This window comes from Hypanus sabinus, chromosome 20, assembly GCF_030144855.1.
Source record: "Hypanus sabinus isolate sHypSab1 chromosome 20, sHypSab1.hap1, whole genome shotgun sequence".
Classification (NCBI taxonomy): Eukaryota; Metazoa; Chordata; class Chondrichthyes; order Myliobatiformes; family Dasyatidae; genus Hypanus; species Hypanus sabinus.
Genome location: NC_082725.1, coordinates 8,496,417 through 8,610,279, shown reverse-complemented (window position 1 = coordinate 8,610,279; position 113,863 = coordinate 8,496,417). Strand labels below are relative to the sequence as shown.

The 113,863-nt window shown below is 41.2% G+C and overlaps 2 protein-coding genes across 2 annotated transcripts; one reads left to right on the top strand and one right to left on the bottom strand.

Annotated features, from left to right (window-relative positions):
* Positions 1 to 4,761: 4,761 nt before the first annotated feature.
* On the bottom strand, positions 4,762 to 20,813 carry fkbp14 (FKBP prolyl isomerase 14). The gene is made up of 4 exons (XM_059945034.1): positions 20,500 to 20,813; positions 16,671 to 16,822; positions 11,851 to 11,978; positions 4,762 to 7,773 (listed from the first exon to the last, which is right to left on the bottom strand). The coding sequence occupies exons 1-4, from the start codon at positions 20,712 to 20,714 to the stop codon at positions 7,615 to 7,617; spliced, it is 654 nt and encodes a 217-aa protein (XP_059801017.1). The 5' UTR covers positions 20,715 to 20,813; the 3' UTR covers positions 4,762 to 7,614.
* Positions 20,814 to 21,471: 658 nt separating this feature from the next.
* Positions 21,472 to 93,974, top strand: plekha8 (pleckstrin homology domain containing, family A (phosphoinositide binding specific) member 8). Its single transcript, XM_059945033.1, has 14 exons — positions 21,472 to 21,605; positions 30,685 to 30,801; positions 34,760 to 34,915; positions 46,269 to 46,402; positions 49,467 to 49,619; positions 57,079 to 57,116; positions 58,369 to 58,499; positions 60,584 to 60,767; positions 66,799 to 66,884; positions 78,784 to 78,842; positions 79,326 to 79,456; positions 91,173 to 91,243; positions 92,364 to 92,425; positions 92,527 to 93,974. Exons 1-14 carry the CDS (start codon positions 21,566 to 21,568, stop codon positions 92,722 to 92,724), a joined length of 1,560 nt encoding a protein of 519 aa, XP_059801016.1. The 5' UTR covers positions 21,472 to 21,565; the 3' UTR covers positions 92,725 to 93,974.
* Positions 93,975 to 113,863: the final 19,889 nt, after the last annotated feature.

Below are 113,863 nucleotides of genomic sequence, written 5' to 3'. Positions count from 1 at the left end.
TGATGGCAGCAGCAAAAAAAAGATCATGGCCTGGGTGGTGGAGATCTCTGATGATGGATGCTGCTTTCCTGCAACAGCATGTCATATAGATGTGCTGAATGGTTGAGAGGGTTTTACTCATGATGTACTGGACTAAGTCCATTACTTTTTAGAGGATTTTCTGTTCAAAGGCATTGGTGTTTCCATACTAGAGTGTGAAATAGGCAGTCAGTACACTCTCCACTATACATCTATAGAAGTTCATCCAAGTTTTAGATATCATGCCAAATCTCCACAGACTCTTAAGGAAATAAGGCACTGCTGTGCTTTCTTTGTAATTGCACTTACGTGCTGGGTCCAGGCCAGGTCCTCTGAAATAGTAACACCTAGGAATTTAAAGTTGCTGACCCTCTCCACCTCTGAACCTCCAATGAGGACTGGCTCATGGACCTCTGGTTTTCTTCTCCTGAAGTCTACAATCAGTTCCTTGGTCCTTCTGACATTGAGTGAGAGTTCATTGTTATGATACCACTCAGACAAATGTTCAATCTACCTCCTACATGCTGATTCATCACCACCTTTGATTCGGTCATTGACAATGGTGACATAAGCAAACTTCAATGTGGTATTAGAGCTGTACTTAGCCACACGGTCATGGATGTACTCATGCACCCTCTCTCTATGTGAAGAATTTACCTCTCTCATTCCTCCCTCCAATCACCTTAAAATTGTGCCCTCTTGTATTAATCATTTCCACCCTGGGGAAAAATAGCAGGCTGTCCACTCTATTAATGCCTCTTATGATCTAATACACCTCTATCAAGTCACCTTTCATCCTTCTAACAATATCGATATAAAAGAAGTAATTGCTCCTTACAATGCCACACATATTAAAACCTTGATTAAAATGGATGTATTTATACACCTTACTAAGAATCTCTAAGGTTAGAATCGATTCTACATTTAAATAACTTAGTTTTCTCATTCTATCATCTATACTGTCAGCCTGTTTAATCACACTTTGCAGTCCAAATAGTATTTTTAGCATGGGATGTTTGTATTGTGGACATGTCCTGTGAAATTTCCAGAATGCAGTCACTATAACATTATTATTATTACATTTCCAAAGGAAGTAATAATATCCATTGTATCACATTCAATGGCCACTTTATTAGGTACACCCGTACACCTACATGTTAATGCAAATACCTAATTAGACAATCTTGTGGTAGCAACTCATGCATAAAAGCATGCAGACATGGTCAAGAGGTTCAGCCGTTCCCTGCCACCCATCCCACAATCTCTTTGACTCACTACTGTCAGGAAGGAGGCACAGGAGGAACAGGACCAGGACTTCCAGGCCCCGACTTCCAGACCCCAGGGTGTGAGACTAATGAAGACCCTGCCACCACCAAGGTTTTGTCACTGGGATACGAGGTATTTACTGTTTACCTGAGTTTCACGTGCATTTTGAATTAGATTTTATTAATTTATTTGTGGTAATATTTTGTTTTATGTGCATTGTATGATATATGTATTGTGGGTGCACCATAGTCTGGAGGGATGTTGTTTCATTTGGTACATTCAGATGACAACAAGCTTGAACTTGAATGAGTTGTTTCACCAAATATCAGAATAAGGAAGAAATGTGATCTAAGTGACTTTGGCCACGGAAAAATTGTTGGTGTCAGACAGGGTGGTTTGAAGATCTTAGAAACTGCTGATCTTCTGTCATTTTCACACACAATAGTCTCTAGGGTTTATAGAGAATGATGCAAACCACCCCCCCCCCAAAAAAAATAACGTTCGATGAGCAGCAATTCTATGGTCAACAATGCCTTGTTAATGAGAGATATCAGAAGAGAATGGCCAGACTGGTTCAAGTCGACAGGAAAGTGGAAGTAACTCAGATAGCTACACTGGTGTGCAGAAGAGCATTTCTGAAAGCACAAACTGTTGAAGTGAATGGGCTGCTGCAGAAGACTACACCAGGTTCACTAGGCGTACCTAATAAAGTGGCTACTGAGTGTATAATGTATGTTTAATTTGATGGTCATTTTAGGAGATTGAACAATGGAAATTAACAGCAGCTCCAGCAGGATTGTGGAGAGAAAAAAAAACATAGTTAAAAGCTTTAGGTTGACAATTGTATTCAAATAAATAGGATTTAAAAATATTAACTATTTCCATCTCTACCCTAATCTGCCTGCAACCAAGTCTCAAAAGGTGGTTTAGCAGTGCCACTTCTTACAGCTCCTACGATCAATGGGAGTAAAAATCAAGGAACAAGATCTAGACAATAATGGCTAACATATTTCATGTAAGTACTAGTTTTAGTTCTGGAAATTGGCATAAAATGAAATATACAGCACTGCCCCACTAATCATTCAAATAATGCAAAAATATAATTCCAGAAATGGCACGTATTCCATCAGCATTTCTGGAGGTCAGCTTTGTAGACATTTGTATTCACCACAGTGACTTTACTCTGATCCAGCTGTTAGTGATGAAAATCACCTCAGAGCTGGGAAGCTACATTGCAGCTTAAAAAAAAACTCTAGTTAGGCAGCATCTGGAGCAGTGCATGCAGTTATAGTCGCCCCATTACAGGAAGAGTGTCAAGGCTTCGGAGAAGGTGTGGAAGAGGTTTGCTAGGATGATTCCCTGGATTCAATGGCACATGATATAAGGAGAGATTGGATGCACATTCGTTGTTTTCTCTGGAGTGGTGGTGGTAGAGAAGATTGAGAGGCATGGAGTAGACTGTCGGTAGCTCTTGCTCCAGGGTTGAAATGTGTAATAGCAGAGGGTATGCATTTAAGGCGAGAAGGGTTAATTCAAATGAGATGGAAAGGGAAATTATTTTTGAGGCACAGTGCTTGAGGTCATGATGGCAAAGTATGAAAGAGGTGCTGAGGCACATGTATGTGTGGGAAATGGAAGGTTATGGACATTGTGTAGAAGGGATTAGTTTAGTTGGGAATTTAATTACTAATGCAATTAATTTGCCTTACATTGTGGACTGAAGGGCCTGTTCCTGTGCTGTACTGTTCTGTTTTATGGTTTGTGCTACTTGCATTTAAAATACCAGGGAAACCCTTAAGCATGAAAACAACTTTCTTTTAAACTACAAATTGCTCATAGAATATATGGCTATTATAGTTAACAGAAATTCCAGTCAGTTTACTTGTTTAAGATTGTAACACCATTAGATGTGCGTAGGAGCAGAATTAGACTATTTGGCTTATCAAGTCTTTTCCACCACTCTAGCACGGCTGATTTATCTTCCCTCCCATTCTCCTGCCTTCTCCTCATAAGGTTTGACACCTTTACTAATTATCAAAATTGTTAACCTCCACTTTAAATATAACTCAATGACTTGAGATATGTGTGTGTATATATATATATATATATATATATATATATACATATATATCAATCTATCTCAATGGCATTGAATTCCACAGAGTCACTACCCTCTGGCTAAAAAAACAAAATTCTCATCTCTGTTCTAAAGTGTCATCTGAGTGTGTGCCCTCTGGTCCTAAACTCTTCCACTACTGGAAACATCTTCACCACATCTGCTCTAGATAGACACTTCAATATTCAGTTTGTTTCAGTGCAATTTCCCCCCCCCAACCATTTTTCTAAATTACAGCAAATACAGACCCAGAGTCATCATATTAACCCTTTTATTCCGAGGAGCAGTTCGTAAGCTTCCTCTGAACCCTCTCTACTGCCAGCACATCGTTTTTTAGATACGGGGTCCAAAACTGCTCATTACACTAGATATGACGCATTCTACAGCTCATGTTCTCAGTATCTATTTATTTGTTTATTTATTTATTTGTTCATCCATTTTATTTATTTATTTATTTGTTCATCCATTTTATTTATTTATTTATTTATTCATCCATTTTATTTATTTATTTATTTATTCAGACATTTTATTTATTTATTTATCTATTTATTTATTTATTTATTTATTTATTTTTAGTCTTTCCACATTTTGTCACCTTTTGCACATTGGTTGTTTGTTAGTCTTTGTTTATATATAGTTTTATATAATTCTATAGTGTGTCTTTATTTTCCTGTAAATACCTCCAAGAACATGAATCTCATGGTAGTATGTGGTAACATTTACGCACTTTGATAATACATTGACTTTGAAATTCAAATATGGCTTGAAATACGTTGTGTAATTTTTCTGGAAGAGAGAAATTCTAAATTTTTTTGAACTACTGACCAATAGAAGTTTTGACTGTGTACCAGACAGAAACCAATGACCAGGAATCCCTTAGAAGTCACAGGCAGGACAGAGCAACTAACCGTAGATTGAGGGTCTCAGCCCGAAACTCTCTCTACTGCCCATGATGCCACTGGTGTTTAGGGCAGCAATGAAGGTCCTCCATCTCTGGCAGTGTTCAGGGCTTCCTTCATTGTGCCAGTAGTTTGGTTTTCACGATTGTCAGTCATGGCTGGAGGCTCAGGAATACCGTCGCACTCAGAGGTAGAAGGATTCTTCATTGCTGTTTCCATAACAGTTTTGTTTGACCAGTCAGGGTTGTTGGCCTTGAGCTGAACCTGGAGGACCAGAGGACCACTCTTAGTTTGTCCTCTACCCTTTGACCTGTTTGACATGGGTAAACCTAGCAAGAGCCAAAGCATAAAGCTAACATAGCTCTCCGGGTTACTGAGGCAAACAAGCCTCCTAATCCTACAAGTTTGTGGTCCTCCTAGAGGTCAGCCCAAAACATTGAATGTTTATTCCTCTCCATAGATGCTACCTCACCTGCAGTGTTCCTCCAGCATTTTGTATGTATTACTGCAGATCATGTGATTAAGGTGGCTCTGTACTCTCATTCAGACAATTAATTGACCAAGCAAGTACTGCTTTCAAATTCCCATCTCAGTGATGACATTTAATAAATTAAAGCAGATTTCAGTGAAGTATGCCATAGCAGGAAGTTTTACTATAATACGATAGTTACTTCTGAAGAAACTACACATTATAGAATAGTTTAGTAGAAGAGGCTGTAGTTGCCTTCAATGTAAACAAGTTTACCCAATTATGGTATAACCCAATGTAGCCTGCAGAATGCAGATAGTGTTCCTTAATCCATGAGTTTATTGCAGAACTGTACACTATAGAGCTTGAATTTACAAATACAATTAAAAATATTGCTGGCTAACAAATACTATTAAAAGCTATTAGGAAGTAAACAATAATTTTCTTTTTTTAAAAAAAGCAAACATGAGATTGACACTTCTACTGAGCAGAATTCTGCACACAATGCTCACCTAACTCATCCTCAGAATTAAAGCAAATATAGAAATCTGTAAAAGAGAAATTTTTCACTTTTTAACAGAATTACCAAACCTTGTTCCCACTGGAAACTCAAAGGCAGGGTAGCATAGCGGTTAGTGCAATCGCCTTGCAGCACCAGCGATCACTGATTGGGAGTTCGATTCCCGCTGCTGTCCCGTAAGGAGTTTGTACTTTCTCCCTGAGAACACGAGGGTGCTCCAGTTCCCTCACACCCTCCATAGATGTATGGGTTAGGTTTAGTGAGTTGTGGGTATGCTATGTTGGCACTTTTGGGCTGTACCCAGCACACCTTCAGACTGACACAAAATGGCACATTTCAACGCGTGGTTTGATGTACATGTAGCAAATAAAGCTAATCCGTTTATGTCTTTACATTTAAAGTAAATAAGCATGAAGCTTATAAGATTGACGTGTAACATATCTAATCTATGTAATGTTAAATCTAAGAATTAACAAAGAAAAATGTACAGAGATATGACAATAAAATTCATCACATCTCAATCAGTGTGCAAAATCTGATTGCTGAGAGACTGACGTTTAAGTACATAGAATGGTCACAAAACAGTTGTCAGAGGTTTCAGTTGTTATTAAAAGTGAGAGATTTGCTGGGCAGGAAAGTAGGGAATCAGAAACAAATTGAAAAAACTGACTTTAAATTGGAAGTATGGGACAAAGTATGGGAAGTTGACTTGACTTGACAAGGGATTTGGATCTGGATTATAATTAATATGAAGATCAGTTTACAACTTGGGAACTGTTTTAAATTGATCAATGCACATGTAACGATTTTTGGTGAAGAGAACAACATATGGAATAGACTTTGAGGACAGCAGAGGCAAAGACTATAGTACTTGAATAAAAATTGGATGCAATAATTCACAAACTGCAGGAGTACTCTGAGTAGAATTGAGGTGGAATAAATTATCAAAGAATTCTGCCATGGACACAAGAGATTCTACAGATGCTGGAAATCCAGAGCAACACATACAAAATACTGGAGGAACTCAGCAGATCAGGCAACATAAATGGAAAGGAATAAGCAGTCGATGTTTTGGGCAAAGACATTTCATCAGGACTGGAAAGGAAGGGGGAAGAAGCCAGAATAAGGTGGGGGAAGGGAAGGAGAACAAGCTAGAAGGTGATAAGGGTGGGGGAGGGGGTGAAGTAAGAAACTGGGAGGTGACAGGTGGAAAAATTAAAGAGCAGAAGAAAGAATCTGATAGGGGGTGACCATTGGAGAAAGGGAAAGAGGAGGAGCACTGGGGGAGATGATAGGCAGGTGAGGAAAATAGAAGAGGTAAGATGTTTACTTATTTCCATGGATACTGCCTGACCCACTGAGTGCTTCCAGCATTTTATGTGTGTTCTTCTGCTATCTTAAAAAGTCACATTCTTAGCTGAAGTGTACAAAGTTGAACCAAATGTGATGGACAGCGAGGTTGGAAGGATTAATAAACAGGTAAAAGCAGATAGTGGAAAAAATTACAAAGGTTATGTACTCTTGTCATATAGCTCTCTTTGCTGATAAATATACACTGAGTATTTTTAGATGTGTCAAAATGTTCATTGGTAAAATGCAGACAGGATTAATTTATTTCATGTCAACACCACAAGGTGAAACATTTCCTTAATGAACAGAAATTTCATCTAATAATTCAGCACAATATTTTAATTGTAAACATTTAAAACCATCTTTATGCACTTAGTGGCCACTTTATTAGGTACAGTAATGAATGCCATTGCGGTCTTCTGCTACTGTAGACAATTCACTTCAAGGACCAATGTGCTGGGCAATCAGAGATGCTCTTCTGCACACCATTGTTGTAACGCATGGTTATTTAAGTTACTGTTGCCTTCCTGTCAGCCTGAACCCATCTGGCCATTCTCTTTCATTAACAAGGCGATTTTGCCCACAGAAGTGCTGCTCACTGGATTTTTTTTTGTTTTCACTCCATTCTCTGTAAACTCTGGAGACTGGTATGTGTGAAAATCCCAACAATCAGCACTTCCTAAGATAGTTAAACCACCGTGTCTGGCACCAGCAATCAATCCATGGTCAAAGTCACTTACAACACATTTCTTCCCCACTCTGATGTTTGGTCTGAACAACAAATAAACCTCTTGACCATGTCTGCATGCTTTTAGGCATTAAGTTGCTGCCACATGATTGGCTGATTAGATATTTACATTAAGGAGCAGGTGTACCTAATAAAGTGGCCACCGAGTGTACTCTTGGTTACTTTGTCATGGAGTGATTATATTCTTTTTAGCATCGTCAAAGTACATTACAAAAATGCTGATCATGTTTACAGCTCATCATGTTTATACGTGAATTCTCTGGCAGAGATGTATCCATCTTGGTCTTCATCTTCATGTTTAAAGATGTTTTCCACCATTATATCCGGCTCTGTGTCATTTTGCTCAGTTCCGTGTTTTATAAATTCACGGCGCAGATACTCTTTTACCTAATTATGAAATGTAGCACTACATTAATTTAGCTGAAACTTTCAAAGGCATGCAATCTCAGTTAGAGAAATGTCAAATACATTTTTTAAAAAGTCCCAGAAGCATCTAAGCAGGGGAATAATCGGACAATGCTCGAGTTCCACCAGCATTTTGTGTGTGCTGCTCGAGATTACCAGCACCTGCAGAGTCTCTTCTGTTGATGTGGACGCCTCAGAGTGCAGGCGAGTTTGACCAGAATGCTGCCTCAACTTAAGGACTTGTGTTATGAAGATAGATTGAGAGAGCGAAACCTTTTCTCTTTGGATTGCAGGAGGATGAGAGGGAACTTGTTAGGTAGAGGTGTACAAGATGATAAGAGGCATAGACAGTGGATAGCCAGTGATTTATTCCCAGGGTGGAAATGGCTAATACAAGGGGCATGATTTTAAAGACATTGGAGGAAAATACAGGGAGAATATCAGAGGTGAATTCTTCACACAGAGTGGTGGGTGCATGAAATGCGCTGTCAGGGCTGGTGGTAGAGTCGTAGGGGCACTTAAGAAACTCTTAGATAAGCCCATCAATGACAGGAAAATGAAGGGTTAGATCAGGGGTTCTCAATCCTTTATATGCCACAAAACATTACCTTTAAGCAAGGGGACCATGACCCAAGGTTGGGAACCCGCTGGGTTGGTTTGATCTTAGAGAAGGTTGAAAGTCAGCACAACATCTTGGGCTGAGGGCCTGTAATGTGTCGTCATTTTCTAAGTTCTACGTTCAATAGCAGAAATCTGACTTTCAAAGCTTTGGGAAAACTTAGAGAAAACAAAGAATTTTAAGAGTGTTAAGTTGATAAATCTGTGTGCAAACATACTCTTTTATATACTTCCCTCGTACCAGTTGAAAACTGAAATGAAATTAAGATGTCTGCGGCATATCAAAGGAATGCAATGTGGGGGGGGGGGGGACCCTGTTCAAACAAAGGGACTAATAATGACCAGTCGGCCAGAGAAAGATGCATCAAAGACTGAGCTAGACAGAGCAGTGTGGGTGATGTCATTGCATCAGATATCTATGCTTGGATCCTTCCTCCTACTTGGTTTTGAAAGAAATCCTCTTCCTTGTACATGGAATTAAATCTGCATCTGACTTTGCTTCCCTTGTTAGACCATAAGGCGTAGAGTAGAATTAGGCTATTCAGCCTATCGAGTTTGATCTGCCATTCAATCATATCTGACTTATTTTCCCTCAGCCCCACTCTCCTGCCTTCTGTGACCTTTGATGCCCTTACTAATTAAAAACCTATCAACCTCTACCCAGTGGCTTGGTCTCCACATCTGTCGGTGGCAATGGATTCCACAGATTCACTGCCCTCTGGTTAAAGTAATTCCTCCTCAACTCTCTTCCAAAGGGACTTCTTCTATTCTGAGGCTACACGCTCTGGTCCTAGACTCCTCCACTATTGGAAACATCCTCTCCACATCTACTCTATCTAGGCCTTTCAATATTCAATAAGTTTCAATAAAATCCCCTTCCCATTCTTCTAAACTCCAGTGAGTACAGGCCCAGAGCCATCAAACGCTCCTCGTAGGATAACCTTTCCATTCCCGAGATCTTCCTCATGAACCTCCACGGGACCTTCTCTAATGCCAGCCCATCATTTCTAAAACTCCTCACACTACTCCAAGTGTAGTCTGATCAATGGCTTATAAAGCCTCAGCATTACATCCTTGCCTTTCTATTCTAGTCTTCTCAAAGTGAATGCTAACATTGCATTTGCCTTCCTTACTATGATAGCCAGTTACCACCAGGATATCCTGGTCAATTATGTTTCTTGAAACTCCTGAGGTAGGTAACCTTTCTGACATTGAGAGACCCTGCTGCTGCCAATCTATATTTCCTTAATCACCACTTCCAACAGAGCCAAAAAAGTGGTGTATCTGTGTTTGGGTTTGACTAAGGTTAAGGAAGCAATATTCTGAAAAGAAGGTTGATATTGTGAGAGGCTTCTTCTTGGATCTCAAGGTTGTCTTGCCCTTGGGCCTGGCCTAATTGGCCATTCACTGGTCTAGACGGCAATAGTCTGCCCAAGCTGATAGACTCACTTTCAGGGACTCTAGTGAATGTTCTCAGGATTATTTATTTTCTATTTATTAATTATTCTTATTTATTTTTATTTGTATTTGCACAGTTGCTTTTCTTTTACACATTGGTTGTTTGTCATCTTTGTGTTTAGTTTTCATTAATTCTATTGTGTTTCTTTGTGTTACTATGAATGCCTGCAAGAAAATATTCAGGATAGAATATACTGACATATATGTACTTTGACAATAAATTTACTTTGAACTTTCATTGCCTTCCCCTCTTCTGGGGTTATGTCTGTCCCCAGATTGGAGAATGCACTAAGGGCACAATGTAGGACTTCCAAAAAGAGTAGGTCTCGAATTTGTTGTGGATAGTAATAATCATATTTCAATTTGAAACTGAAAATAGTTTATTAAGCCCTCATTTATTGTATAGTTTTTTGCCGGTGAACGAACTTTTTTTTGCAAAAATAAATAAGGAGGTTGATGTTCAGAGACTAAGTATTTTTGTAATTCTTTCTGTCTGGTGGAGGTTAATCTATGAATTAACAGTTACTAATCTAAATTGGCTGTTCCCTTTGTTCTAATCGTGAAACCTGGAGGACTGTCATCTGATTTTAATGAAAATTGTTAAATTTAATGGTTCACCAATCGTGGAATGAAGAAAATAGGGAGGCCAACAATTCCTACAACATAAAGGTACATTTATTTCTTTTGAAGTCACTGGAGGTTTCCTCTCAGCACCTATGGAAGTGCTCGCTATGGAATCTCAGACACAAGAAATTCTGCAGAAGCTGGAGATCTTGAGCAACACACATAAGAAGCTGGAGGAAGTCTAGCTGGAAATCTTGTGCAGGAGTGCTAATGAAGGGTTTCAGTCCAAAGCATCAACTGTTCATTCCCCTCCATAGATACTGACTGACCTGAGTTCCTTGAGCATTTTATTTGTGTTGATTTATGGAATCTATCAGGTTTATGAAAAGGTAAAATATCAAGGAGTCTCTTCAGGCAGTCAAGTTTAAGAATCTTCATTCATGCATGCAGACCCAGTAATTTGAAAAGTAGAAGAGAACATTTAAAACTTTTGATAGGAAGCACACTAGAAGTTGGGATTTGAATAAGGTAAATGCATAAGAAACAACAAAAAAATCTGCAGATGTTGGAAAACAAAGTAAAAAGAGAAAATATTGCAACTACCCACTTCAGTCTTAAATTTTATGGTTTCAGATAGTACGGCCTCCACAGAGCCCTGATCTCAATGTCATTGAAGCTGGCTGGGATTACCTAGAGAGATAGAAGCAAGCAAGACAGCCAAGGTCTGCAGAAGAACTATGGGAAGTTCTCCAAGATGCTTGGAACAACCTACCAGCTGATTTTCTTATAAAACTGCACAGCAATTTTAATTGAGATTAAATTTTAATTAAATGCCACAGAATTGAGGCATTTTTAAGGGAAAGGGTTCTCACACCAAATATTGATTTGATTTCAAAAGCAAACACGAGGAAATCTGCAGATGCTGGAAATTCGGGCAACACACACAAAATGCTGGTGGAACACAGCAGGCCAGGTAGCATCTATTAGGAGAAGCACTGTCGACGTTTTGGGCCGAGGCCCTTCGTCAGGACTAACTGAAAGGAAAGATAGTAAGAGATTTGAAAGTAGGAGGGGGAGGGGAAAATGCGAAATGACCGGAAGACTCCGGTCTTCTCCTATCGTTTCGCATTTTCCCCTCTCCCTCCTACTTTCAAATTTCTTACTATCTTTCCTTTCAGTTAGTCCTGACGAAGGGTCTCGCCCCCCTTCTCCTTATAGATGCTGCCTGGCCTGCTGTGTTCCACCAGCATTTTGTGTGTGTTGATTGATTTTATTTAGCTTTTTTTAAATGTATACTGCACCATTTAGTAAATATTTTGATATTTAGTAACTTTTCAGTAGTTTTGAAAGCATCTTTGCTGTACAGAATTTTTTTCATATATGCCTAAGATTTTTGTGTGTGCGCGTGTGAAAACTTACCTCATGCTTAGATAATTTCCAATCATCATCAAGGTCCATCTCCTGGAATGCATCATGGGACCGCAGGCCATTTCTGATTTCAATAAGTTCAATTTCAAATACCAATGTCGTTTCAGGTGGAATTTTCCCTGTAAAATATAGCTTATTTATTAAATTCACTTGTTTACAAAATTGAACCATGTAATGAATTGACAAAATTATTAAGAAATGATTACTGTTGTTCGTCATTTCAGCCAAATAGTGGCCTGCATTAATTTATTAAACATCTTAGTGATTCAATACAGGATGAACTATTGAAACTACTCTACCTTATTTTTTTGCATTATTTATTTATAGATTTTGTCTTTGGACTTTGCTGCTGCAAAACAAATTTCATGCACAATCAGAATTGGGTTTATTATGATAATAAATCTGATTCTGATTTCCATTTGAAATTAAAAATACAAGTTGAGAACCCCTTATCCGAAATTCCAAAATCCTCCGAATCTGAAATTGTTTTGTGTGATGCCATGACAACACAAATGGACAATTCCAAAAGGCACTGGGAAGGTTCCCAGGTGATGCACAGGTCTCTGTGTGCCGTAGACAGTTTTGAGAAGTGACTTCACATACGTAATGAACATAAATTAATGAGAATTTTTTAAAAAAAATGCATAAAGTGAAAAATGAAGATTTTGATTGTGTATTGAAAGTGGACTCATCATTGTCAAAGTGAACATAATCCATGGTAATATGCTGATCATGAAACAAACAAAGGTCTACCACAAAGAACTGAGAATTGAAGGTAACTAAGTATTCATCAGGCTTTTTGCAGAATTTTAGAAAAGGCATAGCATTAAATTTTCAAAGATTTGTGTAGATAAATCATCTGATTATGAAGCAGCAGAGAAATTCAAGGATTTTGCCAAGATTGCTGCTGATGAAAATCTAACAAGGTGAACAGCTGTATCAGTACCGTTGTGATGAACCAGTGTAAGACAAAGACTGCTTACTGGTAGCACATCAATTCAAAGTCAGAATTTTTAAAACTAATTAATTGAGATACAGCATGGAATAGGCTTTTCCAGCCCTTTGAGCCATGCTGCCCAGCTATTCCCTGATTTAATCCTAGTCTAATCATGGGACAATTTAAAATGACCAAATAACCTACCAACTGGTATATCTTTGGACTGTGGGAGGAAACCAGAGCACCTGGAGGAAACCCACTCATTCATGGGGAAAATGTACAAACTCCTTACAGGCAGCAGCAGAAATTGAACCCTGGTTACTTTTACTGTAAAGTTTTGTGTTACACTACCGTGCTTGATAGCGATCCCAAGCTATCTCATATCATTCCAGAATCTGAAAAAATCCAAAACACTTATCCAAATCCAAGCATTTCGGATAAGGGGTACTCGTTCAGAAAGGTATAATTGTATGATGATGTGAACACCAAGATTGGACCATAAAACATAGGAGAAGAATTAGGCTATCTCTCCCATTGAGTCTGTTCTATCATTGCTGATGCTCCTTTATCTCCTCCTCGCCCCCAGTTCCCGGCTTTCTCCACATAACCTTTGAGCTGAATAATCTTCGAAAAGATTAATAAAAGGGGGTAAATTTTGATGACAATTATTTTATTACAAGCAGTAAATTTAATACCGTAAACATTGTTGGAAATTAAACATTATAGAATTTATGCAGCCCAAGTTTATTTCAGATACAACCAGCATGAATTGGCATTAAGTAAAGTTCCCTTTACAATAGCCAATAAATAGCTTTGTCCTAAACTCAAAGACGCATGCAATGGAACAACTATTTACAGTTCTTTTGCTAGGCACAAGTTGGTTAATTTTCTGGTGAATTTCTGGTAGTTTTTGTATTGTTAAGTTATGCCCTTTGGTGACTGAATCAAAGTTGGTCAGACTTCATTTACAAAAAATTCTAGCTCTAAACAGGTAGAGCAACAGTATTACAGCAGCCACAACCTTCCCTCCGCTAGCCTGCAGGTCACCCTTGGGCAAGATGAAGCACCTGCTTAGTGCCCGATCAGGGTAATGTGAAGCCATGGGAGCAGGTGGTGGAAGGTCATATGAACAGTAGGTGCATATCACAACTCGCCACATGATGATGATGTACAACACTAATATGTTAATATTGCTGCTTTCATTGAAATAGGAGACTGAATCAGACTAAGGGAATTTACAGCATCTATTCTGTATTTATTTATTTTTATTTTAGAGAGACAGCATGGTAACTGGCCATTCCAGCCCAATGAGCCCATGGCACCCATGTGACCAATTAACCTACTGTGGGGATGTGGGCAGAAAACCCGAGCATCCATGCCATTGGGCGAGAACATACGGACAGCGGTGTGAATTGAACCCGGGTTGTCGCTGCTGTAATACTGTTGCTCTACCTGTTTAGAGCTAGAATTTTTTTTGCCAGCTTAACCACCTGGTGGTTTTTAGTTATTATACATCACAGAGCAACATGGAATCTATTTATTTATACTGTACACTTGGAGGTCCAGCCCGCAACAGGCCCTTCTAGCCCAACGAGACGCTCCATGCAGCTACCCACCCATTGAACCCTAGCCTAGGTAGAGGGTTTGGGGTTGATGTTCTTGTTCCATTTTGTGCTGGGGAGATGAGTGTTTGGGGTCTGTGTTCTTGTTGCATTTGTGTGGGTGGAGGGGGGTTTGAGAGTTGATGATCATGATGCTGTGCTACTTTGGGCGTGGAGGGGGGTTTGAGAGTTGATGATCATGATGCTGTGCTACTTTGGGCGTGGAGGGGTGGAGGGGGGTTTGAGAGTTGATGATCATGATGCTGTGCTACTTTGGGCGTGGAGGGGTGGAGGGGGGTTTGAGAGTTGATGATCATGATGCTGTGCTACTTTGGGCGTGGAGGGGGGTTTGAGAGTTGATGATCATGATGCTGTGCTACTTTGGGCGTGGAGGGGTGGAGGGGGGTTTGAGAGTTGATGATCATGATGCTGTGCTACTTTGGGCGTGGAGGAGTGTTCTTTTGTTTCGTGGCTCGCTGGTGAAGATGCATTTCAGAGCTGTATATTGACACATACTTTGATAATAAATGAAGCTTTGAATCTTTGAACCTAATCACAGGACAATTTACAATGACCAATTGACCTGCTAACTGGTACATCTTTGGACTGTGGGAGGAAACCCACACCCTTCTGGGAAGGATGCAAAAACATCACACAAAGGACACCAGGATTGAATTCCGCATCTAGCACACCTGAGCTGTAATAACCAAATTTCTCTCTTACTGGTTCTATATTTTTATGGACATAAAGCCAACCTTACCAGAAGTAAACAAAAATACTCAATACAGCCAAAATCAGCGTGTAATGGTCACAGTGGAACGAAGGTTTCAATTCAAAGGCGTGCAATGAACATGCATGAGCATATTAGCTGTTCACCAAACAAAAAGAGTATGAAATTGTTAGTAATTTAGCACTAAACACAGCAACAACATTTTTTATGTTAACAACTGTTAAGTTGAAAAAGACATGCAGGATACTCTAGTTACACTATGAAATCTGTTCGGCTTTATATTTCCAGCACTAAGTTTTGTAACTTGAGTAGATACTGCATTCAGTGGCCACTTTATTAGATATACCGTTACACCTGCTCATTAATTAAATCTAATCAGCCCATCATGCGGCAGCAACTCAATGCATAAAAGCATGCAGAGATGGTCAAGACGTTCAGTTGTTGTTCAGGCCAAGCATCAGAATGGCTTTGACTGTGAAATAATTAGTGGTGCTAGATGAGGTGGTTTGAGCATCTTAGAAAATGCTGATCTCCTGGGATTTTTTAGCATTTCAGTTTCTAGAGTTTACAAAGAATGGTATGAAGAGCACAAAACATCTATTGAGCGGCAGTCCTGTGGGTGAAAATGCCTTGTTAATGAGAGAAATCAGAGGAGGTACCTAATAAAGCAGCCATTGAGTATATATGTTAAAAGAATGAGAACTTAGCAACTTCAGGGATGGTACTACCATTATATCAGAACAATTATTGTACATCTTCAAGTAGGGAAGTGTTAATGAACTTCCACATTCTCTGCACATTCCAAACTGCTGAACTTGCCTATCATGAGCTTTTATCAGGTTACCAATAGAAAACCACAATATATTGGATCCAACACAAGACTACTCAATAAGAACCTATTTTATAAACCTAACAGATTATGTAGATGCTGGAAATGAAGAGCAACAAACCCAAAATGCTGGATGAACTCAGCAGATCAGGCAGCATCTATGGAAGTGAATAAACAGTTGATGTTTTGGGCCAAGTTCTGCTGAAAGGTCTCAGCTTGCAGAGTCAACAGTTTATTCCTCTCTATAGATGCTGTCTGACCTGCTGAGTACTTCCAACATTTTCTGTGTATCAGTTACTATTTTATAAATGCAGCTTCATGTACAACAATGTTCAGATTTTGAAAGTTATTAAATACAATCAGAACATTTCATCAACATAACCATTTTGGTCATGTGACAGCATTTGTCTCGTGCAGTTGCACCACCTGCACACCCCCGTCCCTGGCACACCTTCTCTGCCCTCTGTCCCACACCCCCCATGGTGCTCCACCCTTGCGATTCTCAGCAAGTCTTGTTCCCGTCAGATTTACAAATCTCGCTGTCCTCTCCATGTTGACAAATACAGTACTGTACAAAAGTCTTAGGCACCCTAGTTATATATGTGCTTAAAACTTTTTCACAGTATTGTAATATTAGTTTAAATCACAGAAATAATGCAGAGTTTCCAGATTATTCATATTCCTGATCTGAATCCCCGTTTCTGGGTACAATACCTCTTCCTTCTTTTCCATAGGCCAGGGCTGGCGGGATGGTCAGCTTCCGCTTCTCTCCAGAACACATATCACGCAATCCTTTATCCCAACCTTTAAGCGATTCTTTAATCCCAAGTGTGAACCACACTGGCTGGCCATTGTTGTCACGGTGACTGGAATAAAATAAGTTTAGTGCCAAAGTTGAGAGAAGGGATACAGTCTTGCCTCAAAGATAGATAAAGATGGCACTGGAATTGCATAGTGACAGTCACTACAACGTAACCTCTAGATCAGGGGTTCCAATGACACCTTGGTTAATGATAAGGCTCCATGGCGTAAAAAAGGTTAAGATCCTCTGTTCTAGAAGAACATAACGCTGGAGGAACATGGCAGGTCAGGTAGTATCTACGGAGGGAAATGAATAGTTCACTTTTCAGGGTGAAAGTCTTTATCAAGACCAGCAAGAAAGGAGGAAGAAGACAGAATAAGAAGATGGGGGTGAGGGGAAGGAGTACAAGGTGAGTCCAGCTATGGGGGGGGGGGGAAGAGTGGGTGGGGGAGGTGGGGAAGCTAGCATTTGATAGGTGGAAGATGTAAAAGACTAAGGAAGGAGAAATGTGATAGGAGAGTGGATCCTGGGAGAAAGAGAATGATGAGGGCCACCAGAGGGAGATGATGGGGAGAACGGGTAAGAATGGAGGCAGTGTGGGGAATGCAAAAGGAGAGAAGGGGGAGTGGAAGAAATTTACAGAAGTCAAAGAAATCAATGTTCGTGCCGTCATGTTGGAGGCTACCCAGACAGAATATGAGGTGCTGATCTCCCAACCTGAGAGTGGTTTCAATGTGGCAGAAGAGGAGGCCATAGACCAACGTGTTGAATGGGAATGCGAATTGCAATTAGAATGGGTGGCCATTGGGAAGACTGCCTTTTGTGGCAGACAGAGTGAAGGTGCTTGACAAAATGGTCCCCTTTTATAATTATTTAGACTAGTTCCTTTTATGTTTTAAAAAATGATATGCCACAATGATATTTCAGAGAAGCATAGAACAACATAGGACATAGAAATCTACAGCACAATACAGGCCCTTCAGCCCACAATTTTGTGCTGACCATGTAACCTGCTCTAGAAACTGCCTAGAATTTCCCTAGCACATAGCCCTCTTATTTTTTTAAGCTCCATGTACCTATCTAAAAGGCTCTTAATAGATGCTTTTGAAAATGCTTCTACCACCACCACCGGCAGTGCATTCCATGCACCTACCACTCTCTGTGTGAAAAACTTACCCCTGACATCCCCTCGGCACCCATTTCCAAGCACCTTAAAACTGTGCCCCCTCGTGCTAGCCATTTCAGCCCTGGGCAATAGCTTCTGGCTATCCACATGATCAATGCCCCTCATCACCTTATACACCTCTATCAGGTCACCTCTCATCCGCCATCGCTCCAAGGAGGAAAGGCCAAATACACTAACCTATTCTCATAAGGCATGCACTCCAATCCAGGCAACATCCTCATAAATCTCCTCTGCATTCTCTCTATAGTACCCACATCCTTCCTGTAGTGAGGTGACCAGAAATGAACACCGTACTTCAAGTGGGGCCTGACCAGGGTCTTATACAGCTGTAACATTATCTCACAGCTTGTGAACTCAATCCCATGGTTGATGAAGGCCAACACACCATATGCCTTCTTAACAATACGGTCAACCTGTGCAGCAGCTTTGAGAGTCCGATTGACATGGACCCCAAGGTCTCTCAGATCCTCTAGATTCTGTCTTCAAATTGAACCTACCAAAATGAACTGCTTCACACTTATCTGGGTTGAAGTCCATCTACAACTTCTCAGCCCAGTTCTGCATCCTATCAATGTACCACTGCAACCTCTGACAACCCTCCAGACTATCCACAACACCCCCAACCTTTGTGTCATCAGCAAACTTACTAACCCACCCTTGTACTTCTTCATCCAGGTCATTTATAAAAACTATAAAGAGGAGGGGTCCCAGAACAGACCCCTGTGGAACACCACTAGTCACCAACCTCCATGCAGAATACGAACTATCTACAACCACCCTTTGCCTTCTGTGGGCAAGCTAATTCTAGATCCACAAAGCAATGTCTCCTTGGATTCCATTCCTCCTTACTTTCTGAAGGAGCCTTGCATGGGGAACCTTATCAAATGCCTTAACAAAATCCATATACACTACATCCACTGCTCTACCTTCATCAATGTGTTTTGTTACATCCTCAGGCTTGTAAGTCATGATCTGCCCTAAACAAATACATGCTGACTATCCCTAATCAGATTATGTCTCTACAAATGATCATAAATCCTGCCTCTCAGGATCTTCTCCAACAGCTTGCCCACCACTGAAGCCAGACTCACTGGGCTATAACTTCCTGGGTTATCTCTACCCCCGGCTCTTACACAGCAAGGAGCCAAAGTGCTATACTTGCCTATTCACTTCCATCCTCAGCTCCATTCAGAGCCCCATAGAGTCCTTCCAGATGAGGCATCATTTCACCTGCGAATCTGCTGGGTTGTATATTGAGACCGATGCTCCCGATGTAGCCTCCTCTACACTAGTGGGACTCGTCATAGATCTGGGAACCGCTTCATCAAGCACCTCCACTCCATCCGCCAAAAGACGAACTTCCCCATGGCCAAACATTTTAATGCTGATTTCCATTCCCATTCCAACATGGCTATCCATGGCTTCCTTAGGGTGAAGGAGAAACATCTAATATTCCATCTGGGTAGCCTCCAACCTGATCGCAAGAATATCAATTTTTTCCTTTTGATAAAAATATTCCCTCCCCTCCCCTCTTCTTCTATTCTCCACTCTGGCCTCTTACCTCTTCTCATCCACTTATCATCTCTCTCTGGTGCCCTCCTCCTTCCCTTTCTCCTATAGTCCTCTCTCCTATCCTATCAGATTCCTTCCTTTCCAGCCCTTAACCTTTCTACCATAGCCATCACCTTCTCGCTATCCTCCTTCCCCTCTCCACCGTTTTATTCTGGCATCTTCTCCATTCCTTTCCAGTATTGAAGAATGGTCTCAGCCCAATACACGACTCAGGTTTCCGGCACCGTACTCTGCGACTTTCGGTGGACAGACTTGTTTATATAATCACAGGTTAACTTTGGCTGAAAAAGTATTCTCAGCCACGGAGTTAATTAGTGGTCGCTCGTCGCCTGAATTGCGCTTTCGGAACAACTCAAGTTCTCTATTATTATTTATGATTTGTTTTGTATTTGTAGTTTGTCTGTTTTTAATCATTGTTAGTTTTTGATTCCTATTGATTCAATTATGTTTCTTTGTTCTACTGTGAATGCCCGCAAGAAAATAAATGTCAGGCGACATATACTTTGATAATAAATTTACTTTGATCGTTGATTTAGTGTGCGTCCTGCATTAGGTAAAAACGTATGCTCATCACTTACTGGGCACCACCGACTTTATTCTGTACTTTTCACCAGACTTAAAGCGGTTCAATTACGGATACTGGTTTATAACATTCATATCAAACTAAACTTATTATCAAAATAGATATATGTCACTCCTGGGATTCATTTTCTCGCGGGCATTCACAGTAAATACAAATAGAAACACCAAATACATGAAAACACAAGAGAATCAATGAAAAATCGCAAGCAGCAAGACGGACAAACAGCCAACAGTGCAAATACAAAAAAAAATGAACAACAAATATTACGAGAACACGAGATGAAGAGTCCTTGAGAGTGCGTCCCTAGTTTGTGGGAACAGTTTATTGTTGGGGTGGATGAACCTCATTCCTGACATACCAAATTACAAATTATCTAAGTTTTTGAACCTCAAGGACTCACCTGGAGTGAAACACTGTCCCATTTTCAAAATATCCGTCATAATGTAGCAGTAACAAGTCACCTAGCTTGGTCTTCCGGTGACAGAGGAAAGGCTTCTGCAGGACCTCGATTTTCACCTCAGCCTCTGGTATCAGAGCATTGCTGGCGTAATCCAGCAAAACCGAGAAAACCAGCGCTTGAAGAACACGTATACAATTAACCAGCACAACACACATCGCGCCCTTTTCAGATGTTTCTCCTTTTGTTGCCTGCCCCTTGCGTTTGGATCTGACGGCCCATACGCGCAGACGTGGCACTCAACTTTTTTTCCCCACTGCAACTTTTGAGTCAGAATGTGAAGCCGACGTCCCGTTCCGCCCCCACCCTCCCCTCCCATCCCATCCCCAACCTCTCCACCCTCTGAAACACCGAGAACACACGCGAGAATGCGAAATCCGTGAAAATACAACAACACGGCGGGAGCTCCGCGAGTGAGACAGCATCTCTGAAGAGAAGCGGACAGAGGACGTTCCGGGTCGAGACCCTTCAAAGTCAATTTATTATCAATTACATATAAGTCACCATACACTACCCTGAGAGCATTCACAGCGGAGACAAAGAAGCACAACATAATCAATGAAAAAACGCACAGCATAAAGACGGACAAACAACCAAAGTAGGTCCTTAAGAGTGAGCCCATAGACTGCGCCATTAGTTCAGTGTTAGGATGAAGGAAATTATCCCCTCTGGTTCAAAAGCCCTTGGAATGCACTTTTAAACGAATCCTTCCGTCACGCCGCTGTCCCAAAGTGCCAAACTTTCTCCTTAGGCCAGCGTAAGCGCCTATTGGTTCTCCCTTGCGGAGAGAGGGGGAGAGACCCACGCTGAGAGACTCAATCTGCCATTGGCTAATCCCAGTAACAGAACGCCTCCCGCTGCCGGCCAGGGACCTTTGCCGAGTGGCTCCGCGGCTCGTCAATCAAACGACGTCATCCTCCTCGTCCCCCTTTCTCGCTTCTGGTTCCACTCATCTGGTCGAGTTGGGGGGCTGCGAGCGAGTGGATGGTCGGAGGTCGCCGCGGTGATCATGGAAGGAATGCTTTATAAGTGGACCAATTATCTAAGTGGTAATTTTGGCCGTCTTGTCTCTGGCGTGTGACGTGAGGTCGCGGGGCATGGGTGGAGGGTTGGAGACCTGTGTCTCTGTCAGGGCATTCTTTTGCAATCTTGAAACAATCTGCAGTGCAAGGACCTTTCGAACAGTGTGGTTGGGTTTCTCCGGAGGCCCATCTATAACGTAATTACAGTTTAAACGTGGTATCAGTATACTGCGTTGGATAAACTACGTGCAGATTTACACCTCCACAGTCAGGTATCTGGGTCAGGAGAACAAAAGTAAAGCTACTATTTCTGGCATTTTTTCATTTGAAATTAAAAATTGCTGGACATAATTTTCATTTTCCTAAAGACATTTCTGAAAATAACTGTAAAATACAAAATGAATGGTGCAAGAATATGATATAGTTTTCATGGATCAGTTCAGAAATCTGACGGTGGAGGTGAGCAAGCTACGCGAGTCTTCAGTTTCCTTCCTCTCTGATGATAGTAACCAGATGCTGACATGTCCTGAATGGTGTATTCCTTTAAATTAGATTATGCTGATTAGTAAATTTAGATTGCTGTTGGTTTAAATAATAGATATTTGCATTTTTCACCTGCAACATTTTGAAAGTCATGAATGCCGTCTTTGGATAGAACCGTATTTTGTATTATAAATAGATTAATAAGGTAGATGTTATCAGACCATAAGCTATAAGAGCAGAATTAGGCCATTTGGCCCATCAAGCCTGCTCTGACGTTTCACCATGACTGATCCATTACCCTCTCAGCCCAACCTCCTGCCTTCGCCCTGTATCCCTTCATGCACTGACTAATAAGGAATCTATTAACCTCTGCCTTAAAACAATCCAATGAGTTGGCTTCTCCAGCTGCCTGTGTCAGTGAATTTCACAGATTCACCACTCTCTGGCTGAAGAAATTATTTCTCATCTCTGTTCTAAATGGATGTCCCTCTATTCTGAGGATGTGTCCTCCAGTTTCCTCCACCATAGGAAACATCCTTTGCACATCACTCTATTGAGGCCTTTCAACATTTGATTGGTTTCAATGAGATCCCCCTTGTTCTTCTGAATTCCGGTGAGTACAGGCCCAGAGCTATCAAACTCTCCTCATGTGATAAGCCTTTCAATCTGGAATAATTTTTGTGAACCTCCTTTGAACCCTCTCCAATGTCAGTATGGCTTTTCTTAGATAAGTGGCCCAAAACTGCCCACAATACTCCAAGTGAGGCCTCACCAGTTCCTTATAAGGCCTCAACATTACATCCTTGCTTTTATGTTCTAGTCCTCTTGAATGAATGCCAACATTACATTTGTCTTCCTCGTACTGACTCAACCTGCAAATTAAGGTTTAGGGAATCCCTATATATTGCAAGGGCCCATTTGAACGGTTAAAATTTTATTCTGATACTCTCCTGTAGTGCCAATCCATGCAAGACTCCTTGATAAGAGAACATCCTGTGCGTTTTTGTGCATATCTGCTTCCTTTCCAGGAACTTCATTCAAACATCGGTCAAATAGTATCCTTTGTCCAAACATAGCAGTTGTAGATAAGCATGAACATAGAACATTACAACATACTCCAGACCCTTCAGCCCATGATGTTGTGCTGACCTTTTAACCTACTCTAGCATCAATCTTTTTTTCTATCATATTCATGCATTTAAGAGTTTCTTAAATGCCGTGACTTCTGCCACCCCTGGCATTGACAACTCTATATATGTTCTTCCAATCCCCTTAAAATTATGTCACCTTGTATTAGCCATTTCCACCCTGGGGGGGAAAAAGTCTCTGGCTATCCACTCAATCTATGTCTCTTATCATCTTATACACCTCTATCAAGTCATCTCTCTCATTCTCCTTCATTCCAGAGAGAGAAGTCCTAGCCACTCAACCTATCATCATGATGCATGCTCTCTAATCCAGGTCGCGTCCTGGCAAATCTCCTCTGAACCCTCTCTGAAATCTCCACGTTCTTCCAATATTGAGAAGACCAGAACAGAACATGATACTCCAAGTATGGTCTAACCAGAGTTTTATAGATCTTCAACATTAATTTACGTCTTTTGATCTCAGTCCCCAGATAACTAATGAAGGCCGTCGCATCACCCGTGTTCTTAACTGCCCCATCGGTCTGAGTGGCAAATTTGTGGACCCCAAGATCCCTGTGTTCCTCCACACTGCTAAGAATCCTACCATTAACCCTTTACTCTGTCTTCAAACTGGACCTTCCAAAGTGAACCACTTCACACATCTCCAGATTGACCTCAATCTGGCGTTCCTCAGCTCAGCTCTCTTGCCCTGAGAAGTATCCTAATTCGGCCAAAAAGAACACGTTTTTATGTTATGATTTTGTATAATCAGATTTACAATGCATGTGATTTACTTACAAAGTAAAGAAAGATGTGCATGCATGCATGCATGCAACGTCCTTCATGTCCCAAAGTCTTAACAGCCCAACATGTTTCCACTTTCCTTCAAGGGATGTTTGTCCTGGCCTAATGCACTTGCAGACCTGAGTTTGCTGCATCTAAAAGGATGCACCTCAGACAGTATTTCCTAGATACTGTACTAAGATTGTTGGCATAGTTTTCTGGAACAGGACTGGATCACGATCAAGGATCAAACAGGAAAAAAAGGATTCTCTTTTTTCTTGTGCCACAATAGTGCAGTGGTTAGTGCGATGCTATTATCAGAGTTCAGCGTTCTCTGAAAAGCGTCTGTACGTCTTCCCTGTGGAATGCATGGGTTTTCTCCAGGTCCTCGAGTTTCCTCCTACAGTCCAAAGTCATACTGGATTAATCGGTCATTGGAAATTGTCTCGAGATTAGATTAAGGTTAAATCAGGGTTGCTGGGAGGGGGTGGGGGGTGATATATGCACATACACACACACTCAAAGACTAACAAAGTTGGAGGTTAAAGTATCGATATGGAATAAAATGTTAAATAAATAAATACCTTTTTTTACATTATAAACAACATTGCAAAAAGTGTTTACAGTGCAGTGATGAGATAACAGATGGGGAGGGGGCTGACTGGAATGGTTGATCAGATTAACTGCCTGGAGGGAGAAACATTTAAGATGATGGAAGTTTTTGTTTTAATAGCCCTATAGTGCTTTCCAGAAGGGAGCTTTTGGAAAAGGCAGTTTGCAGGGCGGGAATGATTTTTCCTGCGTCCTTCTTTGTCCTGGACACATACAAGTCCTGTGGAGAATGTAGACTGAAACTTCCCTGCTGACCTGGTTGTGCACTGTAGTGTTCATGTATTGGGAGAGGAGACTTCAGATTTGGACGAGAGTGCTACCAGCTGTCCACGGATGACACTTGAAGTGTGTTGTGAAGCTCCTTGGCCCCTGGTTATCCAAACGCATAGCTGGTGTGAAGCTGCTTCATATCAGAGCTGGGTTGTAGGATCATGGTATGCTTATTATGATCACAACAGCATCATCACTGTAAGGGGAGAAGGCTAGTGCACAAAGGTGACAGGGAGGAACGATGCAGGGAATGGCTGGTGATTCTCATTTCCTTGTGTCTCCATGAATGCTTGTTGTTTATATTTAGTTTAATTTTTGCATGCAACTAAAGATGGCTGAAAATGTTGCAGCATCTCTCCACTTAATACCGTTCTGGAAAGTTTGAAGGAACTTAACACCAAGTGGTTTCTCAAAGGGATACGGCAGGAAGAAGAATGGTTTGATACTGGTGAAAGCACATCATCTTGTTTATTAATTAGATCATCACACTAACAAGTAGTGAACAGACAACATCGACAATTATACCAAGGCACCTGATCTCTGTAAAGATCTCCCACAGTGCGTCACAGTTCACAAGTTAAATGTCAACAGAAACTTTAGACACCCCCCCGGGAAGTTATTTTATTTGATAATGTTCAGGAAAATCACAGTTAACAGAGACATCAACATGAAGCTGACAAGGCCACTATATGGATTTCACAAAAGCAGAGGCTCACTGTGTGAGCGTTCTGACAGAAAACTTTGGGTATTTAACATTTCAGTAGAATTTGAGTAATATTGTAAATGTGTTTGATGAAGCATTCTTGTTCATTTAAATAACTCATTATGGGTTATATGTAAAAATAAGTAAACCACATACATCATGACACTACCATGTCATATGTGCGCATGTCTTTCAAGAAAAAGACAAAGTTAGACTTGCATTTTGGGCTCTTTTATTTTCCTTTCAATTAGATTTTTGTTTTGGAGTTACAAAACATAACAGTGGTGATGAGGTACTTTAAAAATGAACCTGAGATGATCTACCTGTTGAACCAGTGAGACATTTGAATAAAAAAACAGGAGGCGTAAGCATGTTCTCTTCACAATAGGAAAGGTGATTGATTTAAAAATAGCCTGAAGCAAATGGAATAGCCAATGTGAAACTAGTACTGGTCTTGCTGAGTGCATTGGGTTGAAAAGCATGCACTTTGCTTAGATGTTTGACTGTTCCAACCAAATCAGTGGAGATAAGCTTTGCTGTTATTGTGAAAGTAATACAGGAACATTTGGAACTAAAACCATGGCTGATTGCAGATCACTTTAGGTTTTATAAGCGGAATCAATCATGAAAGTGATGAAAGCCCTGGTTTGACTGCAACAGTTTTCATAGGCACCATAACTGAGAAAGCTTCTGATTTGTTAATTAGGCAGTTACTTGCAAAATGTAGCTTGATTTTAAGCTAGAAGAGAGTTGAAAGATCTTCAGGAAAGTTGCAAGTATTCAACTTTTGTGAGCATAAAGAACCAGAATCTATGTTGGGTGCATTAAGGTTATTGCAGGAGCTTCAAGTGGGAGACAAAAAGCTGCGTGTAAAAGTAGATGCAAAGACCAGAGCCCAGTTGGATAAATGGAAGACCAAAAAGAAAGGGGTCAATGGAGATATGAAAACAGGATTTGTCAGATGATGTTGTGAATGAGGAAACCAAGAGGATTGATTAGATTGTCAAGGGAGCAATAGAAGGATTAATAAGAGAATACTCCAGGGAACTAAATGCACCTTCCCAAGATCAAGATGCGCATCCTAGAAAGAAGAAAAAGGAAAAGAAAGAGGAGAATGCCATAAACGCAATGAAATAGAAGATGTACGAGAACTAATTTCTCGAGAAATTAGCAAATGTGGAGATACAAGAAGCTGGAAGAGAAAGGAAGGCGAGAAAAAGAAAGATAGAAAGTTGAAAAGGGAGAAGAGGGAAACCCCAAGTAAAGGGTAAGAGGGGTGACCAGAGTTGTCAGAACCACTACGTGCCGATCCGGAGTCCACTCCTGTAACCACCACGGAAGAGGTCCCAGAATCTGAAATCGTTCCACAGCCTCAAGTCTTACCTGCCTCACCAGGAAAGACATTATCCCACAAGAGTAAGAAAGCTACAGCAGTGATGAAATCTTTATACCTGAATAGGACAATTTAAAAATTGACTGTGCTGTGGATGTCTGTATTGTAGTTGCATTATATAGTATATGGTGCACATAGTTGAGATGATGGAATTTAGAGCTAAGCTGGGAGGAGAGTTGTGCATTTAATATTTTAGTAATAATTAAGTAATATTATAAATGTTTTGTTTGACTAAGCATTCTTGTTCATTTAAATAATTCATTATGGCTTACGTTTGAAAATAGGTGAAATACATATGTCATAATACCACTACGTGATATGTGTGTGCCTTACTTAAATTGAACACCAAGTTAGACTCTCATCTCAAGCTCCCTTGTTTTCTTTTCAGTAAATTTTTGTTTTGGAGTTACAGAACATAACTCTAGTTGTCCTCTACAGTGTCCTTAGTTTGGCTGAAATAATCAGTTTGACAAGCCTATTAGTTTTCTGGGAGAATGTCGTGCTTAGAAAACATTGGTGTCTGGATTTTGTTTTCTAGACATGGTTCCACATCCCTGTGTTAACTTTTGTCTATGATCTTCTGTTTTATTGTAGGAAATCAAGGACACTTATGGTCTCTGTGCATGATTGATAATTGTTTAAATTCCAGACGATTATTCTAAGGCAATTGGATAAGTTTAATATCCCTCACAGTTTGATGATGACATTGTGTCAGTTTCTAAGTTCTTATTGTTTTCTTCAAATTTCTTGATGACTTTACCCTTCTGTGACCTCTGGTCTTAATATAGAAAGATCTTTGCATTCCTGACTCTTGAGAGTCTTGCTTTCCATCATTCTTTCTTTGACAGCCATATCTTTCGTCACTTAGACCTTGGAATCCCTTTTCTGAATTTCTCAGATCAATTTCTTCCGTTGGAGTTTTGTTTGATCACTGTTTGTAGAATGTGAGCAACGTAAGCTGGATAGCAGGCTGGTTTTACAGACAATAATTTCAGTGTTGTTCGTTGTGTCAGCCTGGAAGTGTCGTCATGCTTCCTGCCCACAGCCTACTATCCCTAACTCGTACATCTCTGGAATGTGGGAAGAAACTGGAACAGCCAGAGGAAATCCATGCAGTCACAGGGAGAAGGTACAAACCCCTCACTGACAAGGACAGGAACTAAACCCTGGTTGTTTGCACTGCAGAGTAGAATGCTAACCGCCACAAATTAGGATATTACTAAGAAATTATCTACTGAATCACAACTTCCTTCTGAGTTGAAAATGCTATTTCTGATTTTTGTAAACATTTTACATGATGGATAGAAATGCAGTGCATATCTTGAATTGAACAGATGGAATCTCCTTCATGATCATGAGGGTGATCTATGGCATTAAATATATATTAATGACATACAGTCAGTGGCTACTTTATTAGCAACCTCCTCTACCTAATAAAGTATGTTTGTGGTCTTCTGCTGCTGTAGCCCATACACACATCAAGGTTTGACATGTTGTGCATTCAGAGATGCTCTTCTGCACATCTCTGTTGTAACACATGGTTATTTGAGTTACTGTCATCTTGTTTGCTTGAAGTAGTCTGGCCATTCTCCCCTGATCTTATTCATTAACCAGGCATTTTCACCCACAGAACTGCTTTTCATTGGATGATTTTTTTTTGTTTCTTGCGCCTTTCTCTGTAAGCTCTAGAGCAGGGGTCGGCAACGTTTACCACTAAAAGAGCCAATATGGACCCATTTCCCACAGAAAAGAAAACACTGGGAGCCACAAAATGAAATAACACTGCATACAACGGGTTTTTTTTGCCTTTATGCTATGTATAAACAAACTATAATGTGTTGCATTTTTGAAATTGATGAACTCCTGCAGAGAAAACGAAATTACATTTCTGCATGCAACAAAAACATTTTGAACTCCGAAAAAAAGACGTTGGGTTGAAGGTTACTACATAGGTAGCCTACCTTGGATCGAAGAATTAAAAGAAAGCGCGCACTGGCGGGTGTCAGCCATTGGCAGTGGTGATGTATATTAATAGCGATAAAAAACACGTTGTAGCGGTGTAGCGCTACACGCAGCGCTAAAATAAAGACTGCAGTCAAAGGTAACTTTATTCGAACTAAACAGCCTTGCTTTAAAGCCTCCCTCAACCCGTCCCCATGGGCGCGGATGCTCCAAAAGACACGTACTCACAAACCCCCGTAGGCTATCTCCCTTAGTCGGAACGGTGGCTAATTGTGAGCCGGTTCGGATGTGCCAGGAAACGGTGTCTCCGCAAAGTTTTCATATTGTACAAGATCACCATAATCTTCAAATTTCGAATTACATTTCAAAAGCTAACAAACCACGGGGAGCCGCATCACAGAGATCAAAGAGCCGCATGTGGCTCTGGAGCCGCAGGTTGCCGACCTCTGCTCTAGAGAATATTGTGCGTGAAAGTCCTAGGAGATCAGTAGTTACTGAAGTACTCAAAACACTGTCTGACCACCCCGTCTAACACCAACCATCATTCCCAGGTGGAAGTCACTTAGATCCCATTTCTTCCCCATTCTTATGTTTGGTCTGAACAAGAAATGAACTTCTTGACTATGTCTACAGGCTTTTATGCATTGAGTTGCTGCCATATTAGATATTTGCATAAATGAGTAGGTATATATATGTACCTAATAAAGTGGCTACTGAGTGTATATATATTAATGATATATTGTTATAGAATAATACTAAATTCCGTTCCATCCATATATTCTGGGTAAACAATCTGAATTTACATTTGTAGTCACACGTTTATATACAGTTGGCCCCCCTTATCAGCTAGGGGTTGGTTCCGGGATCCCTCGCGGATCCCAAAAAACGTGGATGCTCAAGTCTCGTATTCAACCTGTCTCACTACGGTGGATCTTAGGACCCAGTGGAACCCCTGACCTTATCTAACCTGTCTCAGTGCAGTGGACATTAGGAACCAGTGGCAGAGCTCTGAATCCACAGTGTTTCTGTTCACGAAAATAATCACGATCATGATTGAAAATAAAGTGGAAATAATGAAGCGATCAGAAAGAGGTGAAACGCCGTCGGTCATTGGAAAAGCATTAAGCTACAGTCGGTCAACAATCGGAACAATTTTAAAGGATAAAGTGAGAAAGGCCCTGCCCTGATGAAAGCCACAATTATTACTAAGCAACGCAGTGATTTAATTATTGGGTTTTGGGTTTTGATCTTCCACATCAACCCAGCACGGATGGACAACATGCTCGGGAGCAATCTGTCACTGGATCGAACTCGGGAACTTCCCGAGCCCGGCACTGAAGCATACGTTTCTTAAGTGTTTTATATGCATAGAATGGTAAAATATATACTATATACTAAGACAAACGTTTGACTAACTGATGCTAAATAATACCGGATGTACCTGTTCCGACTTACTGAATAAGAGAACTTCTGGGTTTTTTTCGGTCCCGATCTATGATAACCTATGCACATCCACCCATATACTTTAAATCATCTCTAGATTACTTATGATACCTAATACAATGTAAATGCTATGTAAAATAGTTGTTATACTGCATTGTTTAGGGAATAATGACAAGAAAAAAGCCTATACATGCTTGAACAACAAGTGCTGGAAAAGCACTTCCGGGTTTTTTCGATTCGTGGTTTGTTGAATTCGTGCATGCGGAACTTGTGGATAAGGAGGGCCGACTGTAATCCACTTAAAACTTTGTTGTGAATGTTTACACACAGGATGGCAGCCACGCTGGTTTGTTCTTGCTGGTGGAGTTTTATCCTACTACGATTCACAAGAAGACACTTGGAAAGGTTGTAAAGGCAGCATTAAGATGGCAGTATGTGAAATACAAGGTGAGGTGTTAGATCAATTTTACCATCTCTTAAAAACTTAATTTACATTTCCTTAGTTGTCTGTTTGGAATATATTAAGTGTATATATAATGAATTTTGTTATTAAATATCTTAACTTTCAGTCTTCAAATGGGAATGATGCTTGTTTTTAGTATTGGTTTATTATTGTCACATGTCATGGAGTCATAGAACACTACAACACAGAAATAGGCCTTTTGGCCCAACTAGTACATGCTGAACTATTAATCTGCATAGTCCTACCAACATGCATCTCACCTATAGCCTCACTTCCATGTCATCATCATCATTATGTGCCATGTTGTATGACATGGGCGATCATGGTTTCTGACATTGATTGTTCTTGGCAAATTTTTCTGCAGAAGTGGTTTGTCATTGCCACCTTCTGGGCAGCGTCTTTACAAGATGGGTGACCCCAGCCATTGTCAATACTCTTCAGAAGTTGTCTACCAGTTGCACGTGGTTGCATAACCAGGACTTGTGATATGCACCTATGCTTCCATGCTTCACGTGTCCCTGATGGGGGGCTAAGTAGGTACTACACCTTGTCAAGTGTGATCTGCAGGCTAGCAGAGGGAAGGAGCACCTTCTAAAAGCGCCTTACTCTCCTTTCTCCACTCCACCACCCAACCCATCCATGAGCCTAACCAAATTTCTCTTAAATGTTCTAATCAAACCTACATCCACCATTTCCACTGGCAGCTTGTTCCAGTCTCACCAACCACTGTTTGAAGAAATTTCCCCTCATGTTCTCCTTAAACATTTCACCTTTCTCCCTTAACCCATGACCTCTTCTTCTAGTCTCACCCAACCTTAGTGGAAAAAGCCTGCTTGCATTTACCCCATCTATACCCCTCATGATTTAGTACACTTCTATCAAATCTCCTCTCATTCTTCTACACTCCAGGGAATAAAGTCCCAACCTATTCAACCTTTCCCTGATACAGTGAAAAGCTTGTCTTGTATACTGTTCATACAGATCAAATCGTGATACAGCGCATTGAGATAGAATGAGGTAAAAGAGTGCAGAATAAAGTGTAAAAGCTACTGAAGAATTGCAGTGCAGATGAATGATAAAATGCAAGATCACATGTGGGGCCAAGTGTCCATCTTATTTTACAAGGTGACTATTCAAGAATCTGATAACAGTGGATTAGTGGCTATCATTGATCAATAATCAACTTCCTACACATATATATATTACATGTGTTAGGAAGTTGCTGTGATGTGTTGGCATCGCATGCAACAATAAAAACAACTCTCAACTATTGTAACGAATTATGCATAATTATTAGAGGTTAAAGTACAGAGATGGAACGAAATGTGCATAAATGCATACATACCAGCATGTATTTATGAAAAGCAATTTAAAATGTTTACAGTGCAGTGACTGAGGTAATGGGTAGAGGTGAGTGGGGTGGCTAACTAGAATGGCCGATCGGATTAACTGCCTGGGGAAAGAAACTTTTAAAATGGTACAAAGTTTTTTTTTAATAGCCCTGTTGTGCTTTCCAGAGGGAGTTTTTGGAAAAGGCAGTTTGCAAGGGGTAATGTCTGCAATTATGTTTCCTGTTGCTTTTTTGTTCTGGACGTATAAAAGTCCTGCAGTGATGGTAAACTACAGCCAGTGGCTTTCTCTACTGATTTGACAGTTGGCTGTAGTTTTTGTATATTATGAGAGGATACTGCACCCAAACCATACAGCAACAGCTAATGTGAGGTTGCTCTCTATGATGCCAATGTGGAATTGACCAGTATGCTCCAGGGAAGATGGTATTTTACCAACTGCTGCAAGAAGGATATCCTCTGCTGAGCTTTTGTAAATGAAGGAGATGTGGTGCTTCGACAGGTCCGGTGAAATTCCCATGCCCAGGAACCTGAATGTTGAAATGGTGCTAACTGTAGAGTTGTTGATAATCAGTGGGTGGAGAGAAGACAAATTTCTTCTCAAGTCGATATGTATCCATGGTTTAGAGGGCATCCAGTTCCAAGTTGTTATGACTGCACAAGGACATTAGCTTGTTTACTTGGATTAGTCATCTCTGGTGATTAGTCCTATGACGGTGGCATTGTCCACAAACTGTATTGGTTTAACTGATGGATCACTGGAAACACAGTCAGTGGTGTAGAGGGAAAATAGGAGATGGGAGAGAACACATCCCTGTGGCACACCAGTGCTGAGTGAGTTTGCGTAGTCCCACGTACTGCTTGCTGTAAAATGAGTAACTGGCAGATGAGCCTGGTGGTATGTGCTTTCAGGTTTTTGTATCTTCTGCCCGATGGGAGAGGGAAGAAGAGAGGATATCTGTGGTAGGCAGGGTCTTTGATTGTGGCTGCTTTCTCTGAAACGGAGAAAAGTATAGAGAAAGCACATGTAGCTTGTTCCTGTGACGTACTGAGCAGTGTTCACAACTCCCTTTAGTTTCCAGTGGTGGTATTCAGCAAGGTTGCATACCAAGCTGTTATATATCCAGATAGAATTTACTTACTTATTTATTTGAAGATATAGTGCCGAACAGGGTCTTCTGGCCAAACGAGCCACACCACCCAGCAACCCACCTATTTAACCCTAGCCTAATCACAGGACGATTTATAATGACCACTTAACCTACTAATTGGTACGTCTCTGGACTGTGGGAGGAAATTGAAGCACCCGGAGGAAACCCACACGCTCACAAGAAGGACGTACAAACTTCTTAGAGAGGACCTGGAATTGAATGCTAACACCTTGAACTGCAACAGCATCGTGCTAATTGCTATGCTACTGTGGTGCCCAATCGCTTGCAAATAATTCAATTAGTTTCTCCTACTCCTGGTCATTAAGAGTAAAATGGCAATAAGCAAGAAGGAGGGCATGGATCTGAAACCACTCACTCGCCTTTCAATTACATTGGGGCTGACCTTCAGAGATGTGTTGAGTGAAGTTTAGGAGCCTGATGGTTGAAGGGTAATAACTGCTCCTGAACCTGGTGGGACTTAAGGCTCATATACCTCCTGCCCAATGGTAGTAGTGAGAAAAGGCTAGATGATGAAAGTCCTTGATGATGGATGCTGCTTTCTTGTGGCAGTGCCCCATGTAAATGTGCTCAATGGAGGAGAGGGCTTTGCGTGTGATGGACTAGGCTGTATCCACCACTTTCTGCAGACTTTTCTGTACCAGGCCATGATGCAATCAGTTAAGAGCCTCTCCATTGTTCATCTATAGAAGTTTGTCCAAGTTTTAGGTGTCCTTGCCAAATCTATGTAAACTTCCTAGAAAGTAATGGCACTGTGTTGTTCTTTGTCGTGGTACTTAGGTGCTGGTCCCAGGACAGATTCTCTGATATCATAACGCCAAGGAATTTCCAGTTACTGACCCTCTCCACCTCCAATCCCCTAATCACGATTATGGATTCCTGCTTATTCTGGCCTTTATTTTGAATAGGTGGATTCATTTACTTTGTAGAAGTACATGTAAAGGAGAACTGGAAGATGAGATTGTTGAAAGGCCAAGATGGAGTGGATTTGGAGCGGGTGTTTCCTCTAGTGGGGAGTCTAGGACCAAAGGGCACAGCCTCAAAATACAAGGATGTATTTTGAGAGGAAGAGGAATTTCTTCAGCTAGAAAATGGTGAACCTGTGGAATTCATTGCACAGGTGGCTGTGGAGGACAGGTCATCGAGTATATTTAAAGCAAACGTTGATTGGTTCTTGATTAGTAAGGGTGTCAAAGGTTATGGGGAGAATGCTGGGGAATGGGGTTGAGCGGGATAATAAATCAGCCATGGTGGAGGAGACTCAATGGTCTGAATGGCCTGATTCTGCTCCTATACCTTATGACTATGCTGTCAGTGGTTTCTTGTGCTTGTGAGTGTTATGACTGCACACTTATCCAAAAAAAGACAACTTCCCCCATTTGCTGGTGCAGTGGGAGTTAATCATCGTCTCCTCTCCTTTCCAGTGCATGCAGGTGACAGTACAAGAGTGGAGCTGATCATACCAGGGGAACAGCACTTTTACCTGAAGGCTGTGAGTGTTGCTGAGAGACAGAGATGGTTAGTTGCCTTGGGATCCTCGAAGGCTTGCCTGACAGATAGCAGGACCAGGAAAGAGAAAGGTATGTTTACTACTTTATTTTTAAGACAATGGTGTCATTTTGATGGGTCCCTGAACTCCAGGCTCAAACTACAAGTATGTTGACTGACCAGCCCTCGTGCTTCCTTGTCTCTGCTGGTTGCTGGACTTCGAGTGCAGAATGGAGGCCAGGATTTTAGATGTCCTTCATCAGCTGTCCACGTCGATGGACTTCAAATGCAGAGCAGACACAGGGTGCAAGCTGGCGAGAATTGAGTGTTAGTACACTCGTTTGCCTTTAAGGCCCTCTGTTGGTTGGGATGGACCACGGATGTGGCATTCTAGCTGTCATACGCAAACCAGGGCAGTAAGATACGGAGAGCCAGCTCTGCCCATGCAGCAGGCTGATGAATCCAAAAGAATGACAGAGACCGCTACAGTCTGGCACTGGTGGCATTGCAGGAGTTGCCGGTCAGTGTTGCACTCGAGGTAGTACTGCCTTAGTACCCGCTCTGGACTTTTCCTCAGGGTTCACTCCCAGAATCTTCCCTGTGAGTGGGTATAGCTTCAAGGCAGCGGAAGTTTGAGTTCAGAGTTTTCCTTCTAGATGAACTGCCAACCACAGTTGATGAGCCCCATCTGTCCGAAGCAACTGGTTTTAAGATGCCAGTAACCTGCCTTTACCCCTTTTTTTTGTCAGTCGATACAGTTCCGCCAGGCTTAGTAGCTGAGCCTCGCGTGAAGGCCAGGAGCTCACTTGGTTGTCAGAAGCCGTTTCTTTTTCAATCTTTTTATTGAATTTCATATATAAAAGAAACATAATATAATAATAAATAGGTTATAAATGCATAAGACTTGAAATTGAATTAATAGTAGGATAACAATATCCTATTAAAATATCAACATAGAAACATAGTACATTATCAATCAAGTCTATAATAATTATTTGAAAAAAATAAAAATAATCATCAAAAGAAAAAGAAAAAATTATAAAAATACAGGCAAAAAATATAAAAAAAATACTAAACTAAACTAACATGGGCAATAATAACAGTTTATTTGTATATGATAGTGCCAAAAACTCCAGAACTCCATACCTGAACAAGAATAAGTAAAGAGAAGGTCTGGAAGAGGCCAAATTAATTCATATGAAAATGTCGAATGAACGGTCCCCAAGTTTCTTCAAATTTAATTGATGAGTCAAAAATAGTGCTTCTAATTTTTTCCAAGCTCAGAAAAGAAATAGTTTGAGAGAACCACTGGAACGTGGTAGGAGGATTTACATCTTTCCAATTTTGTAATATAGACCTTCTGGCCATTAATGTTACAAAAGCAATCATTCGTCTGATTGAAGGGGAAAACTGATTATCATCCTCATTTGGTATACCAAAAATTGCAGTAATAAAATGAGGTTGTAAATTGATATTCCAAACTGAGGAAATGGTAGCAAATATGTTCTTCCAATAGTTATGTAAAGCGGGACATGACCAAAACATGTGGGTCAATGAAGCCACATCTGAATGACATCTGTCACATTGAGGGTTAATATGAGAATAGAATCGAGCAAACTTATCTTTAGACATATGAGCTCTATGTACAATTTTAAATTGTATTAAAGCATGTTTAGCACATATAGAAGAAGAATTAACCATTTGTAAATTTTTTTCCCATTTTTCTATTGATATATTATATTGAAGTTCTTTTTCCCATTCTTGTTTAATTCTACCTGATATTTCTGGTTGTATCTTCATAATCATATTATAAATAAAAGCCACTAATCCCTTCTGATAGGGATTTAAGGTAAAAATCATACCTAAAAAGTCCATTGAAGTTGAATTGGGGAAGGATGGTAGATTTTTATGTAAAAAATTTCTAATTTGTAAATATCTAAAAAAGTTAGATTTAGGTAACTCAAATTTGTTGGAAAGTTGGTCGAAAGACATCAAACTACCTTCAAAGAAAAGATCACAAAATCATTTTATACCTTTCCTTTTCCATATGCTAAAGGCTTGATCTGTCAAAGAAGGTTTGAAAAAAAAATTAAGTAAAATAGGACTATCAAGAACAAAGTTTTTCAGAGTAAAAAATTTACGAAATTGAAACCAAATTCGTAATGTATGTTTGACAACAGGGTTGGATATCTGTTTATTGAATTTAACTAAATCGGCAGAAAGAGAAGAACCCAGAACGGAGAATAGAGAATATCCCTGTGCCTCATTGCATTCTAAATTTACCCACTGTGGGCACAATGGTGAATCCAAATCTGATTTCCAATAAATTAAGTTACGAATATTATTCGCCCAATAGTAAAATCTAAAGTTAGGTAAAGCTAAACCACCATCTTTTTTAGATTTTTGTAACTGCCTTTTACTTAACCTAGGATTTTTATTTTGCCACACAAATGAAGAAATTTTTGAATCAATGTTATCAAAAAAAGATTTAGGAATAAAAATTGGTAAAGCTTGAAATAAATATAAAAATTTTGGTAGAATCATCATTTTAATAGCATTAATCCGACCAACTAATGATAAGGATAAGAGAGACCATCTTGTAGTAAGTTGTTGAATTTGATAAAGCATAGGTAGAAAATTCAATGTAAATAAATCTTTATATTTCTTAGTAATTTTTATACCTAAATAGATAAAGTTATCATCAACAACTTTAAATGGTGTCCTTTCATTCAATAAAGTTTGCGCGTTTAAAGGGAATAAATCACTTATCCAAGTTTAGTTTGTAACCAGAAAAACTACCAAATTGAGCCAACAAGGATAAAATAGCGGGAATAGACCTGTCAGGATCAGAAATATATAACAACATGTCATCAGCATAGAGTGATAACTTGTATAATTTCTCATTACGGGTAATACCAAAAATATTAGGAGATTCACGAATAGCAATGGCTAAAGGTTCTAATGCAATATTAAACAATAAAGGACTTAAGGGACAACCTTGTCTCGTACCACGAGATAATTGAAAAAAGGAAGATCTGTAATTATTTGTAAGAACAGAAGCAACAGGTTTATGATATATTAGTTTAATCCATGATATAAAATTAGGACTAAAATTAAAATATCTCAAAGTGTTAAATAAGTATACCCATTCAACTCTATCAAAGGCTTTTTCAGCATCTAGTGAAATAACACATTCTGGGATTGTGGGTGATGAAGTGTAAATTATATTAATCAATTTTCTAATATTAAAAAAGGAATACCGATTCCTAATAAAACCAGTTTGGTCTTCTGAAATAATCTGTGATAATACCTTTTCTAACCTAATAGCTAAAATTTTTGTAAGAATCTTAGAATCTACATTTAATAGTGATATAGGGCGATAAGATGCACATAAAGTGGGATCCTTATCTTTTTTAAGAATTAGAGAGATAGTAGCTTCATAAAAAGACTGAGGTAATCTCTTCTTAACAAATGTATCATTAAAAATTTCACATAGCCAAGGGGAAAGCAAAGAAGAAAAAGTTTTAAAAAATTCTATAATATAACCATCAGGACCAGGAGCTTTCCCTGAGTTCATTGATGAGATGGCCTCTCCTATTTCAGCCAGAGAGATAGGAGCATCAAACAAGCTACGATCTTCATCTGTCAGTTTGGGAATATTCAAATTGTTAAAAAAGTTATCCATCATGGACAGATCGCCGTCAAATTCTGATTGATATAAAGATTTATAAAAATCTTGAAAAGTGTTATTGATTTCTTTATGATCAGTAGTCAGATTTCTGTCTTGTTTACGAATTTTAATAATTTGTCGCTTAGTCGAAATAGCTTTTAATTGGTTAGCTAATAATTTACCAGTTCGATCACTATGGATATAAAATTGGGCCCTGGTCCTAATTAATTGATTCTCAATTGAAGAAGATAATAATAAGCTATGCTCCATTTGAAGCTCAACTCTTTTCTTATAAAGTTCTTTGGTAGGAGTCACGGAATAAATCTTATCAATTTCTTTAATTTTATCCACTAATAAAGCAATATCTAAATATCTTTGTTTTCTTTTACCGACAGAATATGAGATAATTTGTCCACGGATAAAAGCCTTAAAAGAATCCCAAAGTATTCCTCTGTCAATCTCTTCTGTATAGTTGAGAAAAACAAGTCAATTTGCTGTTTTATGTAGGTGATGAATTCCGGATCTTGAAGCAAAGTAGCGTTAAGTCTCCAAGATCTAGTATTATTCGAAAAGTCCGAAATCTTGATAGATAACTTCAAAGGTGCATGATCCAAAATAGCAATAGAATCATATTTACAATCAATAACATCTGTTAATAAACGATGATCAATAAGAAAATAATCAAATCTAGAATAACTGTGATATACATGTGAAAAAAATGAAAATTCTTTATCTTTAGGGTTCAAAAACTGACATATTTCAGTGATTCCCGAATCAACCATAAAAGAATTAATAAGTGAGGCTGATCTATTCGGAAGAATTTGAATAGGTTTAGATCTATCCATTGAAGGATTCAAACAACAATTGAAATCTCCACCCATTATCAAAATATATTCATTTAGATTAGGAAGGGAAGTAAATAAACGTTTAAAAAATTCAGGGCAGTCAAAGTTTGGAGCATAAATATTAACTAGAACCACTTTTCGATTAAAAAGTGAACCAGTTATCAACAAAAATCTGCCCTGTGGATCAGAAATAATTTCATGATGTGTAAACGAAATTGAAGGGTCTATAAAAATAGACACACCCCTAATTTTGGTGGTAGAATTCGAGTGGAATTGTTGACCTTTCCAGAACCTAAAAAAAGCGTTGATTATCCTCCCTCCTAATATGGGTCTCCTGTGCAAAAATAATATTAGCATTTAGTCTATGGAATACTAATGGTTTAAATCATCCGATTCAACATAAAAAAATATTTAACCATTAGTATTCCAAGAGATAAAGTTAACAGACTTATCCATAATGCCAATATTAATTGTGTATATCATAAAAGGTTAAAAAGACACATAACCCATAAATCAGGAAGAAGGAAAAATGATTCAGGAGCAACCGGAAAACATGACACCTCAACAATATTAATAATTTAAAGTCGGCCCATAAACTAAAAGCAAAAAAATAAAAAGCAAAAGCGTGAAAGAAGATCCCTACCCCCTCCCCCAACCCCACGGAAAAAAGCCAAGCGGCAGGCGCACAAACTAACACTAATATTAGCCCCATTTTCAAGATGGCGACTTCATGATAAGAAAGAAAAGAGAAACTATATAACACCCAGATATAAATACAGGGTTGTAAACAAAAAGAATATATATCAATCAAAATGAAAAAATAATATAAAAAAGCAAAAAATCATTAATAAAAAAAGGATAACCTTTGAAGTTTAAAATAGTGTAATATGCCTTTAAAAAAAAATTCCATATTCAAATATAAGGAAATGACGTTTCAAAAACAAAGATTTATGGGAAGAAGAAACGACATTTTGAAAGGACCATATTACAAAATATAGATGTAAATTCACCAATCTTATTTTTAAAAAAAAGGTTATCAAAATAGAATTAAAAAAGGGTTCAATAACCACTACAATATATATATAAAAAAAGTTCAAAAATTCAAAACATTCGTCCCATTCTCAAATACAGGCAAATAAACGCTTATGGAAAGCAAAGTCTTATGGGAAGAAGAAACGACATCTTAAAAAATAAATCATTATTACAAAGTCTTAACATGTATATCTAATCCAGAGGGAAAAAAAAATTAATTAAGAGAAAAGACATTATAGTAAAGTTAAAAAAGCATCTGTAAATCATGATAATAAAAAAAAAACCAGGTCTACAGACCAAAATAAAAAGCTATACCGCAGCTTCATAAGTTAAAGCCTAAAACGGAATGGCGTCTTCTCTCCAGAAGTTCTTCCACATAACACATAGTTCAAGTTGTACAAGAACAGCAATATTTTTCAACGAATTTCTTCGCTTCTTCCGGAGTATTAAAGAAACGCTGACTGTTGTTGTTCAACGTAATTCTGAGATTCGCTGGATATCTTAAAGCTTGTTTAAGTCCAATCGCCATCACTGGGTTAAAAGCAATTCGCGCCCTCATTACCTCGAATGAATAGTCCTCCACAATACGAAACTTGTTGTCTTTGTGAGAAATCATACCTTTCTGACGAGCTAATCGAATTAAAAGCTCTTTCTCCCGAGGATAATGGAGACGGACAATCACAGCTCGTGGCTTGTCTTTTGCAGCCGAAAATCTCGAAACTCTGTGGGCACGATCAATAGTAGGTTTAACCCGCAAAGCGTCCTCGCCAAAAATTTCCCGCAATAAATTAGAGAAATATTCAGTTAAGTCACCAGACTCGAGATTTTCGGGAAATCCAATAATACGCAAATTCTGTCTGCGAGACCGGTTTTCAAGTTCGGTGATTTTAAACTTATACTGCTCCACTATTTTAGCGGTCGATCGTACCTTCTCCTCCAAAGTTTCGATTGTACGTATTTTTTCACAAATTATCTTGTCAAGAGCCGCAAACTTTTCTTCATGGCGTTCAATAACTGCTGCCTGCGATTGAAGCTTGATATCAAATGATTTAACGACTTCTTCAAGCTCCAATATTTTCGCAGTAAGTTTGTTTTCCAAACTTGCAAGTTTAGTATCCAGTTTAGTATCCAGAAGATTGGAGATTGCATCAAGAGTTATAGGGTCTTTAGACGATTTCTTAGGTACAGACATTTTAAGTTTGAAAAAATTAAATCCAGTGTTATTTTTAAAAAGAAAAATAAATCATAAATATCAACCCATATGATTAAGTACGAAAAGATTTGATTAAAGGGTGATTATAGCTTAAAAAATGAAGAGCGCCTAAAAGGCAGATGTCTACGTCGCCATCTTGAAACTCCACCCCCTGTCAGAAGCTGTTTCAGATGCACACCATTGGGAACATTTAATAGGTAGTGGGAGCTTATCTCCACTACCTTCCCTGGCTATAACAATCTTAAGGAACCCTTCGGGTTTGCCTTTAAGTAGAAAGGATCCAATTAAGAGCTCTTGGATCATTGGCATAAAATGCCAGACTACCACCCGTTGTACTTCACTTTTTTTTAATCCAACAGAGCTTGAAGCACTTCACAAAAAAAATATAGTTCAGATTAAAATGTAAACAAAAGTACAAATTCATTTTGATGTTTCCACATGCAAGATTAATGGTGACATCTGTTTATTAGCACTCTGCAGCCATCTTTGTATTGATCAGCAAGAAATCTTTACAGTAGTACATATCAACTTTTCAATTGAAATTGTGCTCTGGGAGAAATTGCTACGGTTATGGCAATTGACTCAAAAGTAAGTTGCTACTTATAATCTTTTACTATCTTTCCTTTCAGTTAGTCCTGACAAAGGGTTTCGGCCCGAAACGTCGACAGTGCTTCTCCTTATAGATGCTGCCTGGCCTGCTGTGTTCCACCCACGTTTTGTGTGTGTGTGTTGTTTAAATTTCCAGCATCTGCAGATTTCCTCGTGTTTGCTTCTATATGTCTTCCATACCACCTTATAAACCTGTTGAGCCGCTTCCGGGGGCTATGGACTTGGAATACACGATCCTCCTATACATCAAAATGGGAGCAATTCTGTAATGGGAAGGGTGTGGTTTTATCTATTAGAACATCGAACAGAGTGGCACACTACAGGCCTTTGGTTCATGATGTCGTGCTGACCTTTTAACCTATTCCATGATTAATCTACTCCTTCCCTCCATTTTTCTCTCAGCCATATGCCACTTAAATCGTTAAATGAGTCTTCAGTACATCCCCTAAGACCATAAGACATAGGAGCAGAATTAGGTCATTTGGCATCGAGTCTGCTCCGTTATTCCATCATGGCTGATTTATAATCCCTCTCAACTCCATTCTCTTGCCTTCTCCCTGTAAACTTTAGTGAGGCCTCTGTCAGTCAAGTGTGGCGATGGATGTTGTGTCTAGATATGCAAGCTTGGGCAGTACGATATGGAGAGCAAGCTGTTGCTCACGCAATAAGCTCTTCCTCTCCATGCATCTGAACTCAAAAGAATAGCAGAAACTGATACAGTTTGGTACCAGCAGCATCACAGCAGTTGCCAGTCAGTGTTGTACTCAATGTAGGACTGCCTTAGGGGCTCCAGCTCCAGATGTTTCTCTCTGGGTTTACTCCTGAAGCCTTCCTCACGAGTGGATATCGGCACAAGGCAGTGGAGGTTTGAGATCAGAGTTTTCCTTCTAGCTGAGCCCCATCTGCCTAAAGCGACTAGTTTTAAGGCACCACCTTTGCCCCTTCTCCTGTCAGTGTAAACTTTGATGCCCTTACTAAACTACCAATCTCTGCTTTAAATATACCCAATGACCTGGTCTTCACTATGCCACAGATTCACCACCCTTTGGCTAAATAAATTCTTCATCTCTGTTCTAAGGAGACACCTTTGTCTTCTGAGGCTATGCCCTCTGGTCCAAGACACCCCCATTATAGGAAACATCCTCTACACATCCACTGTATGTATGCTTTTCAACATCCGATATGTTTCAGTGACATTCCCCCGCATTCTTTTAAACTCAGCGAGTGCAGCCCAGAGCCATCAGCCTCTCCTCATACTTTCCTCCTAAGTTCCATGCACTTACCACTTTCTTTGTGAAAATAAAATCTACCTCTGACATCTCCCTGTATACTTCCCTCCAATCCCCTTAAAATTATGCACTCTCCTGTTCAGCATAATGTCTTGGGCTCTACTATGGTGTAGTGGTTAGTGCCACACTATTTCAGCTCAGGGCATTGGAGTTTGAAATGAAATCTGATGCCATCTCTAAGGAGTTTGTATGTTCTCCCCATAAATGTGTGGGTTTCCTCCAGGTGCTCTGGTTTCCTCCCACAGTCTAAAGACGTATCAGCTAATAAGTTAATTGGTCATTGTAAGTTGTCCTGTGATTAGGCTAGGGTTAAAAGTGGGTTGTTGGGCAGCTTGGCTTATTGGGCCAGAAGGGCCTGTTCTGTACTATATATAACTAAATTTCAAAGTAAATTTATTATGTCACTATATATTAACTGTGAGATTCTTTTTCATGGGGCATACTCAGTGCATCTGTAGAATAATAACCATGATAGAATCAATGATAGTCCACCCAACTAGAGCATTCAACCAATGTGCAGAAGATACCAAACTGTTCAAATCCGAAAAGCAAAGGAATAATAATAATTAATAAATAAGTAATGGATATTAAGAGCATGGGATGGAGAGTCCTTGAAAGTGAGTCCATTCATTGGTTGTGGGTGTAGTTGAGGGGTAGTAACTATTCCTGAACCTGGTGGCGTGAGTCCTGAGGCTCCTATACCTTCTTCCTGATGGCAGCAGCGAGAAGAGAGCATGTTCTGGTTGGTAGGGCTCCTGGACGATGGATGCTGCTTTCCTGCGACAGTGTTTCATGTGGACATGCTCGGAGGTGGGAGGGCTTTACACATGATGGACTGGGCTGTATCCACAACTTTTTGTAGGATTTTCCATTCAAGGGCATTGGTGTTTCCATCCCAGCCTGTGATGCAGCCAGTCAATATACTCTCCATGACACATCTATAAAATTTTGTCGAAGTTTTAGATGTCGTGCTGAATCCCTGCAAACTCCTCAAGAAGTTGAGGTGCTGCCCTGCTTTCTTCATAATTGCACTCATGTGCTGGGCCCAGGACAAGTCCTATGAAATAATAACGCTAAGGAATTTAAAGTTGGTGACCCTCTCCACCTCAGATCCCCTGATGAGGACTTGCTCATGAACTTCAGGTTTCCTTCTCCCAAGGTCAATAATCAGCTCCTTGGTCTTGCCAGAATTGAATGAGAGGTTGTTGTTATGACACCACCTAGTCAGGATTTCAATCTGTCTCCCTTATGCTAATTGGTCACCACCTTTGATTCAGCCTGTGACAGTGGTGTTGTCAGCAAACTTGCATGTGGCATCGGAGCTGGGCTTGGCCTCGGAGTCATAAATATAAATTGAGTAGAGGAGGAGGCTAAGCACACAGCCTTATGGTGCACCTGTGCTGATGGAGATCGTGGAGGAGATATTGCCAATCCAAACTGACAGGGGTCTGCAAGTGAGGAATTTGAGGATCTAGTTCCCCAAGGAGGTAGAAAATAATGTTCTTTCAGCTTGAACTGATCACTAAGTTGGTTTTGATTTGTTCCTATTCAGAAGTGCTGTTCTGCTTTCCGATAAAACCAGAAAGTAGATAATGACCTCACGTGCTCAAGGTCTGCTTCTAATTGCTCACCAATGAATTGCGCGTGCATATGGTGCCTGAGCATTGAACTGAGCTCTGTGGCTGAATGACGTTCTGATTAATAAAGGTTGCTGATAGTCCACTGAGATTTTCAATGTTTGTTTCAGGGAAGAATTTTGAACCAAAATTGTGCTTTTTTTGCAACATCCTCTGCAACCAGTAAATATTTTGAAAACATTCAACTTCAAGGTAATTTACTCAGTTTAAAATGATGTTTGATTCAAATTTTAGGAATGCAATCAATATTGCATTGGACATAGCAGTTAGCATAAAACAATGGGTTCACTTCCCACTGCTGTTTGTTAGGAGTTTGTACATTCTCCCCATGACCGCATGTGTTTTGAGGGTCAGGGATCAAGTTTATTCACCATATATATTTGCATGTATTAGAAATTTGCTTTGGTGTGTTGATTGGTGTGTTACATGCAACAAAAACAACACAGACACAATAGATTCTGCCGATGCTGGAAATGCAGAGTAACCCACAAAAGTACTGGAGGAACTCAGCAGGTCAGGCAGTATCTGTGGAAAGGAATAAGCAAACAGAGTCTTGGCCTAAAATGTCAACTGTTTATTCCTCTCCATAGATGTTGTCTCACCTGCTGAGTTCCTCCAGCATTTTGTGTGTTATATAAAACAACAATGTTCAACAATTATAACAAATAAAGAATCACACCAAAATAAGTTAAGGGATGGATATGGAATAAAATGTGCATAAGTATATGAACAGCTTGTTTTTGTAATGAGAATATCATTATAAAATGTAGTTTAAAGTGTTTACATTGCATAACAGTGACTGAGGTAATAGATAGAAGGTGCAGTGGCTGACCATAGTAGTTAATCAGATTGACTACCTGAAGGAAGAAACTTTTAAGATGGAGTTTAAGTTTTTGTTTTAATAGACCAATTGCACTTTCCGGTAGGGAGCTACTGGAAAAGACAGTTTGCAGAGTGGGTTTCCTCCGAGTGCTATGGTTTCCTTCCACAATCCAAAGATCTACGGGGTTAATTGGTCTCTTGGCTGTAATTGGGTGATGTCAACTCCTTAGGCAGGGAGGGCTCATTACCATGCCTCCTCTAAAATAAAAAAAATCAAAGAGGCTTATTGTGAAGAAAGCAACTAATTTTATTTTTTGTTCTTTTAAAGAAATCAACGAAAACACTGAATGCCTGAAAAAGAAAGTATCTGAACTGAGGTTGTATTGTGATCTTCTTCTTCAGCAAGTAAATAGCTTAAAAGAGGACAGACAATCTGATCAGTCCACATCAACTAACCTAGAGGTACAGTATATACTTAATAAGTCTCATTGCTTACGATATTGTTCTTTCGATGTACAATGTTGCTTGATCCATTTCTGTTTAGTGCTCTCTATGTGGTAGAGAATAAAGTTAGATTCAAGCTTGAAGAAAATTCCGGATTTTTTATAAAACCAAGAAAATCACCGAAGGAAAAGCCCATACAAACAAAAAAAAGGATTCCCGTTAAATCTATGGAATCCAGTCAGAATCAGATTTATTATCACTGATATACATCATGCAGTTGGTTGTTTCGTGGCAGCAGTACACCACAGCAATAATATATACTATAGATTATAATAAATATATTTAAAAACTAAATATGCAGTGCAAAGAAGAGAGCACTAAAATATAGTGAGGTAGTGTTTATGGGCTCTGGCTCTGATGGTGGAGGGGAAGAAGCTGCTCCTGAAATGTTGAGTGTGTGTCTTCAGACTCCTGTACCTTTTCCCCAATGGTGGTAATGAGATGAGGATGAAAACAAAATAGTGGAAAAACTTGTTAACTACATTTTTTTTAAAAAAGGATCAAGTCACATGACATTCTAGCCTCCGAAGAAAGGCTGCCCTTGTTTATCATCAGCTGCAAAGATAAACAGACTCTACAGAGCTTGGATGGTGGGGTCCATGATAATGGAAGTTTCTTTTCTGCGACAGCATTCCATGTGGATGTGCTGAGTGATGGGGAGGGCTTTACCCGTGAAGGATTTGGCTGTATCCACCACTCTTTCTGTACTTGCCTATACTAACTAACATTAGAAGGACGTGTAAAGTTTTTAATAGCCTGAAAATATGTGACACATTGACTGAATGAGTAGTCATGCCACTGAGAGGCAGAGACTAAAGCTGACTGGCACAGAGTCATAGGTTACATTTCATACTCAAACCCCTTTGAAAATGAGTGTGTGTCAACAGGCAGGGCCGAATGAATAGAACAGTTTGCATGTCCACATAATGAACAATAAAAAGCTAACAGCTGGTTCAATTTGCATTTTGGTTCTGAAAGGGAGCATTCATACTCTAATATTCTGGTGTGTGTCAGTGAATTTGAGGCTAGAAATTGTATATTTACGTTTAAATTAGGCATGGAAACGTTTGTTTTTGCTTCTGTATGTGACCAGCTGCTGGGAAAGCTCATCTATCCACACAGAATGAACAAACATGTCATCATCCTGTTGGTTTCAGAAAAAGGACAATTCCTAATCTTGTGGACTAATGGAAACTTCGTAATGCAAGTTTCAAAAGTAGGTGCAGTGTATTGAAAAATGATACGATAGGTTATCAACTCAGGAATGAAGGCATGCTAAATTTTTGCTTTAACTCTGAATAATTTGATCATTGCCAGTTTTTGATTCTTAGGAGTTATGTCCTGGTGAATGGTCTTGGCCCGAAACATTGACTCTTCCTTCCTTTCCTAGATACAGCTGTCCTGCTGAGTTCCTCCAGCATTTTGTGTGTGTAATTCTGTTCACGTGATAGCTGTTCCCAAATTTGTTGACCAAATTACAAGGTTGTGTAAATGGTAAGAGGATTAAACCACTGTGCAGCCTGGCTTTCTGCTAAATAAAGAGTTTAGGACTGACACTTGTCGTTTTATAGCAGCTGTCTTCCTGCTTTCAGTTATCCAAAATTGTCCTGTTTTAGAAATAGATTAAATAACTAATGTTATCAATTACCATTTAGGGAAGACTGTTCTTTTTTCCTCCCAATTTTTGCTGCAGGAATATTTTTATCTCCACTCCTGAATTTAATTCATAACTATGCCCCTTGGGTCTAGATCACTAATCAGCGGAAATACTTTTTTAATGTACCTGCCTTTTACACCTTGACAGCTTGAAAACTGTGATCAAACGACTGCTTAACCTTCCCAATATCAGGAAATAACAAACCTAGTGTATGTAATCCTTGGTTTTAATTTTTGAGTTTAGGCATGATTTTGATATCTCCTTCCCAAGAAAAATTGCCCAGAGCTGCTCATACTTGGTTCTGTACAACATTATATATTGTTGAGGAGCAAACACCTTTACTTCCTCAGGAGGCTAAAGAAATTTGGCACGATCCTGTTAATTCAGACCAATTTCTATTGTGATTTCCTCTCCCCACATTTCAAAGACATGAGTTAGCGTAGTGATGCTTGTGAGCTGTCCCCATCAAATCCCCAAACTGTGTTGGTCATTGATGAAAAAGATGCATTTCACTGCATGTTTCAATATTATGATGTAAATCTCAGAGTGCTGTATAGTGACATACAGTATATGAACTTTGATAAGACATTTACTTTGAACTTTGAACATGTGACAAATAAAGCTAATCTTTCATCTTTATCTGAAAGGTGGCTTTAATATAGATGGCTGTCCACTAGTGAGAAGGATGTGCAGGCTGAATGGCTTGAATCCCTGTTATAGAACACTGACTAGATAAATAATTTCAAAATAGATAATTTTCCTGCATGGTTTAATGGTTTTAGAAGCTTGGCCATCTAACCTGACACTTCCAATATTTTAATTTTCAAGAGAGATTGTCATTGGTTAAGGAAGCAGGGAACTTGACTTTTTCTGTGATTTTTCTTGCAACTTCATTTTCTGGACAGTGATAAATTCCCATCATAACATTTATATCATCATTGGTAGATGCAGCTTGTCATAGTAAGCCGGTGTTTGTAATCCATTATAATGTTCAAAAGTTGAGAATGAATTTATTATCAAAGTACATAAGTATCCCCTTATACAACCCTGAGACTCCTGTTCTTGTGGGCACTCACAGCAAGCACAGGAAATGCAATATAATCAATGAAAAACCACACCCACAGGACAGACAAACAACCAATGTGCAAAAGACAAGAAACTGTGCAAATACAAAATAAATAAGTATCAAGCATATGAGATGAAGAGTCTTTGAAAATGAGTCCAGAGTTTGTGGGAACAGTTCAGTGATGAGGTGACTGAAGTGAGAGTCTAATGGTTGATGGATAATTCCCCTTGGATACCTGTATCATCTATTACAAAATTATAACTTTGTTTTATTTCTGTTCACTTGCATTCTTGGCGTAGATTGACATGGCGGCAGTTTTAAGATCTACTTGCAATACCTTCACGAAGACGTTGGAAGAATGCATGCAAATTGCAAATGCTTCGTTCAGGCCCGAACTATTGCAGCCTACACCACCAGGTTCCCCACACGTGGCTATCATCAAACCAAACAGAGTACGTTTGTAGAAAACAATTTCTCTTTGATGTTGTTGTGATTTCATCATGTACAATGGACCTAGGTTAAATGAACAAATGCCACACGCCTCATTTGGTTAGATTCATATGGCACATCTCAATAATTGATTATTGTCATTGACAAACAAAAGAGGTGCTGGGAATCTTGAGGAGCATATTCAAAATACTGGAGGAACTTGGCAAGACAGGCTGCATCCATGGAGGGCAGTAAATAGTCGATGTTTTGGGGCGAGTCCTGATGAAGTGACTCAGCCTGAAACGATGGCTGTTTATTCCCCTCCATAGGCACAGCCTGACGTACTGATTTCCTCTGGTACTTTGTGTGTGTTGCACTGGACTTCTAGATCTGCTGGATCCCTTGTGTGTATGATATAATAGCAATACTGACAGAGAGGAAGACCTGCAAGCTGTGATGCAGTTGTAATCTATTCGTACACAGAAAAGCTGAGGGACTCGGTGATCCACCATGAACCTTCGTGGTCTCATTTGGTTTATGCAGCTATCTCGCATGGTCATGCATGAAATCTAGCATTACGGAGTCTGAAAGCTTGATGTAATTGAGGATGTTTTCCATGGTGGGGAAGTCTAGGACCAGAGGGCATAGCCTCAGAATAGAGCGACTTCTATTTAGAATGGAGATGAGGAGGAATTTCTTTACCCAGTGGATGGTGAACCTGTGGAATTCTTTGCCGTAGGTGACTGTTGAGGACAAGTTGGGGACACTTAAGGTGGAGGTTGATAGGTTCTTGATTAATCAGATTACAGGGAGAAGGCAGGAGAATGAGGTTGAGAGGGAAATGGATCAGCCATGATGAAATCCCCCTGCAGTCCCAATGGGCCAAATGGCATAATTCTGCTGATGTGTCTTATCATCTTAATTAAATTCTTTTTAAGAAGAATCTATGCTGAATGCACTACACATATATCCTCTTTTCAGTCCCTCAGAAGGCAAAGTTAATTGTGCAGCATGGGCTTGTTGGGCTGGGTAGCCTGTTAGCTTGCTGTATCTCTAAATAAGTAAAGCTGTAAGACATAAATAGAGTGGAGGGGTGGAGATGGTCTCTACCAAAGGAGGTGTAAGGTGCTCCTTCCCTCCTTTAGCCTGCAGGTCACCCTTGGGCAAGGTGTAGTATCTACTTAGCTCCTGATCGGGGTCATGTGAAGCTATGTGATTAGGGAGTGGATGGTCATATGAGCAACTGGTGTTTATCACAAGTACTGGCGTCATTGACGCCAGGCAAACAATCTCTGAAGAGTATTGATAATGGCTGGAGTCACCTGTATTGTAATGATCCTGCCCAGAAGAAGGCAATGGCAAACAACTTCTGTAGAATAATTAGCCAAGAACAATCGTGGTCATGGAAAGACCACAATCGCCCACGTCATGCAACATGGCACGTGATGATGATGACGCAAATACTGAGTGTGTAAACCAGTGCATCCCCGATTAAAGAGATTCTACTGCTGAGAAGATTTTAAAAAGTTAATATTTTACTGGGTTTCCATTCTAACAAAGATCTTTGAAAAGCCTCTGAACAAGTAGCAGAATTGAGTAGCTTTTAATGATAATTGTTGGAACTGCATCCAGTGGTATGAAACACGTTCAGTGAGTTGGCCACACTGCAGGTAAAGGCTACACAGGCAGAAAGGGAAGGGGTGGCCACTAGACAGCGTAGCAGCAGGCAGGTAGTGCAGGAGTCCCCGAGGTCATTTCCCTCCTAAACAGATATACTGTTTTGGATAATGTTGGGGGAGATGTCTCATCAGGGAAAGGCAGCAGCAGCCAATTTCATTGCACCATGGGTGGCTCTGCAGCACAGGAGGGAAGGAAAAGGAGTGGGAGAGCTATAGTGATAGGGGATTCGATTGTAAGGGGAGAGCTATAGTGATAGGGGATTCGATTGTAAGGGGAGAGCTGTAGTGATAGGGGATTCGATTGTAAGGGGAGAGCTATAGTGATAGGGGATTCGATTGTAAGGGGAGAGCTGTAGTGATAGGGGATTCGATTGTAAGGGGAATAGATAGGTGTTTCTGCGGCCGCAAACGAGGCTCCAGGATGGTATGTTGCCTCCCTGGTGCAAGGATCAAGGATGTCTCTGAGCAGCTGCAGGACATTCTGGAGTGGGAGGGTGAACAGCCAGTGGTCGTGGTGCACATAGGTACCAACGATATAGGTAAAAAACAGGATGAGGTCCTACAAGGTGAATTTAGGGAGTTAGGAGATAAACTAACAAGTAGGACCACAAAGGTAATAATCTCTGGATTACCACCAGTGCCACATGCTAGTCAGAGTAGAAATAGGAGGATATTTCAGATGAATACGTGTCTTGAAAAATGGTCCAAGGGGGAGGGATTCAAATTTCTGCGGCATTGGAACCAGTTCTGGGGGAGGTGGGACCGGTATAAACAGGACATTCTGCACCTGGGCTGGACTGGAACCAATGTCCTAGGGGGAGCATTTGCTACTGTTGTTCAGGAGGATTTAAACTAATGTGGCAGGGGGATGGGAACAAGTGCAGAGAGACAGAGGAGTGTAAAATGAGGATAGAAGCAAAAAGTAGTAAGGTGAAAAGTAAAAGTGGCAGGTAGGCAAATCCAGGGCAAAAAGCAAAAAGGGCCACTTTTCAACATAATTGTATAAGGGCTAAGAGTGTTGTAAAAACAAGCTCAAGGCTTTGTGTGTCAATGCGAGGAGCATTCGTAACAAGGTGGATGAATTGACTGTGCAGGTAGTTATGAATGAATAGTTGGGATCACAGAGACATGGCTCCAGGCTGACCAAGGATGGGAGCTCAACATCCAGGGATATTCAATATTCAGGAGGGATAGACAGGAAAGAAAAGGAGGTGGGGTAGCATTGCTGGTTAAAGAGGAGATTAACGCAATAGAAAGGAAGGACATTAGCCTGGAGGGTGTGGAATCGATATGCGTAGAGCTGCATAACACTAAGGGGCAAAAAACGCTGGTGGGAGTTGTGTACAGGCCACCTAACAGTAGTAGTGAGGTTGTGGATGGCATTAAACAGGAAATTAGAAATGCGTGCAATAAAGGAACAGTAGTTATAATGGGTGACTTCAATCTACATATAGATTGGGTGAACCAAATTGGTAAGGGTGCTGAGGAAGAGGATTTCTTGGAATGTATGCGGGATGGTTTTCTGAACCAACATGTTGAAGAACCTACTAGAGAGCAGGCCATTCTAGATTGGGTATTGAGCAATGAGGAAGGGTTAGTTAGCAATCTTGTCGTGCGAGGCCCCTTGGGTAAGAGTGACCATAATATGGTGGAATTCTTCATTAAGATGGAGAGTGACATAGTTAATTCAGAAACAAAGGTTCTGAACTTAAAGAAGGGTAACTTTGAAGGTATAAGACGTGAATTAGCTAAGATAGACTGGCAAATGATACTTAAAGGGTTGACAGTGGTTATGCAATGACAAGCATTTAAAGATTGCATGAATGAACTACAACAATTGTTCATCCCTGTTTGGCAAAAGACTAAACCAGGGAAGGTAGTGCACCCGTGGCTGACAAGGGAAATTAGGGATAGTATCAAGTCCAAAGAAGAAACATATAAATTAGCAAAAAAAAAGTGGCACACCTGAGGACTGGGAGAAATTCAGAGACCAGCAGAGGAGGACAAAGGGCTTAGTTAGGAAAGGGAAAAAAGATTATGAGAGAAAGCTGGCAGGGAACATAAAAACTGACTGTAAAAGCTTTTATAGATATGTGAAAAGAAAAAGATTGGTCAAGACAAATGTAGGTCCCTTACAGTCAGAAACAGGTGAATTGATCATAGGGAACAAAGACATGGCAGAAGAATTGAATAACTACTTTGGTTTTGTCTTTACTAAGGAGGACATAAATAATCTTCTGGAAATAGTAAGGGACTGAGGGTCTAGTGAGATGGAAGAACTGAGGGAAATACATGTTAGTAGGGAAGTGGTGTTAGGTAAATTGAAGGGATTAAAGGCAGATAAATCCCCAGGGCCAGATGGTCTGCATCCCAGAGTGCTTAAGGAAGTAGCCCAAGAAATAGTGGATGCATTAGTGATAATTTTTCAAAACTCCTTAGATTCTGGATTAGTTCCTGAGGATTGGAGGGTGGCTAATGTAACCCCACTTTTTAACAAAGGAGGGAGAGAAAAACCGGAGAATTATAGACTGGTTAGTCTGACATCGGTAGTGGGGAAAATGCTAGAGTCGGTTATCAAAGATGTGATAACAGCACATTTGGAAAGAGGTGAAATCATCGGACAAAGTCAGCATAGATTTGTGAAAGGAAAATCATGTCTGACAAATCTTATAGAATTTTTTGAAGAGTGGATAGGGGAGAGCCAGTGGATGTGGTATATTTAGATTTTCAAAACGCTTTTGACAAGGTCCCACACAGGAGATAAGTGTGCAAACTTAAAGCACACGGTATTGGGAGTATGGTATTGATGTGGATAGAGAATTGGTTGGCAGACAGGAAGCAAAGAGTGGGAATAAATGGGACCTTTTCAGAATGGCAGGCAGTGACTAGTGGGGTACCGCAAAGCTCAGTGCTGGGATCCCAGTTGTTTACAATACATATTAATGATTTAGATGAGGGAATTAAATGCGGCATCTCCACGTTTGCAGTTGACACAAAGTTGGGCGGTGGTGTTAGCTGTGAGGAGGATGCTAAGAGGATGCAGGGTGACTTGGATAGGTTAGGTGAGCGGGCAAATTCATGACAGATGCAATTTAATGTGGATAAATGTGAGGTTATCCACTTTGGTTGCAAGAGCAGGAAAACAGATTATTATCTGAAGGGTGGCCGATTAGGAAAAGGGGAGGTGCAACGAGACCTGGGTGTCATTGTACACCAGTCATTGAAGGTGGGCATGCAGGTACAGCAGGTGGTGAAAAAGGCAAATGGTATGTTGGCATTCATAGCAAAAGGATTTGAGTACAGGAGCAGGGAGGTTCTATTGCAGTTGTACAAGGCCTTGGTGAGACCGCACCTAGAGTATTGTGTGCAGTTTTGGCCCCCTAATCTGAGGAAAGACATTCTTGCCATAGAGGGAGTACAAAGAAGGTTCACCAGATTGATTCCTGGGATGGCAGGACTTTCATATGAAGAAAGACTGGATCGACTAGGCTTATACTCACTGGAGTTTAGAAGATTGAGGGGGGGATCTTATTGAAACGTATAAAATTCTAAAGGGATTGGACAGGCTAGATGCAGGAGGATTGTTTCCAACGTTGGGGGAGTCCAGAACGAGGGGTCACAGTTTAAGGATAAAGGGGAAGCCTTTTAGGACCAAGATGAGGAAAAACTTCTTCACACGGAGAGTGGTGAATCTGTGGAATTCTCTGCCACAGGAATCAGTTGAGGCCAGTTCATTGGCTATATTTAAGAGGAAGTTTGATATGGCCCTTGTGGCTAAAGGGATCAGGGGGTATGGAGAGAAAGCAGGTACAGGATTCTGAGTTGGATCATGATCATAGTGAATGGCGGTGCAGGCTCGAAGGACTGAATGGCCTACTCCTGCACCTATTTTCTATGTTTCTATGAATGATAGTACGGCTACATGAGTTTATGATTTTAGAAGTTCCAGTTTGTGAAAATGATAAGAATTAGCTCTATTTGTTACATGTTCATTGAAATATGCAGTGAAATACATTGTTTCCATCAAAGTCTAACACAGACCGAAGATGTGCTGGTGGCAGCTCATAAGAGTCATCGTGCTTCCAGATCCAAATTGACATGTCTACATCTCACCAATTCTAACCCGTGTGTCTTTGGAATGTGAGAGGCAACTGGAGAGCCCAGAGGAGAACCATGCAGTCATGGGGAGAACGTACAAACTTCTTACAGACAGTGGTGTGAATTGACTTGCTATCGCTCATTATCGGTACTGTTGGAAACATTATATGAGAACCGTTCAATTTTCGTTGTGACAAAAATATATTTATATTGTTTCCCAGGTTCAACTTGTAGTCTAGTTTTCTAGGCTTAACTTGACCTGTGGTAGACCTTCTACAAATAGGCTTCGTTATTCCTAGGAGAAAACCAAGTAATCTTATAGAACTGGTTAGGCCAGATCTGGAGTATTGCATACAGGTCTGGTCACCCCACTACAGGAACGATGTTGAGACTTTGGAGAGGGTGCAGAAGAAGTTCACCAGGATGCTGCCTGGTTTAGAGGGCATGTGCTATAACGAGAGGCTGGATAAAATTGGGTTGTTCTCTCTGGAGCACTGGAGGCTGAGGGGAGATCTGACAGAGGTTTACAAGATTCTAAGAGGCATAAAATGAGTGTCTGTTTCCCAGGGCTGAAATGTCCAATACCAGAGGGCATGCATTGAAGGTGAAAGGGGTTAGGTTCAGTGGGAATGTGAGGTGTAAGTTTTTACTCAAGAGAGTCACGGATGCCTGGAATGAACTGCCTTGTATAATGGGAGAGGCAAGTACATTAGAGACTTTTAAGAGCCATTTGGATAGGCACATGGATGTAAGGAAGATGGAGGGATATGGACATGGTGTAGGAAGGTGGATTAGTGTTCGGGTGTTTTTGATTTGCTTTTTAGCTGGTTTAGCACAGCGTTGTGGGCCAAAAGGCCTGTCCTGTGTTGCACTGTTCTATCTATCGCAGTTCAGTTAATAAAAGAGAGAATATGAGCACAAAACAGCATTCAGTGAGACAAACATGAGGAAATCGACAGATGCTGGAAATTCAAACAACACACAAAATGCTGGTGGAACACAGCAGGCCAGGCAGCATCTATAGGGAGAAGCACTGTCGACATTTCGGGCCGAGACCCTTCTTCAGGAGACAACTGGATTTTAACCGCCATAGTCTTTGAAGACATGCTTCATTTTTATCGTTCTTGGCTAATCCCACTGATAAACCAAGCGACCTCATCATATACATGCAGTGTGTTACCAGTAAGGAGTTGAAGTATAAATCTAATTAATAAAGTTGTCTAAAAAATGTTTCTTTACTTTCAGTGAGATTTAGTGAATGCTGCTTGTTTTGCAGTAGTTCAAGGAGCTCAGTTTTCCAATATTTTAAACTAGAGCTTCTTTTTCACTCAAGTCACAATAAAAGTAGGAATCACTATCATTTTAAAAGAGAGAGGGAGAAAAATAATTTATACTCAAGACAGTGGTATAAAAATTGGACTGACTTAACATGTATCAGCCCTACCTCGCGTAGTAATTGGGCAAATGATAAATCTCTATCAAATATGAAATAAAGTGAGAAACTGAAATATCAAATTTGCTGTTTAAAATATACTTAAGTTTAGGTTGAAGCTGAAAATATGTTGGTAATATGTTGATGAATTAAAAATGTGAAACTTAAAAGTTAATACAAAACTCATAATCATCACTTTGTCTTTTGCTGCTCTCAAAGGTCTTGGGGGTGTTGCTACTGTATAATTTGTGTTCTTTTATAATTCTTTTATAGATTAAACAGCGTCCACCTAGCTACAGTTGGAGAGAAAGGTAATAATTTATAGATTATGGTGCCAGTGAAAGTGAAGGGGGTGGGAGGAAGAAAAGGTTAAAGTTAAATTAAATTTTCCATATGCAAATCAGAAGCAAATAATTGAAGATAAAGCTTAGCTTTATTTGTCACATGTACATCAAAGCATACAGTGAAGTGCGATGTTTGCATCAATGACCAACACAGTCGGAGGATTTGCTGGAGGCAGCTGCAATGGTGCAATGATGGAGTTCCCATTTCAACCTGAAAACTACATTGAAATTTACTAATCAATGTTAGTCCAGGAAATCTATAAATTGAGTTACTATTTCAGTGATCTCTGAACACGTTATATATTTTTTTCAAATCAGTTAATGCATGGATGATAGGAAGGTTTAGAATGATTTTAAAGTAGGTTAAAGGCACAGTATCATAGACTAAAGGGCTGGTACTTGCTGTACTGCTGTATATTGTTAATATTGGCAGTTTCAGAAACTTATGACTAATGACTATTCCTAACCAAAGAGGGAGCACAGTAGTACAACAGCAACATTCCCTCTTTAATTTCCACCAGCTGAGTGGCAACAAAGACTGTGTGTGGGAGCATTTCAGTTACTGTGCGGGTGCATACCTGTGCTGCATAGAGGGGACAGTGCGTAGTTAGCGTAACTCTATTAAAGTGCCAGCTATGAGATTTTTTTTTTAGAGGTGTAGCACGGTTACAGGCCCTTCCAGCCCAGTGTGTCACGCTGCCCAGTAACCCACCGGTTTGCCCTAGCTGAGTCACTGGACAATTTACAATGACTTATTAGTCTTCTAACTGGAGCACCCGAATGTTATCTAGATACTCATGGGAAGGACGGACAAACTTCTTACAGACGGCAGCAGAATTGAACGCCAAACTCTACTGCCCTGAGCTGGAACAGTGTTGTGCTAACCACTACGTTACCGTGGTGCCCTGTCAAATCCCATCGCTGTTTTTAAGGAGTTTGTACGTTCTCCCTGTGACTGCATGGGTTTCCTCGGGGTGCTCTGGTTGCCTCCCATGTACGATTAGGGTTAGTGAGCTGTGGGCCTGTTCTGTGGATGTCAGCAACACCAGTGGGCTGCCCAGCTCAGCACTGGCTGATCTGATTTGACACAGACAGCACATCTCACTGTATGCTTTGAAAATAGAGCTCATCTTTATCTGACTTCATGTACTTTACTGCCTTTTCCTAAAGTCGCAACTTTATTGCTGCTTGGGTAACTATTTAAATGTGTTTACCACAGGAATGAACTGAAAAATTGTCAGAATGGATTAGTGATAAAAGAGAACAAGGCAAAGTCTCGGAGAAGGTCACAGTCAGAAGATGACTGTCAGCATCAAGGAACTTTGAGAGGAAGTGTTGAAAATGTGGAGGGTAAGATAATTGGAGCAAATACCCCTTAGAGAAGCCTTTGTTGGATTTTGGCATGGAAATGATATGTGATAATTAAAGAATGTCATGGGAGGTGTTTACTTCAACCACATACTCGAGTTTCTCTTGAGGATGTGGCTAACCAGTGGGTGAATATACCAACAAGCTTTGTTTTTTTTCCATGCTAACACATTTAAAAATTTTATTGTCATAGACGTTTCAGAGGAAAAAAAAATGAATTGGCAGTCTTGGGTATTAAAGAATAACTTTATTAGATACCAGTATATTGAAGCATTGAGATATACAGCAAAATGTGTCGTTTTCGTCCATGACCAGCAAAGACTGAGGATGTGCTGGGGGCAGCCCGCTAGTGTCGCCACACTTCTGACGTCGACAAAGAATGCCCACAGCTTACTAACCCTAACGTGCACATCTTTGGATAGTGGGAAGAAACTGGAGCACTCTGGACGAAACCCATGCAGTTACAGGGAGAACATACAAGCTCCTTACAGACAGAGGCAGGAATTGAACAGACGCTGTAAAGCATTACACTGATCACTACGCTGCTGTTATGTTAACCACTATGCTACCGTATTTTTCTGAAGCACTATATTTTCACCTGCAAAGTGAGTGCATGGGTAATTGTTGCATGATGTGTTCAGAAAAGAAAAATCACACTAATTGTTCTGGGGAAGCCGCTGTAGATAGAGACTCATTGGCCACGTTATCCACCTGTTAACCTAACCGTTAATGCAAATATCTAATCACTCAACCATGTGGCAGCAACTCAATGCATAAAAGCATGCAGCCACAGAAGTTTAGTTGTTGTTTGGCCGAAGTATTAGAATGGGGAAGAAAGTGACTTTGACCGTGGAATGATTGTTGGTACCAGATGAGGTAATTTGAGTATCTTCTGCTGATCTCCTGGGGCTTTCACACAGAACAGTGGCTAGAATTTACGGAGAATGATGAAAAGAACAAGAACATTCAATAAGTGGCAGTTCTGTGGGTGAAGTTACCTTGTTGATGAGAGAGTTCAGAGAAGAATGACCAGACCGGTTCAAGCTGACACGAAGGTGACCATGCCTTACAACAGTGGTGTGCAGAAGACCATCTGTGAACCCACAACACATTGAACCTGGAAGTGGATGGGTTACAGCAGCAGAAGACACAAGCATACCCTCAATGTTCACTTTGTTAGTTACGGGAAGTACCTAATACAGTGGCCAACAAGTGTACTTAATGCAGGGATCCAATGGTATTGCAACATTAAACAAGAGTTAGGACCTTGATTGCATAGGGACCCTGTCCATATTGTCCCTGGTTATGTTATCCACTGCCTAAGTTACAATGACTAAACCTCTTTGAGAAAGTATTTTAGTACTTACTTTACAAAATAATGAACATTTTTAACTCTTTGAAACTCAGTAAGCTTTCTAAAAGTGTTGGAACAGTCCAACAAAAGGGATACTGACGTAATCTATTCTGCTACACACTTGAATTGTTTTCTCTTTCCATTGTCTTTTGTTATCAGTGAATAAGGCTGAAGAATAGGCGTACTGTTCTTTGTACCAAACAGTATGCAAATTCATAAGCCGAGCATGGTGCAATACAGTGCACTCCTTGAACAGCTTCTGTCTCCACTCTGAATGCTGGTCTTTGTTATTGGCAAATGCACCAAGTTAAATTTTAACAGCGTTTCTTGCAGTTTGGATTTTTTTAAACAAGTCTTTCTAGTTACCATGAGGTTATAAAGTCCACCCCTTGAAACACCAACATCCCACTCACAAGCAAAACTTGGTCCCATCAGGAATCCCACTGCTGCTCTTTGCAAGTATGTTCAAAGTAATCATGGTAGAGCAATGATCTTCGTATTGGTGTTGGACAAGCTGCTGTTTCTGGAAACACGTTGGATGTCAGAAATTTGTTATCGATAACTTAGAGGAGGGGAAAGCGGTGTTTGATACCAAATTTAGTTATGTCTTTTATGTTTTTCCCAATAAACATTAAATTTGCTTTTAAAAGCAAGTTTTTTTTTAAAAGGGAAGTCTTCCTAATTCTCCTCTTCTTGTTTTATTTCTCATCAGTGATGACGGATAACTCTGAATTACCAGTTGCAGCCGCAGAGGACTCTGGTGCGAATATTGAACTTCAGCCTTCTGCATCTGCTGAAGGAACAGGAAAGGACAGTGAAGAACCAGGTGGGACGAATTCTGCACCTGATGAAGAACAGGAGTCAATACAGACATTCTTCAGTGCAATGGATCAGCGGTAAGAATATTTCATCTGAGAGGCACTGTATATTACTTTTTTCAAAATGAGATTAAGTTTGTTTTGTAATAACGTATCATTTTCTAAATGCAACTAAATTTAAGCTGATTTTTCCAAAGTACATTTCAGTTCATTGATTAAGAGGCAATGAAGCGATTACTAATTATTTATAACAGAGAAACAGTTTGGAACTAAAATCCTTTAATAATAATTATAATACATCATATTACGCAAAGATTTGCAAGACCTGTATGTTCCTGCATTGCAGATTATTTTGTTCAAATTCCAGAGATATAAACGTGTGTATGTGTGTGTATGTATGTATGTGTGTGTGTGTGTGTGTGTGTGTGTGTGTGTGTGTGTGTGTGTATATATATTTATTTCTGCTGTAGAGCTAACTTTCAGCAAGCAAGTATAATCAGATAATGATCACGTGCTTCAGCTAATCAGAATTAACATCTTTGATGTGTGGAGATCTACGCTAATCCTGGTTTTAGCTATTAAGTGGATTTTAAATAGTACTATTTATAGGCAACTTTTTAAAACATCAAGAAAAGAGATTGCATTGATGTCTCCTTGTATGTGAGTTTGATTTTCACTAAATGCATATGACATCACCCAAAATCTGCTGCTAAGGTGCATTATGGACCTCCAACAGTAAGTTCACTCTTGATCTGAAATTTTAGTGCTACAGCTCTGCTGAATGTATCATTACTGTAGTTTCCTGTCCAATACCCATCTGTTGCACAAGATTGTAAAGCCATGCTGTTCTAGGGAGTCAGTACCTCAAAGTGATGTCTCATTAAGGTGGCGTCCTTCATTAAGGACCCCCGCCACCCAAGACATGCTCTTTTCTCATTAATACAACGAAGAGGAGGTACAGGAGCATGAAGACACACACTCCAAGTCTTAGGCAGTTATGGGGTGCCTAAGTGCCTAAGTTATATTAGCTAGGGTGCATAAGACTTTTGCACGGTACTGAACTTGTCGGTGAGGAGCAGAGAGCAGGTTTGCAAGCCTGGCGGGAGCAAAGAATGCTGGGAAAGGCAAGGGTGAAGCGCTGCGGGAAGGGTATGTTGACCGGTGGCAGAGAAGGACTGCCAGGGCAGTTGGGTCGTGTGGGTGCAGGCTCAGCCAGCCCTGAGACACCAGGCAAGGTTATTTTATTCCAAACAATTGGTTTATTGATCATTACAGAATGTCCCTCCTGTGCTTTCTGTTCCCAGCCCTCTTCCCTCACCTTTTCCCAACCATGATTCCCTTCTCCCTGCCCCCTTCCCACTCTCAGTCCATGTATCAGAGTCAGGTTTATCATCACTCACCTATGTCATGAAATGTTTTCCTTTGCAGCAGTACAGTGCAATACATAAAATTACTTCAGTCCTGTATGTATATATAATTGCAATTTTTAGTGTATTTGATGTGTTGCTCTGTACTGCCACCACAAAACAACAAATTTCACGACATGTTTGATTCTGATTCAGACTTTTGAGATAACAGGCTTTTATATATTTTCTATTGGTTTGTAGCAGGGGATCCCAAACTGGGGTCCACGATTGTTGGGAACCCTTAGTCTATAATTTACAAAGCTAAATAAATCTGCTGTGGGATTATGCAGAAGTAACATCTTTAAAGCTTTCATATATACATGTCAGCACATTCAACCCTGAGATTCTTTTCCTGCGGGCATACTTAGCAAATCTATAGAGCAGTAACTAAACAGGATCTGTAAACTACAATCTGCAAATGAAGATAATATATAAATAGCAGTAAATAACGAACATGAAATCACAATATAACCGAGACCTGAAATTAGTGTAATTACCCCTTTTGTTCAAGGGCCTGATGGTTGAGGGCTAGTAACTGGTCTTGAACCTGGTGTGCGAGTCCTGAGGCCCTTAGACCTGATGGCAGCAGCAAGAAGAAAGCATGGCCTGGGTGGTGAGGATCTTTGATGATGGATGCTGCTTTTCTACAGCAAAGTTTCTTGTAGATGTGCCCGATGTAAAGTATATAAAAATCATAAAATGCATTGTGCCCTTAAGTCTGAATTGTTCTAGTAGATCCACTAAATAGGTTGTGTTCAAATGCCCGGAATAGAAACTTTAAAATCTTAACTCCTTTTTATGATGTAAAATTGCGGATGCAATGTAAAATTATGATGTAAAATTGCCGATGCATTGGTAATCATTTTCCAATGTTCCTTAGATTCAGGATCAGTTCCTGAAGATTGGAGAGTGGCTAATGTTGTCCCACTTTTCAAGAAGTGAGGGAAGGAGAAAACAGAGAACTATCGCCCTGTTAGCCTAACGTCAGTCGTGGGGAAGATGCTTGAGTCCATTATTAAGGACGAAATAGTGGCACATCTAGATGGCAGAAATAGGATTAGGCCGAGCCAGCATGGATTTACCAAGGGCAAATCATGCTTGACTAATCTGTTGGAGTTTTTTGAGGGTGTAACAAGGATGTTAGACGAGGGTAAGCCAGTAGATGTTGTGTACCTAGATTTTCAGAAGGCATTCGATAAGGTGCCACATAGGAGATTGGTGAGTAAAATCAGAGCTCATGGCATCGGGGGCAGGGTTTCAACATGGATAGAAAACTGGTTGGCAGATAGAAAGCAAAGGGTAGCAGTGAATGGGTGTTTCTCAGACTGGCTGGAGGTGACTAGTGGGGTACCACAGGGCTCTGTATTGGGACCACAGCTCTTTACGATTTATGTCAATGACTTAGATGAGGGCATTGAAAACTATATCAGCAAGTTTGCTGACGATACTAAACTGGGTGGCAGTGTGACATGCGAAGAGGATGTTAGGAGAATACAGGGAGACTTGGATAGGCTGAGTGAGTGGGCAGATACTTGGCAGATGTCATTCAATGTGAATAAATGTGAAGTTATCCACTTTGGAAGCTGGAACAAGAGGGCAGAGTATTGTCTGAACGGTGTCGAGTTAGGTAAGGGAGAAATGCAAAGAGACCTAGGAGTCCTAGTTCACCAGTCAGTGAAGGTGAATGAGCAAGTGCAACAGGCAGTGAAGAGGGCAAATGGAATGTTGGCCTTTGTTACAAGGGGAATTGAATACAAGAGCAAGGATGTTCTTTTGCATTTGTACAGGGCCCTGGTGAGACCACACCTGGAATATTGTGTACAGTTTTGGTCTCCAGGTTTAAGGAAGGACATTCTGGCAATTGAGGAAGTGCAGCGTAGATTCACTAGGATGATTCCTGGGATGGCAGGGCTGTCTTACGCAGAGAGATTGGAGAGATTGGGCTTGTACACGCTGGAATTGAGGAGATTGAGAGGGGATCTGATTGAAACGTTTAAGATAATTAAAGGATTTGATAGGATTGAGGCAGGAAATATGTTCCAGATGTTGGGAGAGTCCAGTACCAGAGGGCATGGATTGAGACTAAGAGGTCAGTTATTTAAAACAGAGTTGAGGAAGAGCTTCTTCTCCCAGAGAGTTGTGGAGGTGTGGAATGCACTGCCTCGGAAGACGGTGGAGGCCAATTCTCTGGATGCTTTCAAGAAGGAGCTGGATAGATATCTGATGGATAGGGGAATCAAGGGATATGGGGACAAGGCAGGGACTGGGTATTGATAGTGAATGATCAGCCATGATCTCAGAATGGCGGTGCAGACTCGAGGGGCCGAATGGTCTACTTCTGCACCTATTGTCTATTGTCTAAAATAAAAAAGATGGTACTTTGCACAAAAGTTAAATCCAGTAGATTAAGTTGTGCTTTTGAACAGCTGATTGGTTAATCAATCATCTGCTAAAGTTTGGGTGTGAGCAGACTTTGGTCAGTGCCATGATCATTGCAAAGGAGAGGAGCCTGTTTACCCTTTTCATTGGCTATATTGAACTTTATTGTTTAAATTTGAAAACTGTCCAGGTATAGCAAAATGACTGAGGTTCAAATTCAAGTTTATTGTCATGTATACAATCGCAATGATAAATCTGCTTGCAGTAGCATCATAGCAATAGAGCATCATATTAACAGCATTCACAGGAAAATATAAATTAAACATAAGTTGAATACAATTTCTAGACAAATGAGCACACATAAAGCAAAAAGATCGACGTCTATATTAGTGTAAAGTTATCAATATGGTTGTAGTGTTGGTAAATTGTGATTAGGTTTTTGCTGGTTGGTTCAAGAATCGAATGGTTGGAGGGAGATAGCTGTTCTTGATGCTGGTGGTGTGGGACTTCAGGCTTCTGTACCACTTCCCGATGGTAGCTATGAAAAGACGTGGTCCAGATGGAGGGGATCTTTGGATGTTGTGCTGCCTCAAGGAGGCCTCCTGTAGAAACTATCGATGTATACCAGCAATGAGAAACGCAGTTGCGTATTGACAGGGAAAAAGAGTTGCTGGGTTGGTGAGTTCCATGTGCATTGTTGACCCATTAACTGGATAACTTCATAGGCATCAGGTTTGGCCCTTTTGTGCAGTTCATGTAGAGTGAGGTCAGCTTGCTACCTGCACCACTAGCATGTCGTTTGTTAAAAATTGTTGGCATCTAGTTAAATAAGTGAAGAAGATTCATTGAGGCAATTTTGATAGCAGTTATGCCAGCAACTTGAACAGAAATTTTAAGTGATCTATTCCGGATTTTCTTTTCTAACCAGTGTCTATATGTTCCTGTGTACTTAATTGTTTGAAATTTTGTATTTGCACATTTTGGTGTCGTTTGCACATTGGTTGTCAGTCTTTGTGTGTAGTTTTCCATTGGTTCTATTGTATTTCTTTGTTCTACTCAGAACGCCTGCAAGAAAATGAATCTCAGGGTAGTATATGGTGACACATACGTACTTTGACAATCAATTTACTTTGAATTCTTGGCTCAAATGGTAATTCAGCTAGCATGCTATTCCAGTTTTTGTAATAAATCTGTATTAAAAAGTTCACCAAGTGGTCACTGGATTGAGCCGTGATCCGAATCAATGATGGTTGTATTCACTGTTTGTCATTCCTTAAAATTATGATCCATCCCTTTGAAAGATCAGAAAAATTAATTTGAAGGCATAATTAACGAAATTGCAGGCTTCTCTAACAAAACACACAAAATGCTGGAGGAACTCAGCAAGTTCAAGTTCAAATTCAAGTTTATTGTCATTCAATCATACACATCAGGGGTTCCCAACCTGGGTTCCGCAGACCCTTGGTTAGTGGTAGGGATTCATGGCATTAAAAAAGGTTGGGAGCCCCTAGTATACATGCATACTGCCAAACAATACAATTTTCTTCTAGACCAAGAAGCACAAAACAGTACATATAACTTACACATAAAACAATATTACCGGAAATAAATTAACATATAATCAAATATATTCCAGAAGATTGAGATTTAGCATAAGCTGCAGTAACAACAGAAGGGAAGAAGTAAGCAGTATAATACTACTGGCGTTTCATGAGACCTGGGAGGTCAGCAGTCTCACAGCCTAAGGGAAGAAGCTGTTTCTCATCCTAACAGTCCTTGTCCGAATGCTACAGTACCTCCTGCCTGATGATAGGGGTTCAAAGAGATTGTTGAATGGATGGGAGGGATCATTGACAATGCAAAAGACCCTGCGTATATAGCACCCTTGATAAATATCTTGAACGGGTGGAAGAGAGACCCTGATGATCCTCTAAGCAGTCCTCGCAATCCTTTGCAGGGCCTTGAGGTCAGATGCCTTGAAGTTCCTGTACAGGTGGTGATGCTGCCTGCTCAGAACACTGTCAGTGGTGCTCCTGTGAAGATTGGTTAGCGAGTCGGGCAGCATCTGTGGAGGCAAATAAACATATTGGGATGAGACGCTTCATCAGAACTCATCAGACCTTCATTAGGAGACACGATCTCTTGTGCCTCCATGTGTGCAAGCTTATGTGTTTGCTTGCCAAGCAGATGATAGAAGGTGGAAGTCCATCCAAATTTGTATTTGTTCTCCAAGATACCATCTCTATTTCTTTTTTAAGCAAAATGTTGTCTTTCTTTTGATACTTTTCAACAGCTGCATGCAACACAACTATTTTCTTTTCCAGATTTAACGATATTGAACTTGAAGAAGACAATGGAATTCCTACTTTGCCGTTTCTGGAATCTTGCTATGCCATAGTTCCCGTTTTAGGTAGGAAATTGCATCATCTTTCAGTTTGATTTATTTATTTTATTTAGAGATACAGCTAGGTGACAGGCCCTTCCGGCCCAACAAGCCCACACAGTCAATACTCACGTACACTCAATTAAGCTACTAACCCGTATGTGTTTGGAAAATGGGAGGAAACCGGAGCACCTGGAGGACACCCATCTGGTGATGGGAAGGACACACAGACTGTTTACAGGCAGCAGCGGGAATTGAAACCAGGTTACTGGCAGTGTAATAGCGCCTTGCTAACCGCTACACTACTCTGCCACCCCAATACATGGTGGCAGACATGTACTTCGATGATAGATTTACTTTGAACTTTGAATTTCCATGGAGTTGCATGGGAGTAGAAGCATCGAAGCATTGACATCAGATCTACCTTGTGCAAACATATAACTTTTGCAGAAATTTTTTTTAGCTGAACATTTCTATAGTTTTACAGGTCAGTCCATGCAGCATTCCACCATAGTCACAGAACACTACAGCAGAGAAACAGGCCCTTCTGCATATCTAGTTCATTATCTTGCCTGGACCCATCGACCTGTGCCCTGATCATGGCTCTCTACTCCCCTCCCATCCACGATGAAGTTAGAACCAGTAGATTATTTTTCAAAATCTATTTGAGAATTTTCTTTAAGATTTAAGAATCATTCAATTTTTTTAATGAATATTAATGTACTGAAAATAGAAAATAAAATTAGTCTTTATCTTAAAGACTACATTATCTGTGGGGATAAAAATACAATTATAATTGCCTCTTTCGGTGAGCTTATTGATCAGAAGGTCATTGCTGTGACAAAGCCTTTCAAAACAAGTAATATTTAAACAATCAGAAGATGAACCTCTGGGCTTTTGAAGCCTCCAACAAATCAGCTTTGCCTCTTCAGAGAGCCTTCACAAAAGAGCTTAATGTGAAGAACTGTATTACAACAAATTTTATTAAGGAGATACAAAAGGTGAAGAGATTATTTAATAATTGAGCTTTGTTGCTCAGAGTCCATGTTTTTATTTATTTACTAATTAGAGATGCAGCACGGTAACAGGCCCTGCTGGCCCAGTAAGCCCACGCCACCCAATTGCACCCATGTGGCCAATTAACCTATTAACCGGTACGTCTTTGGACTGTGGGAGGAAACCGGAGCACCCGGAGGAAACCCTTGCAGTCACAGGGAGAATTCACAAGCTCCTTATGGCCAGCAGCGGAACTGAACCCCGGTCGCTGGTGCTGTAGAGCGAGGTGCGAAGTGCTACACTGCTGTACTGCCTTAACTTTGGTTCAGTTGCCTATTAAAATCAGCAGCATTCCAGTTACCTTAAATTGACATCAGCAGCTCAGAGCCATCTTTACACTGTGCAATTACAAATGTTTGGATACTGCCTGATGCTGAAATTGGCATTTAGTGCACGTGCAAATTTATGGTATGGATCACCCTGGCCACCTGGTTAGATAAAGCACTAATGATGACGATGTTGACGTATTGGGAGATTGTGGAAGGAGTCAGGAGAAACCTCCCTCTGGTGTCCCTCCTCCTTTCCTTTCTCCATGGTCCCTTCTCCTATCAAATCCCATCTTCCTTCACCGCTTTACCCCTTGCACTTATCATCTCCCAGCTTCTCACTTCATCCCCCATCCCACACCCAACCAGCTTTCCCCTCACCTGGTTTCACCAATCACCTGCCAGCTTGTACTCCTTCCCCTCCCCACACCTCCTTGTTCAGGCTTCTTCTCCCTTTCTTACCAGTCTTGATGAAGAGTCTAGCCTGAAATGCCGACTGTTTACTCCTCTCCATGGATGCCACCTGACTGGCAGCATTCCTTCAGCATTTTGTGTGTGTCATAAAGGGTTTGTCTGTCTTTAAGACAAAACTCAGTTGTACTAGCTTCTATTCTCTTTTAAATTGCCATTTTCCAAGTGTATGACGTGTAGGAGGAAAGTGAAGTGAGTTTATGTATATCAGGGCAGCCAGAGTCTAGGCCTCTGCCAGAAGCATGGATGTGTAATGAAGGACATCTGTAGTCAGACATCAGGCTGGCACACTAGCAAAGATGAGGGCTGGTTCCCCATTCCCCCACCCAGATTAGTCATCATCGAGTTCTGTGAGGCTGTCATGACTGACAGTGACCTCCTACGTGCACGAATTGCCGTGATCAGAGTTTAAGGCCTAGTGCTCGGGATCCTAATCATTGGAGAATCTGGTGTTTGAGACCTGGAATTCAGACTCCTCATCCAGTGTCCTCTTTTGTCAGCATTGTAGAGTTCTGGGGTTGATAGCATCAAAGCCCGAAGGTTGATCAGAAGCCTGGAAGCCAAGGCCCAGTGGGAGGAGCCCTGAGTCCACTGCGAGTGCACTGGGGGAGTCAAGGCCCAATGTCTGCGAATGTGCAAGTCCATTGGAGACTGGTGTCTGGAGACAGACTGTCCTGGGGTTGGAGGATTATGGATGTGCATGAGTGGGAAGGAGGAATGGGGCTTGTTTTTCTGCTTTTGTTTTGTTGCTTGTTGTGAACCATGTTGTTCTGCCAAGCATTCTCTATTGGCATCGGAACGTGTGGTGACACTTGCACACAGCACATCCTCGGGTTCTGTTGGTTGTTAAGGCATCGACGATTTTCACAGTATGTTTCGATGTACGTGTGATAAATAAATCTGAAGAGCAGAATGCCATCAACTGTGTTCAGTGCATATTGCAAACAGCACATGTGAATTCTGAAATGTTCAGCAACAGGAAATGATCTCCGCTTCCTGAACATCCAGTGGATTTCTGACTCTGCATGTTGTATTTTGTAACTCCAAAATTAATCGAAAGGAAAAACACAGGGGTCCCAGGGATAACTTGTGTATGTTTAGTGAGGCGCGTGATGTGACTGTGAACAAAGCCGCCAGTGAGACAAAGCTGGTAGATATAAAAGTCTTTATTCAGGACAGACACAAGTTTACAGCTTTTGGAGTCATTTGAGAGAGAGGATCCCCAATCCAACATTACAGCACACTTTTATATGTTACAGGACAAGGCATTAGAATAATCTATAGTTACAATGCCTTCATAATGCTTATTTTGAGTTATATACAATTTTTCAAATATCCAAATCTTCCCACTAATACACCCAAAACAAGTGTTAATTATTGTTGTCTACAAGTCGTATTCATGTCTATGCAGAATCTCAGGTCAATGGGGTGGTGATTGCATTCATGCATATGCAGGCATCTCCATCAGCTGAGTGTCTCCTGGTCTATAACTTACTCTTCTTCAGGAAGGCCATTGTTCCGAGCTACATTTTAAATCCATATACAGATCTGAAGAAAGGTTGCTGCTGAAATTAATATTTGCTATATTGCATAATTCAAGAATAACAGCCACACTTACGATGTGATGGCATCATACAACTACTATATAGATATCCAGAGCATAATAAATTTTAAATTGTCCCATTCAGGCCTAAAGATTTAATTACTGTGAAGGATTTCTCAGTTTTGTGGGATATTGGCTTTCCTTACAAGCGAGTCACTCTGCTTGGCAGGTGACACTTGCAGCTGTGCAACAATCTCAGGTTCTGGGGCCTCCTCTGTGGTGGTTGTAGCAGTTAACTCTGGGACAGTAGGAAGGGGTTCTGACAGCTCTGAACACCTTTCTTCTCCAGCAACTGACTGTTCTCCTCATCAATGTGTTGTCTCCAGATGACATGAGACACAGTCTTCACTGTGTATTACTGTGGTCCAGTTCAGTCCTTAATCTTTCCAAGTACACGCTTTTGATCACCTCTGAAGATCCTTGTCCAGGAGTGAAACATGGAATCTCCTTGTTTGAGGAGATCCAAGGGACAACCCAGGAATAGCATGCTAGTGAGTTGTTGGTTGTGGAGTGCGCTGTGTTGCAAATATGCCAGGAAGGAACTGATGAGCTTTTGATTCAATGTTGGTGTAGTGCGTTCTGTGGCCGTTGCTCACAGTGTGTTCTTTAGACTCTGGACAAAACTTTTCGCCAAGCCATTTGTAGATGGATGGCATAGTGCAGATGTAATATGCCTTATTCAATTTATTTCTGGGAATGACTGAAACTGTTCTGCAACAAACTGTGGTCCGTTGTCACTAAGTGTTCAGGAACAGTTCTCAAGAAGAGGCTTCTCAACACATCGACAGTGTTTGAGGGCGTAGTGAAGACTATTGGGAACATTTCTGGCCACTTCGCAGCTGCATCCACTACCACCTAGAAATTTGTGCCCATTAAAATCCTCAAGAATCCTCTCTTGGGGCAATGCACCCCATTCCCAGGGATGGAGAGGTGTTGCTCTTGGCATCTTCTGTACATGTTGGCATCCCAAACAGTGCTTGGCAAGCTACTTGGTCTGCTGATCTATTCAGGCCACCAGACAAAGATTTAGACCAGTGCTTTCATTTTGACCATCCAGGATGACTGACACGTAGCTACTGCAACACTTTAGCGCTCAGCTTGGATGGACAATAACTCTCAACCTCTACATAATTCCACTGCTGTCTAGGGCAAGTTCATCGCAGTGTTGATAAAAATGTGAAGCCGGAATATCTGCTGCACATTCCAGCCATTTTGGTTTGCCTTGTAGACTTGATACAGTGTGGGATAGGTGTCAAACTCAAGGCCCGCGGGCCATATCCGGCCCGGAGTACAATTATATCCGGCCCACAAGGTCATTTTACATAGATCTATTATTTTAATTATTAATGGCCCGGCGATATGAAGCCTATGATTGTAAGTTAATACCAATCATAAAAATAATGCTTGCTCAGCAGTCTTCTTCATAAGAAACGGAATTTGTGAAGTGAAACACTTTGTAGTTATAGCAGAGACCGAGACACATGAGAACAGACTGAAAAAACGGAGGCAATGAAAGCTGCGTTCGCACGCGCCCGATTGATCCGGCCCGCATGAAGCTGCATTTTGCCCAATCCGGCCCGTGACCTAAAATGAGTTTGACACCCCTGCAGTGTGGGGTCTTTTCTGGTTTTCCTTTGTATCATCTCTACCATAATAAGGAGACTTTCGATTTGTATTAGGGGGAATACGTCAAGAGAAATGTCCTCTTTTGTAAATATTTCAGGATTTTCTTTTCCAAGGGTAAACATTAACATTTCCATGATTAGTTTTCCTCTTGAATTTGATCTTGTGACGTGCCCTCCAAGAACCAGAGCCATCCTCTGCATTTGTGTTCCTGCTGTTAGTGGAACACCCTTCTGTGGATTGAAAAGAGACACCACTGGTTGATGATGAATAATGAGGGTGAATTCTCTCCTATACAAGTACTAGTTGAAACATTTTACACCCCAAAATGGATTCCAGTCCTCTCTGTCAATCTGTTCATTTTTTTTTCTCTGCAGCGGTAAGGGAACGTGACGCATCTCTTAAGACGTGACATGACTGCACCTCTGCCGTGAGGCAAGGTATCACAGGCAAGCTTCACTGGATGCCGTGGATCGTAATGCGCCAGTATAATGTCTGACGTCACCAGTTCCTTTGCCTCTTTGAAAGCCCCCTCACAGCTTTGTCCATTGCCATTTCTTTCCAATCCGAGGTGATGAGTTGGAGGGGTTGGGTGCAGTCCCCAGCAACCTGATATAGTAATTGATGAAACCCAAAACAGACTGCAACTGTGACATGTCTTTTGGCTTTGGAGCATCCACCACTGCTTGAACTTTCTCAGCACTCTTGTGTAATGTTTGAGAGTTAACGGTGTGACCGCAGTAAGTGACACTTAGTTTAAAGAATTTACACTTGTTGCACCATGCTCTGAGCCCATAATCTTCCAAAAAAACAGTCTTAAGATTTTGGAGATTGCTCCTTCTTGTTATCCTCACTGGAAACAATGATGTCATCCAGGTAACATTGACTGCTGGGCAGCCTTACAGCACCTGGTCTGTAACTTTCTGCTAGAGCGCAGGTGCAGATGCTACTCCAGAACTAAGCCTATTATAGCGATAAAGCCTTTTGTGAGTGTTTATGGTGAGAAACACTTTGGACCCTTCTTCCATCGCCATCGCTAGGTAGGCTTCAGCCAAGTCCACTTTGCTGAAGAGAGTCTCTCCAGAAAGGTTTGCAAAGATCTCCTCCATCCTGAGCAGAGGGGATTGAGCTACTTTCCGTATTGAGCTGATGGTGACCTTAACACCAGCACGGATCCTAACAGCCCCATTCTTCTTGGCTACTGGGACTATTGGCATTACCCATAGGCTCTACTCTACCTTGGAAAGGATTCCTTCAGCCTCACGAGATCTCGATCTTGGGCTACTTTATCATGGACGGTATAAGGAGCCAGATGAGCTTTGCAAAACTTGGGTGTGGCATTTTCATTTTAACACTATTTTACCCTTGATGTGTTTTAATGCTATCCTTGACTACTGCTGTGACATCATCCTGTACCGTTGTAAATTTGCTCTCAGTTTGACTATTGTAGGGGATGCGGCATGCATATGTTGGATGGATCTCCAAAAAGTTGTGGTTGTCTCAGTCAATCATGACCCTACAATGTTGGTCCTCCTATTTTTATCACTTACAAGATGACTGTAGCTTGTTGTTGTATTTCACTGTTATGAATGTCATTCCTAAAGGGGTTACCTTTTCTCCAGTATGTTCTTAGTCAGATATCTACAGGCTTTTTGAAATGCCATTCATCTCATGTTGTGGAGTGACTGAAACAGTTGAGCCAGTGTCTAATTCTAATGAGATTTACAGGAAGATGTTTCCTGCTTGGCGTTGCTGCCTGCCGCCCCTCCAACAGTGCCCTTGGGTCAGCCGCAGGGTCCTCAGCCAGGGGCCACCGTTCATTGATGTTTCACTTCCTTAGCTCTGGTACATCTCCTGGTGCCGGAGCAGGGGCATTGCCACTCGCTGCTGCTTCCAATTTCTGTCCTTTCTCCTGGGAACAGCCGAAAGCTGCCCTTTCCTACCTCTTTAGCCAGCTCCCTGGTGGCCCTCCTACACCTTGCTCCAGTCACTGCCGTATCACAGAGTAGCCTTGTCGTCAATGCTCCACCGAAGCCCCGACCGTAAGTGATGGTTCTCCAGCCTGCTTCCTTACACTCAGCTGCCATATTGGAATATTTCAGCTTCTTCCTCTCATGGACAGCCTGCACCCCATTCGCCCGTGGGATGGTTAATTTCAATGATGAGGGCTGCCTTGGCGGCCATGGACCGCAGTACTTGATTTGGGCGGAGATGTGGTGTGATTTCCATGGGGAACTACAGCTGTCTGCTGAGAACTGCCCTCATGTTCCTCTCTCTCCTTGCCTGCGGAGAGGAGTCCAGTATGAATGAGCTCTTGTGTGGCTACATTCAGTGCACTTACCAACCTTAACAAATGGAATGAGTAGTCGTCCTGCCGGGGCAAGGCCGTTTCTCGCATCCCGCCTGCAGGCCTCTAGGATCTGGTTGTGCCGTTGTCTGTAACGCCCTTGGGACAGTGCTGCCTTGTATCCTGCTAGGATGTGTTGGAGGTCGGCATTGGTGGTATCACTGAGGGGGCATCTATCCTCACTGCCGAACCACTGGTGAAGGCTTTGGGGGCAGGGCAAGGTGTAGTAGGTGATGGAGTCTGGCTTGTGAGACCTGAATGACCTGCTGATGGTGCCCTCTCATGTTGTCCATGGATGCCCTGAGCCACTACCTTCACCCTGTAGTGCTCCTGTCACCTCCTCCACCACCGTGGCTTTCCTCTGTTTCTTCGAGGCCTTTGACCAGAAGCATGCTGCCTTCCCCCAGCCAGGTCCTGCATATCCAGCCTGGGCTGTCCCAACAACTTCTTGGTGCAACGGCCTGGGTCGGTGGACTCCTGCTCAACGACCAGTCGGGCTTTTTCTGCTTGTACCGCGGGCCGATAGATCCCAGTGGCAGCTGCAACATGTTCTTCACGAAGAGGCCAGTGTCCGAGAAACACTGAGGCAGCCTCAGCCATTTCTGGCTATCCCATCCATCCTAACAGCTGCTAATGAGGGAATTTTACATGTTTCCAGGGGCTACATCACCCTTTGGTACCGTGTGAAGCGGTAGAACCGCATGTTATACTTTCTGGGTAGCTGGCTCTAGTCAGTTCCGGCCAGGCCCCCTGCGAGCTGTTTGCGCTACTTTTTCCATCTGCCTGTCGGAGAGCCCTGTGGTTATTGCCTCCCAAGGCTCTGTATGGACTGCCCGGCCAACAATGAGATTTCCTCACCCCTCCTACAACAAAGGTGACGTTGTTGCTTCTGACCCCTTTAGGCTTCGCGACCTGGAGGGTTTGATCTTCATCCTTACCCATGTCACTGGCTCATCCAGACTCTTCAGCAGCCTCCTTGCGCATGCAGCTGTTTAAAGGATGCCAGTGATTGTCCACGTAGCTCATCAGCGGAGGCAGCCTCTGTCAAACTGTAGCTTTATCTCTCCATCCGCCTGCCTTGCTCCAAGAAGGATGATCTCGAAGGCTGCCGTAGGCATTTGCAAGATCCAGCCGCGTGGCCTGTGGGTCACCTTTCTCACGCTTGGCTCATTGGATCTGGTCCCATATCAATGATGCATGCTCCACATATGCCAGGAAGCATGGAGCTCCTGCCTTCTGGTAGCTGGTATCCATTGCCCATGAGGTAGCTAGTCATCCTCCTGGCCACGACAGAGAAGGTGATTTTCCCTTTGACACTCAGCAGTGCAATGCTCCTGAACTGGTAAACTAAAGGTGGCTTTCAGTATGGGTCCTCTGACCACGGGCTTCTTGACTCCAGATGACACCAACATATCAACGATAGATTTTGTGGAGTCTATGAATCATTCGCGGCACACACAAAATGCTGGAGGAACTCAGCAGCCAGGCTGCATCTCTGGAGGGGAGTGAACAGTCGCCATTTCATAGGCTATTCTTATCCCTGAAAGTTCCTTCTTTGTCTAGTTGGATGAAGGGTCTCAGCCAGAAATGTGGACCATTTATTCCTTTCCATAGATGCTGCCTGGCCTGATGAGTTCCAGCAGCATTTTATGTGCGTTACTCTGGATTTCCAGCACCTGCAGTATCTTCTGTGTTAGTGACCATGATGACTTTGTTCTTTGTTTTTTTTTAAATCTTTAGTTTGTCTTCCTTTGATTCAAAATCAGGTTTAATTTCACTGTCATATGTCATGAAATTTGTTCTCACTTATAGTAGAATCAACATTCAAAGTAAATTTATTATCAAAGTACATATGTCATAATATACAGCTGAGATTAATTCTCTTGGTAGCAGTACAGTAGTGATTAGCTCAATGCTTTACAGTACCAGTGGCCCGGGTTCAATTCCCGTCAGTTCTTGTAAGGAGTTTATACGTTCTCCCTGTGACAATGTGGGTTTTCTCCCAGTGCTCCAGGTTCCTCCCACAGTTCAAAGACCTACCAGTTGGTAGGTTAATTGTTCATTGTAAATTGTCCTGCGATTAGGCTAGGGTTAAATCGGGGGATTGCTGGGTAGTGTGGCTTGGAAGGGCTCGCAATGTTGTATCTCAATGAATAAATAAATACATTTTCTTGTGGGCATACTGAAGAACTCCATTAGAATAAGTTACTGTTTTTTTTTGTTATGACACCTAATAAAATGGCTGTAACCACAAGATTTATGGCTTAGTCTTGACTTCCATAAAAAACCTACTGGACAATATGATGCCCAGGTCCAACAACCTCCACAGCTTTCTCCTCACAATGCCATTTCAGTTTATGCCATTGTAACTTTGTGACTTCCTGGGACTCCCTCTCTTCCCTTACTTCGTCAAGAGTGTTGCATGGGGAAATGGCTGTACCATCGAAGTATTTTGTACTTGTAAGAGAGCACCGTGTTAGCAGAAAATATACCATGGAGTCAGAAAACAGGCCCTCCGGCCCGTCTAGTCTGTGCTGGAGTTGCCAAGTATCTGATATTTTCTTAAACACCGAAGATTGTGCAGATGCCAGAAATCCAGGGCAACACACATAAAATGCTGGAGGAGCTCAGCAAGTCATGCAACATCTAAGGAGATGAAGTCTCTGAGGAAACAAAGTCTCTGATCTGCTCAGTTCCTCCAGCATTTTGGATTTCTGGCATCTGCAGAGCCTTTTGTGTTTAAGAGAATATTAGATACTTGTCAAACTTTAGCACGGACTAGATGGGTCAGAGGGCCTGTTTTCTGTACAACTCTGACACCGTGGCATATATTCTGCTAACATGGTGCTCAGTATGACCAGATGCACACACCTTGTATAATAACAAAACAATTTGATAGTACAGCCAAAGAAACTGTCAATGTGTTGACGTTGATATTTTGGTAGAAGTTTTCATAGATCTATGGCAGGAGTGCCAAATTGCATAGAGTTAGTGCAAAATGGTTGGGGGAAAATTAAATCTGTCTAAATTTCTCCATTTAGAGCTATAGAACACTGCAGCACAGAAACAGACCCATTCATCTGGCTAGTCCCATCAACTTGCACCTGGATCACAGACCTCTACAACCCTCCCATTCATGTACCTATCCTAATTTCTCTTAAATGTTAAAATTGAACCTGCATTCACTGGCAGCTCGTTCCACATTCCCACCACCCTGTGAGCAAAGAAGATGCCCCTCGTGTTCCTCTTAAACATTTCATGTTTCACCCTTAACCCCTGACCTCTGGTTATAGTCTCGCACAACCTCAGTGGGAAAAGCATGCTTGCATTTACCCTCTCTATACCCCTCACGATTTTGTGCACGTCTCTCAAGCCTCCCTTCAATCTTCTACATTCTAGGGAATTATGTCCTAACCTATTCAACCTTTCCCTAGAACTCAGCTCCTCAAATCCCGGCAACATCCTCGTAAATTTCCTCTGCACTCTTTTAATCTTATTTACATCTTTCCTGTAGGTCGGTGACCAGAACTGCACACAATACTCCAAATTAGGCCTTCCCAATGTCTTAACAATTCAACTTGTATTTGCCGAAAGTCTAAAAAGGAAAGTGTCTTCTGTAGGCATATGACTAACCAGCCTAATTTTGTGATCCTTCCCCTGCATCAGATTTGTGAATGATCCATAAACACTACCTCATACCGTAAATCTTAGTTTACACTACTTACACTACTGTAATTTGTAGTAATTTTATGTATTTGCACTGCTGCCACAAAACAGCAAATTTCACATACAAATCGTTGATAATGAAGTTGATTCTGTCAACTGTTCCTGAGTTCTTTAAGTCCATCAACCCTACTGGGCATAGACGGTCTACAGCAGCTCATGAGAGACTTCTGTCCTTGGCTAGCGTTTCAAGTAGAGCCCATCTATTTGGTGTCCTTCCCCTCTCAGGGACGAGGTCTTTGGAGCTTCTGTTGGTGTTTCTGTAACTCTGGGTTTTTACAGGATGGTGTTACTAGCTCCATGTTCAATACTCCTCCTTTCACAGCCAAGCTTGGGACTGTCCAGGGAATTAGTGTTCCTGAGTCAGGGTCAGAATCTGGTTTATTATCACTGCCATGTGACATGAAATTTGTTAACTTAGCAGCAGCACTTCAATGTAATACATAATCTAGCAAAGGAAAAAAAAAGTGACAAAAAAAAAATCTCTCTGGTTATGTCTAACTTACCCAATCAAACAATGCTGGGAAAAAAAGATGAAAGTAATTTCTTGTATTCATTCTTTTGATAATACTGCAAGATTGTTAAGTTTGCAATGTACCACGCCAGAAAGTGTCTCTTAAGGGAGGTCTGAGAAATTTTGTCAGTGAAATTGTCAATTTAGTTACGAAAAGTAACTTTTCAGAACATCAAGTTGAAGAGAATTAAATAAACTGCAATATTAGGTGGGCTGCTAAGCAAATCCAAAAATGTATACATTTGATTCCAATGTTTACAACATTTGGCAATGTAAATATTTAAATATTTCTGTACTAAGTCCTATCACTTTTCCCTTTGCAGATAAACTGGGTCCAACAGTCTTTGCTCCAGTTAAATTAGACTTTGTGGGTAATATTAAGGTGAGTATTTCATTAATGTATCAGCAGCCAACTTGTCTATCTCTGGTTACTTGTTATATTGAATATTTGTGATCTTTATGCTTTGATTTGGGAGGCAGGATGGAGATACATCTCTACCAAGGGAAGTATAAGGCGCTCCCTCCCTCTGCTAACCTGTAAGGTGTAGCACCTGCTTAGCCCCCGATCTGGGTCATGTGAAACTATGGGAGCAGGTGGTGGATGGTCGTACGAGCAGCTGCTGCATATGGCATGTCCTGGTTATGCGATCACTGACGCCAGGCGATCTCTAAAGAGTATTGGTAATGGCTGTGGTCACCCATCTTGTAAAGACACTGCCCAGAAGAAGGCAATGGTGAACCACCTCTGTAGAAAAATTTGCCAAGAACAACTGTGGTCATGGAAAGACCATGATCGCCCACATTATATGGCATGGCACAAAATGATGCTTTAGTAAATTCACTAAGTTCACTTGGTGATTTCCAGAAAATAAACCAGAAGTACATCACGGATACCATGAAGTTCACGACTCTGCAGAAGATAGTGCTGCACGAACTGGAGACAGAGGTAGCGACGGTGAGGAACTCTGCCACGGAGGCCCTCCTTTGGTTGAAGAGGTAAGTACCAGCGGGGTTTTGAATCCCCTTGCCAAAATGTGTTCTCTCCAGACAGCAGCTCGCGTTATATTGTGGATCTGTCAGGAACTTGCCCAAGGGGTCATCCCTGGGTCTCCCAAGATTTTGACCCACATACAAACTGTTTTCTCACATTTTTTTTCATAATTTCATGCAATCCCATCCCCGCCCCCCCCCCCCCTTATATCCCTGTAATCCATTGCACCCTCATTCTCCAACCATCCACCTATCCTTTTAAAACCTTTGGATTCCCACTTTGGCTGTATACTAGCTGACTGTTCTTTGGCATCTCAAGCCAGCATGAGTGAACTATTGATGCCCACAGCACTGAAAAGAGTTATTCAGCTCACTGTATCCATGCCAGACAGAATGTTAGCTGTTTAGACAAATTGCACTTCCCAACACTCCCTCTTTTCTTCTTTGATTGCATTTTCCTATATGCTCAAACTGTAACCTTTAAGCTAACCTTTTTAAACGCAAGATCCCTTCCCTACCTCAGCCTTAGTGAAAGGCAAGATTGACTGACTAAATCAGTTAGAGAAAAAACAGCTCAGATTGTACTTCCAACTTGAGGCCTTTTATTTGGGCTAATTGTATTTGAATTGTATAAAATGCTTTTGTCAAACTTCCAAATTAATTCAACCAAGAAAACACTGTAACTAGCATATCAAACAGGCCATAGCTGTCTTTCTTTAAGAATATTACAGTACTTCATACCTTTAATTCTAAGTTTCGTTATTTAATTTTATTTCAACACAAAAAATAAATGAATAAAAATTGACTGTTGCACTCAGTGTGATGGCTGGGGCTGAATATTTTCTGCTAGTTCCCTGAAATTTGGCTCATAATTACAGACAGCTGCCTGTCAGTAAGACAGCTCCTGTACTTAGATTTAATAATTTTCATCTATGAAAATGCAATTTCACACAGATAAGTTGACCCGAAGTAGGCACTGACTTTTAGTGCACAGGTGGTGAGATGAGGGGACCTCTCCCTGCTGACAAGCCCCCAAAAGTCACCGTGCCGTGATCTTGCTTTAACCTGGATGTCATTTTGAAAATCAATTATTTCCATTTCAATATCACTTGGCACACAAAATAGTTGCTGAAATTTGGCTGCTATCTGTTCTATATCGATCGGCAGAAATGGGTTTGAAATAAATGCAGCAATATCTTTCCTGACGTTTAACTTGCTAAAACACTGATCAAACGCCAGTTCGTCTAGGTAAGCAAAGGGCGAAAAGCATTTTTTCCCTTGATGGCCTGTAACATTTTCTTCAAATTGGGAAGTGGGAAGATTCATGTGGGGCAGGTGTCGGTCATTTCCCATGAGCTCGTTGTTTTTAATTAGTTTTTTTATACATTTTCTACATAACTACAGATAAAAAAACCCAAATCAAAATGAAGAACATTGATACAGTGCAAAAATAAACATACAATAACAATATGATACAAAGAAAGATAATTGAGAAAGCACCCAAATTGAAGTCAAGTAAAATTAGTATCCTCCCCAAGCCCCACAACACAAAAAAAACCTCCAGACCAACCACAACACAATATAGAGAATATAAATCAGGACATTCAAACCCCCAAAACTGTAAATACACTTAGCAACAGAAGATATTAATGCCTACTACCAAAAAAAAAGAAGCTGAAAGCAAGGGACCGAAAAAAAAACCTTAGTTAAGAGGAAGGTTATGAAAGTACTCAATAAAAGGTCCCCAGACCTTATGGAACTTTAAATCCCAATTAAGAACTGAATAATGAATTTTTTCAAGGTCTAAGCAGGACATAATATCATTAAGCCATTGAGCATGTGTGGGCGGGGCAACATCTCTCCATCTAAGGAGGATTAAACGTCTAGCCAGGAGAGAGGCAAAAGATAATATTCGACACTTAGTCGAACTCAGACATAAATCTGTCTCACCCCAGAAACCGAACAAAGCAATTAAAGGGTTAGGTTCTAGGTGGTGATTCAGAATATACGATAACATTATGAAGACATCTTTCCAAAATTTCTCCAAGCTCGGACAAAACCAGTACATATGAATGAGATTTATCACAAAGCGGACTAATGTTATGGTAAAATCGAAATAATTTAGATTTAGACATATGTGCTCTATGAACAATCTTAAACTGTAAAAGGCAATGGCGAGCACAAAGAGAGGTTGAATTAACCGATTTGAGAATTGAGTCCCAAGTCTCATCAGATAAGGAGGTATTTAAATCCTGCTCCCATGCCATTTTAATTTTATCCACAGGGGCACGTCGTAAGGCTGCTAATTTATCTCAAATAAATGCTATTAAACCTTTACCTAGTGGATTAATGGAAAGAAATAAGTCCATAACATTTTTCTCAGGCATTTCAGGGAAGTTAGGAATTAAAGGAATAATAAACTGTCTAATTTGGAGATATCTAAAAAAAATGAGCATTGGGTAGATTGAACTTAGCAGAGAGCTGCTGAAAAGAAGTGAAGCGATTATCAATAAAAAGATCTTCAAAATGTCTAATGCCTTTCCTTTACCAGTCATGGAATACTGAGTACTATGTAGTAGGTAAAAAAAAAGGTGATTATGTAAGATAGGGCTAGAAACGGAAAAAGCATGGGAACCATAAAATTTCCTAAACTGAGCCCATATACGCAAAGTGTGTCTAACAAGAGGATTAACTATTAATCTGGACAAACTACTAGGGAGTACAGAGCCAAGAAGTGCAGAGATAGATAATTCTTTAGTGGAACTCAACTCCATTGCCACCCAATTAGGGCACTCGGGTTGGCCATGGAAAAAAGACCAAAAGGTAGCACAATATATATTGGCTGCACAATAATATAAACGAAAGTTAGGTAAAACCATGCCACCCTCTTTTTTAGATTTTTGGAGATAAACTTTATTAATTCTAGAGCGCTTATTCTTCCACAGATATGACAAAATAATAGAGTCTAAGGAATCAAAAAAAGATTTAGGAATAAAAATTGGGATTGATTGAAATAAATATAAAAGTTTAGGGAGAACGTACATTTTAACAACATTAATATGACCTACCAAAGACATAGATAGAGGTGATCATTGTAACAGACTCTATTTTATAGTATATGAAAGATTGGCAAAATTTTCACAAATGAGATCTTTAAACTTCCTTGCGACTGTAATCCCAAGATAAGTAAATTGATTATGAACTACTTTAAAAGGGAGATCACGAAATGTTAATTCTTGTGCTTCTTTATTAATTGGGAAAAGTTCACTCTTATGTAAATTAAGTTTATAGCCAGAGAACTGGCTAAACTGATCAAGAAGTGAAAACATTGGAGGTAAGGATGTAGACAGATTTGAAAGAAAAAGTAATAAGTCATCAGCATAAAGAGAAACTTTATGCTCAACACCCCCTCTCCAAATCCCGGTCAATTCAGGACAATTTCGAAATGCTATTGCCAAAGGTTCAATAGCCAAATCAAAGAGAAAGGGACTTAAAGGGCATCCCTGACGGGTGCCACGTTTGAGGTTAAATAACTGGGATTTCTGAAAATTAGTTAAAACAGAGGCAGTAGGACACAGATACAGCAATTTGATCCAAGATATAAAACTTTGATCGAAGTCAAATTTTTCTAAAACTGCAAAAAAGTAGTTCCACTCTATATGATCAAATGCTTTCTCCGCATCGAGGGAAATAACACATTCAAGAAACCCAGTTGGAGGTGAATATAAAATGTTAAACAAATGCCAAATGTTAAAAAAAGGAAGATGGTTTTTAATAAAACCAGTTTGATCATCAGAAATAATAGAGGGAATAACAGTTTCTAATCTATAAGCCAAAACTTTAGCCAAGATTTTAACATCAACATTAAGCAAAGAAATCGGCCTATATGAGGAACACTCTGTTGGGTCTTTACCCTTTTTTAATAAAAGAATAATAGATGCCTCATTAAAAGAGGGTGGCAATTTGCCATAATTAAACAAGTCAGATAATACTGAGAATAACTAAGGAGAAAGAAGTGAGGAGAATGATTTATAAAATTCTACGGGGAACCCATCAGGTCCAGGAGATTTCCCTGAGGACAATGCAGAAATTGCAAAGGATATTTCTTCTGATGCTGTAGGCGCATTAAGTTTGGCTTTAAAATCAGATGAAAGCGAAGGAATATTCAGATTATTTTAAAAATGATCAACAGAGATATTGTCATTCAAAGATTCAGAGGAATAAATTTGAGAATAGAAATTTTTAAATGCGTCGTTAATTTCTAAGTGATCCGATGTAAAGTCTCCATTCTCCTTCCGGATCTTTGTAATATGTTGTTTGGCTTTGGAACGTCTCAGCTGATTGGCTAGAAATTTACCAGATTTGTCACCATGAATGTAAAAGCAACTCTTACTTTCAAGAAGTTGGCGTTTGACAGGTTGAGTAGACAAAAGATTGAATTTAGCTTGAAGTTCTACCCGCTTCTTGTATAGTTCAGGATTCTTAGTTTGAGCATACAGTTGATCCAATTGTTTAATCTGATTAATGAGGTCTAATCGATCTGCACAGGACTTTCTATTAAGATTTGCTGTATAGGAGATTATTTGACCCCTCAAATATGCTTTCATGGCATCCCAGACAATCTGGGATGACACTTCAGGTGATGTATTGGTGTTAAAATAAAAGGTTAGAGCTCGTTGTTAAGTGCATTTAATTTAGCCGTAAGGTCTGTCAGAAACCCTAAATCCAGTAGCCACGCATCATCTGACACTTCCTCGTGCTCCTTGTTTCCTATCGATAGAAGAGTCTTTATCTCGGGCAGCAAGTCAACAAATTGTTGTAGTACTTTGCCGCGACTCAACCACCAAACGTCAGCATGAAGAAGTATGTCTCCATAAGCGGCATCGAACTCATCCAATAACACCTTGAATAAGCACTGCTGAAGCGCTTTTGCTCAAATCAAGTTTATCAGTTTGACCACCAGTGTCATTACATGAGAAAAGTCCATGAGCTTCCCAGCCAAGGCCTGCTGATGAATCACACAGTGATAATCCAGGAAGTCAGGAAACTCAGGGTCATTACGGCACAGTGCTATAAAAACCAACGCACACACCGCGCATTGCTGGGGCCCCATCATTAGTAATTGCCACCAGTTTTTGAATGGGGATGTCATTTTCACGGACATTTTTAAACTCATTGCGAATATCCTCACCTCTCATTCTCTCCTTTAAGTGCAAAAGAGTGAGGAAGTCCTCCTTTGTTGTAAAACCCTGGAAAGCCATCCTGACAAATGCAACAATCTGAGCTGTTTGCATTACATCTGGGGATTCATTGAACTGTAGTGAAACATATTCACAGAGTGACAAGTCCTGTACCTAACGAGGCCACAGACTGGTCTTCTGCTGCTGTAGACCATCCACTTCAAGGTTTAACCTGTTGAGCATTCGGGGATGCTGTTCTGCACTCCACTGGTGTAACCTGTGGTTATTTGAGTTCCTGTTGCCTTCCTGTCAGCTTGAACCAGTCCGGCCGTTCTCCTCCGAGCTCTCATTGAAAGGGATTTTCACCCGTAGAACTGCTGCTCACTGTATGTTTTTATTTTGCTTCTCACACCGTTCTCTATAACTCTAGAGATGGTTGTGTGTGGAAATCCCCGGAGATCAGCAGTTGCTGAGGTACTCGAACCACCCTGTCTGGCACCAACAATCATTCCACAGTCAGTCACTTGGATCACATTTCCCCATTCTGACGTTTGGTCTGGACAACAACTGAACGTCTTGACCACATCTGCATGCATGCATTGTTTTACTGACACATGATTGATATTTGTATTAATGAGCATGTGTACATAGTAAGAGTGGCCGCTGAGTGTCTGAGAGTTTGGGATTGAATTTGTGCAGTTGTGATTCATGTGCTAAACCTTTTAATATTTTTCCCTATATTCACTTTCTTCCTCCTTGATAGCAATGTTTCTATCTTCATTTGGAAGAACATAATTAGAGATGGGTTACTGCTTTGGTCTCTGATAGGCCTTCTCTTATTCACTTTATGGATTTTCATCAGAGTCAGAATGTTTATAGCTCTGCAACCCTTGTACAATTATATTCCCAAGAAAATCAGACATACATAATGTCATGAAAGCTGTTTTGCAGCAGCTCTACAGTGCAGGACATAATAAATTATATTTTATTACATTACTTGTGGTAATACTTTGTGTATGATGTATGTTTTGTGGGTGCACTGTGGTCTGGAGGGACGTTTCATATGTACAGTCAGATGACAATAAATGTGTACTTGAACACATAATATAAAATCTATATTGAACAGAAATTGCATGAGTATTTGATAACCTCTGTTGAAACCAACAAGCTCGGCATAGGTTGGGAATTGAAAATAAGCACTTCCTACAGCTTGTATTTCACAATGAAGAAGGGGGAGGCCAAGTCTCCATCTGTTTCCAGAGCAATCCCAATCCTACTTGACATTTGTTCAGTTTCACCAGCTTCACAGGGTTATAGGTAATTACTGTGGTTGTGCTGTCGCCTGAACTTGTTATGTACCATCGTGCTGAGAAAGTTCGCGGTCCAAAAGAAAAAGTTATAAGCGATAGTCTTAGGTATTTTTATTGTGATCACAATTCTTTGTTGGACATCGATAACATAGAACATTACAAGTCTGGTTCTCTAGTTCATTGGCAAGACCAAAGGTGGGGGAGCTATGCAGTGGTGTATGGCGGGTGTGGCAGGTGCCCTGGGAAGGCGGGGGGGGGGGGGGGGCACCACAGACAAGCCAGACTTCTATTAAAGTCAGACAAGCCATCCTCGGATGGTGAAAAAAGAATTTTCTTCAGACGTATGATCTGTCTTTGATTATCATGGGTGAGAAGTACTAGGATGGCCTTATTTCAGAGCATTGTGTAAGAAGACCATGAAATGTTTCTTCACGAAGAAGAAGGAAAGTGGAGCTGAAGGACGAAAGTTGGAGGCGGAGGAAGCCAAGAAGTGGAGCAAGTTCTTCATGCCTTTCTTTGAAAAGCCCGGAACAAGTAGTTCGACTCGTTTCATGGAGTCGCCTGCACCTGCTACAAGTTTGTTAGAATCCGAAGGTGGATCAAGTACAAATGTATCACAACCCGAGGAGGAAGTCAAGTCAGATAAGTCCGAGTATGATGAGATTAAGAGTGAGGCTGCCACAGAGAACGTGGACGTGACAGGAGGAGAAGACGATGGTGATGGTGGTGATATTGAGTTTATTGACGAGATTTTACCTGATCAGATTGAACCTGACGACACTGAACCTAGTGAACTGGATGGTGTCAAAGAGCCTCGAACTGTCATACCAGAAGTAATTGAACAGCATGACATTGGACTTCTGAATTTTGACAAGGATACTGGAAAAGCAATTCTGCCTAACGCGTTGAGAACAGAAATAATAAAGCTGGGTTTGAAGTATTTCCAGAACAGTGAGGGGCCTTTCGTAACAAAAAAAATAACCGCTCAATGAACTAAACTTGGTTGTTCCACTTCTTAAAAAGTCTGCATTTTGTATCTGTTGTCTTCACCAGTCCAGGTCAGACCATCAATCCTCATTGGAGCAGAAAAGTGGATTCAATCGGTGGAAAGCACCTGAAAGGATTAGTGTTCATCAGGAATGCTTCACACAGTGGAAAGAAATTTAGCTGGAAACAGAGGAGTTATTGATGAGGTATTTCAGTCACAGATTGAGATGGAAAAGCAGAAGTGACGCGATATCTTGACGAGAATCCTTCGCTGCATAAAATTCCTTGTGACTCAGAACCTGGTGTTGTGAGAACTCAGGGAGTCACTTCAGCTAGACGATGACTTCAATGTGGGAAATTTCCTTGGCTCACTGAAACGACTGGCCATTTTTGACCCTGTCATAAAAGAACACCTCACTCATTTGGAAAGTCATCCTGGATCCACGTCTTATCTTTCACCGGGTGTCCAGAACAAATTCATCCACATGATGGCATCCACTGTTCGCCAGAGTTTACTGAGAAGCATTCGTAAAGCCAAGCACTATGGTCTCATGTTCGACTCGACTCCTGATCAGGCACATTGTGATCAGATGCCAGAAGTAGTGAGGTATGTGGAAGTTGATTTTGCGAGGAAAGCAGTCTGTATTAGAGAGTCCTTCCTTGGTTTTATCCAGATAAGCCAGGAAGATGCTGAGAGCTTGGTTGAAGACATCTTGAAACAGCTAGAGAAGGACGAAGTGGAGCTACAAGATTGTTGGTCACAGTGTTATGACAATGCTGCTGTGATGGCTGGACACAGAAGTGGGAATCAGTGAGTAAAACAACCTGGCAGTGTTTGTGAATTGTGACAATCACTCACTCAACTTGGTGGGTGTACATGCAGCCAAGCAGGATACAATGATTGTCACGTTTTTTGAAACCATCGAAGCTCTCTGTGTTTTTCTCTTGTTCAACACAGCGCTGGGAAAAACTCAAAAACGCCGTGCCTGTGGTTAAGTCGGAGTCTGAAACCAGGTGGTGTGCAAGGACAGAAGCAGTGAAGCCTGTCAACAAGTACCTTGAAGAAATACTTCAAGTTCTCCAGGACATGATAGACAATGAAAACGGGACCAGTGAAACAAGTGACGTAAGGCAGTTGTACAACCGCATGTTGAGTTACAATTTTCTGATTTTGCTAGGACTTTGGAACAAAGTACTTATTCGCATTGACAAAAGAGGCTGCAGGATCCTAGCATGAACTTCCACGGTACTGCCCTGGATTTGAAAGCCCTCTGAGATCATTCTTATGATGAAAGAGAAGTGTTGGTCAGCGAGTCACTCGAAGAAGGAGTCAGTCTCTATCAAGAATGGAATATTGAAGTTGACATCAGAGACGAAAGAAACAAATGACTGATAAGAACCCGAGAGGCACTGGGTTGACAGCTAAGGAGGAAATGGAAAGCGTCATGAAGAGAACATTCGACCGTCTTCACAGAGAAATGGACGAAAGGTTCTTTCATTTGCACAACACTGATGCCAAGTTTGAGTTCCTTCTCGATGTCGAGGGACTGTGTTACGGCGCCAACAGTAACAACCTAACGAAGAAGTGCGAAAATTTGGGCGAATTGTACAGCTCTGATGTTGACGGACAGCAGCTGTATGAAGAAATTTTGGATTGCAGAATGCTGCTATCAAGGCGGGTCAACAAGAAAATGTCAAGACCTAAAGAGCTTCTTGAATTTATTGTTCAGTATGGAGATGAGAGTGTCTTCCCCAATCTTCGCATTGCTATTCAGATAATGCTAACCATCGCGGTTTCCATCGCCAGCTGTGAGAGATCATTCAGCAAGTTAAAACTAATACTTTTGTATTTGAGAGCCTCCATGGGTCAAGGCAGACTCTGTGATCTCGCTCTGCTGAGTGTAGAAAGAGAGGAAACTGAAAAAACTGGCTTTGATCACATCACAGACCAATTTGCATCAGTCAAAGCAAGGAAGGTGCGGTTATAATTTTCATGTATTGCCATAATTTGTTAATTAAAAGATTAACGAGCTTGACTTGTATTTTTGAGCTGATATTATGGTAAGGTTATCTAAAAGATGGGTGTCAGATGTTTGGACAGGGGCGCAATTTCAGTGCTTGCCACAGGCGCTATTTTCCGTAGATACGCCCCGCCTCAGTTGTGGTGAGGACTAGGCCACAACTAGGCCTGAGGCGGTGCTACCCTGCGATGTTTACTCACTGTTGCCCTCTGGTGTTTAATCAGTGGAAAGACGAGCTGGACTAGGACAATTTAGCATCAGTCTAGTCAGGCCACTCAGGGACCTGGTCTATATTATTATTTCTGTTTTAACTTTGTGACTACTTTTTTTTTCTGGAACAGTAAACATGTGCAGTATGTTGTGTGCTTTTGGTGATGTGTTTTGCACCTTTCCCCGGGAGGAACGTCATTTCATTTGAACTTGAAGGAAAGACCGACTTTGTTAGATTTCCAGTGAAAGAAATTAGTTGTTCACTACTTAACCAATAGTGCCCTCTAGTGGCGCAGTGTGTAAAACAAGCCATGACCTCGCTGCAGTGCAGAAACTTACTCTGAGATGCACCGAAAGAAGTGCTGGGACACATAATCAGTGATGTAACCTGGGGCCATAGGATGTTTTGGGTCTTTCAACATCAGACACTTCCGTTCAGGTAATAAACACAAGAGATTCTGCAGATGCTGAAATCTGCTTCGGTCTCTGCTTTCCTTTGGATTCATCAGCTGTGTGCAGGGGGGAGCCTGCTGCATGGGCAATGGCTTTCTCTCCATGTCGTACTGTCCTGGCTTGTGGATATCACATCGTTAGCTGGGACAGCCATGGTCAACCTCAACCAATAGGGGGCCTCAAGCAGTGCCCATCCCATGGACTTTGCATTGTCACTACATCATGCACTAAAGTCAGTGATTGAAAACAGTAAAATGTCATGGGCTTATGGCTAGTTGGTGCCTTCTCATGAGTTAAATATCAAAAACACCATAATTTACAATATTTTCACCAGGTTCGAGATCAGATAGGTAATGGACTGCACCACAATTTCATAGAGCCCAGTGTGGTGCCCAGGTAATGTAGTGGTTATCATTATGCTACTGAGTTTGGAGCTCAGTTCCAGTGCCATCCCTAAGGAGCTTGTATGTTCTCCTCATGACTGTGCGGGTTTCCTCTGGGTGCTCCAGTTTCCTCCCACACTCCAAAGACCTACTGGTTGGTAGATTAATTGGTAGTTGTAAATTGTCCTGAGATTAAGCTAGGGTTAAATAAGTGGGTTGCTGGGTGGTGTGGCTTGTTGGCCAGCAGTGTCAGTTCCACACTGCATCTCTAAATAAATTTTTTTAAATGAAGTAGGTAAAAAAAAATCCTTAAAGTTGCATTTGGGAACAAGTATAGGTCACTTCTGCCTATTGAATTAGATTGTGTAGTTTTTCTTAATTCTGTCTACCCATTTTGGTTCAATAATTCCAAATATCCTTATGAATTTATATTTAAATATTTATAAATATAAATGTATCCCAAAGTATTATTAAAAAACAAAATGTATTGGATTTGCTTTTAGCTCACATCCTGCATCAGAGAAGTCTTTGCATTTTCCATTAGTTACTTTGTTTTAAAAATATGACTTGTTTAGTTAAAGTGGTATCTTTGCCCATTGGCTTTTAGTTTTCAGAATTTTACCTCGCAGATTGTACCACCTTTCTCTTTGAAGCTGCACGCCTGTGTTTCAATCACTGTGGCAGGGTAGCGTAGCATTTAGCGCAATACTTAACAGCAGCAGCAAACGGAAGATCGGGGTTCAGTTCCTGCCGTTGTTGGTAAGGAATTTGTATTTTTCCCCATGACCACAAGAGTTTTCTCTGTGTTCTGTAATTTCCACCCACACTCCTATGGACAGGTTAGTGTAAATAAGTTGTGTCCGTGCTATGTCGGGACTGAAAGCATGGCAACACTTGTCTTCAGTGTGTTCTTGGAATGTGTTGGTCGTTGGTGCAAACAAATAATTTCACTGAATGCCTTGATGTACATGTGATAAGTAAAGCTAATGTATCAGTTTTAATGTTATCTTTGTAGGTTTTTGTGTATAAATGTGTCGGTGCCATCTTGTGGCAGCTATCAGCATTGTTTTTAGCCATAGAATTAAAAACAATTTAAGTATCTAATGTTTTTTTAAAAAAAATACCAGCAACTGCTCTTAAAAAAAATCATAATGTTTCCCCTTAACTGCTTACCACAGAGGATTGAAATTTCTGAAGGGATTCCTGGAAGAAGTGAATAACGGTGAAAAGGATATCCAGAAAGCATTAAGTGAGTCTGAATTAACCAAGTACTTCATGAAATTGTCACTTTAGTTGCTCTGTGCTGTGTCCTCCCTTTCTTGGAATAGTCAGTGAGTTATTATTTGAAGTGTGCTTGATTCAAACAGAACAACTGAGTTCAAATGCATCACACAAAGTAACAGTGGGATTAATAACCTGCTTATTTAATGATGTTGTCCCATGATCAAAACTGGCCAGAATAATAGGAAGGTTGTCTTTGCCTTTTGTATGTTTCCCATATTTTTGTGTGGAACTATGTTGAAACAGTCATATACTGCTAATCTTTTCAGTCCATCACTTGAATTCTTCAGTCCTTTACTTCATTCACCAGCTTGTACTCCTCCTCCTCATCCCACTTTCATATTCTACCTTCTGTCCCCTTCCTTTCCCGTCCTGATGAAAGTTCTCAGCCTGAAATGTCGACTGTTTAATCCCCTCCATAGATGCTGCCTGACCTACAGAGTTCCTCCAGCATTTTTTGTGTGTTGCTTTAGATTTCCAGCATCTGCAGAATCAGATTCCGCATTTTCCATGCCAAATCAGGAACCCACGCTCCCTCTAGCAAGCTCAGACCCAATGCCCAATCACCACTCTGGCCCTCGAGGATACCATCCAACCTAATTAATAGTTTATAGTATTTTTGTATCTTTGCACTATCCTGCTGCTGCAAAACATCAAATTTCACATCAACTGGCACAAAATGCTGGAGGAACTCAGCTGGTCAGGCAGCATCTATGGAGGCGAGTAAACAGTCAATGCTTTAGGCCTCACCCAACTTCCTCTACCCTCACCTGGTCTTGACTATCACCAGATAACATGTACTCCTACCCCTGACCCCCACCTTCTTATTCTGGCTTCTGTCCCCTTCCTTTCCAGTCCTAATGAAGGGTGTCAGACCGAAATGTTGACTGTTTATTCCCCTCCATTGATACTGCCTGATCTAATTCCCTTCAGCATTTCGTGTGTGTTACCCTGGATTTCCAGCATCTGTAGATTTTCTCATATTTATCACTTGAACTAGTTAATGTTTTATTTTAATTATGAATAGCTGATAAATGTTTTGGATTTTCACTCCTTTCACAATTTCACTTTTGTATTCTTTTGCACAGATACCTCCTATGGTAGAACCCTGCGGCAATACCACGGCTGGGTTGTTCGAGGTGTCTTCGCAGTAAGTTCATTTTGAATACACATCTACTGCATTTGAGTGGTGTGTTCTTTTCCCAAAGATAAAGCTAATTTCATGAAATGAATTTATTCTTAATCCTGCAGTTGGCACTGCGAGCTGCTCCGTTGTATGAAGCGTTTATGGCAGCCCTCGCAATAAATGAAGGCGATGAACAGAAGGAAGCATTCTGTGAAGGGATGCAGAGGGATTTAAACCAGTATCTTCCAGCCATGGGAAAGCAAATAGAGATCCTGGACGCTTTGTATGAAGAATATAATTTGGAATCTGATGAAGTGGTGTAACAATGAATCAACAGTGTTGACAGGAAAAAGAAATCTGCGAGACTCTAACACCACAAATTACATGTGCAGAGAACATTGGTTTGTATTTCAGCCCATCGAACTGTATTCTATCGATTTACAACAACGTGAAGGCGTGCACTGCACAAACAGGGACATCCTTACACGTGCAGTACTATTTAATTCAAAACACTTGTAAGAAGATCGTGGCATATTTACAGGATAGTCTGAGTTCAAACATATCCTTGTGTATCAAAGTAATAACTCCTGAAGTAGTTCTTAAATGTTTAAAAAAAAGAGAAAGCCAAGGGATTTGAAACACTAATCACTGTTTATAATTATTCCATTAAGTTAATATTGAAAATAATTGCGTTATATTCTCTTTTGTGTAAATTTATGCACACTCAGCATGTGCAAAGATGACTCGGCTATTTAAAAAAAAAAGCAATTGGCACAAAATCATTTGCCATTTTTAAAAATTGAGATGTGTGGATATTTATAAGCGGTTGGCTAGCTGAAGTCAACCTGAGCTTTCTGATAGAGAGTGAATTTAATATGGTTTATACTGAGTTAAATCTACTCCATTACATTTTCACAGCTGTAATGCAAATTATTTAAGTCTGACTTACGGAGTGGTCCACAGTAATTTATTTAGGATTGGGGAAACAAAGACTTTGAGAATGTTACGTCAGAACACCTGTGATGTTTATAGTGCGTTAAACAGGATTTGCTTTGAGCCTAGTTACTACATACTAATCCATGCACTATTAATAATGTTTTCCTGTGTTAGTTATTCCAGTTCAAGTGCCCCCAAGAATGTTTCTGCAATGAAGTGAACTTAGCTGAAAACTGTGTGGCATGTCATGAAATAAAGGGATCAAGTTAAACAGTCAATGAAACAGATCAGCTTTTACCAAACACTAATTTGGGGCAGTGGGTTAATGATGTTGGTTCCAAACCATATTCTGAGGGAGATCTGGTTGTAAAGGGATATCGTAAGAAATGCTGGTGTGAACACTTTAAAATAATTGCTCGATGTGAAGAAGTTGTCAGAGCTATTTATGGCTAATGTGCTCTTGCACCCAAGTTACCAACTGGATGACTGAGCTTAATCTAACTCCATCTAGTTTTAGATATGATGCGGTAAATAGACATTGTGCAATTATTGCCACTAGAGTTTATTTAACTGAGAAATGCACTATCTGTACATATATAGATATATTTTATACTTATTTAATAAAACATTGCACTTTTAATAAATGTCTTGGGAAATCAGAGTTGTTCAAAATCACATCTGCTAGTTTTCATGAAGTTTCAGATTCCGAATTATTTATCACGTACATTGAAACATGCAGTGAAATGTGTCATTTGTGTTAACAAAGATGTGCTGGGGACACAGTGCTTGGCAGGGCAGTACAGAACGCAACCAAGCAGTATGTACCAGTGGAGACTGCAGATGCATGCCATCTTGCAAAACAACAGATCAACAGAGGCTGTAATTTGGTGCCATCTTGAGGTTGGGTTTGATTCTGTGGCCCCAGTGGGGAACAGTTCTATGGTGAGGGTCTCAGTTCCATTGCCTTTCCACCAGCCTTGTGTCAGGAATGTGAGCACCACAAAACAGAACAAGCCCCTGTTCCTCCCTCCCAATGCAGTTGCACAGTCCCCTAGCCCCACTACAGGCCACCTTCGGCCTCCAGCTTCCAGTCAACATTTCGGACCGAGATCCTTCATCAGACTGGAAATGAAGGGGGAAGAAGCCTTTAATAAAAAGATGGGGTGAGGGGAAGTTGCCCTTGCCCGCATCTCCTCCATTTCCCAACATACATCATCAACCCATCTTCTCACAGCCTCACATGACCCTACCTACTACCCTGTGGACCTCTGCAACCAGCACATCATTCTCCGCAGCTTATGCCATCGTCAACACAATCCAACCACCAAAAGCCCCTCCCTCCCACTTTCCACAGGGCTGTTCCCTCCATGATTCCCTCGTCTATCCGTCCTTCCTCACGAGTCTCACCCTCCCTGCAAGTGACAGAAATGCTACACCTTCTCTCTTGTCCCTATGAAGGGCCAAAACAGTCCTTCCAGGTGAGGCACCACCTCACCTGCAAATCTGTTGGGGTCATCTGCTCCTCCCAATGCGGCCTTCTCTATGTTGGTTGTACCCAACGCGGACTGGGAGACTGCTTTGTTGAACACCTTCACTCAATCTGCAAAAAGCATGCTTTTTTGGTGGTCAGCCATTTTAATCCGAATACCCATTCCCATTCCAATAGATCAGTCCCTGGCTTCCTACTACCACAACGGGGACACTCTCAGGTTGGAGGAGAAACACCTCATTCCGTCTGGGTGGCTTCCATTCTGATGAAATTGATTTCTCCATTTTCTGGCAATTTTTCCCCTTCCCGTCCTTCTTCAGTTCCCCAATCTTACCTCTTCTCCCAACCTGCCTATGACCTCCTTCCCTTTCACCCACAGTCCACTCTCCTCTCCTCTCCTCCTTTTCCAGCCCTTTACCTCTTGCCTCTCAGCTTCTCACTTCATCTCCTTTCTCCACTATCACTTTCTCATTTATCCTTCTTCCCCCAGAAAATCAGAGCCAGTTTGCTGTACAAAGGGCAGAAGCCTGACCCTCGGGTGAGCTGAAGCAAACATCGATTAATTTTAATTCCTCTTTCAGAAGGAAAAAGTTTATTTCAGTCTATCAGCCTTGCTATTTCATTTCTATCTCTCAATCATCACCTTTCAAATGGAACAACCATCTATCACTATTCCTCTGACTTATCCTCCCCCCTGGGCCTGAATTCCCAAGAAATTAGGATTCCAGTAAGAATTCAGACACTTTCTCACAAAAAACACACAAAATGCTGGAAGAACTGAGCAAGTCAGGCAGCATCCACGGAGAGGGTTGGCGGGATAGTCAGCTTCCTCCTCTCTCCGGAACACATTTCACACAGCCCTTTATCCCAACCTTTAAGTGATTCTTTAATCCCAAGTGTGAACCAAACTGGCTGGCCATTGTTGTCACGGTGACTGGAATAAAATAAGCTTAATGCCAAAGTTGAGAGAACAGATACAACAAGTAAATACAGTTTTGCTACAAAGATAGATAAAGATTGCACTGCAATTGCATAGCGATCGTCACTACAATGCAACCGCTGGAACAGGGGTTCCCAACTTTTTATAAGCCATGGACCAATACCGTCAAGCAGGGGGTCCATGGACCCCAGGTTGGGAACGTCTGCTCCACGAGAACAAAATGCCAGAAGAATTCAGCAGGTCGGGCAGTATCTATGGAGGGAAATAGTTAGTGTTTTGGGCCAAAGGGAAATAAACAGCCCATGTTTTGGGCCAGGACCCTTCACTAGAACTGGAAAGGAACAGGGCAGAAGCTTCAATAGGAAGTTGGAGGGAGAGGTGAAACGAGGTGGGTGGGTGAAGTGAGAAGCTTCTTGAAGGCTACAATTTCACTCCCATATTTTCTCACTTCTCTTACACTTTTAACTTCCAGCATACCCAATGGGATTAATCTGTTGCTACGGGTAGCAGTGGAGGTCAAGTCATTGGGTGTATTTAAGGCAGAGATTGATAGGTATCTGACTAGCCAGGTTATGGTGAGAAGGCAGGGGAGTGGGACTAAATGGGAGAATGGATCAGCTCATGATAAAATGGCGGAGCAGACTCGATGGGCTGAATGGCCAACTTCTGTTCCTTTGTCTTGTGGTCTTACTGCACTCCATGACCTTCCACTGACAGCTCAGCCTCTTTGGATTCTGATGTAAGTCTCAGTTTAGGAGTTGACCAATGACTGGTGAAGGTGCCTCACAATGAAATGCTGGAAAGGTTCCCGTCATCACGTGGAGCAGACAACTCAGTGGCCACTTCATTGGGTACACCTGTACACCTTGTTAATGCAAGTGTCTAATCAGCCAATTGTATGGCAGCAACTCAATGCATAAAAGCTTGCTGACGTGATCACGAGGTTGTGTTGTTGTTCAGACCAAACATCAGTAAAGGGAAAAGCTGTGCTCCAAGTGATTTTGACCGGAATGATTGTTGGTGCCAGATGGGGTGGTTTGAGTATCTCAGAAACTGCTGATCTCCTGGGATTTTTACACAAAACAGTCTCTAGAGTTTACAGGGAGACAAGAAACATAGATAGAGCGGCTGTTCCGTGTGCAAAACTGCCTTGTTAATGAGAGAGGCCGGAGGAAAATGACCAGACTAGTTTAAGCTGACAGGAAGAAGACAGTTACTCAAACACACATAACAACAGTGTTGTTCAGAAGAGCATCTCAGAATGCCAACACATCAAACATTTAAATTCATCAGCAGAGGACCATACCAGGGTCCACTCCTGTACCTAATAAAGTGGCCACTGAGTACAGAATACTTTGCATAGCAGAAGCCATTCAGTCAGTTCCGAATGAGAATCAGCTTTAAATTCATTGACAGATGTCATGAAGTTTATTGTTTTGTGGCAGCAGTACAGTGCACTACATAAAATTGCTGCAAATTCCAATAAAAAAATATAAAAAAACAAATAAATACTGCAAAAGGAGATCAGAATGATGCACATACATCCCAATATCTTTAATAATTGTCTCCTCCTCGTCTGTGGTTGGGCTGTAGATACAAAAGCCTGATACATCAGGCCCACAGACAGCTTCTGTCTACTGTAACAAGGCTATTGTGTGGTTCCCATGTAAGATGAGATGGGCTCTTGACCTCATAATCTACCTCACCACGGTTTTGCACCTCATTGTCTACCTGCGTTGCACTTTCTGTGTAGCTGTTACACTTCACTCTGCATCTGTAACAGTAAAAAATCTGCAGATGCTGGAAATCCAAAGCCACACACACAAAATGCTGGAGGAACTCAACAGGCCGGGCAGCATCTATGGAAAAGAATAAACAGTCGAGGATTTCTGCTACAGTCCTGAAGATGTCAATGGTTTATTCTTTTCCACAGATGCTGCCTGACATGCTGAGTTCCTCCAGCATTTTGTCTGCGTTACTCTGCATCTGTTACTGTTTTACCTTGTTCTACCTCAGTGCCCTGTGTAATTAATTGATTTGTATGTGTGGGCATGCAAGGAAAATTTTCCTCTGTATCTCAGTGCATTTGACAATAATAAATCAATTCCCCAATTCCAATATCTAACTTGTACTGCAAATCTGAGGTACTTAGTACTAGTACTGTGAATCAGCTTTTTGTATTTTTCGTTTCAATCTCATTTGCCTAACTTTACTGACATCTTGCTAGATTTATGAATTTTTGTTTTGACTATTCTTTCATCCTCATTCTCTGTCTATTAATGGAAGTCCTATAACCAAACCTTCTCTGGGGCCCTGGACATTGTTTGCCAAATCTAGTCAAATTAATTCTTAGAAGAGGTACCCACATCCTCCCATTTTCAAGTACTTCATTCACAGTTCTGTTATTAGCTACCTTGTATGTCTTATCTCCATGAAGGGTCTTGATCCGAAATGCCGACTGTTTATTCCTCTCCATGGATGCTGCCTGGCCTGCTGAGTTCCTACAGCGTTTTATGTGTGTTACTCTGGGTTTCCTGCATCTGCAAAATCTCTTTTATGTCTAATATGTTTACGCTGATCTATCCCCTCCACTGAAAGCAACTAAAAAAAAACTACTTGAGGGAGCACTGTGGTTAGCATGATGCTTCACAGTGCCTGTGACCCTGGGTTCAAATCCTTCTACTGACTGTATGTTCTCCCCGTGACCGTCTGGGCTTCCCCTGGGCCGTATGGTTTCCTCCCACAGGGACAGGTCACTAGGTTAACTGGTCACCTGGGTACGGGCTCTTTGGGCCAGAAAGGCCTGTTACCGTGCTCTATCTCTAAATCAATAAAAACAATAAAAAGCTGCAGATGCTGAAAACCTAAAACAGAACCACGAGAAAACGACGAGTCGGCCTAGCGAGGAGGTGGAAGAACTTGAGGCCTGGTGCCAGGTAAATAATCTCTTTCTCAATGTCAACAAGACAAAGGAGATGGTTATTGAACTTCAGGAGAACTGGCATCACTCATACACCTCTTTACAATGGCAGCACAGCAGTGGAAACCATCAGCAGTTTCAAACTCCTGGGAGAGCACACCTCACATGACCTCTCATGTAATATCTTGCTTCTTGTAATTCTTGCATCTTCATATTTATTTTATTTTTAATTGTGCTTATTTTGTTGATCCACAACCTATGGACCTACTTGCAAGGACTTTACAACTCTTCAGAATCAGAATCAGGTTTATTATCTCCGGCATGTGACGTGAAATTTGTTAACTTAGCAGCAGCAGTTCAATGCAATACATAATATATAAAAAAAACAAAATAAAATAATAATAATAATAATAATAAATAAACAAGTAAATCAATTACAGTATACATATATTGAATAGATTAAAAATCATGCAAAAAACAGAAATACTATATATTTTAAAAAGTGAGGTAGTGTCCAAAGCTTCAATGTCCATTTAGGAATTGGATGGCAGAGGGGAAGAAGCTGTTCCTGAATCACTGAGTGTGTGCCTTCAGGCTTCTGTACCTCCTACCTGATGGTAACAGTGAGAAAAGGACAGGCCCTGGGTGCTGGAGGTCCTTGATAATGGATGCTGCCTTTCTGAGACACCACTCCCTGAAGATGTCCTGGGTACTTTGTAGGCTAGTACCCAAGATGGAGCTGACTGGATTTACAGCCCTCTGCAGCGTCTTTCGGTCTTGTGCAGTAGCCCCTCCATCCCCAAATCCCCCATACTCTAGTTCTCAATATTATTTATTACTTATTTATTCATTTTTTTTGTATTTGCACTGTTTGTCTTCTTTCACACATTGGCTGGTTATCCACCTTTGTGTGTATTCATTGATTTTATTGTATTTCTCTGTTCTACTGAGAATGCCTGCAAGAAAATGAATCACTGGGTAATACATGGTGACATGTACATACTTTGATGATAAATTTACTTTGAACTTTGAATTCCATTGTATATTTAATATTTCAGTAATATTTGAGTAATATTGTGAATATATTGTTTGATTATGCAACCTTTGTTTTTATATAATTTATGTAAGTACGTGAATGGCATACGTCATTATGCCACCACGTCATAAGTGCACACCTTACTAAAGTAAAGCGTGAAGCATACATGTTATCCCAGGCTTCCGTGTTTTCCTTTCAGTTATTGGGGTTACAAAAAAGAACAGTAGCATAGTGGTTAGCACAACGCTTTACAGTACCAGGGATCAATTCCCACTGCTGCCTGTAAGGAGTTCGTGTGTTTTCCCCGTGACCATCTGCGTTTCCTCCGGGTGTTCCGGTTTCCTCCCACAGAACGGTTAGTGGGTTAATTGGTCATTGCAAATTGTCCTGTTATCACACTAGGTTTAAATAGGGGGATTGCTGGGCGGTGAAGCATGAAGAGCCTGTTCCGAGCAGTATCCCAATAAAATAAAAGTAAAAGCATAACAGATTCCAATCCTATTTGTCCTTGAGGGTACTTTAAACAGGGAAAGCTGATACTGAGTGTGGATCTCCCACTTGTGGTCAAACCTGGAATAGCTACCTTTGCAAAATTTTCCTTGTGCTGTATCCTCCATCCCCATGGCTTAACGGCTCAGTGTCTTTAAATAGCTCCAGTATTTTTATTTTAAAAGTTTTTTTCCATTTCCTGAGGATCAGGTAATTTAACACTTCTTGGAGATATGAAGGTATCGATTTCATTAACAAAAAAAGTGCTTAGAAATATTATCTTATCCTGTTTCATTTCTCTGCCAAGATATTTTTAAAGCTTCTCTTCTTTTTATTTGTTCTTTTTTACATAAGTTGGAAGTTGTCCTCACAACAAATTGGGGATCATCTTTTGCAGTGTGAATAGAAACAGGCATTTTCCCTTGTCAAGTAATTACTTCGGTAATCTAGTTTTTTAAAATCTGTAGCACTTTACATGAGAAAGATCTGTGAGACAAGAGGTTCTGCAGATGCTGGAAATCCAGAGCAAAACACATAAAATGCTGGAGGAGCTCAGCAGGTCAGGGGAGGGGAATAAACATTTAACATTTCCAGCCAAAACCTTTCATCAGGTCTGGAAAGGAAGGGGGAAGAAACCAGAATAAGGAGGGAGGGAGAGGAGTGCAAATTGGCAGATGGGGGTGGGGGAGGTGCTGGGTAGGGCTCACCCCACCTCCTTTTCTGGCTTCTGGCCAGTTCCTTTGCAGTGCTGATGAAGGGTCCTGGTCTGGAAAGTCCCTATTCCTCACCATTGCAGCTGAGTTCCTCCAGCACTTTGTGTGTGATATTAAATCTCACTCTGATTTCCTTTGGCTCACTGACAATGTTGACTGCCTGTGCACCCATTAAAAGTCTCAGCATTTTTTTACTGTGTTGCAGGCATCAAACTCATATCATTGTACAATAAATGGCTGAATGGTAGTAACCATGAAACCATAAGACATAGAATTCAGTCGTTTGGCCCATCAAGTCTGCTCCACCATTTTATCATGGCTGACTTATTATCCCTCTCAACCCCGTTCTCTTGCTCTTCCCTGTCGTCTTTGGCAACCTTTCTAATGAACCTATCAACCTCCACTTTAAATATACTCAATGACTTGGCCTCCATAGGGTCTGTGGCAATAAATTCCAGAGCCCCAACCCTCTGACTAAAGAAATTCCTCCTCATCTCTGTTCCAAAGGGAAGTTCTCTACTCTGAGGCTGTGCTCTCTGGTCCTAGACTCCCCCACGTTTGGAAACATCCTCTCCAGGTAACTGAAACTTATACCAGCTGGCTATTTTAATACTGAAGCTTGGTCTTCATAAGGTCCGCTCCAGTTCATTGTCTTTTGCAAATTGGTTGTTTGTCTTGTTGTGTTCAGTTTTTCACTGACCCTGTTGCATTTCTTTGTATTCACTGTGCATGCCCACAAGAAAATGAACCTCAGGGTTGTATATAGTGACGTATATGTACCTTGATAATAAATTTATTTTGAACTTTGAAAGAAGGATATTGCGCTCATGTTCAAAATGCTGGAGGAACTCAGATCAAGCAGAATCTATGGTGGGGAATAAGCCAACGATGTTTTGGAGTGAGACCCTAAACTGACTTCTTGAGTTCTTCCAGCATTTGTGTGATATGTTGCTGGGACTCAAGGCCCTGAGTTATAGGGAAAGGTTGAACACATTGGAACTTTATTCCCCAGGGCGTAGGAGAATGAGCGGAAATTTGATAGAGGCATACAAAATTGTGAGGGGTATAGATGCAGGCAAGCTTTTCCACTGAGTTTGAGTGAGACTAGAATTAGAGGTCATGGGTCAATGGTGAAAGGTGAAATGTTTATGGGGAAGGTGGGGGGGGGTGTGGGAAATGTCTTCACTCAGAGGGTGCTGAGAGTGAGAAATGATCTGCCAGAGGAAATGTTGGATGTGGGTTTGATCTTCACAACTTGAGAAATTTGAATAGGTATATGGATGGGGAATTGAAGGATATGGTCCAGTGCAGGTCAATGGGACTAGGCAGATTTACACTTTAGCATGAACCACGTGAGCCAAAGGGCCTGTTTCTGTGACCCTATGACTTTTAAAGAGAAGGTTATTGTGGTGAACTACATATACCTGTCTGGACACGCCCCTCTGCTGACTGCTCCTGTGGCTCCTCCCACAGACCCCGGTATAAAGGCGATTGGAGGCACTGCTCCCCCCTCAGTCTCCATTGGAGAGATTGGGCTTGTACACGCTGGAATTGAGGAGATTGAGAGGGGATCTGATTGAAACGTTTAAGATAATTAAAGGATTTGATAGGATTGAGGCAGGAAATATGTTCCAGATGTTGGGAGAGTCCAGTACCAGAGGGCATGGATTGAGAATAAGAGGTCAGTTATTTAAAACAGAGTTGAGGAAGAGCTTCTTCTCCCAGAGAGTTGTGGAGGTGTGGAATGCACTGCCTCGGAAGACGGTGGAGGCCAATTCTCTGGATGCTTTCAAGAAGGAGCTAGATAGATATCTGATGGATAGGGGAATCAAGGGATATGGGGACAAGGCAGGGACTGGGTATTGATAGTGAATGATCAGCCATGATCTCAGAATGGCGGTGCAGACTCGAGGGGCCGAATGGTCTACTTCTGCACCTATTGTCTATTATCTATTATGTTGTGCGGTGGTCTCTTGCAGCTAATAAAATTGATGCACCATCAATAAAAGCCTATCGTTCGCCTCCCGTCTCCGAGAGTTATTGATGGTGCATCAGTTAATAAAAAGGTAAAATGATAACAGTGCAGAGAAAGTGTGGCACAGGTTAACAATAAAGTGCAAGAACATAATGCGGTAGATCCTGAGGTCAAGGATCTATGTTATCATTGAACACAGTGAGGTAGAAGCTGTCCTTGAGCCTGGTGGTACATGCTTCCAGGCTTTTGTTCCTCCTGCCCATTGGGAGAGGGGAGAGCACAGAGCGGCTGGGGTGGGTGGGCTCTTTGAAAATGCTGGCTGCCTTACTGAGGCAGTGAGAAGTGTCCGCTGTGACACTGAGAAGGCAGAATCCACTGTGGAGAGGATGGCCTCTGTAATGTGCTGAGCTGCATCTACATCCCTCTGCACTTTCCAGCAGTTACGTGCGGAGTAGTTGCCATACCAAACCTTATGTATCTAGACAGAATGGTTTCTATGGGGCGTTAATTAAAATTAGTAAGGGTCGACAGCAATATGCCAAATTTCTTCAGCCGCCCGAAGGAGTAGGCACCTGGATGAAAGAAAAGGGAGAAAAGCTTACAGTTGAGTGAAAGTCTGGCACAATATCTCAGGCTGAAGGGGCTGTATTGTTTTATGTTCTATAAATAATGTACCTTGAGATTGGAGTATCAAGTTGTCATTTTTCTGTTTCAGCTGCAGAATCCTTTTGAAATTGAGGTTGGTTTATTATTGTCGGGGTTGGAGGTCACGATGCAAGCTGATAGAGGGGGGGAGTAGAGGTTTTTTCTGGCTGCTCACTCTGCAGAAACTACTCTCTCCTTGGCATTACAGGGCTGCCCACTGAGCCAGCTTGATCATGAAACACACACTGACACTAACACTCATCCTAACTGAACTCTGCTCGTCTACGCTCCAGGAGCAATTCACAGTTGTCAGTTAACCTACCATCTTGCATTTCATGAGGACGTGGGAGGAAAGCGGTGCATCCGGTGGCAATTCACCCAGTCACAGAGAGAACGTGCAAATTCCAGATGGCACCAGAGGTCAGCTTTGAGTGTGGTTCACTGGTACTGTTGAGGCAGTCGATAACTGATCGGTGTCGGTGCTGCTGTGTGACTACAGCATTTCATTAGAGCTTAAATGCTCTCTTTAAAAAATCTTTTCCTTCTTTTCTATATTGGGTTGCACGCCAGTGGCTATACTTCATTAGGGATTTGAGGAGATTTGGAATGTTGTCAAAGACTCTAGCAAATTTCTACAGATATTTGGTGGCAGGCATTCTGGCCATTTTTCTCTGACTTCTCTCAATAACAAGGCCCTTTTGCTCACAGAACTGCTGCTCACTGGATTTTGTTTTGAGTTTTGCTCCATTCTCTGTAAGCTCTAGAGACAGTTGTGCAAGAAAATCCCAGGAGATCAGCAGTTTCTGAGATATTCAAACCACCCTGTCTGGCAGCAACTATTATTCCACAGTCAAAGCCACTCAGATCACATTTCTTCCCCATTCTGATGTTTTGTCTGAACAACAATTGACCATATCTGCATGCTTTCATGCATTGAATTGTTGGCTGATTAGATATTTGCATTAACAAGCAGGTGTACCTAATAGAATGGCCACCGATTTTAATTCTGTAAGTTGTGTGCATCTTAGAACTTTGATCAAGGCCCTGTTTCCAGAATGTTAAAGAAACAAATCCTTCAAATCCTGACGAAGGGATTTGGCCCGAAATGTCGACAGCGCTTCTCCCTGTAGATGCTGCCTGGCCTTCTGTGTTCCACCAGCATTTTGTGTGTGTTGCTGTTTGAATTTCCAGCATCTGCAGATTTCCTCGTCTTTGCTCCTTCAATTGCCAGGAATCTTAAATTCAAAACAGAAATGGTTGGGAGTAATCAACAGGTTACAATGCATTTGCAAGAAAGGGAAATGTGAATTAATCATTCTGTCTAATGACCTGAGACATGAACCCATGGAGTTAAATTGCTCCTTATCTTCACAGTCACTGATTAATAACACGAGTGCTTCCAGAGGAAGGTTGAAATCACCGAGGCAGGTGTGCAAGGCGAGCAAGTGTTTTACCAGCCTCTCACTCCTGCGTCTGTCAATGGCAGTCTCTCACTCTTACCACTCACTGATCCTGATGGAATGTCTTTGCATTCAAATGATATCTCTCTCCCTTGCTGCTGTGGTGGATGGTGCCGGAGCAAGTTTTAATCAACAAGGATTGTAGGTTTGGACTCTAATTCAGGTTTATGACGCGTTCTAGTTTCTAGTTCTAGTTCTGCTCTCTCTTTCCTCTTACTACTTTTGGGTGACTTTTGAATCGGGGCAGCTTGAGGATAATGAACACTGAGCTGAACTGAACCGTAGTACTGTATGCCTTTTGAGTCTTATATTCGGTGCTTTGGCTAATTTTTTTTTCTGTTGCACTTGCGGGATGTTTTTGCACATGGGGAGAGGGGTATTTGTTGTTTGATCCTTTTCATGGACAGCTGGTTCCATAGTTCTTACCAGCCTCATGACGGTCTGTGGGTGAAGATGAGTTTCAGGGTTGTACACTGCATACATACTTTGATAATTGATGTGCTTTAAACTGGAATCTTTGAACCTTTACACTTCACACTGACGCTCCACACCTCATACCCACACTGTCTTATTGTGTTTTCATCCACCCTACAGCTGCTTTTCCATCCAAGGGGTCAGTGTGGACATGGTGGAGGATTACAAATACCTGGGGATATGAATTGACAATAAACTGGACTGGTCAAAGAACACGGAGGCTGTCTACAAGAAGGGTCAGAGCCGTCTCCATTTCCTGAGGAGACTGAGGTCATTTAACATCTGCCGGACGATGCTGAGGATGTTCTATGAGTCTGTGGTGGCCAGTGCTATCTTGTTTGCTGTTGTGTGCTGGGGCAGCAGGCTGAGGGTAGCAGACACCAACAGAATCAACAGACTCATTTGTAACGCCAGTGATGTTGTGGGGGTGGAACTGGACTCTCTGACGGTGGTGTCTGAAAAGAGGATGCTGTCCAAGTTGCATGCCATCTTGGACAATGTCTCCCATCCACTCCATAATGTACTGGTTAGGCACAGGAGTACATTCAACCAGAGACTCATTCCACCGAGATGTAACACTGAGCGTCATAGGAAGTCATTCCTGCCTGTGGCCATCAAACTTTACAACTCCTCCCTCGGAGTGTCAGACACCCTGAGCCAATAGGCTGTTTCTGGACTTATTTCCACTGGGCATGATTAACTTATTATTATTTATTTATGGTTTTATATTGCTATATTTCTACACTATTCTTGGTTGGTGTGACTGTAACGAAACCCAATTACTCTCGGGATCAATAAAGTATGTCTGTCTGTCTGTCTTAGAAGAGTCCTCTTCTTGCTGGGAGTCACTTTGTCACTTTGTCATTTCCTGTCAGAGTCACCCTATGCACAGACACTCCCGTACATAGTGTCAATTTAGTCTAAGTATAACAAATCTTATATGTACAGCACACTCAACACTTAATTGTGTTTTACAGGATTGCTTTTATATTTATTGTGTTGTTTATGATGCATCAGATCATTCTGTTCTCCTTTACAATTGTGTCCTGAAGAATGATGTCCCAGCACGAAAGCATAGTGGTTAGTGTGCTGCGATTACAGCGTCAGTGACCCGGGATCAATGCTGCTGCTGTCCATAAGGAGTCTGTGTATTTTCCCCATGACCGTCCGGTGTGCTCCAGTTTCCTCACACGTTCCCAAGATGTACGAGTTAGTAGGTTAGTTGGTCACATGGGTGTAATTGGGTGGTGCATTGGGCCAGAAGATCCTGTTACCAAGCTGTATCTCCAAATAAATAAAAACAATAAATAATCTTGCATCTTAAATCTGCATTTTTTTTTTCTTTTTTGCTTTCTTCTGTCTGATGTGTTTTAGAAATTGGAGACCTTAATGATGTGTGCAAATTGATTTATTTTGTTTGAAGTCAACTTTCATGAGAGAGGCACTGAGCCAAACATATCTAAGCTGATTTAGTATCTGTCCACGCTCGCACTTCCAGCTCATCGGAGAGCAATGTGCCTCACATAGTTTCCTATAGGTCACAATTTTCCACTTGGTTTCATTTGACAGCTGGTACCCAGTCCTCTTCCTGCAGCTAAGCTGCCGAACACCACTGTAACGCTGGGTTGCTCCTTCCCTCAGTAACTGCATTCTACTATCAGTCATATGACATCTATAGCCGGTGTACAACACCTTCCTAAACATTACACTTGTTCTCTCTGTATTCTGGCTTCACTACAGTTCAAAGCCAACTGATCAGAAGTTCAGAGTGATACACACACAAGATGCTGGAGGAACTCAGTAGGTCGGGTAATGTCAATGGAGAGGAATAAACAGTCAATGTGTTGGCCCGAGAGGGAGTGTTGCCACAAGAAAACAGCATCTGTCAAAATCAGAATCGGAATTGTGTGTGTGCGTGCGTGCGTGCGTGCGTGCGTGTGTGCGTGTGCAAGCGCAAAAAAAGACAAATTAAAAAGTAGTGAGGTTGTGTTCATGGGTTCAATGTCCATTCAGAAATCGAATGGCAGAAGGGAAGAAGGTATTCCTGAATCGTTGAGTGTGTGCCTTCAAGTTCCCGTACCTCCTCCCTGATGCTAGCAATGAGAATGTCCTTGGTGATGGGGTCCTTAATGATGGATGTGCACCCACACCATCCAAGCCATATTCTCTTTTCCCTACTACCACTGCTACAGGAGCCTCAGGTCCCACACCACTAGGTTCAGGAACAGTTATTACCCTTCAACCATCAGGCTCCTGAACCAGCGTGGATAACTTCAGTCACTACAGCTCTGAACTAACCAACAGACTCAATTTCAAGAACTCCATAACTCATACCCTCAGCATTATTTATTTATTTATTTATTTGCACAATTTATCTTTTGCACTTTGGTTATGTACTGTATAGTTTTTCATAAATTCTATTGCATTTATATTCTTGTAAATGTTTGCATTAAATGAATCTCAGGGTAGTATATGGTGGCATATAAATATATATAGTTTATTAATAAACTTACTTTGAACTTTGACTTTGCATTTGAATTAAGGCTATGATTTCCACTTTATCTTCTCAGAATCAAGCATAGTAGCATAGCAATTACAGCTTTACAATGCCAGAAATTGGGTTTTAATTCCCACCACAGTCTGTATATTCCCCATGTCCGTATGGGTTTCCTCTGAGCGCTCTGGGCACTATGGAACATGGTGTGTTGGCACCAGAATTACGGTGACGCATGTGGGCTGCCCCCAGCACATCCCCGGACTGTGCAGCCACAAACGACATATTTCACTGTATGTTGCAATGTACATATGACAAATAAAGCTAATCTTTAATCACTGACATATGTCATGAAATTTGTTGTTCTGCAGCAGCAGCACAATGCAATACATAAAAAAATTACTAGAAATGACAATAAATAAATAATGCGTGTTGATGTTGGATTGCCTTTCAACGAGGAGGATCCTGGATGTGACATGTTGCCTCCACCATTCCCTCTGGTTTGTTCACAGTGAGCACGAGTTTTCCTATCTGATCTAATAGAATCAAAATCCGGTTTATCATCATTGGCGTGTGTCGTGAAATTTGTTCACTTAATCTACTTGCTTATCTTGGAAAAATACTGGTCCCTGCTATTTAGTAACTATTTCCTGATTACAGAGATGGTTTCAAATTGAATTTTTGATTTGATTTTGTTTGTACAGTTCTTCATAAATTCTATAGTATTTATTTATTTTCCTGTACACGCCTGCAAGAAAATGAATGTCAAGGTGACATATGGTGACATATCCGTACTTCGATAATAAATTTACTTATGTACATACTTAATTGCAGCAATTCATTAAAATGAAGTGAAATATTCTCATTAATTAGTTTTAATTATTCAGTGGACAGAGAGCAGAAGTACTTATGAAGAAACGGATATTTATAAATTATTCTACACTCATTTGCTTTATATGAAATTTGCACATCAGCAGCTTCAGTACAGGAAATGTAATGAACTTCGTGGCCAGAAATTATAAAGTTTCAATAGATCCCTAGCAGTTCCTTTTTTAATTGCACTCAGTGGCCCTTTATTAGGTACACCTGTACGCCACCTCATTAATGCAAATACATGATCAGCCAATCATGTGGCAGCAATTCAATGCATAAGAGCATGCAGACTTGGTTAAAAGGCTCAGTTGTTGCTCAGACCAAACACCAGAATGGGGAACACATGCAAAATGCTGGAGGAACTCAGCAGGCCAGGCAGTGTCCATGGAAAAGAGTATACCATCGATGTTTCAAGCCGGGATCCTTCATTGTGACTGAAAAAAAGGTAAGAAGTTTTTTCCAGTCTTGCTGAAGGGTCTTGGCCCGAAATGTTGACTGTTTACTCTTTTCCATAAATGTTGTCTGGCCTGCTGAGTTCCTCCATATTTTGTGTCTTTGCACCAGAATGAGGAAGAAATGTGATTTAAGTGACTTTATCCATTGTTGGCAGACAAGGTGGTTTGAGTATCTCAGAAACTGATGATCTCCTGGGAATTTCACACACAACAACCTCTAGAGTTTACAGAGAGAGGTGGAAAATACAAAAAAAACATTCAGCAAGCAGTAGTTCAGTGGGTGAAAATGTTTTGTTAATGAGAGAGGTCAGAGGAGAATGGCCAGATTGGGTCAAGCTAATAGGAAGGTGACAGTAACTGAAATAACTATGTGATACAACAGCGGTGTGCAGAAGAACATCTCTGAAGGGACAGCATGGCGAATGTTGCAGTGGATGGGCTACAGAAACGGAAGGCCACGAACATACACTCAGTGGCCACTTCATTAGGTACAAGCAGTAGCTGTTGAAGTGGCACTGAGTTTAAGTCTAACTGATATTAGAGGCTCCTTTTGCATGTTTCTTAGATTCAACAGGTTATATTGCAGGAGGAGGTTTTCAGCATGAGGCTGAATCAGACCTCTTACCCCATTTTCACCTCCAGACATGGTTATTATCGACTTGTCCAAATGGCCGCTTGTCAGAAAGGATGGTCGCAGCAGAGGTTTTTGGCAAGAACGATGTTGCCATGATCTGCACTGGCCAAGTGCAGAGGAAAGACTGACTCCAGTGTAGAGGTGGTGACAAGAGTTTTTTCCCAAGAATTCCAGAAGAACATCAATGGCTCAGCTGAGCAACACTGTGCGAAGTGACATTCTCAAAAGTAGGATAATACAGGTAACTTGGAATCCCTGAGCCGTTCTGAATAAGCCAAAGCAGCAGGCACCAGGAGACAACATTACAAAGAGTGAGTTTCTCAAGGAAAACACAAGGAGCTCTAAACAATTAACCAGTGCAGGTGATATAAAAACCTCAGCTCAGTGCTCTCTGGTACCCTGCACAGCCCTGAAGAGCATCGTCAATCAATGGACATCAGACCAGATGGAATACATCCCCGGCTGCTGACGGAGGAACAGATCTGAGTGGATACAAGACTTCAATTACAGAGTCTCTGTCTTCTCCAGGAATGAGAGAGGGTTGGAGGAGTGCAAGCATTGCCCGTAAAAGTCAGACCGCTCATTTCCGATCCATCTCAAGAATGACAACAGTTTATCATTCATTTCGGGATGGAAAATTTAATAAGGGTTAGCAAACATAGTTTGGCTGAAGGCAAATCGTATTTTATTAATTTAATTAATTTATTTAATAAAGAGACTGTGAGGATGAATGAAGGCTGTGTCATTCTCAAGCTCTCTGCAGTTCTATGTTAAAGAGTTTAGAGTTGTATAGGGGCCCGTCATCCCAACCAAGATGCTCCCCATCCAAGCATGTCCCATTTACCAGTGTTTGCCCCACAATCTTCTAAACCTTTCCAATTCATGTACAGTACAGCAACTGCCCTTTAAAAGTTTATCTTGAAACTTTCTCAAAACACTTTGTTCCACAGTTTGTGGCATTGGGGAACATAGCGCATGTCAGCACTAAGGATTTATCCACAGAATCCTCAAGATTTAACAAGCGGTAATGAGACAGAAGAAACGCAAATTGAGCTGAAGCAGAAGAGACCGATGGGGCAATTATCTGAGTCAGAATTACTATCATGTTTATCTTCACTGATGTATGCCATGAAATTTGATGTTTTGCAATACAGTGCATACATAAAAAGTTACAATAGGAAATATTAAAAATGAGCAATTTAAGCATATAAGCCAGCCGGAGATCAGGAGCGGGAAAAGGGAGTGACTCACACAGCGAGTGTGCTTCAAAAAGCAGTGTTTCGGGCAAGTTTTGGTGTTTGAACAGCAGCCAATCAGATCACGAGCGAGAGAAGAGGTGACTCAGACAGGCTGGTGACAGGGGCCAGCGGTGCAGCCTTTGTTAGAGTGGGGCTCCGAGACTCTTCGAGGCTTCAGCTTGAGTGAGAGAAGGTGGAAAAAAACTGGGTGATTTTTTTTTTCAGTTTATTTATTGTTTCCTTCTTTACAATTGCACAGTTAGAGCAGGAGGGAAACAATAGACAGTAGGTGCAGAAGTAGACCATTTGGCCCTTTGAGCCTGCACAGCCATTCTGAGATCATGGCTGATCATCTACTTAACAATACCCGGTTCCTGCCTTGTCCCCATATCCTTTGATTCCCCTATCCATAAGATACCTATCTAGCTCCCTCTTGAAAGCATCCAGAGAATTGGCCTCCACTGCCTTCCGAGGCAGTGCATTCTAGACCCCCACAACTCTCTGGGAGAAGTTTTTCCTTAACTCTGTCCTAAATGACCTACCCCTGATTCTCAAACCATGCCCTCTGGTACTAGACTCTCCCAGCATCTGGAACATATTTCCTGCCTCTATCTTGTCCAATCCCTTAATAATCTTATGTTGCAATCAGATCCCCTCTCCATCTCCTTAATTCCAGTGTGCACAGCCCAGTCTCTAACCTCTCTGTGTAAGACAGTCCGGACATCCCAGGAATTAACCTTGTGAATCTAACAAAACCAAGCAGGATATTTGAATGCTACTCTTCTGGGATGTGGGAAGGCAGGGAGACTTCCAGAGTCCATGCCGACTTCACCTGTAAGAAGCGCATCCAGCTGCAGCTTGTAACACTTTGCATTAGGTGCTAAGTTAAAGGGCAGGACCTCCAAGGTTGTGATCTCAGGATTGCTACCCGTACCAGGTGCTAGCGAGGTCAGAAATAGGAAAACCATACAGTTCACCATGTGTCTACGGAGTTGATGTGGAAGCGAGGGCTTCAGATCTTGAACCATTGGACCCTCTTCCAGGGAAGGTGGGACCTGTACAGAAGAGACAGTTTGCACCTAAACTGGAGGGGAGGTTAATACCCTAGGGAGAAAGTTTCCGAGTACTACATGGGGGTGGTGCCAGAGATAGAGATTAAACTAGGTTTCCAGGGAGATGGAAACCAGAGTGCCAGAACAGGTCGTGTGTGGCTGTGGAGACAAATGTTAAGACCTAAGAGAATGTCGAGAATCAAAGGGTTGAACGTGGTGGGACTAATGTTCTGAGTTGCGTATGTTTCAATGTAAGAAGTATCGTAGGAAAGGCTGTTGCATTCAGGGCATGGACCAACACCTGGAATTATAATATTGCAGCCATTAGTGAGACTCGGTTGCAGGGGGAGCAGAACTGGCAGCTCAATATCCCTGGATTCTGTTATTTTAGATGTGATTGAGTGGGAGGGATTAGAGGAGTGGTGGTGTTACTCCTCAGGAAAATGTCATGGCAGTGTTCAGTCAGGACAACTGGATAAATCATCTAGTGAGGCTTCATGTGTAGAACTGAGGAATAACAGAGGTTTGGCAACATTAACGGGGCTATATTACTGACCATCCAACAGTCCATGGGATTTAGAGGAAGAAAATTATAGAGAGATCTCAGACTGTTGTAGGAAACATAAGTTTGCGAGAGTAGGTGGTTTTAAATTTCCACATATTGACTGGGACTCCCATACTGTAAAAGGACTAGATGAGACAGTTTGTCCAGTGCATTCAGGAAGTTTTCTTAATCAGCATGTAGAGGTCCAAATGTGAGAGTGTACATTTAGAGAAGAGGAACACTTCGCCTCTAGTGAAGTTTCAAGGTAATTATGGAACAGGGCAGGTCTGGTTCTTGGGTTGAAATTCTAAATTGGAGAAAGGCCAATTTTGATCGTATCAGAAATGAGCTGGCAAGTGCAGACTGGGACAAGTTGCTTTCTGGCAAAGGAGTCCTTGGTAAATGGGAGCCCTTCAAAAGTGAAAATTTGAGAGCACAAACCTTGTAAGTGCCTGTCAGAGTAAAATGCAAGGATAACAAGTTTATGGAACCTTGGTTTTTGAGATATATCGAGATTTAGGTTAAGGAAAAAAAGGTGCATAGCAGGTATAGACAGGTAGGAACAAATGAGGTTTTTGAGGAGTATAAAAATTGCAAGAGAACACATTAGAAAGAAATCAGGAGGGCTAAAAGAAGTCATGAAGTTGCTCAAGCAGACAAGGTGAAGGAAAATCCTAAGGGCTTCTACAGATATAAGTGCAAAGGAATAGCAAGGGACAAAATTGGTCCTCTGGAAGACCAGAGTGGTAATCTGTGTGTGGAGCCAAGAGATGGGGGAGATCTTAAATGGATCCCACCACCCAGGGCATCCCCTGTTCTCACTGTTACCATCAGGTATGAAGGCACACATCTGATGAAGAGTGGGGTAAAGTGGGTGGATGGAGCTAGGAGGGGAAGGGAATAAAAGAGGTTACAAAAATGGAAGAACTGAAGGATCAGAAAGAAAAGGAACTGAGCTAATAAGCAGGGAGAGAGAAAAATGGTGAGTGGAGTGGTTCAGTTTGTCCAGGGAATTATCACATATACCTTCCACTCTGGGAAACAATATCAAATGCCCGTTGCTAAGAAACCAGATTTCTAAGCCATGAAGATTTT

Coding starts and splice junctions, on each gene's coding strand:
- plekha8 (XM_059945033.1), top strand. CDS start 21,566: ATGGAAGGAATGCTTTATAAGTGGACCAATTATCTAAGTG. Junction 57,117..58,368: donor AGCTACAGTTGGAGAGAAAG/GTAATAATTTAT, acceptor TGTTTACCACAG/GAATGAACTGAAAAATTGTC. Junction 78,843..79,325: donor ACTTTGTGGGTAATATTAAG/GTGAGTATTTCA, acceptor GGTGATTTCCAG/AAAATAAACCAGAAGTACAT.
- fkbp14 (XM_059945034.1), bottom strand. CDS start 20,714: ATGTGTGTTGTGCTGGTTAATTGTATACGTGTTCTTCAAGCGCTGGTT. Junction 16,823..20,499: donor GGGACAGTGTTTCACTCCAG/GTGAGTCCTTGA, acceptor ATTTTATTCCAG/TCACCGTGACAACAATGGCC. Junction 7,774..11,850: donor GGAAATTATCTAAGCATGAG/GTAAGTTTTCAC, acceptor TTTCATAATTAG/GTAAAAGAGTATCTGCGCCG.